This window comes from Olea europaea, unplaced genomic scaffold (genome assembly GCF_002742605.1).
Source record: "Olea europaea var. sylvestris unplaced genomic scaffold, O_europaea_v1 scaffold683, whole genome shotgun sequence".
Taxonomy (NCBI): Eukaryota; Viridiplantae; Streptophyta; class Magnoliopsida; order Lamiales; family Oleaceae; genus Olea; species Olea europaea.
In genome coordinates this window covers 93,273-232,872 of record NW_019265217.1, presented here as the reverse complement: position 1 = coordinate 232,872, position 139,600 = coordinate 93,273, and the positions used below count along the sequence as shown (strand labels likewise).

Below are 139,600 nucleotides of genomic sequence, written 5' to 3'. Positions count from 1 at the left end.
GTTGAGGGGGGCTGAAATTTAAAATATACATGCAAAAATTTTATAAAGTACACGACATAAAATTTCATTACGACATTACCTACTGAAGTTGTACCTGTCGAGCTTTAACTGCATAAAACTCGTCGATAATAGAATCTAGATCTATTTTCTCGACAAATTCTCGTTCAATGTAGAGCGTCATATAATCGACAAGAAACTTATCCTCCATTCTATTACGAATTGTTGTCTTCACATGTTTCATTGCTGAAAAAGCTTGCTCAGTAGTCGCTGTAGATACAGGTAGTGTTAGGACAAGACGAATCAATTTAGTGAGAACAATGTAATTCTCCGACCTTCTACTTGCAACTAGAAGCTTGCATAATTCAGAAAGTGAAGACACTTGAAATCGAGGATCACGAATCACATCATACTCATAATGTTTCAACTCAAACCTCAAAGAATGAAGCTCTTGATGTGAAAAATCACAAGGATAGAACTTCTCTGCAAGCTTGCAAATATCATCCCCATTGAATGATTCAAAAGAATTTCGAGGATCCAAAGCAACAGTGAGAGAAAGGAGTTCTACCGATAGTTCATTAAATCTTGTATTTAACTCCATCAATTGGAAATCTATGGCTTCATTAAAAACATTAAAGTGGTAATGATGCTCAAGCATAACTTCTTCACGAGGACGACCAATCTTATAAAACGAGTTTAGGTTGGGTATATCAACATCATTTCTTAAACAGAAAGTTTTCACCGCATTAAGAAATTCTTCCCAACCATCTTCTCTAAATTTTTGAAGGAGACTTTTTTGTGGTGGAGACAAATCTGATAGCCGTCGGGATGTCTTGAGATCTTTTTTGAAGAGCTTGACAAAGTATGTCACTGAATCCCAAAATTTTATGCATTAAATGCGATGAGAATACAAATTCAAAGCTTTTAATGTTTTCATAAACACCATGAGCCTCAACAAGAGATCTTCCAATTGGAGAATGAACTATAAGATACTTAAGTACCTTGCAAGTTGCAGCGTATATATCTATCTAACTCTTTATTGATTCATAATGTGAACCAATGAGTAGAGCCTGATTTTTGCAAATTACCAATTTGATTGATCCCGCTTCCAAATTGTCGTTCTCCACTAGCCAACATATTCTCAAGCTCTCTTCTTTGAGCAGTTTGTAATACATTAATGCACTTAGGAGAAGAAATAATAATATTAACAATATTGTCCAAATGAGAAAAGAATTTCCAAATACAAATCACATCCTTGGCTGCAGAAACCAATTTCAGTTGTAGTCGGTGGGCAAAACAGTGGATATAGTAAGCATATGGACATTCTTTAAAAAATAACGCTTGAAGTCCGTTCCAAGTACCACGCATATTGCTAGCACCATCATAGCCTTGCCCTCTAATTTTTTTAACCCGAAGGTCATGACAAACAAGAATATCACATATCTCATTTTTTAGATTCGATGATGTAGTGTCACTCACGCTTTTGATCTCAAAGAAACGTTCTATTATAATACCATCATTTTTCACAAATTGAGAGATAATGGCAATTTGTTCTCTTTTAGATTCATCTTGCGCTTCATCAACGAGAATACAAAAACAATTTTCTCCAAGCTCCTCACGAATCATCTGTCGCACTCTATTAGCCATAATGTGCAAAATTTCTTTCTAAACATTTGGACTAGTGTACGTAGCATTTTGAGGAGCTTTATCCAATACAACTTCTCCAATTTCAATATTCATTTTTGCAAAAGCTTTCACCAATTCAATAAAATTTCCACGGTTCAACGATGATGAAGATTCATCGTGACCTCTGAAAGCACAACCTTGAAGTGCTAGCCACTTTACACTTAAAATTGTAGTCTTGAGACGTAGTCGATTTTTCAGAACTTCCTCTCTTGTTATAGCATTCATCACTTTATCAATATGTCCCAATGGTCTCATTAAATCTTCAGCTCTTCTTACACACATATTATGAAATGATGAAGGTCTTGAACCCATGTGAGTAAGAAATGCACATTTGTCTCCTTGGTTAACCCTCTTCCAATTGTTAAATCCATCTGTGACCAATGCTGAACTATTGGATAAATTAGCATTGTTCGAGAACAAAAAAATAGTAAAAACAATATACTTTATCTGTTGAAGGCGAATACTCCAACCATCGAAACTGATTGAACCATTTTTTTTAAATCGGTGATTTTGATTTCCAAATATTGACTTTCTGATAATTCAACAAAACTGGTTGATAAGGCTCTGCTCGTAGATAAGCCCGTCTAATCTCATCTTGTAAATTAATAGGATGTTCACTAATATGCTTCATTTTTTCGAGGTCTCTTTCAATCAAAATATATGGTTGTAAACCAAGTTGTGGAGACAAATTAGGCTCAAATCGAGGAGATGAAATTGGAGGATGATGAACTGAAGTATCCTCTTCAACTATAACAGGTTCAAAATGCGTACTTGTGGTAGATTCACCAACCTTTTTAAAGAAGGAGAACAATGTTTTCCGCTTCTCAGTACCAGATGATTGACAATGTTCCATTTGTAACTGTTGAGCTAGTCACTGGAATAAACGAATGAAGTCATATTGAATTATATTTAAAAAAATAAAACATGAAAATCGTAAAATCATACCAACAAAACTATTATTATAAACCTAATCAAAATTGATAACAGAAATAATCTAACCGGCTAACTCATTAGATATGAATCTCACAATTACAATTACACCCGAGATATTGGATTTCTAATAAAATATAATCTTGGCCCGCATAGTATTAGTATACCTGTATACGATTTTACACTTTTATTTTGCCATGTTCGGTGTTACCAGCCAAAATCTAGTTCTTTGCAACTCGTTCTCCATGGTATAAGGTCACGTTAATAGCACGTCGACCTGCAGCACATGAATACATAATTTAGTCAGACGAGTTTGGCATTAGAAAAGTACACAAAAAACATAGTCTCAATCATGTCAAGGCCTTGTGTATAAAGCTAGAGTTAACATCTCAATTAAATTCCGTCTAAGACACATAACACCAAGTGCTGCACAATTCCTATGATCTATCCGATTGGAATCATTACTTTCAGTTTGAGCAGGATCGGAAGCAGATTTCTTAAATCCTAGGAGAACTTTGAGACATATCATAGCCATTTGCTCCAACCTCTTTTGCCTAAGAAGACAGAACCAAGTTCTTACCCCCGTGGACACAGTCATGTCAATTGTCACACGTCATTCCTTCCAAACTGCTAGCGTTGCCAACAAATATTGTACAATTCATATCAAGGGTCCAGTTTTACTGACTGGTCTTCCCCAATCCAAAAACACAAATTAGAAAATACAGCTTTTGAAAGCAGGAAAAAAGGGAAATACAGCAATCTAGTATTGCCATATCACTGATAATGCGATGTACAAATACTTCATCTTATAGACTCATTGGAGTACAAAATAATGACTTTCTTCCAGGAGCAAAGATAAATGCAACCAGAAAATTCAAAATGTTAACATAAGAATTCTATTTATAGAACACGTGAAGGTGAGTCTAAAATAGAGGATTTGAAGAAATTGATTCCAACTAATCATAGAGATTTTAGTATGCTTGTTTGCCTAGTGACAAAACACAACAAGCAGACTAACATTAATCAATATTTTACAGTACCTCCTTCTTGTAAGCCATTAATTCCAGTTCAACTATATTTACAAGCAGAGTGAGCTATAGGCAATATGTTACCTGCATCAGCACCCTTCATTAGACTCCTTTCATTTCCATTATGCTCCAAATCAACATTTTCAAAATCATCATTTTCTTTCAATGAAGATAAAATGATGAATCGTGATGAATAGGAAACAAAAATACCTCAAACGTGGTTGCCGCTAATGACCAGTACTGTTTTCTTTCTGGAATCTTGCTTGCAAAGGCTTCAGCTTCAATTAGGCTTTGGCGTTTCTAAAACTAACGAGAACATGAGAATGGAGATTTTAGATTTGAGATTCTAAAAGAGGCGGATCAGATGTATGACTATTGGGTTACTACCTACTGGGTTGAGGTTTGGACTTTTTAAGGGAATGGCATTATGGCAAATGGGTTTGACGTTTTAGAGTTAAATTGTGTGTGGGTTAATTTTAAAAATTGGACTAAAAATTCATCCATTTAAGTGGGCTAATTTTTTACTTTGGGCCAAGCTATAATTTTTTTCCCACAAAATTTACACATAAAAATTGTATCTGGGCTACCCCTTTAAATTCGCCCCTAGACCAACTAGCAATATTGGAAAGACCGTAGCCTGCATGTGGGATCAGCTTTTTATTATTCTTTAAGTTGTTCTAAATGTTTAAAGACCGAGCTAAGAACGGATCAGAGAAGGTTACCAAGTTGAGTAGAGGGATATGTTGAAGGGAGCAAGAGTAATGAAACCAAATATGGATATAAATTGATTCGAAGGACTCTTTAAGATGAAGGGGAATTACAAAAATGTCACTAAAAATGAAAGTTCCAAAAAATTTGTCATTTTCACTTTTTGTGAGCAAAAATGTCACATTTTTGGGGTACAAAGTCCAAATTACCCTTAATGACACATTTCTAGTAGCATTAAATGCTTGATTTGAAGGAAATGCATTGACTTGATCTGATCATTTAATTTCTATTTAGAAAACATGGAGAAATGTATTTTTTATTGATTAATATGAATTTTTGTTAATAAAAAATGACCAAAAAAATTTGAAAACGTAACATAAGCAAGAAACCCTACCTTTTCTCCATCTTCTTCATTTTCATTGATCAATAAGACATTTGGTTGATTCTTCAATTGTTTTGAGAGGTTAGCAATTACAAATTCTTTATATTTTACTTTTATAGTTTTTTATCGGTACATGTTAAATACAACATGGGCATATTTCTTTAAAACTTTTGAAAGTATTATGCATCATTTGTTTGGTTTTGGAATCCTTCATAAAATGTCATTACCACCTTTAAGGTTTTGAGTAATTTCTTCCATTACCACCATTAAGGTCTCTTTAATGGCAAGGCCCAAATGTCATTTACATTTTGTCATTTGGTAGCTGAATAATAATGACCACACTTAATGTAATGTGTTGAAGAAGCCTGAGAAACCCACTGCCGTCTGCTTCCGGACATTGTCGACGGTTCATGAATTGTCGAGTTCGACATTTACAAACCTTCAGGTTAGACGTTTGAGATGTCGAACCCAACATTTACAAACTGTCGGGTTATAAAATTTTACTTTCAATTTGAACACTTAAAAATGATGGAAACCCTTGATTTGACATTTTGCTATTGTATTGATTTACGTATTATACAGTGCAATTTTCATGCTATTAAATGCGAACATATTGATTCTAAATTCTTACCATTGCGATCCCAACATTTCAGGTATGAGTAATTAGTTGAGATACATCGTGTCGTATGGGGGAAATTTTGTTCATGTGGATAACGAATGGAAGTGGAGAGGGGAAAAACTACTTCCATTCTGATGCCAACAAGTATTACCGCAGTCGAACTTTTGTTAAGGTTGAAGGAGAAACTTGATATTAGTGATCCTCGTGCTTAAATTGAATTGAAGTTCAAAGTCCCTAACTTAAATAAACCTCCGTCGAAATATGCGACAGTGAAGACTTAAGTTGGTACATATCAGTGCATAAGGAAACTGCTATCGGCGTTATTGTTTTGGAATCCGATCTCCCAAGTGTTGACATGTGAAGGGATGCAAATTTTCAAGATCCTTCATTTGCCGCAGTGGATGTTCTGCAGAACGCGGAACATGATTTTGTGAATCGAATGCATAGTATGTCAAACAATAATGCACCTGAAACACACGAGTATGATAATGAGACTGCACCATTAGATGAGAACTTGGATAACCTATCACCTAGTTTAGAGGATGCTAATTCTATTGACGTCAATGACGAGCAGGCTTCGTCACATTCCAACGGTTCGGATGGATATGAATTGACGAGAATTGTGAATACATCCGATATTGCCCAAAAGGAAATATTTTTTAGCAAGAAACAATTGTACTCGACAATTTGTGCACTTGCTTTGAAAGATAAGTTCCAATTTCGGGTGAGTAGGTCAAGCATGAAGATATTAACCACTGTATACGTCGACAGCAGCTGCAAGTGGATGTTACGTGCTTCTACTGTGAAGCAGTCTGCAATCTTTGTGATCTGTAAATTCAATAATGTTCACACATGTTCCATCGATTTTTGCAGAAATGTGCATCGACATGCGACTAGTTCTGTAATTGCCGAGCACATTTTGGAAAAATTGGATAATCCGAACCGATCGTATAATTCGAGCACTATTACACGTGACATGGAACGTGAGCTCAGTATCCAAATAAGTTACAGCAAGGCATGTAGGGGGGAAGGTGGTTGCTTTACACATGCTGCATGGGACACCAAATGACAATTTTCAGAAACTATCTTCATACTGTCACGTCCTAGGTGAGAATAACCTGGGTGTCAGGGACCGCAGCTTCACTTAGCCCCTTGACACTATCCCAGCCGCAGTTTGCCCAACTTCGATCGCACATTGTAAATATTTCTTCAAGTTTGAGTTGTAATTTTCTTTTCATTGTAATAGTTATTTCAGTTGTAAAATAGCTTTGATATTAGTAAACATTTAGTATGATTCCTCGTCTTTTAAACGTCTACTCTTCTCACTTAGATTTTTGTTCAGAATGCTATTATAGGGGGCATTAGTCATTCAAAAATCTTTCAAGCTTACTGGTGTCCGTCCCTGCACCAACAATTGTAATTTTCTGCTTTTCATCAATTGTAAGGTTCAGTTTTCATCAATTAATGTTCAATTTACTTTCAATGTATTCAAATTCTCTATTGTAAGCTTTCTACATATTTATAATCAAATTTTCTTTCGTCTCGACGCGATCGAGAAAAGGCGGAAGGTAGTCTAGCGGAGCAGACTACTGCCGCACAGTGTCCCTTTCTGTGCCAAGAAGAAAGGCACCCCGTGAAAGTTGGTATCAGAGCTACGACTCACGACCCTCGATAAGAAAGCTATAGATCTAATTACATCCCACACCACTGAAGTGGAAGAGCCTCAAAAGAAGAGTACTACTAAACAGCGCGTGGATGCGCTTGATGAGACAACTACTGGGTTGTGTTATGCCTTGGACGGTCTCGAGGAAAAAGTCGAGATGGCTGAATCCGAGATTCGTGGATTACACATCCAATTGGATGAAAGCCAAAGGGCATGCACAACAATGACTGAAACTGCTGCAATCATTCTTGATCTGCAAGATGAAATGGAATCGTTGAGAGCTCAATTACGGGTACTCCAACGGGCCTGGGCAATGGGCAAGCTTCCGTGCCTGAGTATGCTCCTAGACTCAGAATTTCCAAACCGTGTACCTACGGAGGGGCACGTGATGCAAAAAAAGTCAAAAACTTCTTATTTGACATGGAACAGTACTTTCTCGCAGCTTCGATCGAAGAGGACGCTAGAAAGGTAACCACAACTACCATGTATCTGGGTGGAGATGCAAAACTATGGTGGCGAACCAAATATGCTGATGTTCAGGCCAACAGGGTTCGAATAGATTCTTGGGATCTCCTTAAGGAAGCGATCAGATTGTAGTTTTTCTGGAAAATGTCGAGTATCAGGGTCGACGGGCACTTCAGGACCTGAAACACACAAGTTCTATCAGGGAGTATGTGAAATCCTTTTTGGGCCATATGCTGAATATTCGAGATATGTCGAAAAAGGATAAGCTCTTCAGCTTTATGGAATGGTTGAAACCGTGGACATGCACGGAACTTCAAAGACAGAAAGTTGCTGATTTAAGCATGGCCATGGGAGCCGCCGAATGCTTGAGCGACTACCAAATGGAATCTAGAAAAGATCGACCTTCGGGGAGTAATCAAGCAATTGGAGGTGATAACAGACCTTACAAACCCAGCTCGAACCCAAATGGGGAAGAGCGTTACTCTCAGAATAAAGAAGGAGCCTATCAAAGCACCCGTGGCTTTCAGGGAAACTATCATAATAGCCGTCAAGGAAATTTTAACGGCAGCAATAGTAACAATTGGAAAAAAGGAAAAGCAATGGAGGGTCGAATTGATGCCACTCCCAAATTGAAGTGCTTTTTATGCGAAGGACCTCATCGGGTGTCGGAGTGTCTTCAGAAGCGGATGGTAAATGCATACTGTCAGCTAGCAGATGACGGGTCAAGTTCAAAGCAAGAGGCCCCGTAGGCTAATTGTCATAGTGAGACCGACTCCGAAGAGGATGAGGATATAGTTGGGGCATTTGACATCGGTGCAACACACTGTCGCATCGGGTTGCTGAAAAGGATGATGTCCCATTGAAAGAGGCAAAGATGGAAGAAGCGAAGGCTCAAATTTGTAGGGCCAAAAGCTTAATGTACATTGACCTAAAAATCAATGGGAAGCCAATTAAGGCTATGGTGGATACCGGTGCTACCCACAACTACCTTGCATGTACCGAAGTAGAGCGGCTCGGACTTGTTCTGGAAAAGGATAGTGGAAAAGTCAAAGCAATCAATTCCACTGCTCAACCAATAGCTGGAGTAGCAAAATCGGTGTTGATCAAAGCAGGTCCTTTCGAGGGAAGAACAAATTTATCTGTAGTTCAGATGGATGATTTCAAGCTAATTCTGGGATTGGAATTTCTTTGGGATACTAAGACAGCAGTGTTGCCATATTCCGATTCGTTAATAATAATGGGTAATAAGCCGTGTGTCATCCCTACACAGGTTGGGAGGATGGGCGAGAAGAGTATCTCAGCCATGCAATTTAGTAAGGGCTTTAAGAGAAATGAACATTCTTTTTTGTGCACTCTTCGATTAGAGGAGATCGAAGAGGCGAATGGTCCTATTCCAAAACCCGTTAAAAGGTTTATTCAAGAATTTGAAGACATCATGCCGGACGAATTACCAAAGAAATTACCGCCAAGAAAGACGATTAATCATGAGATTAAACTTATTCCAGGTGCCAAACCTCCCGCCAAGGCACCATACCGTATGTCTTAGCCTGAGCTGGAAGAGCTTAGGAAGCAATTGGGAGAAATGTTGGAGAGTGGAATCATTGTGCCTGTGAAGTCTCCATATGGAGTTCCTGTATTATTTCAGAAAAAAAGGCAGATAGTTCTCTTAGAATGTGTTGTGACTATCGAGTCTTGAACAAGATTACTGTAAAAAAATAGCTATCATATCCCACTGGTTGCGGATTGCTTCGATCAACTGAGTCAGGAGAAGTATTACACAAAAATTGATCTTAGGTCCGGATACTGGCAAGTTCGGATCAAGGAGGGAGACGAAGCAAAGACTATGGTGGTAATCAGATATGGAGCCTTTGAATTTAAAGTGATGCCTTTTGGTTTGACAAACGCTCCAGCAACATTTTGTACTATGATGAATCAGGTACTTCACGGGGTCTTAGATGATTTTGTCGTGGTGTACTTGGACGACATAGTAATCTACAGTGAGACATTGGAGGAACATGTCCAGCATGTGAGGCAAGTTTTTAATCGGCTACGGGAGAATGAACTTTATGCCAAATCGTCTAAATGCTCACACATCTATCAGTTTCTTGGGTCACATCATTGAACAAGGAAAAATCCGCATGGATTCGAAGAAGGTTACAGCCATCAAAGATTGGCAACCACAAAAAACCTACATGATGTACGTTCATTTCTTGGGTTATGCAATTACTATCGAAGATTTGTGAAAGGCTACTCAGAAATTGCACTACCACTTACCGAATTAACAAAGAAGGATAAGGATTGAGATTGGTCATCCCAATGCCAAGCTGCTTTTAAAACGTTGAAGAAGTCCATGTGGACGAACCCAGTTTTAGCCTTGCCAGACATGACTAAACCATTTGAAGTTCATACAGATGCTTCAAATTTTGCCCTTGGTGGAGTTCTCGTGCAAGAAGGACATCTGGTAGCATATGAGAGCCGGAAATTAAACCAAACAGAATGTCGTTACTCGGCACATGAAAAGGAATTGTTGGCAGCAGTCCATTGTCTCAGAGGATGGTGTCACTATTTGCTTGGGTCTCCATTTATTGTGAAGACAGATAACACTGCAGTTAGTCACTTCATGTCCCAACCAAAACTATCGAGTAAGCAGGCTCGTTGGTAGGAATTTCTTTCGAAGTTCAATTTTATGTTAGAGTATCGTCCCGGATCTAGTAATTATGTTGCTGATGCTCTTAGTTGACGGGCCGATTTGGCCGCCATTTGCTCCGTAGCTGCTCTTTCAAGGAGCGCCATCTCCACGAACACTAGAGACCAAATTCGAGCACTTATGGAGAAGGACCCGGCTACTTAATATTTGGTCGACCTCATCAAGCAGGGTAAAACTCGACAGTTCTGGGTCGATGGGGAACTAGTGAAGACAAAAGAAGACCGCCTATATGTTCCTAAGGACGGAGATTTGAGGAAATCACTAATTACAGAATGCCATAACACGATTTGGGCAGGCCATCCTGGAGAGAAACACACTTGTGCACTACTGCAACGTACATACTACTGGCCTCAAATGCGGGACGACATTGCAACCTATGTCAAAACTTGTCTTATTTGTCAGCAAGATAAGGCAGATCATCAGAAAAAGGCGGGCTTGCTGAAGTCCCTTTCCATCCCAACTCGACCATTCGAAAGTGTATCGATGGACTACATTATTGGGTTACCAAAAGTTGAGGATTTTGGCACTATCATCGTCGTGGTGGACCGTCTATCAAAATATGCAACTTTCATTGTAGCGCCTAAGTATGTATCCACGGAAGAGACAGCTCAACTCTTCTTCAAACCTATTGTCAAATACTGGGGACTGCCTAAGGACATTGTCAGTGATCGAGATCCTCGTTTTACTGGCATATTTTGGACTGAGTTGTTCAAACTTCTTAGTTCAACTTTGAGCATGATTTCTAGTTTTCACCCACAATCTGACGGATAGATGGAGCGCTTCAATTTTATGCTAGAAGAATATCTTTGGCACTTTATCTCTACTTCGCAAAAAAAATTGGGTAAAATTTTTGGATGAGACTTAGATTTGCTTCAATGCCCAAAAGAGTTCTTCCACCAATAAGAGTCCTTTTCAGATTGTTACTGGCCAACAACCGCTACTCCCTCATATAGTGGATATCGAACGAAGTACCAAGTCCCCTCAAGCAAAGAACTTTTCTCAAGAGTGGAAACAAAATATTGAAATTGCTCGGAGTTACCTTGAGAAAGCTAAAAAATGGTATAAAAAGGCTGCAGATCTAAAGAGCCGTTTCGTTAAATTCAATGTTGGAGATCTAGTAATGGTTAAGCTTCCTGACATAAATGTTTACAAACCAACAAGAGGGAAGGACTCAAGATTGTCACCAAAATACAATGGACCATTACCCATCGTGAAGAGGATTGGAAAAGTTGCATACAGAGTTGAACTCCCTTCATGGTGTAAAATCCACTAGGTCCTTCATGTTAGTGTTTTGAAGCTATACTTTGCAGATAAGGAGGACACATCTAGAAAAATGAGTTAAAGCGACTTGTGTTTGAACTGAAGAAAGCTGGAAAGAAGGTCGCTGAAGCTATTCTTGACCATCGAATCACTAGAGCTTCTAGAAAAGATCATCAGGAATACTTGGTCAAATAGATTGGATGCAGCAGCGAGGAGAATACTTGGGAAAGAAGAAAAGATCTCGGAGCCTTCAAACCATTAATTGAAGTATATCATGCATTGATGGCACCGAGGACTTCGTCAAAACAAATAGGGGAGAATGTCAGGGACCGCAGCTTTACTTAGCCCCTTGACACTATCGCAGCCGCAGTTTGCCCAACTTCGGCCACACATTGTAAATATTACTTCAAGTTTGAGTTGTAATTTTCTTTTAATTCTAATAGTTATTTCAGTTGTAAAATAGCTCTGATATTAGTAAACGTTTAGTATGATTCCTCATCTTTTAAACGTCTACTCCTGTCACTTAAGTTTTTGTTCAGAATGCTATTATAGGGGGTATTAGTCATTCAAAAATCTTTCAAGCTCACTGGTGTCCGCCCCCTGCACCAGCAATTGTAATATTCTGCTTTTCGTCAATTGTAATATTCAGTTTTCATCAATCAATGTTTAATTTACTTTCAATGTATTCAAATTCTCTATTGTAAGCTTTCTACAAAATTGTAATCAAATTTTCTTTCGTCTCGATGCGACCGAAAAAAGGCGAAAGCTAGTCTAGCGGAGTAGACTACTGTCGCACGGTGTCCCTTTTTGTGATAAGAAGAAAGGCACCCCGTGAAACCGGGGATGGTAACCCACATCGAACTTGATTCGCACAATAGGTTCCATTACTTCTTCCTAGCTTTTGGTGCAAGCATTCGTGGTTACATGCAGTACTTGATACCCTTTTTTTACATTGACGATAGTCACTTGAAAGGTCCATACAAGGGTACACTTTTACTGACAACTGCCCAAGATGTCAATAAACAGATTTATCTCTTAGTGTGGGGGATCGTGGATTCCGAAACAAACACATCTTGAATGTGGCTTATGTCTACCTTGAAAGATCTTACATGCGAGTCAAATGAACTTGTATTTGTTTCGGACAGGAAAAGAGGTATCGAAAGAGCTATTACTCACTTATTTCCTTTGTCTCATCATGGTTGTTGTATGTGGCATATGGAAAAGAACCTAATCTAGCGGCACTTTAACGCAAGTTCAATATTCATGTTCAAACAAGCTACTATAACTTATTGGGTCGAAGAGTTCAAACGACTAATGGCACAGATTCGTAGGGTCAGTGAAAGATGTTACGGGTATTTGGAGCAAGCCGATTTTTCATTCTGGTCATGAGCACTATTCGTGGGTGACCGGTACAACATCATGACAAACAACAATGTAGAATCATTGAACTCAATGTTGAGATATGCCCGTTCATTGCCAATCACATGCTTGATTGAGCACATTCGTAAAACAATGTAGAAGTGGTTTTAGAACCAATAGTTTATTGTCATCGAGGATGGAGAACGAGTTATAGACAACATTTGAAGCTGGTACTAGGATTCGAGCCCATAAGTTGATAGACAACTTGACCCAGGTTGGAATATCCAACAATATGGAGATAGTGGACTTCTCCAACAACATGTGCACCTATCGTGAGTTTCAACTACATCGTATGCCATGTGCTCATGCAACTCGTGTTGCTACCCTGAGTGGTAAGTCATTATACGATCTATGCTCTCTGTATTATACATCGAAATATTGGAGGGGTGCCTATATGAAAGTAATATCTCCTGTTACGCGGGAAGTGGACTGAGTTGTTCCAAATGAAATCCTAGGTACTCCTATTTTTCCACCGGTTATACGTCGTCCTCCAGGTAGACCACCCACGTGACGTAAGCTAGATAGATACGAGTCCATTACCCGACTGAGGAGATGCACTGGATGTGGGAGAGTTGGTCATAACCGGACTACATGTTCGAACCCCATTATATCACAAGCCACTTGAACATGCGTAATGTGTAAAAGTGGTTGTGAAATGTAATCCCCGAAAATGTAATTTCAATAAGCATTGTACATTCCCTACTTATTTTCTGAATCTGTTGTTATTATCATATGCCAATACAAATTTCGTCGTTATGTTTTGCAAGCAAATTACCGAGAATACAAGTTTCATTACCACAAACGGGATGAATACGTTTTTCTTACTATAAACTTAGCCGATCATAGAAGTTCCATTAGCTTCGACTAACTGTCTATCGAAATGAAAAATTGATTTTCATGAAACCACAGTGAACAAGCAAAATACCAACATCACATCCCAACAGTTCACATGTCATTCCCGATAGATGGTCTCTGTAATTCTCGACAATAGGGAACAATAGTGGCTTCTAGACCTACACTACTACAGTTGCCTATATTATGGACATGCTATTTCTGCACGTACGCAGAGGACGTGACCAAAATATCCATACCACAAAATACTATACATAATTTCCTACAAAAGGGTCATCCATTTATTGCACACTTGCATTACTTTCGACAATTTAAGCGTCTCTCCCACTTTCTCCATCAGACTTGTCTTAGCTAATGACATTTACTTCAAGAGGTGGAACCCTAGTCACCCACTCATCTGAGTCGGACGGTGATTCGACCGGACCCCTAACCTCGAAGACTTGAGTGAGAACGCTATTCGGTGACTTAGATTCTGCACTTGACACTTCATCGAACTCGGGGGCATGGTGCTCAACTCTTAGCGGATGAATCCAGTATCGACGGATGTATATTGGAGTTGAATGTTTCATTGTTGCAGGTGGATGAATCCATTGTCTTATTTCAACTACCTGTTTCAAAACGGTAGTCTCACAACATATGGAATAACATGTGAATGGAGGACGGGAAACCACTTCCCTGTTTTGTCCATTTAAAAATGATATTTTCAATATCTACGAAATTTATTATTCTTTGCAACATCGTAATCCGTGTAGTCAATTCAGCTCATGATAAACACCATTTCATAACATCCGCTGAACAACATGCAAAATATATATCTACAGCCCGACGGTTAATTTGTCGTTCCAGACAGATAGAAATCTGTAATTCTCGACAATTCGACCGGACTGGATTACACAAAATGCACTACTTGGATTACAGCTTAGGGACATGTTCATGCAGACATTTTGGTTCTGTGGTAACCAAATTCATCCCTACAAAAGACTGGACTATACACTACTTATTCACTACAGCCCATGGCCGACATTTCACTCGTCATCAACTATTGAACTGTCTCCCCCACTGTCTTCACTTGACTCGTTAGACAAGATGATAATGACCTCGTTTTGTGGGACGTACGCTAGCCCGTCATCGTCGTCGGACTGCCCCTCGTATCCAACATCGACCGCGAACATCGTATCGAGCACATCGTTCTGTGATTGCCCATTGTCACTCCCAACATCCTCCAAGTTGGGAAAAAGAACAGGAAAAATGGCTCTCCTACCCGTACGAGGGTCAATTTCCTCATCGTCTGACGAAATGTAGATTAGAAATAATGGAGATGAACCAGGAATCGGCAACAGCTCGTCCATGTTGAAAGGTTCGGTGCTTCCTGTGGACGAACTCATTATGTTGATGTAGTAAAGTATTGATGAAACGAAATGTGTTTGTGAGAGACAGAGATTCTCACAATGCTATTCCACTAAGTTGTCTAGGAGTGACAATATAGTGACACTGTATTTATAAGCAACTTGAAGGGGGAAGCAATTATGGTCATCATTTATCCAACCATCAAGTCCAATCTCCTTGTACATTTGAAAAGCGATTGGTGTGATGGTTCAATAAATTTATAATACCTTGATTCCCCATTTCCTCATAATTAACAGGACCTTTAATACTAGATTTATTCTCTTTGTACAATTCACTAAATCTAGATTCCTGCAGCTGAAATATTTGTGAAAATTAATCTAGTACTTGTACCATGGTTGTAATTATAGTGTCTCAAAAACGGGGCATCATCTTCACGCACATGTTACACGACAAATGAAACAAAAATGAAATAGACATTAACTTCGTTGTCAACTAGTTGCACCACGGTTGTCGTGCTTTTGGCACTTTTATTGGCTTACGACGTTAACCATGTTTAGAGTTACGAAGGCACATGCCCCTTACAAGTACAAACAACAAATTTGGAAATAAGTCCACACGTATGTCGTAGTTGTGCGATTCAAGTGGCTTCATTGCAAACGAAGGGTTGTTGTACATAAATTTCAAATATACTTAACAGGTTCGAATAAATGCCACATAAAAATTTTTAATTAGTAATGTATTATTACGTATTAGGGAAAATAACTAATTCATCCCTGCGGATCGTTGACAAAATGTAGGCCTGTACAACACGTTCCACGCTATGCCACTTTCCGTCGCTTCTCATGGAAGTCTACCAAATCGTCGTTTCCGGTACCCAACCTTGGTCTATACGAGCTCATATCTCTGCAACCTATGTTAACAGTTATGCCCTACATTACAAATTTGAAACAAAATTATCATTAAATTGCATGTGATCCTATTCTTACAGGAAATTTCTAACATGACAATGGCGACTAGCTAATGTGACACAGTCGGACCCCAATATATCCACCATCGTCCCGGTGGACTGAAGAATGATATATTTGAATTGCATGTGATCCTGAAGTTATGGTAAATTTAGGCTGCCCACACTTGCAATAAATTACAAGTATGATAAACCATATCTTTAAATTGCATGCGATCCTAAACTTATGGTACATTAACGTAGCTGAAATATGCTATAGTTCTCGAATAAGATGTTTTTGTCTTTGAATTGCTTGTGATCATAAGCTTGCCGTAAAGGGCTGGCAAAAATATGTCATAACTGACAAATATGAAAAATGCTATATATGAATTGTATGTGATCCTAGGCATTCGCTGAATTTATTTTGCAACAATATGCCATACCTTTAGATTGCAACAAATTGTCAGGTTTTTTGACAATGTAAACAGTACAACGACATTTATACCGTTTACTAATTATAGTACCAGTACGTTTAGTATACAACATCCAATATGAAAGAGTGTTAAGTATAAAATGGGTTACTTTGACAAGCTGTCATCCTCCAATGTCAATTACATAACTGAAGCAATAAATTTCCTGCAATTGCAGAAGTTTTAGATGTACATGACATTACCTAGGGAAAATCAAATAGAAATGTGCATCATATTGCAAACAAATTATAGATAACATTTATTTTAAACCAAAATTAGCATTGCAATTAGGTCAATCGTACTGCAAAAATGTTGTCAGTTAGCAGTGTACTGCTAGGAATAAATCCGTTGAAGCTGAAGAGCACTTACGGAAAATAATGAAATGCGTGGCGATGAGAACTAAATCAGAAACCATGTCAAAAGTTGGACATCTTTAAAAATTGGAAGAATGCAGAGAACATGTTTCAGAAGCTACCTTCAATGATAACGCAGTATTACATGAATGCAGAGAACGTATTTGAAAAGCGAAGAAACACATTAGATGAAGTACAATAGATGGGAAGAGACGAGATTGAACATTGCAAGGGAAAAATTATCAAGCCAATTAATGCATGATTGTGACAAACAACGCTTATCATGTGAACTTACGTTCGTACTGTACACGTAACATAACACATGATCAAGTTATCCGACCTGTAACAGTGGAACAAAATGTCATCAAAATTAGACACGGATTACGGTGATAATGCACGGACAATGCTAAATGTTAGGCCCACGGCAAAATTCAAACACACATGCCAAGAGTAATTCAAGAAATGTTAGAATAAACGTAAAAACAAGTGAATAATTGTTTCACCCAGCATCGTTCACCATGTCCACGCCTCAAATGACAAGGGAAAACAAAAAATAACACCATCGTCCTGTCATCCCGGCACTTCATTGACAATTACTTCTTTATTCTCTTTCCCTTCCCCCTCGTGTATGGAGTCCTCGCAGCAGGAGCGGGATGTCGCAGCCGGGCGAGCGCCATCTCGTCGTACGAACTCTGCCTCTTGCTTATGGTACAAGGCCGGGAACAAGTACCTCATCGACAACACCTATGAGAAAATGGAATGGGTCGAGTGAGTTAGCCGAAATGTCATCGACAAAGCAGACGTATCATACGCACTAGTAATGCATGCAATGAACTTACCTTCGCCATCCGTCGCGTTGCAACCGTCGAACTCTGTATCGCTGACCCCGACCGCATGTGAGGGGTCCGTGGTAGCTCCATCTACTTAATAGAACACACACGTCAATGCATAGCCTTCCACAAAGTCACGAACGAAGCAAATGCCATGACATAAAATTGTAAAAAGTACTCGTAATGGATGCAATACCTTGCGGATCATCAATTGGAGTGGGCAACGGCTCGTGGTCGTCGTCCGAGCATGGCGCAATGTCAGCTACAAAAAATTGAAAACAACTAAAATATTGTGAGTACATTTGTTATGTCAAGTTTCGCAATATGCAAAGTCCATGAAATATTATGTTCTGATTTGTGCATGAATTAACCACATACCTGACAAATTTTCTGTTCCTACAAGCAGCTCCTCGTCAGTGCATGGAGTACTGTATGCTCTGTCTGTGAAAAACAACAGTGACATAGTGAGAGTGCATTACATCCCCAACTCAAGCATCATACAACCTCCAGGCAATAACAAGTTTCGATTTGCTCGTGAATAACCCACAAACCTAGAGGCTGTGAACGCCACGTATCTACTCCCATGTCAATTGGAGTGGGCAACGGTTCTGTGCCTCGTCCATGTACATCTACATCCCAATTGTAACATGAACAAAATGTGAAAATAATTACGTTGGGTACGGTTCGACCATGGTCAAGTTCGATAAACAAAACATTCATGCACATGTAAGATTTATAGCTTCTGGTGAACTACCTAAAACACCGGCCTCGACATTGGCGGCCCTCGACCCCGGAGCGGTGGTAAGGATAGGTGGGGCCACTAGGGCAGCAATGAACTCTCGGAGTTTTGTACATTCAGACGTCACATGCTATTGAATTTCAAGCTTCACGGTCCGGAGTCGCATTTCGAATAGAATTCTTTGGTCCAGTAGCAGCTCCTCCACTTCCCCTCTAGTTAAGCTAGAAGCAGATGTTCTAATTGGTCGTGTCCGTGCCGTAGGCCCTCGCACTAGAGAAGAAAACGGTGCCGTCGGAGGCGTGGAAGACTCACCAATATCGTCACTGTCGTCGCTATCGCGATCACTGCCTAACTGCCCATCACTGTAATCATCTTCAGATGTCTCACTCTCACCACTTTCTCCACTATGCACTCCGTCATCCAAATCTTGCCTTCCAGACTGTCCACCAACTCCACTACCGGCGTGCGATGAATGAAACTGTGGTGCATGAATAGTCCTTGCCATGTCATCAAGCACGGGCACCAGGGGATCATCGTACGACACAAGAGTGGAGAAATATGGCTGCTCGACCTCTGCATCAGTGGGGCGAAGTGTGGCGTACACATAAAGCTGCAAAATGAGGTTATGAGTTTCACATGAGAACGTAGGAGATTGTCACGAAATGTTAAATGGAAAAAAACACATGTTCTATTTATACTTGTACATTCTTGAAAAATGCATCGTATGTACGGTGCTGTAGCTGTTTTGGTGTAGACCAACGAAGAAGTCGTGGAATTCTTTCACCGATACGCTGATCAAAGCATTTCCCAATCTACGAAATCGCCTCGTACGCCCAAACCTATCGCAACAAGAGACACATTCAAATTACCGAGAATGTAGGTATAATGCTATAGGAGGGGTAAATCATGCATGCTAGGATAATGTTACGAACTGTGCGTACTTGCATGGCAATGGGGAAGCCGTGCACCGTGCATGTAATCTCTTTCTCCTTCCTCCTCTTGGCCTTTTGGAATTTTCTTGCGAAGCTACCCCTGAACCTATACAACAGTCGCCTTTATCCAACTATACCCCAGAGATAGGCAAAAAAGAAGTCCAGGTCGTCGACAATTGATAGTGTCGACAGATGGATACCGACATTATTATCCGGAGCATTAAAAACTCCGTCGACAATTAGAACCAACCCTAGCTTGTAGCAATCAGCTCGGGTCGTCGACGATCGGACAACAGTAGACTATAGTTGTGCCAATGAAATCTTGTCATTGGACTTAAAGTACCTCTCTTTCAGCCTCTTCCTCTCAATCAATCGATCAAAATCATCACCCTCCTGGAAAAGACCGCATCTTAACCTTGTCACAAGAGCGTACTCTTGTAGACCGAATCTCATCAAATGGCCTTGCACATTGAACCAAAGCTTGTTCTACTTTTCAGTGCGAACACTTCTGAACACTAGCTGGAGGATTAGTTGGGCGGAGAATTGAATGTTTGCAACCTCAGCCAGATACCCGAGGGGGGAGTTGCGAAAGTCCTCACATTGTTGCTCATCGAAATGGTCCATCACGGTCTTCACGTACTTGAGGTTACTTCGTTGGGAAATGTGTGCCCGCAACCGTGCGTCTTGTGCAACCAGGTATTCAAACTCCATCTGCCCTGCAGGTGTATTGACAAAGCCCATGGGATTAGATTATAAACATAAATAATGTTGTGTAATGTCTAACGATATAATGAAGCGACATCGTGCATGGAAACAGTGAACTGTCGAGAAGTTCAGAGAGCAAACGTCAGTATTGACAGATTATCTATGGAGATCTGTCGATATCGACGATTGATGTCCAAACACGGATGATTGGGTAACTGTCGAGAAAAACAGAGAGTCAAGTGTTGAGGTCGACAGTTCACTGGGAGTTGGAATGCGCGCGAAGGGGATCATGTTCAACATGTCATGTACTGCCACATAGAAGTATGTTTCAGAAGTAAAAACGGAGGATGTGTGAAGGCACACATGCATGCTAGAAACTGAAAAGATAGACAATCGTATTTATGCATATGTCACCATACAAGTATCGGTTCTAACGCAAGATACATATATAAAAAAAAGTCTAGCCCACTTGAAAATGAAAGACAGTGTTAGAATCCTCATCTGATATATAGAAATAAGAGACTTCGAATAGAATGGCTATCAGTAAGTTTGGACGACGACCACACGACCAAAACTAGAAACAGACGTCAATTAATGTTCCTCTGAATAGAAGATCCACCATGAAAGAGGGTTGGGAAATGTCAGCAACACTATGATAATCAGTACTAACATAGAAGTAAAAGATCCGGAAAAAATCAAAATGACCTACAGATTTTTAGCCATTCGAGTTACCATACTTATGATGAAAAATAGGAAACAATTTAAATTAAATGATCATAAATGGAGACTCAACATGAGACAGTGAAGGACATGTGTGCAAGTGATTGCAACGAAACAATTTTAGAGGTCACAGTAGGTAAGACACAATATCATACATCTCAACTATTTGACGAATATCATGACATAATTAAAAATCGGCATCATGTTGAAACAGGGACATGTTAAAAAACCACGACGTCCACACAGTAGAACACTATAATTCGATATTGGAAAAATACCTCTGCGATGTTCTATTAAATAATAGTTAGTGCCAAGTGTAGTCCGACTGGAACACCTTGACAGAGGAACAAATAGGCAGGTTGAGAGTTTGTACATAAAATGTCCTTTTCCCTTTCAATTCGTCTAATAAAAAAAAGGCCAAAAATGAGGCCTCGTTGCAATTTTCGACTAGAGGCAGAGCCCTCATGTGCATCGGTCAAGAATACAGGAAAGGCATTGCTTCCCAACCTAAACTAGTCAAATGGAGACATAACACATGTTGCTCCATATTCAATATGGTGCTTCACATTCATAGCCTCATTTTGAGAAAATCAAAATTTTCAAATCCACAAGATGTGTTTATGTTAGATAAATTAGGATTCAAAGGATGGTCCCAACTCGTTCCAAACTACTCTTGAAATACTATAAACGTGTCCATATCGATATTTCATATACAGTTTCTTAGTTCATTTAAAATTTTTATTCAAAGTCTGTCCAAACTTTAGCTTCAACATTGTATACTCCCGTAAGATTTGCATAGATTATTCATGAGTCAATCCAGTCCAGCTCAACATTTAGAATATTTCATCCCTTTCATATTTGATTTTATATTTAATCCAACTTTGTATACATTTACCTCTTAGAAAGAAAAAAATATTTAAACCAAAATACTTATAACATGACAACACATTTATATAAATTTCTCCTCTAATACACATGTGAACAATAGACAATTGAGTAAAATCCTTTCCCTAAATAATAATATCTATACACGAAATCATAGTCGTAAAGATCATAATACCAAAAATTGTGAATATGGGGTCTATCCAACATCACATCTTGTGTGCCACGAACAAGTGTAGCATCAAATTTCTAATGAGATTCGATTGCGCCCATTCACAAAACATATAACTCAAACTAAACCAAAATTTTTCAAGTTTCATACCACAATCCTAAATTAACAAAAGAGAGAAGAGAGCAGTAAAATCAAGGACAATATTACCTTTTAATTTAATGAGTCCGAATTTGATTGACAGGGAAGAAAATAGATCTCAAAAATCTCCCTCGGTAGCATCCTCGTTTGTTTTGAAGAGCGAAAGAAAAATCCATTCCAATTCATTCAATTGTTGCAACATATTCAAATCAAAATTTTCAAATGTGAAGGATGATTGTTATTTTCTTTCTAAAATTATCAAAACTTTGTTCACATACATAACCATACTGAAGGCTCTTAGGTGTGTTTTTTGCGATATTCTTCACTCAAAAATGTTATAAATATTATCATATTCCAACACAAAAAACTATTGTATCCATGAAATTTACCTTCTTTAGAGTACTTTTTCCTTTATCAAAACTTCTCTTCATTGAAAATCAAGATATTAAAAATTCATTTTTAACTTCTTTTTCTTCTCATCCTAATATTGAGTCCCCACTTCCAAGTAATCCTAAATCTTCTCATATTTTTGATGTGCAACTAATAGTTTCTATTCTTGGTGTTTTTGTGTCTAATGTTTCCCATACTATACCAAATGATTCTCTAGACATTTTTAAAGATCTTCCACCTTCTTATCCAGTTCTAATAGCTTCCCTCAAGTGTGTACAAGATAAAAATCGAGAACTAAAGGTTTATTAGAGAATGAATAATGCAGATTCTCCTCAACAATACCAATAATTAGAACGGAGTATAAAAATACTAAAAAAATTATAGGTAATCCCTGAACTTTGCATCCTATTTCCAAATTTGTTTCCTATCACAAATTGACTTCTTCCTTTAGCGCATTTACTACAAATATATCTTCATGTGATTATGTTTCAAGAAATATACAGGATACTCTACTAAGTCCAACATAAAAAGTACCTTTTTATGATGTATGAGGACATTAAAAAGAATGATACAAGACAAGTCAATACCTTCCACAAGGGAAGTCAGCCAGTTTTAAATGAGTATTTACTATAAAGCATAAAGCTCATATTACAGTTGACAAATATAAGGAAAGACTCGTAGATAAGGGGTTTGCACAACTTATGAAAGTTGCTAACCCGAAATTTTGAATTCAATAAGAATTCATTTTTTCCCTCGTCAATAATTTGGATTGGCTTCTTAACAGCTTGATGTTATGGTGATCAAGAATTTTAGGAAGTGTATATGGAGTTGCCTCCTGGAATCAAAGATACCATGTGGTAAAAAGAAATTGTACAAACTAAAGAAGTCATTATACTGGCTAAAACAGTCACCCTAAGCTTGGTTTGAAAGATGTACTAAAGTAGTGTCACTGAAAATGATGTTAATGAAATAAAAAGACTAAAGGGGATGTTGGCTAGAGAGTTTGATACTAAAATTTAGGAACTTTAGATTTTTTTTTTTTTGGAATTGAAATGACAAGATTGAGTAAAACATTCTCTCAAAGGAAGTATATTCTAGATCTTTTCAAAGAAACATGTACGTTGGGTTGCAAACAATGACATACGCCAATTGATCCTAAATCAGAGAAAAAGCACAAACAATAGCCACTATTCGATGTAAAAGATATCCTAATTTTTTTTTACCATAAACCCTAAATCTAATAGTAATAACTTTGAATCTTTAAGTTACAGAAAGTGGAAAACAAATAGGTTATTAAAATATACAATATTCAGGGCCAGAAACTCCGACCATCTTATCACCACTTTCTAGCGATGGATGGGTGGATGGCTAAGAAAGAAGTAAGAAGTCAGAAGATGGGTGGATTTACCTTCACCTTTCTCTAGTTCTTCTTGCAGTTGAAACTAGCACCCACCGGGCCTCGACATTGTGCTCAGCTTCGGCCGATTTGAATGACAAGGGGGTGACTTCATCGATGGTGGTGAATGTCGTCTAGGTGGTTGTTGATGGTTGGGAGGGAGGTCGGCAATTCCAATGAGAGAGGGTGGGCGATTTCGGTGAGAGACGAATCTGCGTTTGAGTATGTTTGACTTTTACCTTCTTCTTCTTCTTCTTCTTTTTCTTCTTTATTCCCACAACTCATCAATTACTACCCTGACGCAATTTTTGTACAACCTTTTATCTAATCATATCATCTCATTTAATGGAAGACAGGTAAGGTATTCAAATTATGCAGAGGGGCAAAATTGTCCAAAATTGTCACAAATTGTCAAATTTGCAATGACTTTAAAAAGATGACATTTTTGAAAATATAAACCTAGAATTTGACATCTAGTGTAATTTCCACTAAGATGAAATGCCCTTGCTTAGTTCTTTTTATTCTGTTGAAAGCAAGAAGAGAAAAAAACTTTAAAGTATATAAAAATGAGGAAGTTTAGTTTTTTGTTTTATCTACGGAGGTTTGTCATGAATTTGAGGATAAGTTCCTCCAGCATGTTTCAACTGGTGAGACTTATCTGCAAAAGTCATCTTTGGCTAATTTTTGTAATCATAACGAATTTTTTAAGTAATTAGGATGAACAAAAATTTTATTATAGCATCACCTAATAAGTGAAAGAGTATCTCTAGATGGTGTAGACTATATGGTCTTTTCTAGATCAAATTTTAGATACCTATTTCCTTACTACTAGATTATAAAACAAGGGCTTCTAAATGTTTATACTTTTTCTTATATTTACAGATCAAGCTGTCTTACATTGCAGTTTTTATATGTCCATAAGTTTCATTTCATAAGTTTCTATCGAATATGCTAACATTACCTTCAAAAAAACATAACCCATGCATTGCACGGGTAAAGAACTAGTTGTAGATAGAATTCATAAAAGTTGAGAGTTGAATTAGATCGTCTATTCACTAAACGTTAGTGTGTCGAAAGTCTTTCCATTAAATGTAATCTAAATTGCAGTTCATAAAATACTTTGAAGATGCTCTTAATCATTTTGATCACTTGTATCAAAATTAATGGTAATAAATTTGCTTATATAATGTTGACCTCGGTTATTGCACCTCCAACATGGCCAACAAACCTTGCGTACACGAAAGCCTTTCTCCTACACATTGAATAAATCGTTAGTCACCCATGGCCTTCTCTTGTGATGAGGAGGCAGCCACAAGTACTTCGATGATTAAGTCAGTGTTTTTGAGTGTTGGACGTGCTACAGATACAAGCCACAAAAGTGTTTGATCACTAGAAAATGTGTATGAATATATGTAGAAGATGAGAGAGCAATATTACAGAGTTTTTTGAGAGTTAAAATTGCATTACCTTTGAGTTTGTGAGAGTTTTGGGCTTTTATAGTGACATGACTGAAGTGGTGATCGTTGGATGAAGAAATATTGGCTTCATTCTAATGACTAAAGCATCCCATCATAGGCATTACTTCTTACATCATAGGATCTATAGCATTTAATATAATTTGAAAAGTAATCACTCTATAATTTAGGTCTGCATATCTATGATGTAGATTGACAAGATTTGACATTGTGTTACTCTAAGAGGTCACATCAATCACTTTCATAATTTTTTATTTTTTATTTTATCTTATTTTATTTTTGTGTGTGTAGAAGATCTCTTAGGAGAAGCGGTTACGAAAGATACTCCTCTATGGCTAAGAGGTCTCCACTTTAGGATCTTACATGGCTTCGGTTTAAAGTGATGGATTGCCCCTCTATGAATGACTTGCAACAAGAGGCAATCACTATACTTTAGCTTGAAGTGACGCTTCGATTGAGGCGTCTTTGGCTCATTATCTATGATGACATGGAGTGTGGGCCTTCAGTTGGGATTTTGGATGGCTGTCACATGACCTCTTCTTGAGCCTTGAAGACGAGGTGTAACAATAATAGTTCAGAACAAATTCTAAGTGGTATATTGCATCCAACGTAAGTTTACCAATTAGAGAATTGTCAATGACCCTTGAACATACCCATTCGTAATCCAACTAGAAAGCATTACCACGAGTACAGTCCAATAAAATTGTTGTTTAAGTGTCACAAAACAGAACTAAGACTGAAATGAGAGTGGCTTCAAATCTCGAGAAATGAGAGTGGCTTCAAACCTCGAACATAATAATGTATTCTAAGTCCCCTATTTGATTTAGATTTAAAAAAAAAAAAATTCTTTTAGATTTTTTTTTTACACCAATAGAAAATAAAGTGACTTTTAAGATTAGTCAAACATGGTCTAAAGTGTTTGGGAATTGGCCTATTAGGGAATAAGAAAAATTCATAACTAAGAGGTTAAGTATCATTCATTTCAAAAATAAGAACAAAGGTTTTAAATTTGAAAAATAAGATATTTATTAAAATTTATTTTTGATTTATTTAATTAATTACGTATTTTATTAATTAAATATATTAAAGTCACAAATTTATACAATTTGGTCACAAATTAAAGATTTAATTAATAACATATTATTTTTTCGTCACAAATCAAAATTTTCATGTTAAAAATTATTTTACGGTCAAATTCAAAAATTTTGTAAATAACTATTTATTTATCGATCACAAATCAAAAATTGATAAGTAACAATTTATTTATTGATCACAAATATTATAAGTCAAAAATTATTTCTTGGTTACAATTTATCTTTTTCATTGGTCACATATTTTTTATTGGCCACATAGTAACTAATTTAATAGTAATAGTCAACCAAATAATTTATGACCACTACCAACACTTGCGATCACTATCTTCATCACGTCACACCACCACGACCAACCCAAAAATTTCTAATCCCACAATCACCTTCGCTACCACCACCACTACGACCACCACCAATCCACATTCATAGTCATTTGCCACCACCAACCAAATGGTCACAAACGCTACCACACACAATTACCATACCATTGTCATGACCACCATCACCATCACTAATACCTCACCGTTACATCGTCGCCGCCACCAACACAACCTCACAATTTGAAATTCACAAAAGAAATAGAGACAAAATTAAAATTGGCACCACCACACCGCCACCTCACAATCTAAAATAAAAACACTGATTGATCACCACAATCACTCAGTAACGATGAACCCATCGCCACTCTGTGCGGCGCTTCAAGCTCGCAGTTATATGTTGAATTCTAATACTAATTAAGATGTTCAAATCGTTTACTTATATGCACTATCCGAGCTCGTGACCATCTCAGCCACCATGAATTTCTTTTATATCCCCAAGATTCAAACTCGTGACATATGTCTTGTGAGAGATTTAGTTTATGTTTGACATTTTTTTATTTCAAAATTCTTTTTCCTACATACTCATTGTCAATCACATAATTTTAATAATAAAATATTTTATACGTAAACCTAAAAACTTTTCCCTACTTACTAATTACATATTCTCCAAAAAATCCACTATTCAAAACATTGAAAAACTCAAATAATGGCCTTCAAATTGGAGCTTAAATTAAAAATTACTTCAAGTAAGAGTTTATGTCATCATACAACACACAAAATTTTTTTGCCCGTTTGATTACAAAGATGGAATTTGGATGGAAAGAAAACGAATTTCAGGAAATTGAATTGCCTAGAAATTGTTTTACTGAAAATTGTCAATTATTTTGTTTGATTGATATAATTTTTCATGTGAAAAATGTTGAAATAAATATATTTTTTTTTGTATTCGTTTGATTTTATTTTACATAAAAATTATCAATTAAAGGGATAGAATTTGTTTCCATTGCAAAAAAAAAAAAGTCAAGAAAATCATTTATCTTTTAGTGTTCGTTTGATTTTGTTTTACATGAAAATTGTCAATTAAAGGAAAATATTTTTTTACAATTAGGGATAGATTTTGTTTCCATTGTAAAAAAATAAATAAAAAAAGCATCATAGCCTAGAAAACCAATTCCCAGCACTTGAAAATCAAGAAAATGTCCATAAAACCAAGAAAAAAAATTTCATGGAAAAAAATTATCATAAACATGACAAAAGTGGGAAAGTGGAATTTATTTTCCATTTTTCATGGAAATCATAGCCTATCAAACATGACCTTAGCATAACATACTTGAATTACAAAAATACATAATAAATTTACAAATCATCACCCAAAATATTGAATTGCTAAAAGATCAATTTTCGTCTTCTTGAATGTCTTCGGTGGAGTCTTCAAGATATTCCAATAAGCCCTTATTTATAATTTCAAATTCTAGATAAATTTTCTTAGACTTGTGTAAACGATGTGAGTTATGCTGTGTTTTTTCCCCCAAGCTCTATTCTCCATTTTAGCATATGAAGAATAATGTTTTTTCATTCAAAATAAGGGTAAAATTGTAAACACCATGCGATCACAAATGTGGATAAGATTGCATGGTGGCCTTGTTGTACATGCCGGTAAAACTTTTACTTCGCTAGCAATCGCAAGGTATGACCATCTTTCTTCATTTTTCAATTCGGTCCCTAAATTTATTTTATGGTTCAACGCAGATCCTTCATCCTTCAATTCTTTGCACTTTAGTCCCCATCTTCCATAATTTGTTCAATTTTAGTCATTTTCATTAGAGTTCTGCTATGTTCCTTCATATGTCATCAAACATCGAGCTTTATCCTAATACACCCAAAGCTTTATCCTAATACACCCAAAATTAAGTATCAAATCAATAAAAGTACGTTCAAACATCAACTTGTGATGACCACATATAAGTGTAAAATTACATTTATCACAACCCTTGATTACAACGATGGTGGGACGACAAATGCACGAGCTGGGGGAAAAGGAAACCTAGCGACGACAAAGGCAATCGAAACTAGGTTAAAATTTGTTCATATCTCATGTCACGATTATCTCCCATCTACCATTCTTCTTAACCTTGAATCCTTCCTATGGAATACTGTTTTTGATGTATTTTATGAACAAAATGTCATGGAAAATAATTTATTAGGAGTTTTTAAATATTAAATAAATCAATTTCTTAATTTGACATAGGAAAGTGATTTGATTATTTAATTTGTTAGCAACTACAAAAATTATTGATCTTGGAGTACAACTAAAATTCAATCATTCTTGCAAGTTAATTCTGGAATCTGATTAGCTGTTGGCTTGATTTATTCACCAAGTCGATCACATTTGAATAAAGTAATATAAGTGCTACAATAAAAAATTATAAGTGCACGTGTTTTTTTGTGTATATAAAAATAAATATCCAATATATTTCTTGATTTTATGACATTTTATATATCTATTTAATTTGAAAACAGTCAAATTGTTCCTTATTTATTTATTTAATCGAATATCATATGTAATTTGTTCTCCTTAATAATTATTCATATTTGAATAATGAACAGACCCGAATTTGGATCCATTTTAAATTCATAACTTAATCCATATTATTGGATTTAACAATTAAATCAGGATGGAAACTGATCATATTAATAGTTCTTTAAAGAAGCAGTCGAATAATCACAATATCAATCACATACTTTAGATTTTTCCCATCATATTTTCCCAATTAGACGGAAAATCTACATTTCATTCTTAACTAACATTGGATAATCTCTTATTTTTTGTTGACGAATTATATTTCACAATGCCTTACAAATTGTTGATAATTCAAAATGACGTGGCAAAATTAGATCAACGTAAAAAAATTTAGTAGAATAATTTGCTAAAAGTATATGAAAATGAAAGGAAATTGTATTGATAGAAGTTTTTTGGACTGTATTTTTTTTAGTACATTGAGTGCGACCTTTGGAGGGACTATTGGCTCCTATTTGTAGGCCTCTAAGCCAAAAAACTTGGTCGCCTAAGGTCATATCAACTACAGTACTAGACTGAAAACATGTGCCATTGCCCTGAATTCAATGCTTCTGCTTGGACATTGAGGTCGGTTCAAGTAGATCATGATGATGCTTAGATGGTGGGTAATCTTTACGAACCCATGATTGACTGAAAACGAGATGCTATTGTCATTGTTGTCACTCGTCGTTTTTTGAATGGTCATATAGGTAGTGATAACATTATTTAGGAGACAGGTGTTGCAGGTGTATATAAAGATTGTGTTTTTGGATGAAAACAGTATAAAATAAGTTGACTTAGTATTATCTCAGAACATCGATCCGGAGATATTCTTTTTAAATTATGGTGAGTCTAGCTCACGCATGAGTTCGGACTCCAACACAAATCAAACTTGAATTATTCATTATCAAAACTTGTGTTACTAACAACAATCATGCTACACAATAATTCCTCATAACGTGGCAGTAATGAAAAAAGTCATGTTTGACTTTAATATTCTTCTGGCCGTTGGATTGCTCCAAAAATCCAACGAGAACTAGAAGTTTGCACGCATCTCACGGAAGGCATCCTTTCTTTTCGTGTCCAATCATACCTCATCATGTCTTTTCACACACACTCCATTCAAAAAGCAATCCTTTATTTATACTTTTTTACTTTTACAGCATGAATAATGCTACTTGGCCAAGTTACGGGCTGTCCATTATAGGGTGAAATTGATTTTTTTTTTTTTTTTTTAAAGTTGTTCAATCATAGATTAAAAGGTTGAACCCCAACCTTAAGGATCCTCCATCGTCCCTGTCCTGAAATATCATGAGGAAGTTAAATCGCAGATTATGCCTTCAAGGGTACAGGGTGAAAGGCTGCTTGTACACTTACACTTACCCAAGAGCCAAATCTATATTTCAGGATTTGAACCCTTGACGCGGCAGCCTCAATCAAAGCTGGATTTCTCTACCCTCCCCTTTTACCACTTAGAGATGTGCCATGGAGGCTGTTCAATCATGTATTGATATGTATTTTTTCTATCATTGATTCTATCATTGTAGCAAAATTGTTTACATCATAAGTCGTAAAAATATTGGAGATAAATAACTATTGTATTGCAGAATGGATAAATACGAGAAATTGCCCAATTGGTCCTTAACTTACAGGTCCATTAGTAAGTTGGTTTCTTAACTATTTTCTAATGATCGAAATATTGTGTGACAACTATCGAGATGTACTTTAGTTAGATGTAGCAATAAGCTCAGAAAATTCGTCTAGTCTTGATAATCGGCAGTTTGAGCTCATGAATTAATAGGCTACGATTTGTATAAGGCAAGAATTTCGACACACAAGTCAAACATGTTCGACTCATGCTTTTCACGAATTGGCTCATTAGCATGGCTCTTGAGACCCTTTGCAGCCAGTTGAAAACAAGTATATTGGCTCATGTGATGAGTAATATTATTTTTTTTGTTAATAGTCGAACTAAATTTAAATTTATCGAGAATAATTAAATCATCAATAAATTTGTTCCAAACTCTCTCTAATTGGTGGGTGATATCAATAAAAGAAACAAAGTTTTTCCAAACAAAAATCATTACTCAGTGGGTCCACCTGAGCTCACTACATCTTTACATCCACCTGTAGAAATCACATGCAGCAGCGACCATTTGCACCTTTACAGATACTGCACATTTTTCTCTTTTTGGGTTATCAATGTAAATAAGTGTGCATTTGGTCTGCGTTCCTATTTTTCATTTTTAATTTTAATTTTATTTTCTATTTTTTGTTTTGAGGAATTATTTTAAAATTTCAGAAAACACATTTGATTTGTATTTTGAAAAGCTATTTCTCAATACAAAAAACTAGAAAATGCATTTAGAAATAATTTTATAATATGTTTTTTAATTATTTTATTTTTTAGTAAAACATATTAATTTTTATGCTAATATGTGATAAAAAAACATAAATTTTAAAATTACTAAAATAAAAAGAGGAGAATTATTGTAAGTATATCTCAAAAAATCGTATTGAAATCATTCGTAGATAATAAATTGAGAGAGAGAGAGAGAGAGATTGACAGATGGATATTTGTATTTGAGTAAGTTTTGTATGATTTCATCAATTATTTTAATTTGTAAAATTTTTAAGTTCATTTTTAATATTTTGAGTTTTTTTGACTGTTTTCAATTAAAATACTTAAAATGTCAAAAAGTCATTTTCAGTTTTATATTATAAAATTTTCCTTATTTTAGAAAATGCAATTTTGAAAATAACATACCAAATACGTTTTGAGTGTTTTAAAAAACTAAAAACTAAAAATGGATTCAAAACGACATACCAAGCACAATCTAAATTACTTTAGAGCCATTTTAATACTTAATTAATTCTTGGGATCCATTAAAATTAAATTTTGGAAAATATGTATTTTAAAATTGTTATTTTTTAAAAAAAATGTGTGGTTAAAAAAGAAGAAATGATTTTGAATTTATGTGCAATATTATTCTGTTGAAAAATGCGTTATTGAAAAAAATAGAAAGAAAAATGCATTTTAAATAAAATAAAGTACAAACAAGACAAGAGCTCATTTTTATATAATTCCAACATGCAAAAAAAAAAAAAAAAAAGATTCGAATGATTAGTTGAATACAAAAATAGTTTAATCATGAAAACAATAATAATCAAACCATTTAATTACTTAAAATCAATGATGCTATAAAGTAAATTAAAGGTGCGTTTGATAGGATTGGAATTCCATGGTACCTTTGTTAGTTTGTCCGGAATATGATAGCAAAACCAGCTAGGATTGGGTGATGACGACCACATGTTTGTTGATATTTTTCTTGAAAATAATTTTATTTTATTGTGACAGGTACTTGTCAACTGCTGGTGCTGCAATTTGTGCGTTGACTTCATTTGATTGGAGTTGAATCTTTAATGAATTTTATATTAATAATTCATCCAACTCTAATGTAAGAATGAAAATAAAACATATAGTCGTTATATATTTCATACAAGAGATAGAAAGTCAAATATGGTGGCTTGATATGATGGATAACGATCATATTTTTCATTTTAATGAACAAATAATGTGGAACAAACAGGGATTTAAGTAAGAACAAGTGATAACAGAGAATGCATTAGAAGAAGATATGTGTCCAAAAATTAGCGCGATCTCTTTGGATTACTGGGCTCGTTATCTATAATTATTTAATAAAGCAAGCATTGAACTGAATGAATGGTAAAAAAAAAAAAAAAAAAAAGATTCGAATGATTAGTTGAATACAAAAATAGTTTAATCATGAAAACAATAATAATCAAACCATTTAATTACTTAAAATCAATGATGCTATAAAGTAAATTAAAGGTGCGTTTGATAGGATTGGAATTCCATGAAAAATAGAATTGGAATTCCAACTTTCCAATTTTTGGGTGCTTGATTGGCAAAAATTTCCAAGAAATTCATTTTCCACATTTTGGTGCCACATACACTTTTTTCTTTTGGAGGAAAATGAATTCTCACCAAAATAATGAGAATTCAATTTCCGATTTACTGTAGCAACATTCTTTTTTCGTTTTTTTTTGGGCAATAGAAACAAATTTTAAGAATTATTGTAAAAAAATATTTTTCTTTAATTGACAATTTTCATGTAAAACAAATTTAAAAGAATACTAAAATATAGATGATTTTCTTGAATTTTTTTAATTTTTTTGCAATGGAAACGAATTTCATCCCCAATATCAATAAAATCTACCTTTTTAATTGACAATTTTTATGTAAAATAAAACCAAACGAACAACAAAAATCACTTTTATTTCAACATTTTCCACGTGGAAAATTATACCAATCAAACACAATAATTTACAATTCTCAGGAAAATAATTTCAAGGCAATTCAATTCTCTGAAATTTGTTTTTAATTCAATTCAATTTCATCTTTGCAATCAAACGGATCATAATAGTTATGCACTAAAAGTTGAATTTATCTTAAAAAAATTTAAATTAAGCCCATCACTTGGTTGAGATTAAAATCTAGATCTTAATTTAATATAAAGTCAACAATTAATCTCAACCACATATTTTATAGAATCCACAACTTTTCAATCACACAAAATTTATCATCCTTTATCAAAATCTGCTAAAATTTTGATTTTAAAGCCAATTTGATAGAATTTATTTAGAAATAATGAGTTATTAAATAGTACATTTTGAAAAATGTGTGGTTAAAAAATAATAAACTTTTATTGATTTCTGTATAAAATATTTTATTATGTGAATGTGTGATGAAGAACAATCATGCTACTGGTCAGAGTTAATGATAGCAAAGCATTTTTAGATTACACTTAACAGTTTTTCATTGAAGAATGAGAAAAAAACTCAATCATGAGATGCCACACCAGTGTTTTTTTCCTGTTTGTTCAACATTATTCGATGGAGAATGATCTTGTAGCAAAAAATTTAAATTTTTTAAAGAATGACAAATAGTGGCTTAATCTCTATCAATCAGGGACTTAAAAAATTGCATTCCTAAATAGTATTTTGACATTATTTTAACTACATATTATTTAATAAAATAATATTATACACAAATTCAAACTTTGCATTAATTTTTTAATCACATATTTTTCATCAATATGCTATTCAAAAATGTATTTCCTCCTAAAATGAAGTTCAAACAAGGGCTAGAAATGAGGTACAACCAGTTGTAGCCTAAGCAAAAATCGCAGTTTTAGTGGATATTCCCCTGGACTCTCCTCGTGTCTACGTTTACGACAGTCAGCTACCACCCTCACCAGAAAACAGTTGAGAATGGTGCCAAGTATTAATCCTAAATTAAACCCCATTAATCTCCCTTAATCCTCCGTCTTGATTATCCAATTCTCTTATATACATCTGTAGTTCAGCTTACATTTCCCAATATTTTTGCGAAAATGCCGGGTTTAGTTTCAGTTAAATCTCCGGCGGAGGCTCCGCCGTTGCGAATCGCTGTACCCGACGAGCCACACACCCCGATCCGACCGGAATCCATCAGATCTGAACCCACTATCCCGAAATCCAGCTCCCCGGCTCCTCGCCGTCCGCCCTCCCCCTCCCCGTCCAATTCTCGCGCTAAACCTTCTCCTGATCGGAGTTCCGGCAAGAAGAAATCACCTCCAGAAAAGAACCTTCTTGACGAATCCTCCCTCGACAATCCGGATCTCGGCCCGTTCTTGCTCAAGTTAGCCCGAGATACGATTGCTTCAGGCGAGGGCCCGAATAAAGCCCTTGACTACGCGTTGAGGGCAGCGAAGAGTTTTGAGAGGTGTGCGGTTGAGGGAGAACCGAGCTTGGATTTGGCGATGAGTTTGCATGTTGTGGCGGCGATTTATTGCAGTTTGGGGAGGTTTGAGGAGGCGGTGTCGGTTTTGGAACGGGCAATTAAGGTGCCGGAGGTTTCGAGAGGTGCGGATCACGCGCTTGCGGCGTTCTCTGGTTACATGCAGCTCGGGGACACGCATTCGATGCTCGGGCAGCTGGATCGGTCCATTGATTGTTATAAGGAAGGATTGAAGGTACAGATGGAGGCCTTGGGTGATAATGATCCCAGAGTTGCCGAAACTTGCAGGTAAAATTTACCTTTACTGTACCATTTTTTTTTTTATATTTTTGGAGGTTTTGTTTTAATTAAGCAATTACATTAGGATTTCATTCAGTTTAGTTCTACCCAAATTTGTGTTCAGTGAGCTGTTCTGTGTTTAATCTGTTGTTATTGAACTTGGTGAAATGAGAAGAAAATGAATGTGATATTGTGCTTTATATTGGGAGAAGAATTGATAGCAATGTTAATTAATGTAACAGGAAATGCTAAAGAAATGATTTTTCTTATTTTTTCATTCTGAGAATAAGAATTTTTTAAACTTCACAACATTGTAATTGGCATAGCCATATATTTGGAACTGGAAATTTGCATGTTAGTGTTAGGGATCCATACGGAGAGCTCTCCAAATTTGGTTGATATTATCTTCTTAAACATACTAGCCTTTTGTGGTGCTTGTTTAGATTGACTTGTTGGAGAGAAATGAAATTGACTCGTTTCTTGAGTGAGCAATGAAATGGGCTCAATAATGAGAGAGAGAGAGAGAGAGAGAGAGAAATCGGTTCAGCTATTGAGAGAATGAATGTCGAATGATTTATGATAGTTGTACAGCATTTGATCACATGAGTGGGACCACCCGCGATTAATATAATCGCGGGTCTCACCCTCTACATGTGAAAAGGCTGTATAAATTGATATATAGCTTACTGTACATGTAGTACTTTTGATATCGATTAGCTTATGAAAAGAGAATGAATTAACTCATTTATGCAGAGTGCGACTTTCATGTCCCGTCTTCTTGTTTTGCTCCATGGCCTTATTTCTTCTTTCCAGAAGAAATGGACTAATTATGCAGTGGCACAAATTTTACATTTGAATTTTCTTTTGTCGGTACAAAGTAACTGTGAAGTCATTTTAGAGCAAATTAAACCACTGCATTGCCTCTATTAGGAATACAAATGTGCAAATTAATATGGATTAAATCTGAATTACATGGAACTTGGATTTATTTATAACAGTACCTCTTTCCAGAAGAAATGGACTAATTATGCAGTGGCACAAATTTTACATTTGAATTTTCTTTTGTCGGTACAAAGTAACTGTGAAGTCATTTTAGAGCAAATTAAACCACTGCATTGCCTCTATTAGGAATACAAATGTGCAAATTAATATGGATTAAATCTGAATTACATGGAACTTGGATTTATTTATAACAGTACCGGGCTATGCAGAAGAATGCTATATCAAAAGATTTGTTTTTTGAATCATATTTGATTTCCATAAAACTTGTTGTGTTGACAATGAATAATAGTAAAAGAGAGCTTGAAAGCATATATGCAATGTGCTCGCTTTAGAGCTCCCTTCTCCTGTGTTTTAATAGTCATCTAAATGCAAAATTGTAATTTGATGCTACTGTCTTTTACTTTTCTGAGTTATTACATTTCCCACATTTTCCTAAGCCATGGTTATTTCCAACACAAAAGCCTTTCCATATGTTTCAGCTTGTAACAAAGAATAATATTGTAGCGACAGTTTCTATTTATCCAGACAAGGAAAATCAGTTATGTTGGATCTGACCATCTAATTTCTCTTACTAAAGCAAAAAATAAAATAAAAATAAAATAAAAAAAACTGTCATTTAAAGAATGTTACTCATGACAAATTTTCGGTTGCTCTCGATTTGAAGTGTCAAAATGGAAAATTGCAGGTACTTGGCAGAGGCCCATGTTCAAGCAATGCAATTTGATGAAGCTGAGATTATGTGCAAAAATACACTTGAAATCCACCGTGTGCATAGCCCACCTGCTTCTCTTGAAGAAGCAGCTGATCGTCGGTTGATGGCTCTCATATGTGAGGCTAAAGGAGATTATGAATCAGCCCTGGAACATCTTGTACTTGCTAGCATGTCAATGATTGCCAATGGACAAGAAAATGAGGTTGCAGCTATTGATGTTAGCATTGGCAACATCTACTTAGCCCTTGCTCGCTTTGACGAGGCGGTTTTTGCCTACCAAAAGGCACTCACTGTCTTCAAATCTTCAAAGGGTGACAACCACCCATCAGTTGCCTCGGTCTTTGTACGGCTCGCTGATCTATATTACAAGACAGGAAAACTAAGAGAATCCCGATCTTATTGTGAAAATGCTCTTAGAATATATGCTAAACCTGTTCCTGGAACCACTGCAGAAGAGATTGCAAGTGGGATGGCTGAAATTTCAGCCATTTATGAAATGTTCAACGAACCTGAGGAGGCGCTGAAACTTCTGCAGAAGGCAATGAAACTCTTGGAGGATAAGCCAGGACAGCATAGTACAATTTCCGGTATCAAAGCACGCATGGGCGTGATGTTTTACATGGTTGGGAGATATGAAGAATCACAGAGCTCTTTTGAGAGTGCTGTAGCAATACTTAGGGCCAGTGGTGAGAGGAAATCAGCGTTCTTTGGAGTTGTGTTGAACCAGATGGGATTGGCATGTGTACAATTGTTTAAGATAGATGAGGCTGCGGAGTTATTTGAAGAAGCTAGAGAAATATTAGAGCAAGAGTGTGGCCCATGTCATCAGGATACTCTTGGTGTCTACAGCAATCTTGCAGCAACTTATGATGCCATGGGAAGGTAATGCCATCTATTTGAACATTCTCTTTGCAAATTTTCCTTTGCTATCTTATAAATTTGGTCACTTTTTTGATAGGGGATCTAAGGAAAACATTGTCTAGAATTATTGAAGTCTCCCAAATTATAGAATTGGGGAGAAGAAGGCACGGAGTGGGGGAGGGGAGATCACTTTTCTATCATAAGATTTTGATGTTGGAGTTCAAGTTCCTATAAAACTGGAATGTTCCAGAATTTAATTAAAGTCCTTATTGGGTTTTGTCCAAGGTTTTCACACCAAGTATATGAAATTGATCTTTGTCAACAGTTAGCAGATTTGTAGTCCTAAGAGTTGACACTGAACCTTGGTATGGGGTGTTCATTGTTATGCATACTGGTAGTTTGAATTCAGTTCAGGGGGCAGTTAGCATCTCGAATCTTGAGTATTTATAATTGTGAGTTTCAATGTAAATTCTTTGAAATGGAAAAGATACAAAAACTTCTCTTTGAAATGAAAGCCCAGTTAAATATAATAGTCTAATGAATTTTGCCTCATGTACAGGCCCCATGTTCACAAGGCCGGTACAGGGCACTCACATGCCCTTGCATTGGGTTGGGGGGTGGGTGATTATTTAAAACAAAAAAAAAAAAAATTCTCCCACCCTCCCCATGGTTTGTGAGTATTCTGTACACAGGGTCTGTACAGCAAGCAAAACTCTAGTCTAATATTAGCATCTCAACCTAAGAAATGGGAAGTATAAAGAAATCGAGAAGTGAACATCCTCGTATATAGAGATAGTTAATGCCCTTGGGAAGGGCGAGGGATGCAAGATGATAATTATTCGTTAACGTGATAAAGGCCCTCCAATTGTTCTGAAGCTTGTAATTCATAAGCATTGAAAGAGATTCTAATTTTTGTGATTTGTCACTTGGGCAATGTTTTCATTACCATCTAGTCATGTGGGGGCACTAAGCCTTCTTTGACATTGTTCACTGGAAATTTGCAGAGTTGAAGATGCAATAAAGATTCTGGAGTATGTACTTAAATTGAGGGAAGAGAAGCTTGGAACGGCAAATCCCGATTTTGATGATGAGAAGAAAAGGCTAGCTGAGCTCTTGAAAGCAGCAGGCAGGTCTCGAAACAAGAAGGCAAAATCACTTGAAACCCTTATCGATCCTAATTCTAATACTAGGACAAAGAAAGAGACCTCAAAGAAGTGGTCTGCTTTTGGGTTTAGAAGTTGATTTACTATTATTTTCTCCTGTGTTTGTTCCTCTAATTTGTCACACATGCGTATTCTGTAGCGTGGTAGATTGTGTACAGTGTTAGTTTTTCGACTTATTATTACGGGCCATTTGAGTTGTCATTGTTTTCTGTTTTCACCTCTTGTTTAATTGAATATCCAATTTGTGATGTTGAAGATACTATTTTCTAAAGTTGATCTAGTAAAAGCCAAATTGAATGAATGGAGCATTTCCTTTTGACAATTGGCTCTTTTGCGTATGATCTATGCTTCCATAACCTTGTCAGAAATATATAATTTTTTTTTTTTTGGGTAATATTCAATTTTTATGAGGGTACATTCTTCTATTTTTGTTGCATAACTGTAGAACTAAAGAAAAATTGCATCAGGAATAATGAAAAAAGATGGGAAAGATTGCTAAAAAAATTATTCGAGGCGTTCCAACTAAAAATTATAATAAAACTCAAACAGCGAAATTAATAGAATTGATTAATCTAGCTAAACTGATTAAGACTAGTTTGATCATTCTTATAATTGATGTCTTCGAAAACAAATGTGAAAAATAGAGTGGTGACGGTTTGTATAGATGATCTAGGCATGGCATAGCATGCAAGGGCGGATCCACGAAATTTTTCTAGTCGAACAATATTATTAAAGGTAAAAAAAACGAGTAGGGACACATTATTATATTATTCTTTTCTGAAACAATAGATGAAGAGGAGACGAATATTACAAAAAATTATACGATTATTACCTGCTCTAATTGACATCCATGGCTTCACTGCTTCAATTTCATCGATTTCATTAATTTGCGACCTTATTGTTTTGGTGGAAATTGGGGGTTTCATCCAAATGTTTTAGGTTTCGGTGGGGACGTGAGTGAGGTTTAGTGGGGGAGTTGGAATGGATTATGGAAGGGTTTGTACTGTGTAGATCAACGGCATCCACCTATTTTATAATATTTCGGCCAATTATTTGGCCCATTTTCATTTTTTAAGTGGGCTGTGATAAATGGGGCGGCCCCAAATTCAGTGCGGGCATGAATCCGCCCCTGATGGCATGTTCAAATTCCAGTGACTACCATTTCTTTGTTCAAATGGGCTTTAGTGAATTTTGCACAACTTTTTTTTATAGAAAAATTGGAATTACAATCCATAAAGGGAGCTGAACTCTTTACTCGGCTCATGCTTAATTTTAGAATGACCGTAAAGTTTGTGATTCTTCTTTAAAAAAAAAAAAAAAAAAAAAAAGATTGAATCCTGATGCTACCGAAAAATATCACCTGAAAATCTCGAGCTTGATGACTCAGATGGAACACGAACTGCGCATTCCAGTACCTGAAATAAAGGCAACGAGGTGTGTGCTCGTCGCCCCTCTGATGCTTAAGTCAGACAGGAAATTTTATGCATGAGGCTATAAATTGAGGATAATAATGAAGAACGTACCTTTGCAATGAGCACAGGTTGTGTATTTATAGGTGTCAGCGGTGGAGTCCTAGGAGGACTTATTATGCCACAATCCTTCTCCTCGTAGGAAAAGGAGTTGGTGTTTCACCTCAAGTATTCAAATCACTGTCTGAGTCAAAGAAGGAGTTTAACAAGGTAGGGATTGTGTTCAAGGTAGAATTAGTACTTCCACAGGTCACATATGAAGATTGACGAGTCGACACACAAATACCCGACCTTAAATGCCCGACCTTGTTTTGGTGTTTTTTGAGGATGATAAGGTCGGGGTTGCATGATATGGTCGGGGTCAAGTGGTTGAGTTCAGTTCTAACTAGATCTAGAATCATCACTGGCCCCCGTGCATCGAGGTCGTAGATGCCGTTTCATTCTGGTTTACGAGCGAAGATGTAGAGGCATGAACGTCCAGATGTTTCTCCACGTGTCGAGTGTTTGATGGGATGTCAGAGAACGATCTCAGATGGCTGCCATGTGTAATGTCAGAGCACGACCTTAGATTCTCGCCACGTGTCTTGGTCCAAGGGGTGAGATTGCATGACCGTTGGTATTCCTCAGTCCCCGATAAATATCCCAATTTTCACTCTCATTTTTTCACTTTTAACTCTCAACTCCCAGTAAATCGAGCTCGAGTTCGGGGATTAGTAGGGTTTGTGAGCGACTATCCACAGAGGTAAGAGTTCGAGCCCTTAAGTTGTTTTATTTGATTATAGCATAATGTCGAGTAGTGATAGCACATGGTCAAGTAGTAGTGACAGTAATCAGGCTCCTAGGGACTCGAACCATAGTGATAGGCCTGAAGATGTAAATACATTCATTATACCTATGGCCATCCCCGTTAACTCCCATAGCGACGTCCTGACCTACCCCAAGGAACCGACCAAGTACAAAGAACATGTAATTATTAAAATAGCTAGAGAGTTCAGGGTCATGCCATTTTGCGATATTAGAACCCCAGGGCCAACTGAGACCGTGTTAGGAGCTCAGAGGAGGAGATGACCTTTTTTAGGGATGCTCTTAAGGCCGGGCTTAGGTGGCCTCTTCACCCATTTTTCATTCATTTTCTGACCTCATACTACCTGTGTCCGGGTCAACTAGCCCCGAATGGTTGGAGGTTATTAGTATATTTCTTCATACTATGTAGATGCCTCAAGGTTGAGCCTAGGGTCGACCTACTTCGAATGGTGTTTGATATGAAACTTTCCCCGGGGTATAACTGTTTTGTTTATTTATCAACAAAAGGGGGGGTTTAGAACTCCTGATACCTCGAGCTCACTTCGAGGTTGGAAGGAACGTTTCTTTTTTGTGAAACCTCAAGACCTCGATCATCCCTTTTGCCCAAGGCGGGAAATCCCCAATAAAGATAGGTTTAACGAAGGTCAGGCCTATTTTGAGGTTTTAGAGAGAGATAGGCCGAGGTTAGTGAACCACGACCCCCTTGCAGACAAGATCGATTTCTTGCTTGAAGATGACACCCTCGACCTTGCTACCGTGAAAGGCCTCGAGGGTACGATCTTTCTTTTTATGCATTATTTGATATTTCATGGATAATCATCGATCTATAGTTCGAGCTAATGCCTTTAAATTTTTGCTTGTAGAATTTGAGATGTCTTTCGATCCATCAGCCCTCTTGGACAATGTTCATAAAAAGGCCAAGGGCCCGAAATCAAAAGCCCCGACAACGGCTTCATCCAAGGAGAAGAAGCGGGCACGGGAGGCCGCCCGTCCAACCATGGTGGATTTGGGGCAGAGGTCACAAAACCCGACCCCTCCGAAGTAGCCGATCCCTCAACAAGAAGTCCGAGCTCGCACCCTTTGTGATGGGTCGGACCTCTTAGCTGATGATGACGACCATATGCCCACGAAATCGCTCGAGGAGTACGCCGACTGTGCTCTCATTCAGGGCATAGTTGATAAATATGAGAATGTGGTCGATATAAACGAAGGAGTTCGGACCCTAGAGCTCCTTACACTGAAGGTACGTTTTTAATATGAATGCTCGTGTAGCCCTGATCGGTTTCGTAATTTGTACTAACATCAGGCTTCATACATGTTTTTGCAGACACTCAGCGTCGCTCGGGGTCTTGGACTGAAGGGTTTGAATTCTTCAGATCGCATAGCCGAGCTTGAAGTCAAGAGCGAGGTTGCATTTAAGAGGGCCAAGGAGCTTGAAAAGGCCCTGGAGGCGGCCAAGGCGGACCTCAAGAAGGCGGAGGAAGAGGTCGAGTTTGCAAGGGGCGAAGCAGAGGAGGCGAAGCTCGAGCTTATTCACTCGCGAAGCTCTTTTGAGGCGGAGCTTGCGCAGGTTCGAACTGAAACCCGAGCTCAGGCCATTGATGACTTCAAGAAGTCCGACGAGTTCAAAACTCTCCTGGGTCAGTATGGGTCTGGCTCGTACTACTATGGGTTGCGGCTAGCTCGGTCATTCCTTAGGACGAAGCTCCCCGAGGATTTGAAGCCTATAGTGGAGGAGTTAAAGACCGTGAACGAGCTCGCTAAGGACCTTGAGCTATCCTCCTCCGAGGGTGATGGGGACGATGATGATGACGATGCTGGAACCCCCGACAATGGAGGGGGTAGTGACCATATTGACCTAGACTAGACCCTTCCCGACCCCATGTTTGACATTTTTGTAATAATTTTTCTTTTGCTAATGTTGTCTGCCCGATCTGGGCTTATGTACTTACTTTGGTTTTAAATACATGCAAGTTTATTGCTCGAACTGGGCCTCTATCTTTTAATGGGAATTTTATCAGTTCATGCATTTTATTATTCAGATCGTGTGTTGATCCTGTATTGTAATTTTGAATTCGAGTTTTCATTAGAGTTTAGAGTTCGGTTGTTAGTGAATGTGTCCTAGTCTTTAAACTTATAGCTCGTGCGCGTGGAGTATTTCGGGTGTCTTTTTCTGAGTTCAGTGACGTACCTTTGGGAGAAATTAGATCGCACACTAGTGTTGAACTCTTGTTCATATCGAGGGTTGACCCCAACATCTAAGTTCGATGGTGTACCTTTGGGGGAACTAGATCGCGCACTAGTGTTTAATTCTTGTTCATATCAAGGGTTGATCCCAACATCTAAGTTCAGTGGTGTACCTTTGGGGGAACTAGATTGTGCACTAGTGTTTAATTCTTGTTCATATCAAGGGTTGATCCCAACATCCAAGTTCGGTAGTGTTGGGGGCAACTATAATAATATTGACCCGACCTCGATCTTAAAATTCATGCATAGCCAAGCATTTAGAGATCTTTTAAGGTTGGGGATAACTGTACGCGTGCATATGCATTATGACCCGACCTCGAGCTAAAGATTATTTCGTTTCACGCCATTCTGAGGTCGGGCTTATATGCTCAACCCATAACAGCTTGAGGTCGTGTGTGGGATTGGTAAACGTATCAGCTGCATGCGCAGGGCATGACTTTACGCCAATTTAAGTAAAGGTATTAGCTGCATGCATAATTTAGTAAAGATATTAGCTGCATGCGCGGGGCACGGCCTTACGCTAATGTAAGTAAAGGTATTAACTGCATGCGCGGGGCACGGCATTACGCTAATTTAGTAAAGGTATTGGCTGCATGCGCGAGACACGACCTTACGCTAATTTAGTAAAGGTATTAGCTGCATGCGCGGGGCACGGCCTTATGCTAATTTACTAAAGATATTAGCTGCATGCGCGGGGCACGGCGTTACACTAATTTAGTAAAGGTATTAGCTGCATGCGCGGGGCATGGCCTTATGCTAATTTAATAAAGATATTAGCTGCATGCGCGGGGCACGGCTTTACGCTAATTTAATAGGGGATCAATATCATAAAGAAACTTCTTGTGTTATTTAAAAGGCTTAAGGGCGTTGCATACCCGAGCTTATTTGAGCATGAGCTAACTGGGCATTAGAGCCCGAAAAGTAAAAACGAAATTAAGAAAACATGAAGCGGGCATGCAAGCCCTAAAGGAAAATTATAGCTATAGCTAATCACTTGTAATATATTTTCTGATTGTTGGCGTTCTATGGCCTTGGGAGTGGATTCCCTGATGTATCTCTGAGGCTATAGGCTCCCCCTTTAAGTTTTCTTATGACCTCGTAGGGTCCTTCCCATGTCGGCCCAAGTTTCCCTGGTTGGTGCCCGGCTGCTTCTGCTTTCCTTAGGACAAGATCGCTGGCTCTAAATCTCCTATTCTTGACCTTCTTGTTGAAGTGCTTTGCCGTTCTGTTTTGGTAACTTGCAGTCCTAAGGGAAGCTTGCTCCCTTACCTCTTCAAGTAAGTCGAGATGTTCGGTAGTTTGTGTCTCTTTATTTGTCTCGAGCTTTCTTATTGTGGGGAGGCTAACCTCAATTGGAATGGTAGCCTCAAGTCCAAAAGCAAGCATGAATGGCGTTTCACCAGTTGCTGACTTGTGTGAAGTCCTATATGCCCACAGTATCGAAGGTAGCATGTCAGGCCAGTCACCTTTGGCGTCCCCTATCCTTGTTCGAAGGTCCTGCAATATGATTCGATTAGTTACTTCAGCTAATCCATTACTTTGTGGGTGTGAGATCGAGGTCAGGCGATGATCAATCCCATTGCTGGCGCAGAAGTTCTTGAACTGGGGATTGTCGAATTGTCTTCCATTATCTGTGGTGAGGACTTTTGGTATCCCGAATCTGCATATGATGAACTTCCATATAAATGATCTGAGCTTCGGTTCTGAAATTGTTGCTACAGGTTCTGCTTCTACGCACTTTGTAAAATACTCCACTGCCACAGCTACAAATTTTAATTGTCCTCGGGCCAAGGGAAAAGGCCCAAGAATATCAACTCCCCATTGCTCGAAGGGAGCTGAGTAGTGAATGGATGTCAGTTCCTCAGCAGGAGTATGTATGATGTTGCCAAAACTTTGCACTTTTCGCACTTCCGGACGTAATCTGTGGCATCTTTCTTCAGACTTGGCCAGTAGTATCCATACCTTATCAACTTATGTGCCAGAACTCGGGCTCCTTGGTGATTCCCACAAATGCTTTCGTGAATTTCAGTCATTGCTTGAAGGGACTCGGAGGGTCTGAGACACCTTAGATAAGGGAGTGTAAGACTTCTGCGGAACAGGACTCCTTCGATTATGCAATATCTAGCAGCTCTATACCGAATGCTTCGGGCAAGCCGAGGGTCTGCAGGAATGTTGCCATTACTTATGTAATCAACTATTGGATCCATCCAGGAGGGCTCATGGTCGATGTCCATGATACTTGGTTTCTGGGCTATACTTGGTTCTGCAACCATCTTGATGTGTACGGTTCTATCGAGCCCGTCAACACCCATGAAGACGAGTCTGGATAATGCATCGGCTTTGGCATTTTCGGCTCTGGCTACTTTCAGAATTTCACAACTTATGAACTGCCTCTGGAGGTCATGTACTTTCAAACAATATAAGCTCATTTTTTCATCCTTTCTTTCGAAAGACCCCTCGATTTGCGCGACCACTAGCTATGAGTCACTGAAAACTTTGACGTGCTCGCACTCAAGATTTTTCGCTAGTTCTAGGGCAATAACAACGGCTTCGTACTCTGCTTCGTTATTGGTAGCCTGGAATTCAAATCTGAGAGCGCATTGTATCTCTGTAAACTTGTATGGACTTGTGATAATAATGCCGGCCCCCGAGCCCGAGCTATTGGATGCTCCGTCAACAAAAATTTCCCATATTCCTGAGGTCGAGTTCGGGTTCCCGGCCGGTGTTTCTGAGGATCTCGGAGTGAGCTCTGCTATGAAGTCGGCCAAAGCTTGGGCCTTGATTGCAGGCCGTGGCTTGAATTCTATATCAAATTCGCCATGTTCAATTGCCCATTTCAGCAGTCTTCCTGAGACGTCCGGCTTCTGAAGTATATGTCTGAGAGGTTGGTTGGTGAGCACAACAATTGGATGTGACTAGAAGTATGGCCGTAATTTTCTAGCAGCCACTACTAAAGCAAGGGCGAGCTGTTCCGCAAGTGTGTATCGTGTTTCTGCATCGAGGAGCACTTTATTTACATAGTAGATAGGTTGCTGAACTCTTCCTTTTTCCTTTACTAAGACACCGCTTACTGCATTCTGAGAAACTGCCAAGTATAATAGCAGCGTGTCACCGAGTTCGGGTTTAGTAAGGACTGGAGGCGTTGATAATGTCTGTTTAAGCTCCTGAAAAGCTAAGTTGCATTCCTCGTTCCAGTCGAACCCTTTATTTCCCCTAAATAGTTTGAAAGAGGGGAGCACCTATCAGCTGCCCGGGAAACAAACCTGTTTAGTGCTGCTATGTGACCTGTCAACTTCTGAATGTCCCTTTTGCATTTAGGGGCCTCCATACTTATCAGAGCTTGGATTTTATCGGGATTTGCCTCTATTCCTCTGTGCGTGATCATAAAACCCAGGAATTTTCCAAATGCCACCCCAAATGCACATTTTGCCGGGTTGAGCTTCACGTTGTACCTCCGTAACATAGCAAACACTTCCTCTAGATCAGAAACATGGCTACTCGACTGTTTGCTCTTGACCACCATATCATCCACATACGCTTCGACTGTTTTCCCAATTAGCTTGGCGAAGATCTTGTTCACTAACCTTTGATATGTTGCTTCAGCATTCTTCAGACCAAAGGGCATGACCCTGTAGCAGTAGATGGCTGAATCTGCCATGAATGAGGTCTTCTCTTGATCTTCTTCTGCCATGAGAATTTGGTGATACCCCGAGAAAGCATCCAAGAAGTTGTACAGCATATGACCTGACGTGCTATCTACGAGATTGTCAATTCTGGGCAGGGGATAACTGTCTTTGGGGCATGCTTTATTCAGATCTGTGAAGTCAATGCAAACTCGTCACTTTCCATTAGCTTTCTTGACAAGAACCACATTGGCAAGCCATTCAGGATATTGTACCTCTCGAACGAACTGTGCATTAAGGAGTTTGGTAATCTCCTCTTTTATGACTTCTCGTCTTTCCGGTGCAAACTGCCTCTTCCTTTGCTTCACAGGCCTTGCTTCCGGGTTCACGTTAAGTCTATGTACTGCAACATCTGGATCAATTCCAGGCATGTCCTCAACATTCCAAGTGAATACATCAATGTTTCGGGAGAGACAGCTTAAAAGTTCAGCCATGATCTCTGCATCTAACCCCCGACCAACTGTCACTTTTCTTCCGGGCTCGATCTCGACCTCCTCCAATCCTTCTACTGGAGCCAGCCTTCCGTAATTTTCGTGCTTGAGCTCGAGCTCTGTAACTTGCATGACGTCATTTTTGATTTTTCGAACGCTGATCACATAACACTGTCGGGCCACCGTTTGGTTGCCCCGGACTACCCCGATGCCATTAGGAGTAGGGAATTTCATAGCCAGGTGAAAAGTTGAGACAATAGCTCGAATTCTGTTGAGCATTGGTCTTCCCAATATGGCGTTGTAAGCCATCGGAGTACGGACGACTTCAAAGGTAGTGATCTGCGTTACCTGCTTACCTTCGGCTCCCAATGTTAAGGGTAACCCGACGATACCTTCTGGGGTGATGACCCCTCCTCCAAACCCTTGCAGGGGTGTTTTCACTAGCTTTAGTTGTTCTGACGAGATCCCCATTTGAACAAAAGCTTCGTGAGACAGTACGTTTGTTGCACTTCCATTATCTACCAGAATTCTCTTGACTTCAAAGTTGGTGATGATGGCCGATATGACAAGGGCATCATCATGGGGGAATGCTATGCCTTCCAAGTCATCCATTCCAAAACTGATGTCCTCTGTACGACCAAGATCTGGTCTTGAGATGATTGGTGGCTGTCTGGCATACTGTTTTCGCCCACTGCTAGAGTCTCCTCCCGAGGCTGTTCCTCCGACAATGATATTGATAGTGCCTGCAGTTGGTTGCTTGTTTCCCCGATCCTCTGGGCCTTTTCCCCCATTCTGGTTATTCCTCGGGCGTTTGTCATTGTTAATGTAAGAGCTCAGAAATCCTCTTCTTATAAGAGCTTCGATTTCCCGCTTTAAGGCCAGACAATCTTCTGTGGTATGGTCGTGATCTCTATGGAAATCACAGTATTTGCTCTTGTCACGAGTATCGGGGGGAGACCGCAATCGGGGAGGCCATTTCAGTTCCCTAGAGTCCTTGATTTCCATCAGGATGTTGGACCTCGAAGTGTTCAGGTAGGTAAAAGCCGTTGAAGGTGGATCCTTACTTGGTTTGACCCTAGGTGTCTCTTATCTTAAGCTGGACTCATGTGGCCTTTTCTGATCCAACCTCCCTGATGAGGTAACTTCCCTTTTTGGGGCCATGGTTTCTTCCATATTGATGTATTTCTCAGCCCGTGTGAGTAGCTCGGTTACTGACTTCGGCGGGATTTTAGACAAGGACATTTTGAATGCTTCGCACTTAATGGCGTAAGTCAGAGCTGAGACTGCAGCTGTGATATGTAGATCGGGGATCTAAAGCCTTTCTTTATTGAACTTGGTCATGAAACTGCGCAGTGTTTCGTTGGGTCCTTAACGCATCTGCATGAGCAATGCGGGTGTCTTTCTGATTCTTTTGCTGCTCGCAAAGAAAGCGGAGAACTTATTAGCCAAATCTAAGAAGGAGGTGATGGAGTTCGGTTCCAATGTGGAAAACCAATCTCTAGCCACATTTGTGAGGGTTTGGGGGAATGCCTTGCACATTACCGCCTCTGGTGCAACCTGTAAGTTCATGATATCCGTGTATACATTGAAATGATTGATGGGGTCGGTTGTCCCGTCGTACTCCTTTATCCGAGGATACTTGAACCTATCGGGAAGGGGGTACGAGAGGACTTCTGGAGTGAATGGTGTATTGGAGGTGAACCCTGTTGCTGCCCGAGTATTTTGTTGCATACCCGCTGCTATCCCTTCTTGAATAATTCTTGCAAGTTCGACGGAGTCTATTGTAACGGACCTTGAACCTGATGCAACTTGTGGTATCCCTGAGGTTCCAACCCCACCGTCATCATGGGCTGCATGATGATGAACTCGAGTCCGAGCATCTGCCATAAAGCCACCTTCAGGTGTTGGGGTGTGAGATGGATGCGAATTTCTCTGACTTAGCAGTTGGGTCAATGCAACCACCTGCTGGCGAAGTTCCTCAAAAGCTCTGGCGGAAACAACAGCTTGAGGAGGTGTTGGCATCTTCGACGACTCTTCTTGAGGAGTATGGTGTTCCTCAGGAGGTGGAGGGTTATCCGGGACTGATAAGCTTGCTGGAGGAAGACCTGAACGTGTATTGACCATGGCTTTTGGTAGCGAATTTCCCACAGACGGCGCCAATGATGCTACCAAAAAATATCACCTGAAAATCTTGAGCTTGATGACTAGGATGGAACACGAACTGCGCCTTCCAGTATCTGAAACAAAAGCAACGAGGTGTGTGCTCGTCGCCCCTCCGATGCTTACGTCAGACAGGGAATTTCATGCATGAGGTTATAAACTGAGGATAATAATGAAGAACGTACCTTTGGAATGAGCACAGGTTGTGTATTTATAGGTGTTAGCGGTGGAGTCCTAGGAGGACTTATTCTGCCACAATCCTTCTCCTCGTAGGAAAAGGAGTTGGTGTTTCACCTCAAGTATTCAAATCATTGTCTGAGTCAAAGAAGGAGTCTAACAAGATAGGGATTGTGTTCAAGGTAGAATTAGTGCTTTCACAGGTCACATATGAAGATTGACGAGTCGACACACACATACCTGACCTTAAATGCCCAACCTTGTTTTGGTGTTTTTTGAGGATGATAAGGTCGGGGTCAAGTCGTCGAGTTCGGTTCTAACTAGATTTGGAATCATCAAATCCCAATCTTGAGGGCCTCCACCGTTTCTTCCCTAGAGCTTTGTGAGGGAGGTAAGTCGCGGGATGTGCCCAAAAAATCCAGGAAATAAGAGTTGTTTGTACACTGTGCCTACAAGGAATCTAATTCATGTTTCAGAAATCGAACCCTCACACTGCGACTGTCAGTAAGGCGTGAGATAATTTCACTCTTGTCCTTTGCACCACTAGGCTTGTGATTCATTACATTCATGGGACATGTTCTTAGAACAAATATAGAATAAGGGTCTTCACCAATTCCTTTTTATCACTTTAATCATCAATTCAAAACATCTTAGTGACTAACATATATAATAAATCTTTTTCAGTGTATATATCAGATGCATAGAAACACATAATCAGAGGAACATATATTTTACATTTTGATTTGATATTGACGTCGTCTGCCATTGTTTAGGTAACATGTGATGTATTACGATATTTAAAAGTATTAAAGAATAAAATCTTTTCAAGAACTTTGTGTTCATCTAATCAACACAACTTCGTTTTTGTTATTATAATAAGTATTTACCGTATTAAAAATAAGCAAGTATAACGTTGTTAATCTTATAGTCCTAAATACCAAATGCATGATCGAATTACATGCTATTACCATGAGAAACCTGTTTCCAATCACACGATTATCTCCATTATTTACACGTAGGTAAAGTATTCCTCAAAATAAAGTTTTTTTTTTAATATATTTTATTAACATGAAGTTAGATCTGAGTAAAATTCAATGCAAAACTCTAAAAATAAATGCAACGGTTACCTGCTTATTTTCTTGAATAAATTAATGACATGATGATGTCTGCAATCCAAAAAAATAAATAAATAAATAAAAAATGCAAAATCTGAAACATGTTCATTTTCTTGAATAAATTAAGAAATAATGTTGTTTAGTTCTACTGGTGTTAAGTATCAATTCAATGTGTTGTGAGACTACTGTTTCATTTGACAATGTAGTAATAATTTCACCGTTACATAAACGAGTAATTCAATTAATCATTGAACAATGAATCGTGAAGTCACTATCACCTAGATTGATAATGTTCGCAATCAATAATTAAGAAAATTATTGAGAGCAATGATAAAATATTTAAATGACATTAACTGATACGTTATTTTAAATACGATCAATGATCATCTATAATCTCGATACATAACATTATTATTATTATTATTATTATTATTATTATTATTATTATTATTATTATTATTATTATTTTATGATAGGAGAACCTGCAGCCGCTACCCTTTAAGTGTGCACTGGATAAATTCTCGGGCTGATGAAATAGCCTGCAAATCACGCCAGTTAGGTAAATTGCACTAGACAAGCCCTGTGTGACAAGTTCGATCGAGAAAGTGTTGGTAGGGGGAATCGAATTCGTGACCAAAGGTTTCCGCGTTCATTTACTCCACCAACTCGGCTACCCTACGAGGGGCTACATAATATTATTTTATTATTAAACATAGACGAGTGCTTAGTGAATCTGCGCATACAGATGTCAAAATTCAGAACACCTTCTCCCATAACTGCAATGCATGCAAATCTACTATAGTTCTACGGATAAGGATAACTTAATTTCGGTCCTGAATTCGGTGCAAATACAGTAATCGCCAAATAAAATTAATAGTTTTTCACCAAAAGAATTATATTTCTAAACCAGAAACGCCATGCAAAAATCAGTTTCAAATTTAAGGTTTTTTGCATTACAGCTAAAACTGTAAGAATCTTGAATAAAGTGCCACATTTATGTCTGAATTTTGATGTTTCCATGTGTTTTTCTCTCTTAAGAAGCTGCATGTCAAGCAGGTGACATCATATGTATTTACAAAAGCCAAACTCCACCTCTTCGTCCCTGGCCTATATATACAACATTTGTCTTTCACATACAGATGCATATTTCTTCTTTTTTATAAGGATTTTCACTCTTTCTTTTCTTCTGTTGCTAGCCATGTTCTCTAATGAAGATGCTCGTACTGCTGTTGGGATTATAGGTCAGTTCTTGGTTTCACGTTCAACTGTGCTCTTTCCGGTGTATATATGCTTATTTACATATGGAGTTTGAGTTTTGGTGGTGGTTGGGTTGGGGCAGTGGCGGAGCTATGGTTTTCGCGAGGGAGATGAGAAAATATTGAAGGGACAAAATATACTTTTATCATAAAAATTTCTCTATAAATTTTGTAAAAATGTCAAAATGTTGACGGTATCGTCCGTACGACATTAAACGATAGATTTATTTAATTGAATCTATCAAGTATGGTCATTCTTTTGAACCGACTTATTGAAGAATTTCTTGAATTTTGAGGTTCTTTTCAAGTGAAAAAGTTGAAAATGACTTTTTTATCTTATACCTTTCAAACTAATGTAAATTTGATTTGTTTATTTTCAGGAAACATCATTGCACTCATATTGTTTTTGTCACCTGCGTGAGTTTCATTTCCTATTTCTTTTTAAAATATAATTGGTTGATTTTAGTAATATCAAAATGATTAAATTTAAAATTATTTTGTTTTATATTTCAGGCCAACATTTTATCGAATATGGAAGAAAAAATCAGTGGAACAGTACTCACCAGTGCCATACCTAGCCACCTTTGTGAATTGTGGGCTATGGGTTCTGTACGGACTGCCAATGGTGCACCCACATAGCACACTAGTGGTGACCATAAATGGTTCAGGGTTTGTAATTGAGGTTATATATTTGTTACTCTTTCTTATATACTCAGACAGAAAGAAGAGGCTGAGGTTGCTGTTAATAGTGGCAGCGGAATGCCTGTTCATGGCGGTTTTGGCCCTCCTCGTCCTAACTTTGGTCCATTCGATAAAACTCCGCTCGGCCATTGTTGGGAGCATATGCATGGTGGGTAACATTATGATGTACGCTTCACCGTTAGCAGTAATGGTGAGTTTGCTACACTTTCGAAAGATCCCCGTCCAAAATTTGTTGTCCAATTCACCGTCCACCAATGAATGATTGATACGTCATTTTACGTTAAGCTGTCATCTAATTTTAATCACGAAGTGTATTAATCATTCATTGAGTGGATAGCAAATTTTGGACAGCAGATCTGAAATCGTTTGTGTTTAGATAAATTACATTTATATTTGACAATCTATTTACTTATAAATATAAATCAGTATGATGAATTATTGTGTATGCTGCAGAAACTGGTGATCACCACAAGAAGTGTAGAGTTTATGCCATTTTTTCTTTCCCTTTTCTCCTTTCTCAATGGCATTAGTTGGACTAGTTATGCCCTCATTCGTTTTGATCCCTTCATCGCCGTAATTATTCTCGATCTTTCGCCTTTTATTATCGTCTTTAAATAATTAAAAATTCCATTCTTATCAATCTAATTGGAATTTTGTGATGATCAAGGCACCTAATGGGATGGGTTCACTACTTGGTTTGGCTCAATTAATTCTATATGCCACCTTCTACAAATCAACCCAAAGAATGATGACTGAAAGGAAGGCCAAATCTGAGGTGGGCTTGGTAGAAAAAGCATCTGCAGGAAATACAAAAAGATCCAACACTGAGAATCAAAATGGCAATGTTTTAGAAGTTTGACGGAGTAGGCCATTTCGCAGACTCGAATTGCAGTTTCTGTGTCTAATTTCATCTTCATTTTTCCTTTGCATGTTTTCAAAGCAACTTGAAAAGAATGCTACAGAAAACTTTTCATCGATGGTTTAAGGAAATGGATGTTTTTGTTGCTTGCTCAAATAATCATTGACAGAAATTTCATCGGTGATAGCCGATTGTACGATGATTGGTGACTTAATACGACGTACCGTCGTCAACGATTATTGACGGTAATGTTGTCAGTGATTTTATCGAGAATTATTCATGATGATTCAGTCACCAACGAGCAGTTGTGGATGATTGTCAATTGTGACTATTGATAATTTTAATTAAAATTGATATATGAGGCAAAATTATGACAATGATATTTTAGTGATTATCGACACAAACATTTTTATGCACCCATTTCACATGTTAGGCATAGCTGGTGTATTCGACGGCTCCCAAAAATGGTGTTAAGAAGGGCATCTTCAGAAATATTACTCAAAAGAATCGGCACAATACGCATAATTGATTCCAACTAGGCATTCATGGCTAAATGGTTAAAGTGCCCAACTCATAATTTGCGACTTCGTAAGTTCAAGTCGTACTAGATGCACACCAGGGATTAGTGCCAACAATTCATCACGAAAGAAAGGATTCATTAAACTGGGATCACTTTCTAATACTAATCTATTATAATTAAGGATTCATTAAACTGGGATCACTTTCTAATACTAATCTATTATAATAGAAAAGAATTAGTATAACTGTTGAATTTTGAAAAAATCTAGTTTACAGTGAATACTGTACAATATTTTTCAAAGTTCAATGTCCAAAACTTGACACCTTAAACTTCAACGAGCAATTGAAGACATGAATCTAAGTTTAATGATCAAAATCCGACATTTTAAACTTTAGTGGCCAATCAAAGACGTGGACATAATTTCAGTGACCTTTGGAGCAATTTCTACTGCATATAATTTCCCCCCCCCCGCTAGAATTCAAAGCAGACTCGCCTCCCTCTTTCTTTCGGCTTCTCCGCCGGAGTTTAGATTTACAAATTGGCGATTCAAATGATGTGTAATTTTTGATGGAGGATAGGAAGCGGTGGAGCGTGACGTACACAAAGCACGTCAAGCAAAAGCGGAAAGTGTATCAAGACGGCTTCTTAGAACTGCACTCCTCTGCCCGCAAGGTCCTTTTCTTTCTGTTTTATTCTTTTCCATCCATAAAAGTGTATACATGTATTTTTTTAGGTGAATGGTTTTTTATCCGTTTAGAATAATATAATTTCGTGTAATTATACTTTAATTAGATCAGATGAGTTGCTAATTTCTGTATTTTCATGATTTACACTTTTGATTAAGCTGAATAGTTGTTGAAATTGAGTGAAAAATTGATGGAGGATAGTGTCTTACTATTATTTTTAATTGTAAACTGTAATGCGTACAATTATGAGTTCCTCTCTGTAACTATGAGAATGTACGTGAAATAAGTTGCAATGTTTTGTTCAGTTATCAAAACTTTGCAATTTGGGTGAATACACGTTCTTTTGATAAGATTTTGGAGATGGGTGCAATTTTACCTTTTTGATTATACTTCAGGTCTGATATAAGCTTTTCCAGCTTTTCCAATTATATGTCTATCTAGTTCATTATGCATTTTTTTTTTTTTTTTTTTTTTTTTGTTAAATCATATCCCGAATAAATTGAACCTTCGATTGTATTGTCTGAATAATATTGATATCGGTTGTGTCTCAATTTGTATTTTCATTTATGCTTTTATAGTAATTTATTTAATCATCACCAGGTCATGCTCTATGATGAATGTGAGAAGCTTTTGGAAAGTAGGTTTGTGAACAAAGATGATGTTATTGAATCTGGTGAAACTCTGGCATTTGCGTCCCATCTTGTTGACATTGGTGATCTATATGGAGATCATAAACCTGTTTCTGGTTTAAGTTTTCAAAGAAAAGATGAGAAGGTTTTGGAGAAGTTGGGATCATTACACAACAATAAATTTGGACACAACTCCAATTCTGTTGGTATTTATTTTCCACTTGATTGTTTAATAAGTTGAACCAATACTTGTTATGCACATTATCATTCAATGTCTAATCATTACATGTGTCCTTTTGAAGATATGAAGACTACCTGTGCGAAGAAGAAAGCTAGAGTGACTAATTTAAGCCCATCACAAAAGATTATTAGAGGTTTGTTCAACCACTTCCATTATGCTTTTTTTTTTTAAAGTGAGTAACCATTTTCTTCCACACATTCGGTCACTGGCAAAACCACATATAAATTCTTGATGGCTCGGTGTTGTGGTGGTGCCGTTGGCAACAACCAGCAGCTAAGATCCTCATTTTGAATACTGCTTCTTGTTTGCATAAAAGGATTTACATATATGAGTTATCATCTTCCTTTAATCCTATCACATCTTGCTATATGTTATCCTTAAAGAAGAAAGGCTAAATGCTGACAGTGCAAATTCTGCATGGTCTGACGGATTATTTATGAGATAGGTTTGTTCAACCACTTCCATTATGCTTTTTTTTTTTAAAGTGAGTAACCATTTTCTTCCACACATTCGGTCACTGGCAAAACCACATATAAATTCTTGATGGCTCGGTGTTGTGGTGGTGCCGTTGGCAACAACCAGCAGCTAAGATCCTCATTTTGAATACTGCTTCTTGTTTGCATAAAAGGATTTACATATATGAGTTATCATCTTCCTTTAATCCTATCACATCTTGCTATATGTTATCCTTAAAGAAGAAAGGCTAAATGCTGACAGTGCAAATTCTGCATGGTCTGACGGATTATTTATGAGATATCTGACATTTCAGATTACAAGAAGAGGGAAACAAACAAGTATTGTTTCTCACCTAGTTGTTCAGATTCGATGAAATCCGGCATAACAGGTTAGTTGTGGAATGAATCACGCGTCTAATTATATTACAATGAATCCTTCTTTCCAGATGTTTTTCCTATAATGTTTTGTACACTTCATATCGTTATAATGTCATGAACTTCAGTCTGACATTCCTTTCAGAAGATTTAGGCCCCGTTTGGCTCCCATTCTTTTCAAATTTTAATGTTTGGAATAATGTTTTTTTGAAAAATGTGTAATTAGAAAAGAATGAAAAGTTTTTTATTTGCGTGTAATATTATTTTATGGAAGGTTGTGTGGTTGAAAATAAGAGAGAGAAAAAGAATGAGAAAGAGACTGGGTCCAAACAGGGGCTTAATAGTTTGTTTGAGCCCCAATCTTTTTTTCCCCTTAAAAATGCATTTTGAAATAGTATTTTGATAGAGAATGTGTGGTTAAAAAATTAGAAAAAGTTTTGGGTTTGCATGTAATATTATTTTATTGAAGAATGTGTGGTTGATAATAAGAGAGAGAAAAATATATTTTGATAATAATGGGAACCAAACAAGGGCTAACAATGTCCCGTTCCTAATTTTCGACATAGAGTGGGAGGTCTTGTACACTACACAAATTCATCAAAAGGCAAAGAAATTTCATGATGGATTTTTAAAGCTTGTAGTTCATGGAACACAAGGGAGGCAGGTACATTCCAACAGAATATTTTTCTTGCAACTCATTTATACAGTCTGTTTATGTACTATTTAGTCAATTATGAAATGGCTACTCTCAGATTTTAAAGGAGCAATAAAGAACAATAACCTGGCACTGTATTCTTAAAGCCTATTAGAGCCACATTTTATTGTAAGAATGCATCTTGGAATAGTAGAATGATGAATAATGTGTGGTTAAAAAATAAGGAAAATTTTTGAATTTGCGTGTGATATTATTTTATTGAAGAATGTGTGGTTGAAAAGAAGAGAGAGAAAAATATATTTTGAAAATAATAGGGATCAAATAAGGGCTTAATGTGTAATCAAATGCTGGCTTCATTGAAAACGCAAACTCAATGATGTCTTTACCTTTACTCATGCTTAAAGGTGGTATTTGTTCTTTTAAAAGCTCACTCTTCTTGCATTTCTAAGTATAATTTCCTCCAATGCTAATTTTCCATTTCAAAATTTTAATAGTTGTTAGGATTATCGACCCAACACCAACAAACAATCGTAAAACAGTAAAATAAAGCAAGAACAGAAAATCGAACACAGAAATTTTCACCCAGCTCAGCCTGAAATGGCCTAATCTGGGGGGGCTCAGAGGTAAGCCCGTCACTAGCAAGAAATCTTCAAGAGAGTATACAACCAGTTGAAGAAACCACATCATACCCACTATATGATCATCGATCCACAAGGATCTCTCAATAACTCGAAAACCTAGCCACAAGACTAGACAAAACCTTCCCAAGAACACACTACAGATTTACCAGCCACAATCAAGGCCTAAAACTCTGTACCATAGTTCTATCATCATCAGATAACAACAAGATTATTACAATAATCTTCATTGGTTCTTCAATTCAAAAGAGAAAAGAAGAAGCAGAAACATGAAGGAAAGAGAGAGAGAGAGAGAGAGAGAAACTTGAAGGGACAATTTCTGCCAAATGAAAAGAAAAAGTGCCGGCTGACTTCTTCTCACCAACCCTTAAAATCTCCCTTTGCATTAATTATATGAGACTAAATCTCAACCATAGATGTGGATCAATGGTCCATACATGATAAGAGAAAAACCACAACTCTAGTGACATTATTTTATCCAATAACCGAATGCCATCTGTCCATGGAGTATAAAGAGTAGAAAACGTTTTTTCACTTATGGATGTGCTGTTTGATAATCACGACTTCACAAATCTTCACCTTGGTTCTCAAACCGCGCACTTCCTCTCTTGTTGCTATAATGCTAGTGACAGAACCGTACCCTACATCATCGCCCAAGTACCTGCACAAAAAATCAACCTGTATCAATATTAAGCAATGATAAACAAGATCTGAATTTATTAACAGTCAGTACTTTAATCCCCATATCAGCAGGATTAAAATCAGTATGAATTTTCTCAAGAGCCATTTCACCAGATGAGAGTTTTTCTCTTATGAAATGATACTTCACCTCAATGTGTTTTGACCTTTCATGATAGACAGGATTTTTGCTTAAAAGTAAAGCACTTTGACTATCAGTTAATATCACAAGTGGAGTATTTAGAAAATTCAGTTCAGTTAGGATCCCTTTAAGCCACATGCATTCTTTTACACATTCAGTAATTGCCACATATTCAGCTTCAGTGCTAGACAAAGTTACAATCGATTGAAGTTGAGACTTCCACGTAATACAATTATCACCAAGTGTAAAAAAGAAGGCAGTTGTAGACTTTCTTTGATCTTTATCTCCAGCGAAATCGGAATCCACATATCCTTTAAGAGTTAATGGTTCCGATCCCTTTTTGAACACCAATCCTACATTTAGGGTCCCAACTATGTATCTAAGTAGCCACTTTAACCCAGCCCAATGTGGTTTTCCAGGGTTTGCCATAAACCTACTTAAAAAACTGATTGAATATGCAAGATCTGGTCGTGTTGTAATCATGGAAAACATAACAGATCCAATTGCATTGGCATATGGGATATTTGTCATATCTTTAATTTCAGATTCAGTTTTTGGACACTGGGCTGATGAGAGATTCATATGGGCAGCAAGGGGAACATTGACGGACTTAGCTTCTTTCATACCAAACTTCGTTATAACTTTGTGCAGGTAGGGTTCTTGTGATATGGTTAGCATGTTTTCTTGCCTATTTCGATTTATCACCATCCCTAAAATTTTCTTGGTATTTCCTAAGTCTTTCATATCAAATTCGGATCTTAATGCCTCATTATTTCAGCTTTACTGGGGCTGGCAAGAAGCATATCATCTACGTAGAGTAGTAGATACGTTTTAGACTCGGTTTTAGAATTATTATAGTATAAATAGTGATCATATTTACTCCTTCTAAAACCAATTTTCAAAACATATGTGTCAAACCTTATATACCACTGTCTTGGACTTTGTTTCAGTCCATACAGTGATTTTTGCAATTTACAAACAAAATCAGATTTTCCCCTTTCTTCGAAACCTTGAGGTTGACACATATAAATGTCCTCTTCCAATTCCCCATGTAAAAAGGCAGTTTTCACATCTAATTGTTCTAATTCCCAATCAAATTGAACAACTAGAGCCAAAATGAGTCTTATGGTTTTATATTTGATTACAGGTGAAAAAATTTCATTGTAATCAACTCCCTCCCTTTGAGTGAACCCTTTAGCTACAAGCCTTGCCTTATACCTCAAAGGATCAGATTCAGAAATACCTTCCTTCAACTTAAAGATCCACTTACACTGAACCACTCTTTGGTTCTTTGGCTTCTTTACAAGTTTCCAGGTTTTATTTTCAAGAAGGGATTTCATTTTTTCTTTCATTGCTTCTTTCCATTCTTTTGACTTAGAACTATTCATTGCTTCTTCATAAGAAAAGGGTTCAGAATGTTCTAAGTTTTCACCAGAGATGAAGGCAAATTCGGTCAGATTATTCATTTCATACCTAAGGTTAGGTTTAATCTGTCTCCTGTCCCTATCTCTAACCAATTGATAATCTTTGGTACTAGGTTCATTTTCTGGGTAGTTAGATGCCATTGTTTCAGATTCTGTTTCAGTTCCAGTTTGGGGTGGATCAACTTCACCTTCATCAGTATTTTCTATACTTTCAATGACCTGTACAGGTTCTGATTCAGTTACATCAGATCTGCTGTTATTTAATTTTGCCAACTTCACCTCACTTTGGGAAGTACCCTTTTCAGCCAGATCTGATTTATCCATATTACTCTTCAAACATGGCATCTCAGTTTCATTAAACACCACATTTCTGCTATTAATGATTTTTATTCATTTAATACCAAGTACCCATAACCTGTACCCTTTAACCCCTTCAGGGTATCCAAGCATAACACACTTGGTAGCCCTCGGGTCTAATTTTCCCTCAACTTGATGTGCATATGCAGCACAACCAAAAACTCTTAAGTGTGACAGATTTGGTGGTTTTCCAGTCCATAGTTCCTGTGGAGTTTTAAATTCTACAGAACTACAAGGGGACCTATTTATGAGGTAGGCAGCAGTGCATAAAGCCTCTGCCCAAAATCCTTTTGCAAGCCCAGAACTGATCTGCATACATCTTACCTTATTCATAAGGGTTTTATTCATTCTCTCAGCAACCCCATTTTGTTGGGGAGTATGCTTAACAGTTCTATGTCTAATAATTCCTTTTTGCTTGCAAAAATTATCAAATTCAGCATTGCAAAATTCCAACCCATTATCTGTCCTTAAGGTTTTTAATTTCTTGTCCAATTGGTTCTCAACCATCTTTAACCACAATCTGAATTTTTGAAAAGTTTCATTTTTGGATTTCAAAGGGTAGGTCCAGACCTTTCTAGAATAATCATCAATTATAGAAAAAAAACATTTATTTCCACCAGAGGTTGGGTGATTTTCTGGCCCCCATAAATCCGCATGGACATAGTCCAAAGGTCTATTTGTTGTGTGTGACCCAGTCTCAAAACTCACTCTATGAGACTTCCCTAACACACATGTTTCACAAAAGTTAAGGGGTTCGACTTTATCTTTCCCAAACAATTTCTGGTCATTAAGATACTTTAAGCCCTTATTTCCAATATGACCCATTCTACAATGCCACAATTCAGATTTGCACTCAGTTATAGTTAAAGAATTTGAGTCCTGGGAATTAACAGCTTTTCCCATTAAGTAATATAGCCCATTCCTTTTAGGCCCTTTCATGACTACAAGAGATCCTTTCAAGATTTTCAAAGTGTTATTTTCAGATTTAAATGTATGTCCCTCATCTTCAAGAATCCCCAATGAAATGAGGTTTCTTTTTAGCTTTAGGACATATCTCACATTTTTAATCAGTCTAACACTTCCATCATACATTTTGATTGAAATGTCCCCAATTCCCAATACATTTTGTGAATTGTTATCACCCATATATACTTTTCTGTGTTCTATCTCCTTGTAGTTATGAAACCAAGATTTGTTTGGGCACATATGAAATGTACATACAGAATCCAATTAGTATCTGTTTCTTCATTTGTCACAGTCATTACAAGAAGACTGTCAAGTTCAGAACTCACAGCAGCATTATTTAACTCAATGTTGCTGGATTCTTTTAGCTTCTTCTTTAGCTCATAACAGTCTCTTTTAAAATGTCCAAGTTTCCCACAGTGATAGCATTTTTTATTGCTTTTGTCTCTTGATTTAGATCTGGTTCTGGATTTGGACTTGAATCTTTTGTTCTGGGAATTACTTTCCCTCTTTTCTTGTCTTCCTCTCACAAATAAACTCTCTTCTCTTGAGTTTAGTTTAGATTCTTTCTTGACTTCCAGTTCCCTAGATCTTAGGGCATTTGTCACGATTGATTGTGTTAATGCATCTCTTGAGTATTTTATAGCATTTTTGATATCCTTAAGAGAATCAGGTAAAGAGTTTAGAAGGATTACTGCAAGATCCTCATCTTCAAATTTTTTATCATTATGAGCAAGACTCTTCACCAGTATGCTAAAATCACTCAAATTGGTTTCCAGGTCTTTTCGATCATCCATTTTAAAGCTAAACAGTTTTTCCAGGAGATAAATTTTATTTGGTAAAGTCTTGGTTAAGAACAAGTTATCTAAGGCTGTCCAAAGATCTCTAGCAGTTTTGGATTCTTCTACTTGTCTTACAATATTATCAGATAAGTGCAGGATAATCGAACTATAAGTTATTTCATTCATTTCAAGAATCTCATCTGGTCTGGCTTTAAGTTCATCAGAATATTTGTCAGGGTCGTCCAGGGCTTTAGCAACCCTCTGTTGGACCAATATGGCCCTCATTTTTTGCTTCCAAATCGAGTAATCCCCCTTTCCATCGAATTGTGATAGTTCGACTTTCGAACCCATCATAGGTTCTGAAAAGGGGTGGCTACTACTGGAAGCCATAACAGACACCTCAATATATGATTACAAAAAACAAAACCAAGAAACTTCCTAACTGATTTAAGGAATGCAGATTACAGAATGAAAAACAATTATCCTAACTTGCATAACTGAAAACAATGTACACAAGCAATCAATGTGTTGGAATACAAGGAATTACTCAACAAATATAAAGAACTTTGTATAATTCCTAAAACATGCTCCTATTGTCAGATCAATTATCAATGCACAATGTACAATTTCAGTAATTAATCCACAGAGCAATAAACATGCAATTTTGTGCACCAAAATTATACGGGCTCTTTTATTATTTAGATCTCACCCACAGCACCGTTGAACAACAGTGCAATCACAAGAGTTTCAGAGATCACCCTATCACTTGCCAAAAATGGAGCCGGTCAGGGGCTGACTAATTTTTGTTCTTAACCTTCGCACTTAAATAGAAAAATTAGTTTCCTAAATATCTGTGCAGATCTTTAAGATCTGGACAGAAATTAAAATCTCAAGAAATATCCGAAAAAAAAATCTGCTGATCCGAAAAAAAAATATGTTCGACCGTTTAACCTTTTTCTCAACCCACTAAAATATCCTCAGGGCAAGGTATGTCACGCAGATGCCTCGAAAACCGAGCTCTGATACCAGATTTGTTAGGATTATCGACCCAACACCAACAAACAATCGTAAAACAGTAAAATAAAGCAGGAACAGAAAATCGAACACAGAAATTTTCACCCAGTTCAGCCTGAAATGGCCTAATCTGGGGGGCTCAGAGGTAAGCCCGTCACTAGCAAGAAACCTTCAAGAGAGTGTACAACCAGTTGAAGAAATCACATCATACCCACTATATGATCATCGATCCACAAGGATCTCTCAATAACTCGAAAACCTAGCCACAAGACTAGACAAAACCTTCCCAAGAACACACTACAGATTTCCCAGCCACAATCAAGGCCTAAAACTCTGTACCATAGTTCTATCATCATCAGATAACAACAAGATTATTACAATAATCTTCACTGGTTCTTCAATTCAAAAGAGAAAAGAAGAAGCAGAAACATGAAGGAACGAGAGAGAGAGAGAGAAACTTGAAGGGACAATTTCTGCCAAATGAAAAGAAAAAGTGCCGGCTGACTTCTTCTCACCAACCCTTAAAGTCTCCCTTTGCATTAATTATATGAGACTAAATCTCAACCATAGATGTGGATCAATGGTCCATAAATGATAAGAGAAAAACCACAACTCTAGTGACATTATTTTATCCAATAACCGAATGCCATCTGTCCATGGAGTGTAAAGAGTAGAAAACGTTTTTTCACTTATGGATATGCTGTTTGAGAATCACGACTTCACAATAGTTTGTGGGGCCACTTGGATTTGAAGTGATATGCATGGATACCCTTGGGAATGCTATATAATTTGGGAACAGTTCATTGAATCTAGTCCTCATATGTAACAATATGGTATGAGGAATTCCAAAAGGAAGGTGATCTGTGATCTTGTGAGTTAAGAGTCAACTTTGATTGTAAACAGATTTCAATATCACACATCATTCAACAGGTAAGATAAGCTTTTCGAAGCTTTTTTCTGACACCTTCAGGATGGGGCGAAGATTTGTTTTCCTTTCAAGCGATTGGATTTCAGTTTTAAGAGGGGAAGAGATTGGATTTGGGAGACAGACAGATTTCAATAATATGATGCCTAAAATAGTTGAAGGGGTAGAAAGCCAGGAGAAATACGATGTTATATGAAGATGTGCTTCTTGATCTCAATTAAGTGCTTGTTTGGTAGGGATTTTGATAATTGATTTTCTGACCGTTACAGATAAAGTGGATTCTACCTGTGAGAGAATAATTCAAAAATGACGGTTATAATAGTGGAATAACGGTAAAAAAATTGATTTTAATTGATTTTTGAGCTATACTAAACAAGCTCTAAATATTGACGTTGTAACAGTTAGACGGGAATAGAAAGAATTTAATACTTGAGAAGCTTGCTGCGACATATAGTCTCTACATCAGAATGATTTAACTGTCTTTCGATGAATACTTCCAACCAATGTTGGAAGTTGACATCAAAGTAATTTAGTCTCTGCAACCAATTTCCATTTTAAAGCACAATGCTAATGAAGTTCCTTTCCTTTTCTTGTTCTTCTTTTCCTCTGAAAATTAAGTTGAAGAAAATATCATTTTAGTACAGGTTTGATACCAAAAACTCCTGGTTTTCTTGGGGTTATATAGAAATGTTCACAAGATATACACAAGACACCAGCCTTGCTCTCTCTCTCTCTCTCTCTCTCTCTCTCACAAAACACATCCACCGAACTTATATATATAGGTGTTGTAGTCGGTTGATTATATTAGCATGGAAATGGAGAAACACTACCTTAGAGATCTTTAGTCTTTCCCATCATGTTGGAAAACAAGAAAGATCAAGAAATGGGGAAACAAAGAACTAAAGGGAAGACGAGTGAAATAGGAAGCAAGAACACTTTAGAAACATCAGGGAGCATCTTCTGTGTTACACTACTTTTTGTACACAGGTTTCAATTTGCACATCAGCAAGTACATGTAAGATGAGCTTTTTGAGAATTTTTATGAAACATTACATATGGAGCTGAGATTATGTTATGAATTTTTGCTCCTTTTGAGCTGTATCAAGTCAAAGGAAGGTGACATTTCAGTCTCAAGAGGGGGAGGGATTGGAGTTGGGAGAGAGACAGACAGTGCACAAAATAGTTGACGGGGTAGACATCCAGAATATATACCAAGTTACGTGATGATGGTGCTGTTTGATCTCATTTAAATAGTTAGAAACATGGAAAAGTAAAAAAGAAATTATAACACTTGAGAATCTTACTTCTGCTCTGTTGCTAGTGCTTTATGTAGTCTTTGAATCAGAATGATTTTAACTGTTTTTAGTTGAACTCTTTCAGCCAAATGTGGATTTGAGATTGAAGAAATATAGAACTTCTGCAACCTGATCTCATTTTAAAACTCACTGCCAATTGAGTTTCCCCTCCCTTTTCCTGCTCTTCTTTTTTCACCTAACGATTAAGTTTCCAAGTTTCATTTAGTATAGTTCTGATACCTAAAGATCCTGGCCTTCTGGATTGTCAGCTCTAATGCCAATGAGATGTACAGATCTTAATGTAAATGTTTCAAGTTTTATATCAGACTCTCAGCATATTTATTTTTAAACTTGGTCAAGCTATCAACCTGTCATTTAGTTTAGTGATTATTGTAATTAACACATTGGAGATATTATCATCTTTACATCATTGTCATGCACTCAATGCGCACTGTTGCTCGTCATATTCAGGTCATGCTGTATGACACAACCAGGAGACTTTTGGATAACAGGTTTCTGAAGAGGGATGAAATAGTCAGTTCTGGTGAATTATTAGTATTTGACTGTCATTTAGTAGACATTGGAGAGCTTCAAAAAGACAATAAGCCGACAAAGGACATGGCTCTTCAAGGAATAAATTGCAACGCTGTTGTTAAAACTGAGACAACTTATAACAAAGCAAACCCTACCAATGGGAAATTTCATGCTGGTACATCTACCCTTTTGCTAATTTATCTTCATTTTTATGAAGCATGTTATTTTCCTTCTGCTATTTATATAGTAGGATTTTTTTTTCCCTTCAATATTGTTTCGGGTTCCAGTTTAGTTTAATTTAGAAAATTATTTAATATTTGGTTACACATGTATCCTTGGGTCCTTTATTAAAGGATTGCATCTTATCACCCTTCTGCATCCATAAGATATCTTTTCTTGGACATGTTAGATGTTTACACTTGTTACTTCTATCCTTTTTAGATTTTCAATAATACCAGATTCCATTTCTTTCCAGGACGTACAGAAAACACATCCATATTCGTCTAATCACCAAGAGAATTTACTTTCATATTACCCCATATAATATGTGAAGCTGCTATCATCCTTCTCCACACTCGTTTTCTCCATCCATGATACCTGCATTTGAGTTTTGAATCTTTTGATCCATGCTGATTGCTGATCTATGCATATCAACAGTTAATCAAAGTTTTAGCAGATGGCAATTTGTAATCACTGCCTTAAATTTACATTAAATCTCGAACAAATCAACTTTTGAACTAGATATTTCTCTGAGGAATGATAGCTTCTGATGATAGTTGAAATTCTGGTATTACTATGTCTCATGATTTAGCCCCTGTTTGGAAAAATTCATACATCATTTATAAATGGTCAAATTTTCTTTTCAACCACACATTCCAGTGGACCCACAATTATTTACCACTCATTTCTATCTATTTATAAATTCTTCCCAAAAGGAGGCTTAAAGGTTTTTGTTCGTCTTACATAATGAATTTGAATCTGTTATCTCTAATAGTAAACAATATTTAGCATGTAACTTAAAAGTCCCTGAATTTTTAGTTTTTTATTTTACCAAGCCCATGCTTCTTTCTTTCTGTCCTTGCATGTGAATATCACAGAATATAGGTAATTAATGATACTCGGCACTTTGTCTCAGTCTCAGCAATATATTCTGTTGACAGTTCTCCCAATTGTTGCAAGAAGCAATTCTAATAAAATCGTTACACAGATCCAATTAAAATTTAAAATCTTCTATACTCAAGTGCTGTTACGGACCAATTAGAACCTGAATGTTCAGAATTCTTTCTCAGTATTTTGAATTGTTTTATTCGATATTTTTGTTGATATCCTGTTTATTCTGCATGCCTTGCGTTGAATGCATAGGGAGACCTCATAACAAGATTTTTCCAGGGAAATGCATGGTCTTAAATGATAGAAACTCCAAGATTGATGATGCAAAATTAAGTTGGACAGTCTCTGCAAATAAGCCAAGACGTGCTGGTAGGATGTTATCTGAAACATTATGATACGAATGTATTTTCCATATGGGTCCAATCGTTTTTTCCAGAGAAAATATAAAGGTTCTGAGAGGAAACCTTTTTGTTGTTTTCTCTATGAAATTTATTTTTTGTGTTTATTCTAATTATTATATTAGTCTTGACTCCAAACATTGGTTCCATGCTTATTTGATATTTTCTCCCATTTGAATCAGTATTTTGGTCTCATTTTATAAGCACACCGTAGACCAAGGTTGATGTAGCTGTTTCTATTTCAAGCGTAGAGTATATGTGGATCACTCCATGATATGATATGATATTAATATGCACGTAAGCTGGACCTGATTTTACTACATTAATTAGCTACCTGCCCAAAAAATCATTGAGAACTTTCTAAATTAACTCTAAATAAACACATTTAATTATGAGAATGCAGATCAACTAGAATTCTCAGAAGATTTAGATTCCAAATTTTGGAATGAGGTCAAGGGATTTCATTGTCTATCACGAGGACTGAATTTGTAGTGTGACAATGGAGATGTTAGCACTTCAGAAACTAATATTGACAAGTGGGAAGGCTCCTCCCTTGAATATTTTCGATTTAGGTCTGAGAACAATGCAATGTGTCAGTTCTTGAGAAAGTGAGTTGCAAAAGACGTGCATTGCAGATTGAGTGATGGGTACTTAAACTGTTACTTATCAGCAATTGCGAATTCAAAACTTAGCCTCTAGGTTTTGTATCTTAAGATGACTGAATAATATGTTGTTGCATCGTATATTAGTTGATCTTGCGGTTTTTGGAGTCCTGCCAAGTCTGTGTGTATCCACATTGCTCTAGTATATAAGTTTCCATAAATTACAACAGTGGAGTTATTTGAGTCCCTCGTACAGGCAACTAAGCGAAGTGTCAACTTGAGCAAATAGTTTATCTAATGTACATGCAACTAATTTTTTTGCAACATGTATCACTTGGTTCATTTTGTGTTCAGCTAATCACTCGAGAAAAGAATGAATGCTCTTCACCATTAAGTGTCTAAAGCCATCCCTTATATAATCTTTCATGGCATTAACTGTGTCATCCGCTTTGGCATCTTGCTTGATGTGTAGATGGATTAGAAAAAAAAAAAAGGTCTTCTGCAGGTACCTATTTGTGTTATCAGTGATCATATAAATAAATGATTGCTCATGCACTGTCTATTATTTCCAACTATTGATGCTTAATTTCATTTTAGGCCATTTATAGCAGTTTTTCTTGTATACCTCTTACTCAGTTCTGCGACTGATCAAATATTTTGTTTTATCTTTATAATGGCAGCCCATGAAATCTTGTCCAATCTCCGGAAATCCACGTCTGAGGAGAATATTGTTGCAGTGAAAAGAGCATTGGTGGAGGAGATCGATGAGTCAAAATCTTCAGTTGTCGTTCATTCTAATATCAAGGACCAATTACAAGAACAAGCATGCGGATGCAATGGAAGCGTGCTAAAGGAATTGAACAGAAAAACAATCTTAGTTCATGATTGTAGCGCTGAAAATTTTAAATCTGAAGCTGTTAATGAAGTCCTTCCCATTGGTGCTGAAAAAGTGGAAGATCATGACAAAAGAGGAGAATCTCAAACTAGGACAGCCAGGTCCTATCTCAGGTATGCATTCCTAAATAAGAGACTGCTAGAATAAAATTGTCTTAGGCTTGACACTCCGAAATTATATTTTTAAGTGCAGCAAATATTTTTATTTCAAGATTCTCTTATGTCAGCTGTGCTTTATTAGGCACCACTACATCATTTGATTGTAAACATCCTCTAAAATGGTTGTGGCAGAATTCACGTAGTCTGCAGTCTTAAAAAGTAAACATCCTTGTGCCCCTGATGTGCAAAACAGGTTTCTGCGTTCTCATATAACCGAACCTCCCTTACCTCAAACAAGTCATTTTCATTTTTAATGGAATCAGAATTAGTCCTGGGCTTTCTAGAAACATTGGTCCAGTATTATGAGTGTTCAATTTTGGCGAATTCCACGCCAGTTCCAGACCTTTCAAAATTCCCCAAATTCAGTGGTGGTATTGGTTGCCAAGACTGGTAATTAGATTTTTGTCCCACATGTGCTGATGAGAATAGTACACACTGCTAAGCATGTATCGGCTTCCCCCTTTTTCCCCCTCAATCTATGGCAGGTCAGAAACAACAAACCATTTAACTTCCATCCTTAGTTTAGAAGGCACTGATTTCATTGAGTCGACATCAGTTTCTTCAGCCGTGGAGTCTCAGGAATTGGTTGCTTTGGCGTTGGATATTGAGGGCCAAATACCAACGGGATCAATGCCACCCAGCACATCAAATAAAAATTTGGAAATTGAAAGCCATCCTCAAGTAATTTCGCAAGAAGGCAAGTTTTACCTTTGTTATATACACTGCCAACTTCTGATTTTTTATTACATAGCTTTCAATTATATTATACCCGTCAGAGAATACAACTAAAATTTTTCCTTCAGCAACACCTGGTCTCTGCTCCAGTCAACAACCCACGGTAATTTCTTGAAACTCTCAACAGGTCTGAATATAGTACTACTTGATTTTAGCAGTTTTCTTCTTGGTTTTTGACAAGCAATACGACTTTAATAGTTGATGCTGTAAGAAAGTAAAAGCGAAATGTCTCCTCTTAATACTACTTTCTCATTGGTGTAGCTATGTGAAGATAACCAAGTAACTGCTGCTAGATGCTGCGAAGGAGCTTCCCAAGTTGGTACTGTTGCTTCAAATGGTCGTATTGCAGATGATATCTCTGATATTGTACAGTCCAAGCAGGATTTCAATACGACTGAAATGGATGATTTCCCAAGTTTTGATCTTGGAATTTGAACGAATTTTTCGTATAATAGCATCAGAAGTGACATTGCACAACGCAGAAAAACACGTCAAATCAAGACTCTTATTCCATCAGATTATAGATGCCGCTCTTTAAACTCACTGCTGACATCGTATGGTTGGTTATCTAAACCTTCATTTTTGTTTGTTCAAATTTCACGCTGTATGGGATAATGAAATAAATCACGACGTTAAGGCGCAAAGCTGATTTTACTACATTGATTTGAGTCGTGTCTGAAGATGAAGACCTAACTTGAAGCCATTAACCATTCGCAGACTGTTGTAGTTTTTGATGTCGTTAGTCCAGCTGTAACATGAAAACTTGACAACACACATCCATGATAATACATAAATTCTGTATTTGATGCAGTACAAATTCTCCATTAAGCTTTGATAAAAAAGAAAAAAGAAAAAACAAAACACTCAAATCTTTTTGCCATGATATTCTTTTAAAGAAAACGGGGACCGGTTTCTAATCTGAGGTTTATGGAAACATTACACTGTTCGCCATATTATACTTGAGTATCTATTGAGGTAAAGTTAAATTAGGATTTACTTTTTTACTTCAAGAAAACGTAAATTTTGGAAATAAGAAACTTTAGAAGTAGATTCTACTCTCTGGAACACAACCAAAAACAGTAAACGTATTGGCATCAACAACAAACATGAATAACCAAAGCAAAATGCAAATCTGTCTGATTGGTTAAAAATACTAAACATCTGAAAAGAAACTCCGCCAACATTCTATTTTTCATCCCCAATATTTTTTTCCAAATCAGAATGAAAATATTCCATGCGAAAGAGCAGTTTTTAGCATCAAAAATTCGAAAATACAAAAAACAGAAGCACGGATAAGATGGGGGAAGCTACTCGTCACACAATCCGTTCCAACTCCCTTGCATAACTGAGTGTCTGGTTGATCAGCTGCAGAGAAGGAATCTCCTTGCAAGGTGCAGATTCTTTAGCTCTTTGGAAGAACACAAAACCTTTTCTTATCTCCCACTCCGGATGTTCCTGCAATTGCAATAGTTTATAATTAGCACTATTGCTTCCTTCATAGCCACAAGATGAAGGTGCGACAAGAGCTCCGAACCAAAGATGAAAGTTAATACCCTTATTTATATGTTTTTTAAAGCTTTTTCAAGCTTATAATAAGCAGGTTAAAAATCATTTTTATTCACACAATCCTAGGACCCACAACTTTTATCCACAAATTTCATAAGATCCACTGCTTATAATCTACAAAAAGCTTTACCAAACATAATTCCATTGACAAGCAAAGGATAGTGAGGGAATCAGTAAGGTTATGGAAGGTATGAGGTGCAAGGAAGCTTACCTCCTCAATATATTTAACCAAGTCTTGGTCAGAAGAAAACAGCAGCATTTGTCGAGCATCGTTTATTGAAAGACTGTCATAAGCCTTTTCACTGCATCCAGCAATCTCATCCCTAAGATAACAAACAAACTATCACGTGCCAAAAACCTACTCACATGTTAAAATAAACCAGATATCAACATGAACAATCCACAAGCAAATATCTCTAATGCAAGTAAGGCTGGTATAAGTTGACTTTATGCACAAAACCATTGAGGTTATTAGTGGTCATTTATGACTTAAACAAGAAACAACAATGGACAGAACCAGTGTCCATAATAAGATGTTATCCATGTTCTATGTTTAGTATCAACGACTTAAGAAGCCCCTAACAACTCTTCTCCACCTCTTTCCAAGAAAAAAAATAAGCCTTCATTTGGCAAACTTTTTAAATGATTTATAAATGGTAAAACTTCATTTTTCAACCTTATATTACAATTTAGAATGAACCTACAAGTACTATTTACTTATTGACTACTTATTTCTATCTATTTGTAAATTAACCGTTATAGATTCCTCCCTTATGGAGGCTAAATATAAAAAAGATGAGTTTGATATATGATGGTGTCAAATCAATTCCATCTACCAAGAAAATAATACATGAAGTAGTGTGATATGGTACTGTATATATTTTGACCTGACTGTCTTCGCCAGCAAGTCCATGAAATGAACATATATCTCATGAGGTACAGTCTGTCTAGCACCCAACACACGGTTATAAGCTCCTTCCATGAAGGATTGTTCCAATTCAATTGCATGCTTGATACAAGGGTTCTCTAAAGCACTGGAAGGAAGCAATTCCAACTCAGTGTGAAATTCAGCAATTCTGTTTTGCACGAGGAGTCTCAGAAGGTTGAGACCTAATATCGGATGCTCCTGAGTGGATGGTTGTAGACCACTGCTCAATCAAGTGAAAGGAAGATCATAAGATTTGTCTTTAAACAAAAGTATACTGCACCAAAACTGACATCGTAAGAACTTTCCAAAATTTACATTTAAAAATCCACATAACAAATCACATATCTAAATATGTTATGGAGAATCAATATGACCAATTAAAGAAAGATAATTACTGGGTATCTGTATAATAAGGTTTCAGTTGGAAAAAATCCCTCTCCAAAGCATCCTGATCCTCAATCTTTACACTTAGAAAGACTGCATGCTCATATATGTCCCCTGTAATTTATCAGATTACAGATATTACTACTAAAAAAAGAAAATTCAAAAAATGTAATAAAGATTGCCACAAGAGATATCAGATAGAGTAGGAGGTTATTATTACTAGCAAGTGTCCGTTCCTGAATGGCATTTGGTGTTTCTTCAAATAACGGAGGTAAACTCTTAAATTCTGTCAATGTAACCTGCAACATGAAATATAGCATAACTTGCACTATATACTACCGACAAAGATCATAAAATGCATTCGAATGCAGCACAAAGTAAAAGTAAACATGATAAACAAAGCTCAGTTAGGCTTTATTCTCAATAAAAATGGGGTGGCTATGTAGCAACAACTAAAAACTAAGCTTCATCATTCCTAACAAAATTAAACTTGTCTACTCAAGTTGTTATTCGCAACTCAATTTGATCTGAAAGATCCAATTAAAAATAAATAGAAATAAAAAATATATATGTAAACAATGAAAAGAAAATATAGGCCGTTTGGGTTACACTTGTAGATTAAATAATGTAATCAGCCTTCCCTTAATTTATCCTAATAGCAGCCACCTTCACTTGTTGGCACAATTCTCTGGATTCCTATATTACTATTCTTTGCAGCCAAAAGTTCATCTTAACGACCTCATCTCCAGTATATTTACCTTATGAATACTTTGTCCTTTAATGACCATAAGTCAACCCTGAAATCATAGTTGGTCAAATGGTCATACTATAGACCTTGTCTTTTAACTTGTAGTTAGAAAATATATTCAATCAAATTGAATTTTCTTCACTTTGTCTAATCTGCATTTGTCCGGTACACAGTACATCAGATCCTATTCAATTCATCTTTCTTTAGTAATAAACAAACCTAATCATCCAAAAGAATTGCTATTTGAAACAGAAGACACAATTTTGCTTCTACTTTTTCCTATTCCTATTCTGGTTAAATTATCATTCAATGCTGGAAACCTTAGTCTTTAACCTAAGCCTCCATTACAAAATCCTACTCTTATTTTTGAACTTATAAAGCCTTGCACCAGTCTTGTCAATGGTAAAAATACAAATCAAGGAGACATGTCTTAGAAGCTCTACTAAATCATTTGAATAATGATTCATGTCAAAAAAATTCCTACTACTTCCCCCATAAGATCTTACACTCGTAAATGCTCCATTACACATCATTCTCAATAGATATTCCTTTTCTTAGTCAAGCACCATAGAAGTTATCTAAATACCTGCTATATAAACATTGTTTAGAAAAGGCGAAATTGTGCACTAAGGCATTTTCCTTTGTGAGGTGATGCTTACTCACCAAAAAAAAAAATAATAATAATAATAAAAATACAAAAATAAGCTTGTAATGGACCATAAACAAACTTTAAAATTCCAAAAAAATATAATAAGTTAAAGACTGTGCTGCTATTAGTTGCTATCGTCGCCAATGTGATGTCCCCAGAGCTCTACATTGTCGCCGTCTCGCTGATGTATTGTAATTCTAGAGTGTGTTGTGTTTGGACTAATAATTTATCGTTGATTAATAAACAATAAAAAAATAGGGTAGGTTTAATATACAATGGATTTTCAAAGTTAATTTATAAATAATTAAAGAAATTAGTGGATTTTCAATGCAAATGAACCAATACAATTTGTAATTTAAATAAAAAGTGGGGGCCCATGTCATTAAAGAGATGCGCAAGCCTCTCATTGTTTGAGGCATGTGCAATGAGGCTTATGTCTCAATCAATTGAGGCTTAAACCTTGTGAGACCCGTTAAATGTTCGCACCTCAATGCCACCTTTCTAAACCATGTACATAACTTTCCTAAATTGATGAAAAATTGCATAAAAATTTCCTCTTTCTCTATATCTTTCTTCCAATGAGATTGTTCTTGTATCTCTCTCTGGCATAATGCAAAACCATTAATCCATGCTCAATCGCCCAGTTTTATACTCAACACACCAACAAAAATTCACCTCAACCTATTTATTTCTCCATATTACCCTCTTTATAGCCTCCTTTGCTTCAAAATTAAATGGAACTCATTGAGTTCAAACCATGGTTTAAAAAGGCGACATTGAGGCGCTCAGAATTTGCACTAAAGTGCAAACGTTTAATGGTTCAATGAGGCTTACGCATGTATTGATTGTAACATAAGCTTCAATGCCATGTCTTAAACTATAAGAGGTGCGCGCCTCTATCTAATAACCTAGCCTCACTTTCTAAACCCAAAAAATTTCATTGGTTAACATGTTTTTGAAATTCACTATTTTTTTAATTATTTATTAATCAACTATACATCAACTTTGGAAATTCAGTACACATTATAACCTATCTTATCTCGCCTTTTTAAACTTTGTTTTAAACTAACATAAAAATTCACTCATTTTCTTCTTTGAAGAAATATTTGTAACTTCTTTCTGAAAAATGAGAAAAAAATATACTAATGTGTTTCCCAAAATTTAGATTGCTTGATACTGATTTCTTTTTTTCTTTTCTCATTTACAATAGAACAAAAAGGAAAAAAGTAAACTTGCTGTTTCTGAACCACCACTACTTTGTCCAAACGTTTCTCATGGAAACTTTGGAAGATTCATAAACCCAAAGGAATACATTCTACACCTAAAAACACATTTTTTTAAAGCTTTCATGATTTAGAACTATAATCGACTGGATCTGCTCCTACGCCATTAAGCAAGAAAATCATGAAACCCCATTTTCCCATTAGAACATTCATTTCCATAATAAATGTTGTCTAATTTCCCAAACTTCTTGTAAAGCCATGAAATAGTACTATCTTCATCAACACAAGCCTACATTTGCCCCACAAAATTCTTATCACTTTCCACTGCCACATTTCTATTATTCTAACCTTAAATGTTCAAAGCAAAAATTGAAAAATTAATCAGGCCATACAAAATCCCTCAGATATAACTCCGTGACATACTCCTTACAATTGATTTTAATTGAACAGGTATTATTAACATTAGTAAGACAAAACCCGACTATTTCTGGATCCTGTAAAACACATACATCATCTTGATAAAGTTGGGGAAACAATAAAAGTGTTCAATTTCAACGAACCTTGAAAATCATTAAAAAAATAAGGATTTCGAGTGAACAAAATTGTACCTTGAGCTGAGAGAGAAGTTTCATGCAAGTATCAAAATCTTTTCGTACAAACGCTGCTTTGAATAGCTGGAATACTTGGGACACCTCTGTGAATTTGGGATCCATCTATCTGGTTCTCTCTAACTCGATTCTCTTCTTCCTCCGCAAGAAACAGAGAGTAAAATCTTGATTACACTGGGGAAGTTTTACCCGAATTTGCAAAGGCCTGTTATACTTTATTTCTGGGGGTCCGGGCCGAGAAGCCCAACTGGAATTGATACCAATTTAAATTGAAACGAAAAATGACACACCACGACTTCCATGTTTGAGTTATATTATTTGAAAAAATACATCTTTAAATAGTGATTTGACATTATTTCAATCACACATTTTTTAATAAAATAATTCTACACTCAAATTTAAAATTTTTTCTTATTTTTTAAGCACACATTTTCTATCAATACACCATTAAAAAATGTATTCTTATAAAATAAATGTGGCTCAAACAAGAACTAAAACTAGTTATATTCTAATTTAACACTTCAATTCCACCCCCCCCTCCTCCCCCCATATGGTCATGTTTTAAAAATCCTTGTTTATACTTACTTTTCTACATTGAGAGTTTACCTCCCTCTTATTGTAAGAATACCATAAGTTGTCTGTAAGCTTGTTTAATTGAATGTGGATTAAGTGTTGAAATTTATTATTATTATTATTTTTTTGAAAATTTAGTAGCGTAAAATAGGATGTCTTGGGTGCTTTCTAAAGTGAAAATGATGAGAAATAATAAGTGGAAAGATGGTAGAACAAAATTTCAAGAACAAAGACGGACTTGACTTTGGGAAGGCAAGACCCAAGGCCATAGGTTCTTGATCTGCGACTTGCAAGCTCTTAAGACCTGCACTTCTTGGTTATGCATAGGGCCAGTCGATAATTCAAGATTTTGGTGAAAAACTGTGTTTTTTTAGCATTCATTATGTTCATGATTCACATGTTGTCTCCATCTATATATTGATGACCATTGGATGGAAAACATAATATTACGCCTCGCTACCGAGACTCAATAAAGAGCTCATGTGGCATCAAGGAAGAAGCATAACAAAGGGTCAAACTCCACGTGGACAAAAGTGACGAAGTGGAGGTACTTCAGCTAAAAAGGGGAAGCTCAAATCGAAACAAAGACGCCTCCTACTGTAAGTACTTAGAGAGGTAGTTAACTGCTTTATCTGAGGCACAACATACATGGCCGAAGCCCACATTACTGAATAAGATACCTCATAGCCACTGAAGAGCATCTCCTACGTATACATGTCCCAAGAGATCTTTTGCACATAGATTTGGTGAAAATCATTGACGTGATGTCCTGCAGCAAATAAATATCAGGTCTTGTTAGCCTACTACCTAAGTGCACAGACCTAGGTTGTAGAGCGGTTACTTTTCAGACAATATTGAATGCCACAGACCTTAGGATTTTCTACGTGATGCCTGCGAAGTGACGTTCCAGCCATTGGGATAAAGCCACGTACTTCTCCATTTAACTGCCAGCGCTTTATCCAAAGCACTATAAAAGATCACACATTGTATAAATTTAGGATAATGCAATTTTATTTACCAAGAGCTTTGTAAGATTATTCTTTCCCATATTGTACATACTCGCATACATATCCTCTGTGTCCAAACACCTAAGTAGCTCAAGTCTAAAGCACGTCCCATACTTAAATATATTATTTCCCTGATATACTTGATCGTCGGAGTAATCGCGGTCGTCTTCATCGCCATCGGAGAAGACAATGTGCAATTAATGGTTAGTCCAAGTGTAAGAGCAAGCTTGCGTAGACATAAGTGGAGCCAGATTATTGTCCATATCATCGATACAAAAAACGAGGTGAACAAATTGACATCGTTTGTAAAAAGTCACGTTATAAAACACTAGTAAACCCTTTGAAAAAAGCTTGCTGGAATATTACTTGGCTTTCCTTTTCAAAAATGTTTTGTTCTTGAATAAAGAACAACTTGACGATGCCTGGATTATTGATATTCCGTGAAAAAGGAATAATTGGAGATAGAAATCCACTAATAAGACCCCCAGCTCTTTGAAGAAAAGAGCTGCCTAGGAAAACTAAGCTCAAGTAGTGAAGAAGCCCTATCTAGAAGGGTAGGAAGGCCCATGTAGAAAGGGTCTCCCAGAGATATAACCCAATCGGTCATCATCGACCTCACCACCAGCACATATGATATAGGATGAAAGTTGTTACCCACTCACCTGGGAAGTGGCCACTATTGTTGCCAACATGAGGAACATTAATTGAAAAATGCCATCATGCAACAATTCCTCATGTCAATGCAAGGTCAGGTAGGTCAACAATCAACCCATTTTGTACCTTAAAAAGATCATTCTCCTCAAGAAGAAGATGAAGGTCAGAGCCAAAGGGCGCTCCATCTTGTTGACAAGAAAGAGATGCTAACCTCTTGGAAAGGGAGGTAGGAGTGGACATTTCGTTGAACTACGCATTTGGCTGACCTATCAATGCTCTATTCAATATGGAGGATAACTTTTCTCCTAAATATGAGCCTAACCATAGACCTCAAAGATCAATTAGTCTTTAACAGGATTAACATGGGAACCCTAGAAATAGGTCATTCCAGCCATCTTCAATGCTACAAATGAGCTTCAATAGCTGCCTTCTGTTGCGAGGACACATGAGCATATGCACAACTAAGCTATGCAAGCCCTTTCGTCTAGGATTAGGCATCAAAGAAAAGATAAAAAGAACATGAGAAACCATTCAGTCTTAGCTTTCTCCCATGTACAAGGTTGAAGAAAGATTTTGATGAGCCTTAAAAGTCTTGTGATTTAGATGATGATGATAATGTGCCATTCTTGAGAGGATTGAGGGATACTCCTTTTCCAAGCTACTTTGTACATCCAAAGATCTCTAAGTACGAGGAGAGAGGTGACCCAGCAAAGCACTTCAACAATTACAAAACTTACATGAGTTTGAGAGGAGCTTCACCAGTGGTAAAATGTAGAGCTTTCCACTTGACCTTAAGTGGAGCTGCTGAAGTATGGTATAGCAGGATACGAAAAGGAACCATTAGGAGCAGGCCTAACTTCAAGAAAGCATTCTAAAGGTGCCTTGCAGCTAGCAAATAAGGTAGAGTCTCTATCCAAGGTCTTCAACATGTGAGGCAACAAGTTGGTGAGATGCTAAAAGGTTTCTTGGCTCGTTTCATCGATTAGAAGACTTATTGTGAATAGATCATTGAAAGAGAGCCCCTTTCAACCCTAAGGAGAGATCTTAACATGAATATCTCATTTTTAGAAGGATTTACAAAATCAAAACCCTACCAGTTATGATGTATTGGTAGAAATGATTCAACGTGAGATCATCAATAAATTGATTGATTATCGCAACAGAGCCGCCACAGGGCTCTCACCCTCATAAAGACAAAAAGAAAGAGGTCCTACCTATAATTTTGGTGAACCACCAGCGGAACCAGGTGAGCCACATGCTTGCTCCCACTTTAGGCTAAGCGTTTGCCACGACCACCTTGAACGTTGTGCAACACTAGCTTACGAAGATGTTGATCATAGTAATAATGTACGACCAAGATAATCAAGGTAACTGGCCCACAAAAGAGGAAAAGGTTGAGGTCGAAGTACCGAACCTAAGAATAGGCCTGCTGCTCCCCTCTATTATACTTTTATTATTCCTATAGCCATGATACAATAGATTGTACAGGCATAACTCTATACTTTGAGTGAAATAACTCTCAAGCTAATCGAAGAGACAATCATCCCTCGCAAGAGAATTTCTCCTCACCTAGGTAAAGCAACAATCCATGTGAAATGAAGCAAGGCGACCTCCTAGTGATGTTTACACTTGTTATATAAAAGATGATAGAGAAAGGCCAAGAAATGAGCCTAGACAGAGAATAGACCTCTAACAAACATAGATAGCGTACTATTCAGGAGATACACATATTCTTTAAGGGTCTTAAACTTAATAACAACCCTCAAGGGGAAAGACATGTTCAACTTATCACCTTTGCTCAGGATGATGTTTTAGGTCAGTGCTATCTCTATTGTGATTCCTTGAAGTAAGGGTGGTAGTAACACACAATGGATTGAAGCTCAATCAAGTAGGTAATGAAAGCTCTAGTAGCTATGACGAAATGGTAATAGATTATGAGCTGACCCTTATAAGCTCCCTCTTGTCTAAGTTTACTGAAGATAGCTTCAAGGTAGATTATTACCTCGTAGTAGAAATGGGCATGCTACCTCAAACAATAGATCATTTCATGGATAACAAATCTGCCTAACATGAAGTGTTAGAAAGACCCACTCTGAAAAAGTTATGGGCCATCATCTCCATCCATCAATTGTGGATGAAATTCTCAATAGAACATGGTATCACCACAATTAAGGTGATCAGATGGGGACAACGATGCTATTTGAACCCCCTTAGGAAGGCAAAACCACAAGACATCAACATGGTGTTGTTTGATGCCAAAATGATTTACACACTTAAAGAAAGACAATCCTCTTAACAAAGGAAAGCATTGAAATGATTAATGCACCTGAAGAAGAGATGCTCCTTGAAGAAAAGATGTCCTTGAAGGCAAACCCTCTGAAGAAGATGCCATCATTGATGAGTTGGACCCTCGCATTCAACTAAAAAACATTTGCAATAAACTAACTGGAGAGTTTTCTCGTGGATTCTTAAAACTCAACTAAAGAATTACAAATGGGAAATGATCTACCACCCAAGGCCAAAAAGAAGCTTAAAAGCTTTCTACACAAGAATTTGGATGTCTTTGTTTGGAGATACGAGGCCATTGTGAGTATTGATCTAAAGATTAGTTGCCACCACCTAAAATTTGATCCTAAGGTTGCTTTGTATAGAAAAAATAAGGGCCCTCAACCCAGAAAGGCAGAAAGCTCTAAATGAGGGGATGAAGAAGCTAATATGTAATGGCTTCGTCAAAGAGGCCACTTACCTAAAGTGGATCTCTAGCTCGATTCTAGTAAAGAAGCACAGTGGCAAGTTGAGAGTCTATATAGATTTTTCCAACCTCAACCAAATTTGTCCAAAGGATAGCTTCCTCCTCCCAAAGATAGATCAACTCGTGGACTTCACCATGGGCACGAGTTGTTGAGCTTCATGGATGCCTACTCAAGTTACAACCAAATTTCCATGCACCCTACGGATTAAGGAAACACCTCACTCATCACTGATAGAGGTTTCTATTGCTACAAGGTGATACTATTTGAATTGAAAAATGTCAGGTTTACTTACCAAAGACTTGTCAACAATTGTTTGCCAGTCTTATTGGCAAAATCATAAAGGTCTATGTAGATAACGCGCTAGTAAAACGTTTGAAGATTAAGGACCATGTGTAGCATTGGATGCTACTTTTTGAATATTAAAGAGGTACAGAATGTGTTTAAACTCCCTTACGTACACATTTTGTGCCACTTTCAAAAGGTTCCTAGGTTATATGGTCAACTAAAGAGGTATAGGGACCAATTCCTAGAAGATCAAGACCTTGGTAGAAATGAGGTTTCCTAAAAACCTAAAGAGGTATAGAGCCTCACCAAGCGCGTGGCAGCCTTAAGTCATTTTGTCTTAAAAACCATCGACAAATGCCTCCATTTCTTTAAAGTTTTTAAGAGAGGAAATAAGTTCTAATGGATCAAGAAGTGTGTAGAGGCTTTCCAAGAGTTGAAGAAGCTTATAGAACATGACACCGTTCTTTCAAAACGAAAGGTTGATAAGTCTTTGCAACTCTACTTGGCCATACATGAAGAGGTCATCAACTCAGTTCTCATGAGAGAAAGAAGGCAACCACCAATTGCCCATTTATTACGGCAGCAAAGCCCTCATATAAGCACAAGTCTACTATCCCGATATGGAGAAGATCGCACTTTCCTTTGTTAAAGCTTCTAAAAAGTTGAGGCACTACTTCCAGTCCTATAGCATGCATGTGCTAACAAACTTTTCACTAAGTGCTCCAAAAATTTGATACCTTGGAAGATTCATGAAGTGGGTTGTTGAGCTAAAGGAGTTTGTTTTTGTCTTCAAGGCAAGGACCTCTATCAAGGCCAAGCCCTCACAGACTTTATAGTAGAATTCATTATCCCTGAAATGGAGAAGACAATGGAACTAGTTAAGACCCTACTTAATGCCTCTTCATAGTTGGCTCATTTAGAGAGATAGGCTTTAGGACCAGTGTCGTCTTGGTTAGACTAGAAGATCACAAGCTCAACTATATATAGAAAGGTTCAGATTTAGAGCTAGAAACAATGTAGTAGAATACGAGGCCTTCTTACCTAGCTTAAGATTAGCTAATTAAATCAAGTAATGAGGCTATTCATAAGTAGCGACAAAGGCATGGTTCCATACCTTAAACTAATTATGGACCTCCTCCCATCTTTCAAAAAGTTTGTTGGTACAAATCCCATGTCGACACTCTATCCAAATTTGCTAGTTGTAATGACTTTGAACTACTAAAGATGGTATCCATTGAGTATCTCTCCAGACCCTCTACTACAAATGGGGAAGAAGTAATGTGGATTGAAGGCATTTCTTCATGGATCTAACCCATATTATCCTTCCTCAAGGACTAGGTCCTACTTGATGACAAGGATGAAGCCCAGAAGCTTAGGAAAAGAGCTACATACTTTATTTTACAAGGTGATGTATTGTACAAAAAAGGCTTCTCCTTGCCTCTCATTTGATACTTAAAATGAGAAAAAGCCAATTCCATCCTCCATGAGATCCATGAAGGCATATACGAAATCATGCTGAAGTACTCACACCCAAACAAAAGGTACTAAGGCAAAGATACTACTGGCTCACCTTGAAAAATGATGCGTTTCAATTTGGATGAAAGTGTAATACAAAGGCAACCTTCACAAGAACTTATGGTGGTTTCCAGTCTTTGGCCGTTTGCTAAGTATGAGATTGATCTCATAGGCCTGCCAAAGGAAGGAGGTAGCGCAAGCTATGCTATCGTAGCCATCAATTACTTCATAAAGTGGGTAGAAGCCAAATGTTTATCAAAATTACAGAAGCTAATACTTCAAGATTTTTATGGAAGAACATCGTACACCAGTTTTCCACTTCCCACTCGATCATATTAGCCAATGGACAATAATTTGACAACAAAAAGGTTATGGACCTAAGTGAAGAGCTGGGATCAAGAAACACCTTTCTATACCTCAGCACCCTCAGGCAAATGGCTAAGTAGAAACCAACAACAAAACTATTAAGTACACATTGCAAAGGAAACTTGATGTACTAAGGAGACATGAGTTGATGAGCTCCCTTAGGTGTTGCAAGTTATTCACACCACAAGTCAAATTGTTAATGGAGAGACTTCTTTTTCCTTGCCTAGTAATGAAAAGATAATTTCACATAAACAACCTTGCGCTAAAAAGTAAAGGTGCAACTTCACCCATGGAATGTAAAACACCTAAGAAGGTATTATCAATAAGCAAAGCTCAATTGCTTAGTCGATGATATTTCCCAGCCTATGTAAAATATTTCCTATTTAATGAAATGTATTTTGTTATGAATGTCTTCACGTCATAAATATGCCTCCCATGGACAAAGTTGATCGCCATAAGATAAATATCTATATGGATAAACTATCCATCATGTAAAGAAATATGAGTGCTTTGGAGAAGAGGAGAATCCCAAATGGGAAATCATCTTCCAAATCTCCAAAGTGGACATCATATGCCTCTCATGGACGAAGCTAATTACAATAGGAGAAGCCTCTAAATAGATAAACATTCCATCTTCCAGGGAAGCATGAGCGATTCGGAGAAAAGGCAAATCCCAAAACTTCAATAACTCTACAGCTGGTTGACAGGTCAATCAAACGCATTTGTGAAGTTGTTGAGGATATGCTCATCAAAGATGGAGATTTTATCTTTCCGACTGATTTCATTATCCTTGATGTAGAAGAAAATCAAGGCATTCTAATAATCTTAGGAAGACCTTTCTTGGCAACCTGACTTATATTAATGGATTTTGAAAATGGTGAGATAATCTTGAGGGTGTAATATAGACAACAAAACTTTACATGAATACTCCACTAAGCAACATGTCTACCTAGAAAAGTGTAAAATGACTGACCATGAAAAAAAGAATGATTATAGAAGTCCTTACTATAAAACAAAGAGTTGGCGGATTTATTGGAGTGATTAAAGATCAATATGAAAGTTTTGAAATTTGGGGGGCTCAATAATGAATACAGAAACATTCGTCAGTGCAGTCGTTGCAAAGCTAAAAGTTTCCTTTTTAAACCACCATAAATAACCAAAACAATAGAGTCAAGCTAATAACTATAAACAAGCGCTTATTGGGAGGCAATTTAATTTTATTTCCTTTTATTTATTATGCTTTCTAGATAATAGGATTCATAACTTTTATTGCTTTTACTAGTTTATGTATCTTCATCCCCATATTACCCTAGTGTTTAACTTAATATAAATTGTTCCATATTATCAATGATCAATTTCTCTTCATTTTGTAGAAATATGACAAATTAAAACACACAAACCAATGATGGACAAGGAAAGGATGTAGTGGATCATCCATTGCAATTTTTTTTTTTTTTAAAATTAGCCTTCACGTTTTGACATATTTGGCAAGTCTCATATTCCATTATTTATTCTTTTATTTTGCTTACTTGATAACAGTTTGAGACATTGAAGGCAATGTCAGGTTCAAGTTTAGGAGTGACAAAAAAATTGAGTTTTTATTATTTATTTTGCGTGATTGTATGAATTTTAATTTCTTTATTAAATATTAAAAAAAGAAATAGAAAAAATTATTGAAATTTTTAAAATTTCAAAAAAAAAAATTTCTTTTTAGTTTGATTACTTGTGTGGATTAATTAGCTTTATCAGTAAGTGATACACACAAAAAAAGGGGATAGAGTATAAGAACTTCACCTTTATTCACTTTGAAGTGGTACTTTCTCAATAGAAAGTTGGCTTTTCATTTGTAAAAAAATCATTAAACAAATAAGTGCAAGTTATAATAGCGATAAGCAAGTTGTCGAACCAAAGAACACATGTATTTAAGTATTAGTGTCACCAATGTTGTCAAAATGAATGACTGGTTAAAAGCTTCCATGCTACCTGGAGTTTTGATATCACTTTGTGAAACTTACACTAAAGTAATTACCATAAACATCATTTTATCATCAATCTAAACTTGTTCCAATTTGAATAAGTGGATGATTCTTGTAATTCTTTTGAATATAACAGTAACACAAGGATGTTTTGAATGCTTTCTAAAGTAAGAAAGACGTGAAATAATGAATGAAAACATGGTAGAATAAATTTTAAGGATAAAGGCGGACTTTGGCATTTGGAAGGCAAGACCTGAGGCCATAGGTTTCAGGCTCGTGACAGCTGCAAACAGACCTACACTTCGCGGTCACAGGAATTGGACCTGCAGCCTCGGTCGACAAGCTGTTAGGCTAGTTGATAGTTCAATATTTGGTGGAAATTTGTGTCTTTTAACCGTTCATTTTCTCCATTGATTCAACGGGTGTCTTCATTAGAGAGGCCACTTACCTAAAGTGGATCTCCAGCTCAATTTTAGTAAAGAAGCACAGTGGCAAGTGGAGAGTCTATATAGATTTTTCCAACCTCAATCAAATTTACCTGAAGGATAGCTTCCTCCTCCCAAAGATAGATCAATTCGTGGACTTCACTAAGGGCATGAGTTGTAAGCTTCATGGATGCCTACTAAAGTTACAATCAAATTTCCATGCATCTTATGAATTAAGGAAACACCTCATTCATCACTGATAGAGATTTCTACTACTATAAGGTAATGTCATTCGAATTGAAAAATGTCAGGTTTACTTACCAAAGACTTGTCAACAATTTTTTGCCAGTCTTATTGGTAAAATTATGAAAGTCTACGTAGATAACACGTTAGTAAAACATTTGAAGACTAAGGACCATGTGTAGCATTGGATGCTACTTTTTGAATATTAAGGAGGTACAGAATGTGTTTAAACTCCCTTACGTATGCATTTTGTGCCGCTTTCAAAAGGTTCCCATGTTATATGGTCAACTAAAGAGGTATAGGGACCAATCCCTAGAAGATCAAGGCCTTGGTAGAAATGAGGTTCCCTAAAAACCTAAAGAGGTGTAGAGCCTTACCAAGTGCATGGTAGCCTTAAGTCATTTTGTCTTAAAAGCCATCGACAAATGCCTCCATTTCTAAATAAGTTCTAATGGATAGAGAAATGTGCAAACGCTTTTCAAGAGTTGAAGAAGCTCATAGAACAGGACACCATTCTTTCAAAACCAAAGGTTGATGAGTCTTTACAACTCTACTTGGCCATATCTGAAGAGGTCATCAACTCAGTTCTCATGAGAGAATAAGGCAACCACCAATTGCCCATTTACTATGGCAGCAAAGCCCTCCTACAAGCACAAGTCTTCTACCCCGATATGGAGAAGATCGCACTTTTCCTTGTCAAAGCTTTTAAAAAGTTGAGGCATTACTTTCAAGCCTATAGCATACATGTACTAACAAACTTTTCAGTTAAACAAGTGCTCCAAAAATCCGATACCTTGGAAGATTGATGAAGTGGGTTGTTGAGCTAAAGGAATTTGTTCTTGTCTTCAAGGTAATAACCTCTATCAAGGCCAAGCCCTCGTAGACTTTATAGTGGAATTCATTGTCCCTGAAATGGAGAAGACAATAGAACTAGTTAAGATCCCACTTAGAGCCTTTTAGTAGATGGCTCGTTTATGTGGTCTTGGTCAGACTGGAAGATCACAAGCTCATCTATATATAGAAAGGTTCAGATTTAGAGCTACCAAAAATGTAGAAGAATATGGGGCCCTCTTAGCTGGCTTAAGATTAGCTAATGAAATGCAAGTAATGAGGCTATTCATAAGTAGTGACTCTCAAGTAGCAGTTAGTCAAGTTAATGGTAGTTTCACTACAAGGGAAAAAGGCATGGCTCCATACCTTAAACTAATTATGGACCTCCTCCCATCTTTCAAAAAGTATGTTGGTACAAATCCCACGTAGAAAGAACGCCCATGCCGACACTCTATCCAAATTCGCTAGTTGTAATGGCTTCGAACTACTAAAGATGGTGTCCACTGAGTATCTCTCCAAACCCTCTACTACAAATGGGGAAGATGTAATGTGGATTGAAGACATTTCTTCATGGATCTAAAACATATTAGCCTTCCTCAAGGATTAAGTCCTACTTGATGACGAGGATGAAGCCCAGAAGCTTAGAAAAAGAGCTACACACTTTGTTTTACAAGGTGATGTACTGTACAAAAGAGGCTTTTCCTTGCCTCTCATTTGATACTCAAAATGAGAAAAATCTAATTCTATCCTCCATGAGATCCATCAAGGCGTATACAAAATCATGTTGAAGTACTCACACTCAAACAAAAGGTGTTAAGGCAGAGATACTACTAGCCCACCTTGAAAAATGATGCGTTCCAATTTGGGTGAAAGTGTAATACAGAGGCAACCTTCCCAGGAACTTATGGTGGTTTTTAGTCTTTGGCTATTTGCTAAGTAGGAGATTGATCTCATAGGCTTGCCAAAGGAAAAAGGTAGTGCAAGCTATGCTATCATAGCCATCGGTTACTTCATAAAGTGGGTAGAAGCCAAATATTTGTCAAAATTACAAAAGCTAGTACTTCAAGATTTTTATAGAAGAACATCGTATGCTAGTTTGCCACTTCCCACTCGATCATATCAACCAATGGATGATAATTTGACAACAAAAAGGTTATGGACCTAAGTGAAGAGCTGGGATCAAGAAACACTTTTCTATACCTCAACACCCTCAAGCAAATGGCTAAGTAGAAACCAACAAGAAAACCATTAAGTAAACATTGAAAGGAAACTCGATGTTCTAAGGAGACACGAGTTGATGAGCCCCCTTAGGTGTTGCAAGTTATTCACACCACAAGTCAAATTATTAATGGAGAGACTTCTTTTTCCGTGCTCATGGAGTTGAAGCTATGAGCTTGGTCAAGGTAGATCTCTCATCACTTCACCGTCTATATTTCAATGAAATATCCAATGACGAACTAATGAGGTTTCAACTTGACTTCATTGAAGAAAGGAGGGATGATTCCCAAATACAATTGGCTACTATTAGTGAAGAGTGACCTGGTACTACAACTCAAAGTGATGAAAAGATAATTTCACATAAACAACCTTGCGCTAAAAAGTAAAGGTGCAACTTTACCCATGGAATGTAGAACACCTAAGAAGGTATTATCAATGAGCAAAGCTCAACTACTTAGCTGGATGATATTTCCCAGTTTATGTAAAATATTTCCTATTTAATGAAATGTATATTGTTACAAATGTCTTCAAGTCATAAATACGCCTCCCATTGACGAAGTTGATCGCCATAAGAGAAATATCTATATGGATAGACCATCCATCATGTAAAGAAATATGAGCGCTTCGGAGAAGAAGAGAGACCCAAATGTGGAAATGACCTTCAAATTCTCCAAATTGGACATCATATGCCTCTCATGAACGGAGCTAATCACCATATGAGAAGCCTCTAAATAGATGAATATTCCATCTTCCAGGGAAGCAAGAGAGATTCAAAGAAAAGGCAAATTCCAAATGGGAAATCCCCTCCAAATTCTTCAAAGCCATTTCATATGCCTCCCATGGACGAAGCTAATCAACATGGGATAACTCTCTACATGAATGAATTATCCACCATGCAGGGAAGCAAGAACACTTAATTTTACCTTGCTCTTTAGGGAATTCGCATAATATAAATGCGTTAATTGATTCTAGAAAAAGTATTAATTTGACGACCTTGTATATCTACAGGAAATCAGATTTGAAGGAGCTAAAGGAAACCTCAATAACTGTACAGCTGGTTGACAGGTCAATCAAACGCATTTGTGAAGTGGTTGAGGATATGCTCATCAAAGATGGAGATTTTATCTTTCCAACTGATTCATTATCCTTGATGTAGAAGAAAATCAAGGCATGCTAATGATCGTAAGAAGACCTTTCTTGGCAACTTGACTTGTATTAATGGATTTTGAAAATGGTGATATAATCTTCAGGGTGTAATAGAAACAACAAATTTTACATGAATACTCCACTAAGCAACATGTCTACCTAGAGAAGTGTAAAATGACTGACCATGAAAAAAAAGAATGATTATAGAACTCCTCACTATAAAACAAAGAGTTGGTGGATTTATTGGAGTGATTAAAGATCAACATGAAAGTTTTGAAATTTGGGGCCCCAATAATGAATAAAGAAACATCCGTCAATGCAGTCATTGCAAAGCTAAAAATCTCCTTTTTAAGCCACCATAGATAACCAAAACAATAGAATCAAGCTAATAACTATAAACAAGCGCTTATTGGGAGGTAGCTTAATTTTATTTCCTTTTATTTATTATGCTTTCTAGATAATAGGATTCATAAATTTTACTGCTTTTACTAGCTTATGTATCTTCATCCCCATATTACCCTATAGACTGTGATGTGTTTAAGCTTAATATAAATTGTTCCATATTATCAATGATCAATTTCTCTTCATTTTGTAGAAATATGACAAATTAAAACACACAAACCAATGATGGACAAGGAAAGGATGTATCCAAGTGGACCATCCGTTGCAATTTTTTTTATTTTTTTAAATTAGCCTCCACTTTTAGACATATTTGGCGATTGTATTCCATTATTTATTCTTTTGATTTTCCTTACTTGATAACAGTTTGAGATATTGACGGCAATGTCATGTTCAAGTTTAGAGGTGGCAAAAAAATTGAGTTTTTATTATTTATTTTGCATGATTGTATGAATTTTAATTTCTTTATTAAATATTAAAAAAAAGAAATAGAAAAAATTGAAATTTTTAAAATTTAAAAAAAAAAAAATTCTTTAGTTCGAATACTCGTGTGGATTAATTAGCGTTACCAATAAGTGATACACAGAAAAAAGGGGATAGAGTATAAGAACTTCACCTATGTTCACTTCGAAATTGTACTTTCTCAATAGAAAGTTGGAGTTTCATTTGTAAAAAAATCATTAAACAGATAAGTGCAAGTTATAACAGCGATAAGCAAGTTGTCGAACCAAAGAACACTTGTATTTGAGTATTAGTGTCACCAATGTTGTCAAAATGAATGACTAGTTAAAAGGTTTCATGCTACCTGAAGTTTTGATATCACTTTGCGAAACTGACACTAAAGTAATACCATAAATATCATTTTATCATCAATCTAAACTTGTTCTAATTTGAACAAGTGGAGGCAGGGGTGGACGCAGAGAAATTGAGTTAGGGGGCACAATCTTTACTTTGTACAAATTGAATACTTTATTTTTATTTTTGAATGATTCATATTTGACCCGAAAAAATGTAGATTTACATTTTAAAAATATTTATTCATTAATATTTTGCAAATCATTTTCATCTATTTGATTTTGAATAATAATTTTTTTAATATTTTGCTTATTACAAGAAAATGCATATTTATGTTTTAAAAAATTGTGGATTTGATACAAACAATCAATTCAAGTAATCGAAAGAAAAAAAATAATCAATATTCAATACTAATAATCAGTTAAATAAACACAATTCGCTAGATATAAGTTAAATTTTATATAATCAGTTTAGACACGTGCTATATACACAAATAGGATAGGAGAAAATCAAATTGAAGTTCTAGTTAATTGAAAATTTGATTGAAAAGTGAAATTTTGGAGTAGACTGTAGATGTGATAATTGTAGAGAAATTATAAACAGATTTTAAAAAATTAGAAGAGTTAAGATTTTGGTAAAAGATTTGAGGGAGAGAATACGATAGAGCAATAAAAAGGAGATAAAATTCAAATTTATTGTGATTTTATCTCTGTTTGATGGGAATTAAAGTCTGATTTTTAGTAAATTTTGATAAAATTTTAGAAGTTAAGGAATTTAGGAAATATATTATTAAAATTAATTATTAACTTTGATTTAGATTAAAATTAAAATTTTAATCAATACCAAACATAACTTTATCAAAAATAAAAATAAAAAATCTCAAAAGTTGGGGGTCAAGTGACCCCTCCTGACCCCCTTGGGTCCGCCCATGAGTGGAGGATTCTTGTAATTCTTTCGAATATAACAGAAACACAAGGCTGTTTCGAATGCTTTCTAAAGTGAGAAAGACGTGAAATAATGAATAAAAACATGGTAGAATAAATTTCAAGGATAAAGGCGGACTTGTCTTTTGGAAGGCAAGACCTGAGGCCACAGGTTTTGGGCTCGTGACAGCTGCAACCAGACCTACACTTCGTGGTCACGGGTATGGGACCCGCAATCTCGGTCAACTAGCTGTTAGGCTAGTTGATAGTTCAATATTTGGCGGAAAATTGTGTCTTTTAACCGTTCATTTTTTCCATTGATTCAACGGGTGTCTCCTCCTTTATATATTGGTGATTGTTGGATGAAAAACATAACATTAACTCTTTGGTCTTAAGGTTCTTCATTATTGCTTGGTGATTAACTTTCAAGGCTCGATTAATACTCGGAGCTATTTGTTGGTGTATCCAACAAGCAATCTCAAGGATGAAAGGGGGCAAATATCGTTTTGTACAGCACTTTCTACGTGTTCAAGTCTCTAATTCTGAGTTTATTCTTTCCTTTTTTGTGATCTTATTTGATCTCCATCTTCTCCATTTATTGCATTTGATTCTTCTCTTATTTTGATATATATTTTCTAACTCTGCCTCTCATGAATTTTGAATATTAATAATCATATAGAGGTATTGTCGTGATATTCTATTTGAAGTCCTATGCATTTGCTTCTGACGAGCTTGCTGCCATGGGCACCGTGGATGCCGGAATGCAAATGGTATCAGTAGTTACGGATCCAAGACTGAGCTACAAAATTTCAAATCGGGCTACTACTGGGAAAAAGAAAAATTTGCACATAAAAAACTGATTTTTTACCAAGAAAAATAAAAAATACCTTAAAAAAATGTTCTTGGGCCTGAGTTGGTGGGGGCGGGGGGGGGCACCCAAATCCGTCTCTGGGTAGAGCAGAATGCACGACTGATATTAAATGACCTCGACCTATTCTCATAACAAATGATGATTAATGTGATACGATTGAAATATCAGCAAACACAAAATAAGAATTTAAACAAAGATGGAAAGCTATGAGATTTATTCATTTGTTCAACTACGAAAATCCAATTCTATATCTTTTGCAGCTTTAGTATAAAAGAAACTGCTGCATACACAACCCATGCAAAGGAAACTGAAATGAAAGTAATCTTGATAGGCATTCTTCCATTATCACTTCTTAAAACCATGGCTTCATAAATTGGCCAGCAATTCACTACGCCAAAACTTGCAATAAGCATCTGAAAAATCAAGCAGTCCAAATTTTCTCCCCTTAGGATTTTCAGAAATCCCATAATCAACGCCGCTAAATTCAAAACTGCACCAGTCGAAAATGGCACGAAAATGGGTGAGGGAACCCCAAATTCAAATTTCCCTTCATAATACCTTTTGTTTTGTTCGTTGTCAACTACTTTGCTAGTTACTTCAAAGCCTCTTGTGGCAATTCCCAAATGATGGGTAATGTACTCTAACGATCCAAATAAATCAGATGAAAGTGACCTTATGAGCCACATTCTTTGATCACTCCACCACCGTAGGATTGTCCCTCGGGCTAAAACAAACTCCAGGCAATCTTGTACATAGGCCCCAAGAAATAGGAATATGTACAAGAAAAACCAGGGATCCCATACCTGTAAGATGTGTTCAGAAGATAGAAATCAGAATGGACGGACGGTTTTGGGGGTGGGGGAGATGGCCATTGGTTTTAACTTCCATACGGTACTTTTGACTTCCCAGTTTTGCTACCAACGAAAGAATCAAGAGTGGGTTTGTGGCATCATCTTTTATAGGAGAGAGGTCAATAATGGTAAAAGAAAAGGATTCCATAAGTTAATATGAACTCAATGAACTCAGAAATGACCACATCAAGTACACTGAATTCAATGAAGTACGTTCAGTGAACCGAGCACGTCGATCACAATAAATTGTCCTGGTATTCTGACCAATGACGATAAATTAGTTTTAAACGGCAAAGGTAAAACGTGGCCATTATTCACTTTGCCTGTCATGTGACTTCTACTTTAAAAAGTTCCTTTTATTGTTTTACTTGTTACGTACCTTTGGGAAGACAAAGAAGTCGTTGAGCAGAGCTATTTGAGGCACGCAGGCATACACTGCGACAGGGAATGACAAAAGGGGGCCAAAGGCATAGTATGCATAACAATGAGCCTTTAAAGGTCCAAGAAACCGAACACCAAAGACTAAAGGACTATGCTTGGACAAAGACACCTCCAGGAGGCCTAAGGCCCATCTCTTGGTCTGGTTCAGCGAATCATTAAGGGATATTGGCATTTCGCACAAAAAAGATGCTCTTTCCGGATTACAATATACTGACTTCCATCCCTCGCAATGAAGCCGATAACCGGTATAATAGTCCTCGACTAACGAGCCATATCTAAACCCAATCTGTAAAATACAGAAGAACTTATTGTTTCAATAATTGATAATGCTGTACATACATGAAGACCAGAAAATGTCATATTTAGTGTAATAAAGGCTTACCTTGGAACCCCAATTGGTCTGGTTCTCATAATTGCAACCTGCTACATGGTGAGCTAGCTCTAAAATTGACTGATTTTTTATACTCCTCTCAACAAAGTTATCTGGGTTCAATTCCACAATTTCTGGTTCGATAAATGATGATGGAGCACCATAGAAAATGCGTCGACGAAAAAATGTACCAGTCCCAAAGTAATCCGGGCCCGATAAACCATTCATGCCCACTGGGTTTATATAAAACATACGCCTAAACTCGGACGCATAGATATCGGCCTTGTTAAGCCCATTGAAACGTTGAGGGAACTGAACGAAACCAAATTTCGGAGAACTGTCCAAGAAGTGACACAGCATTTGATGAGGCGTTGATGGATCATTGGATATCATGTCACAATCTAGGGTCAGAATTATTGGTGCATTTGTCATGACTGCCGAAACTCGAAGCTTTAGAACAGACACAAACACGGACAATTGTATAAGACAAACAAAAATGATGTTTGAGATTGTCAACTGATTAGGTTATAAGCAACTTGTCAATATATTACCAGTGCATTCAGGGCTCCTCCCTTATAATGGTGCTCGGACGTCCTGCATTTCTCTCTAGACACATAGACGAGATTTGGTATAGAATGGCCTCTAATATCCGTGTCATTCCCAGCTTGTGACACTACCTGTCCAAATAGTATCTTTTAGGAAACACATATCTGTTTATCTACTCAATATAATTGTAGCTGAAGAAAGATAATTGTAATCGACATAAATCTGAGCCACAAAAAAACTCAAGATACTGGACGAATTATTTGATAAAATGTAAAGTTGAAAACTGTCATGATTCAACATATCACATTTGAGCACAAGGAATTGATGTTGAGAATTATAAATCTTAATTCTATTCCACCGAGAGCAATCAAGAGGAAGAAAGAAAAATGAACACGCATAAATTATAGAGGTTCAATTCAATATGAGACAACTTCCTCTCCCATAACTGTAGTAATTCATTATGACGAAAAATTATTTACGAGAATAAATCGCACTCCTATCTTCTCTAGTCTCTCTTTTTTGATGATAATCATATTGCTTAAGGAAGGCTCCCTATTTATAAGATAAATTGGGGAAAAATTGAATTATACAACGACTCTAATTCCTTGATGGAATTTTACAAGAATATAAATTTCTAAACAATCTTTAGATTGGATTTTGGTGTGACCCTCGGGAGGGGGGCAGGCCAACCCCCACGACGACTTCACTGCGGAGGTCAATCCACGACCAGCTCCGCGCAGTGGCAATAATTAGGATTGACTTAACAATTGATACAATGGTTAATGCTTTTGTATCAATATTCACATGTGATAAATAATTGGTAAAAAACGATAAAAGAATGTATTTTTACCTGGATTACAGTGGGATGATCCTGACGAGTAAATCCCTGGTTCCATTTGCCAAAAGCTTCAGCTTCTTCCTCACTGGTTTTGTACTCGTCAATAATTTTCCCTTTCTCGACTACACTTTCTACTCTCCTTTTCATACTCTCATACATCGTCTGCAGTGTAATCTAGATTTAAGTTTTAACTAAGTATTTGGCCAACAAAAATTACCAAGACAAAGCTGTAAACATTACCTTAATTTCAGAGTTTGAACAAGAATTCGATCTGAAATAAGCTTCGGGGCACCGGTTCATAACCTTATTCTCCCGACAGAAAGGTAGCCAATAGTTTCCAAATTTAGCAGCCTCCATCAAAGCGAAGAGAGTGAACTCGGATCCTCCATCATCCGATACATAAGCCGACAACTTTTCTGCCGGATAATCATATGCCATCACCGATAGAGCCGTGTTTGCCACCGTCATGGGCGGCTCTTTATAAGGATCCGCCGTGCATATAAATATGTCCAAGGCTGGAAAATTTTTCCGATCACAAACTTTTTCGATGTTTTCAGGGAAGATATTTTCAATAATTGGATTCATACGAAAGGCCTGGGAATTCAGCCACATAAAGCCCAGTATAATATCAGATAATAGCAACGACGTGGATATGAAGAAAGCACCATAGGTGGGGGAGTAGAGGAGACTTTCTGCGTGGTGGTAGAGGAGAGCCACGATGGCAAAAAAGTAAACAACGGCAAATGCCCGGTTAAGAAAACGGCGGCGCAGCCGCTTGGAGGAGTGTAGGGGGAACTTGCGTGTTGAAGTTCCCATTTTCCGGCAGCCCTGCTCCATCTCTACTATTAGTAAGTACTGACATTTGCATTTAAATAATTAACGAATCAGTTTAAGACAAATCAAACTTTGTTAAGTATGTTCTCAACTTCATTGTCAAAAGTCAAGATCATGTTTTGGACTATTGAGGAAAAATAAGTTTGCTTTTGAAGTGCGTGAAGATAATGATAAACATTGACGCGGCATTGTGTGTTTTATAATTTACTAGCGGCGGATCATGCAATGCACCATGATTATTATAATTTTGACTGAACCCATTAATATAAGAATGAAAATAAAAAATATAATCTTTATAAGGTTCATACAAAAGATAGAAAATCATATATGATGACTTGATGTGATGGATGATGATGATATTTTTCATTTTAATAGACAAATAGTAGGAAACAAACTGAAACGTTATAAAAAATATCATTATAGTGTTATCTATTTTACGACACGTAAATATTTAGTTATATATAGTGTCAATAATGTGAACAAATTGGTCTATGATATGTTTAGAGTTGTAGTAACATTATGCCTATATTTTGGTGGTAATTAAAATCAGATTTTTAGTAAATTTTGTTGAAAGTTGGTGAAGTGTATGGTTGAAAGGTTGTGGATCCCATAAAATATGTGGTTAAACTTAGTGGTTGACTTTGACTTGAATTGAAATTTAGATTTTATTTTCTATCATTAGGGGCTATATCTAACTTCTATTAAAAAGGGGAACGAGATGTTACTGTGGATGAAACAGTAAATTAATCCGAAAATATTGTACAAGAGAAAAAAATGACGTCATTTTTTGTACCTTTTTTTATTGTTTTCGGCTAATACCATACCGTTTCCGTTTTTTCACTCCTACGACCATTCCTCTGCTCTTCTTCTGACTTGATGGAGGTGAAAGAAAATCATCGAGAAAATCAAACAACGACTACATCGCCTTTTCTTCATCCTTCTGCGATCTAGGTCGCCACTCCTTCTGCGATTTACTGCTTCCAGAAGCATCCGTTGAATTATTGTTTACTGGGACTGTTCACTACTTCTGTTGCTTTTATGATGGCTTGACTTGTGCATTCACTAGTGGTAAATGATTCTGTTTTCCATTCATTTATTTCATGTCTTCTTTTATAAAAAAATTTCTAATTAAGATAGAGATTTTGGATATCATCTTATTATTGTAGTTATTTATTGTTGATTGGAGTATGAGTTGCAAAAAAATTCAGGAAGCCTTCTTTTACTAGAAATGAACTTTAAGTTGTGGCTTTATGACAAAATCTCACGTTGTCATCTCTTGGTGCCTTAAATGGGGTTATAGAAAAAAGGAAAATCTCTCCGCATTGCGCGAAGAGATTAACTCTCTCCGTATTGTGCGAAGAGATTTTTTTGCTCTTCGTATTATGCGGCGAGTTTTGCCATGGTGTGGAGAGTTTGCCAACTCTCCGCAAATTGTTTGCCAACTCTCCGCACATAATTTGTCATCTCTCTGCACTATATTTTTTTGTGATTGTAATTGTTTTAGCTTTTGATCTCACTTTTGGTAAACAATATATTGTAACAATATGTTATAGTTAAGATTTCGTCGTCATTAAAAAAAAAAAACTCTCCAAACTGTTCGGAGGCTCTACATTGTGTGGAGAGACCTGTGCGGAGAGATCAATTGATCTCTCCGAACTGTGCGGAGAGATTTTTTTTATTTTTTTAATCGATATCATTACTTGATAAGCGCATTTCTATTTTTTTTTATATACAATTATGTTTAATTTATTTATATAAAATGCTCTAAAAATAATAATTATTAATAATTATTAAGCTAATAAAAAATACGCTAAAAAAAGTATACGAATCAAATTTCTCAAAAAATTAGTAACAAAAAAGTAAAAAAAATGCATTTAACTATTTTTAATTTCGTCTAATTTACTAATTTAATAATTTCAATGAAAAAAATTACACGTGCTGTGTGGAGTCTCCGCAAAATTGTGCAAAGACTCCGCACAAATCGCGAAAGTGAGGACTTCCATTTTTTTTTTTTTTTGCTGAATCATGCAACTGATATTTGTTTACTTTGTTATTTCATTAGTTAAAAATATACATTAAATATAATATAAAATATAAGTACAAGAATAAGTTTAAAAATAAAAAATACAACTCTCCCCATATGTGTAGAGACTCCGCACAAAAAATGTGCAGAGTCTCCCCATGTCGGGAGTAATGTGCGGATGGAGTGCGCATAGTTTGCATAGATTGTGTGGAGTCTCCGCACAGTTTATATAGATTGTGCGTAGTGCCCGCACAATGTGCGGACGGAGTGCGAACACTCTGCCACATTGTGAGGGCACTCCACACAGATTGTACGGAATCTTTGCACAATCCGCATAGATTGTGCGGAGTGTCCGCATAATGTGCGGAGAAAGTGTGCACACTGCGAGATCTTCACACAGATTTTGCAGAGTCACACCCTAAGGTTTCTCCGCAATTTTTTTAAAATTTAATCATGCAATTAGTTTGTTATATTATTAGTTAAAAAATATGCATTAAATCTAATAAAAAATATAATTACAACAATATAATACAAAAAAGAAACTCTCAAAATAATCATTACTAACAACAAAAGAATCTAAACAAAGCAAGAAGACAAAAATGAAAAAAGTAAAACAAAGAATGATGCCAAAAAATTTGGCAGTATTGTTCGAATGAAAAATGCATTATTGACACACAAAAACTTTTGCAGTCACCAGGTTAAAATATAGATTTATTGTGTGGTATCAAATTTTTTTTACATAATCATAATAAGTCTTCTTATTACGCTAATAAAATTACAATAATTTTTTTTAAAAAAATAGCATTAAAAAAAGCAATTTTAGCTTCAACAAAAAAAATACATTTAAAAATTAGCAATTTCATAATCACCTTTTTTTTAAATCCCCAGAAATACAATTATAAAAAACGAAACAATATTGAATTACAAAAATCAATATTTGTCGCATTAAAGACAATATGTGCAGTAAATATGGTATGTTGTAAATACGGTATGATGCAAATACGATATGTTTCATATACGGTATACTGCATATACGATATATTGCGATTACGGTATGATGCAAAATATTGTATGCTGTAAATACGATATGCTACAAATACGGTAAGCTGTAAATATGGATTGCTGTAAATACGGTATGCATCAATATGGTTGATATCGTATTTGCAGCCTACTTACCGTATTTGCAGCTTACCGTATATGATGCCGCCTACCATATTTGCAGCTTACCGTATTTGCAACCTACCATATTTGCAGGCAACTTACATTATTTACAGTTTACCGTATATGCTGCCTAACATATTTGCAGCTTACAGTATATATGCTACCTGTCATATTTGTAACTTACCGTATATATCGATTTTTGCACTTACAAATATTGAGAATGCAGAGCACCGTACATTCACTTACCAAACCGAATGTCAGCAAAAAAAATTTCACATGTTTATCTTTTCACCATAAGCATAAAATAAATATTAAAATAGATGAAGCACAAAATATAAATACATATGAATATGCAAGTCGATTTATAACTTTGTGCTCAATCTTCAATTTTCCAATATTGAATTAGAAATATAATCTTCACATTCAACTCAATCATATCATCACTATTAAAGAATACAGACAAAACAATTTGTATATTTCTTATTCAAGTATGAAATATACAAGCATATTTTTTCTAGAAAACATAATACTGTTGCAATTGTAAAAATAATTTGCAATTATTTTCTTATATTCTGAAAATATTTCTAGATATTGACAAAATACAAAATTCGTGCAACGCATGTGATAATGACTAGTGATGTAAATAATAAGTGCATTTTATTGTGATATGAACATCTTGGGCAAAGAATTTTTTGGTACATGAATGCAAGTTAAATTATGAAAACTAAATTAACCAACTTGCGACCGTGAAAATTGGAAAGAGAGATAGGAAAAAAGCCATAGCCAAAAGTATATAATGATCAGTGTAGAACAGGAAAAACTCAAAAACTTTAAAATGCATTATTGTGAGATAGCATCTATAACTGGTATTAAACACAGCAACATATCCTATGGTGTTGAATCATTCAAAAATTGCTTTATCCTTTGTGATTACTCATGTAGCAGAATGAAATGTACTTATTCTACGTGATTACTCAGTTTTTAAACAGACACATAGTTACCACGTGTTGCAAAAATGTTAGATTATTTTAAATAGCATTCCCTCCATCTGTTCATAACATTTGCTTTACCAGATGTCAATAATAAATTGTATAAAGAAGCAAATATGACTTAGTTGTTCATCCAAAGATTAAGGGGTGTTTGGGAGTGATTTTTCACCCCCAAAAAAATTGATTTTTTGTTCGTTATTTCCCTATTTCAACCATAATTTTTTACTTCTTCTCTTACAAGTGACCCCACTCTTCTTCTAACAGTCAAAAAATCAATTTTCAAAATCTCTATTGAACAGGGCTGAAATTTGGAAAATAATATATGTCAAAGGCTTCTTCTAGAACATAGTGCTAATTAAAAACAAAACGTTCAGTTGTAGATTGAGTAAACTTAAAAACATATTTCCACGACTGCTGAAGCTCTCAAAGAATCCAAAATAAGCTGAATATTGTGGGTTAATTTTTGCACCTGCAAAAGCATACAATAAAGCATGTTTATAGGTAAGTAACACTTGCACAAGTACAAAATAACCAAATATAAATTAAACTCATAATACTATGAAAAGCGAATCTAAAAACAGTCGCCTCCAATATATTTCTAGCTCTCTTTTGCAACTAAGAGTGGGCAAAATATATCTTCCTTTCAACCTCAAGATGAACGGAAAAAGTAGAATATCATTATTTTCCAACTTTATTAAGGAAGACAAAATACACCTAGAGATACATGATGTTACCATCTAATAGTCTTGATTGTTACAATCTTTTTTAAGCACTCATATGGAGCTTGCTTGAGCCCATAGATGGATTTCTTTAATTTGCAAATCATGTTCTTCGAGCTCTTGATACAAAGTTTTCTGGTTGCACCATATAGATTGTCTCATCAATGTCGCCATTGAGAAACGCCGTCTTGACATCCATCTGATGTAACTCAAGGTCAAAGTGCGTAACAAGTGCCATAATTGTCCTTAAAGAGTCTTTCGTTGAAACTGGAGAGAAAGTCTCTTTGAAGTCAATACCTTCCTTTTGGGTAAAGCCTTTAGCCACAAGACGAGCCTTATATCTTTCCACATTACCATTTGAATCCCTCTTGGTTTTAAAAATCCATTTACAACCAATGGGCTTCACACCTTCAGGTAATGGGACAAGATCCCAAACTTTATTGTCTTGTATAGACTTATACTCCTCATTCATGGCATCAATCCACTTTTGAGAGTTAGAACCCTGCATGGCCTGATGGAAATTGATTGGATCATCTCTCACCATTCCATTATTTTCCTCATGTTCTTGGAGAAATACTATGAAATCATCCGAAATAGTACTTTTCCTCTCTCTCGTGGATCTCCTCAATAGTATTGGCTCTTGAGGTTGTTGAGTTTGTATTTCTGGAATAATTACCTCATTTTGTATGGGAGGTACTTCAACATTGTCTTGTTGAGGTTCTGGATATGCTTCTTGATCAACAACAGGTATAGAAACATGTACATTGTCAAAAGCAATAGTAGGAATCGAAACCGATCCTTCCTCAACTTCTTCCTCAAAGACAATGTCTCTAACCTTATTTCTCCCCCCAAACTCAACATCCTCAAAAAATGTTGCGGTTCCCATTTCAAAAATTGACTTAAGTGTGGGATCATAAAATTTATAGCCCCTGGATTGCTCAGAATAACCAATAAAATAGCTGCTAACTGTTTTGGAGTCCAATTTCTTTTCATGTGGCCTATAAGGCCTAGCCTCAGTTGGACATCCCCAAATGTGAAAATGCTTTAGACTAGGCTTTCTGCCTATCCAAAGTTCATAAGGTGTTTTAGCAGCAGCTTTAGTTGATACTCTGTTCAAAATATAAGCTGCAGTCTTTAATGTTTCTCCCCAGAGTGATTTTGGTAAGGTGGAATGACTAATCATACTCCTTACCATGTCCTTAAGAGTTCTGTTTCGTCTTTCAGCTACACCATTCATGCTAGGCGATCCTAGCATGGTGTATTGTGGGACGATTCCACATTCCTCTAGTTATTTAGCAAATGGTCCCGGACATTGTTCACCTGAACCGTCATATCTGCCGTAGTACTCACCACCACGATTAGACCTAACGCTTTTTATCCTTCTGTTGAGTTGATTCTCAACCTCAACTTTAAAAGCTTTGAACACATCCAGTGACTCAGACTTTTCATGTATGAGATATAGGTACCCATAACGTGAGTAATCGTCTATGAATGATATAAACTATTGTTGGCCATTCCAAGAAGCTGTAGGGAATGGTCCACAAATATCTGTGTGTATCAATTCTAAGACATCTGAAGTTCTTTTAGCACCTAATCTCCTTGTTTTGGTCTGTTTTCCCTTGATACACTCGATACAGACATCAAAATCGGTGAAGTCAAGGGAATCCAAAATACCATCTGACACAAGTCGTTTAACTCTAGCTTTTGAGATGTGACCTAAGCGCTTGTGCCATAATGTTGCAGAATTTTCTTTATTTAATTTGCGTTTAGTACCACGTGAATCCACATGCAAGGTCTCATTATATGATGAAATAATATCAAGCAAATACAGGTTATCATATGCAGATAATGAACCAGTACCAATAATATTGGAATTTAAAAAAAGACTAAACTGATTGTTTCCAAATGAACAACAATAACCTAATTTGTCCAACGAAGAAACAGAAATTAAATTCCGTCTAAAAGACGGTACAACGAAAGTGTCTTTCAAATCCAAATAATAACCAGTTCTTAATAACAACCTAAAAGTCCCTATTACATCAACTTCCACCGATTTACCATTACCCACATAGATGTATCTTTCATCATCACTTGGCTTTCGGTAGTTCAGGCAGCCCTGCATAGAAACACTTATATGAGTAGTAGCACCAGAATCTATCCACCAAGTGTTTCTAGGTACTGAAGCTAAATTATCCTCAGAACAGACCAAAGTAAGAAGTGTACCTTTCTTTGTACGCCATGCGTGATATTTGGCACAGTCCTTCTTCATATGTCCAGACTGATGGTAAAAGAAACAAGTATCTTTGTCTTCCTTTCGTTTCTTTTGTGCTGGACCCTTAGGAGCAGCTTCATATTCCTTCTTCTTTTTCTTGCCCTTATCCTTAGAAGTGCTTGCCAAGTGAGCACTTTCAGTTCTTTCTTGCTTCAACCTTTCTTCCTCTTGCACACAATATGAAATGAGCTCATTTAGAGACCATTTCTCCTTCTGGCAGTTATAACTGACCTTAAATTGATTGAACTGTGCAGGAAGCGAGATCAATACCAAATGAACGAGCAAGTCATCAGATAGCTCGAGCTTTAGACCTTTAAGTTTTGAAGCAATATGAGACATCTCCATGATGTACTCCCTTATGTTTCCCTTGCCCTTGTACTTTATTGAAATCAAGCTTTGCAAAAGCGTGCTTATTTCAGCCTTATCGTTTTTTACAAAACGCTTCTCAATTTCGACAAGGAACTCCTTGGCATTAGTTATCCCTTCGGATACTGCACCTTTAAAGGCTTTCGGAATGCCGCGCTCAATGATCATTAGACTCATGCGATTTGAGCGATCCCACCTCTCAAAGTTCCTCTTTTTATCAGGAGAACTTTCTTCCGTAAGAGGAGTGGGTTCCTCAACCCGAAGTGCAAGGTCAAGATCCATGCAGCCAAGAACAATCAATATGTTCTCTTTTCAATCCTTGAAGTTTGTTCCATTAAGTATGGAAATTGAATTGACATTAGCAGATATTGTAGTAGCAGATGAACTAGCTGTAGAGAGAACAGAAAGAAACAACTAATTATGCTCATATCCATATTTAATGAACAATAAATTCAAATAATGGTAAGCCCCATCTCAAGATACCTAGTGCAACATTAATATCAAGTCTTTGGATAGTAATACTAATTGCAAGTGGTACTCTCGGTGTAGTAATCGAACATTGGCAATAACTCCTGTCAAATAATAAATCTATCTTTGGATTGATTTATTATTTAAATGAAAACCTTATAATTGTCACACATTCACCACCACAAGTATGTATGTAATTTGGCCAAGTATTAACCTTCCTTTGGGCCGGCTAATACCCGCATGAAGAAACACACACACATCTAAACATCCAAATAAACCAATCTACACAAAAGATGTCACTTTGGCGACATATTGTTTCAATTAGTTTATTTAAAATGCTAGATAACCTTAATTTATTATGAATAAATTACCAAAATATTTGAATTTTATTGTTCCACATAATTAAATCTTAATTATTCCTCTTAAGAGAGTCTTTAGTACCAAAATTTTAGAGAGAGAATCACTAATTTTGCATTATTAGATGCCTTTAGAAAGTTTAGGGACCTAAGGGTTAATAATTCAAAACTTTAGGGATCAAAATTTGAAATTTTTTAAAACTTTAAGGGCCAATTTTAATTAATCATGAACTTTGGGGCTTTAATTGCAAAATTCAAAAGTTTAATGGCCCAAATTAAATAATTTTCCAAAATCTAGGGGCTGAATTATTAAACCCATAACCTAAAGGTCCAACTTGGATGGATAACAAAGTTTAGGGACTGAAATTTAAAATTTTAATTTTAAAACCCTAATTAGAAATTGCAAGCAAGGACCTGAGATTACAAAAATTGCACCTCAGGCCCCCGTCCCCAAAAAACCACCCGGTTGTAGGCATCTCTCTCTCTCTCACCATTACGCCAGCCGGCGCCGGCACCGTTGCAGTAGCGCCGGGCACTGCTGCTGCCTGCACGCTGCTGCAAAACATAGCAGCGTACCGCTGCTGCGAAACGCAACAGCAGCCCGCACCGGCGGCGACACAGCCGCCGGCCAGATCCAGTTGCAAATTTTTTTTTTTTTTTAAACAAAACCGAAAAATGAAATTTCAAAACTTTAGATTCCAAAACCTTTTACTGGATCTAGATTTATAACCATAAATAATATGCCAAACAATTCTCAAATTCAACAATAATGAATCCAAATAGTTAAATTTGAAAATCTCAAAAAAAAAAAAAATTGCAGTATTATAAATTTCACATAAAATCATGGAAGATCCATAACAATAACCCAAAAAAAGAAAAAATACTAAATTATTGCAATTTCTCAAAGATTTCAACAATGGATAGCTCTGATACCACTTGTTGTAATAATTGAAAGGAACCATATTCTTAAAATCCTTTCATAAAATCATAAATTCCATGTTGAAATCAAAGAGACAATGATAAGTGCGGAAACATACCTTGATCCATGAATCTGACTGCTTTAATTGGGTTTTGATCTTCCAATTGACACGTGCTTTTCCTTCCTTTGTTTTCTTGAAAAGTCTCTATTGATGGGGATGCAGAGATACCATAAAAAGAATCACGTTCAAATTGGGGACCATAACCATTTATTAAAATAACTGCAATTGGCAGTTATTAACTTTAAGTTATTTCAAATCGACCCCTCATCAATTCAAAATAACACCTTCTGATCTCTACACTTTAATCCCATAAAATTTAATACCCATTAGTCTAAAATTAAATTTAATGGATCACTTTATCGACTAAATTTACTTTAAAATAGCACCACACATTCTAATAAATGTACATGTGTGGCCCCTAAAGGATGGAATTTTTTTCCAACTAGATCTTCTTGAACATAATTGGTGATGGATAACATCATCTAAATTTTCTTAATGCAAGCCCATGAGAAGAACTTAAATGAGTAGTGAGGCAGTATATTTCTCCCTCATTAGAGAAAAACAATAAATAGGAAACACATGTTGTTTCAATATCTTCTAAAATTTCTCATCCCATTCTTATATTCCAAATCTATCAAATTCTGTAATATCAAAGAACATAATTATGCACCAATTGGCATTTGACTTGGTATTTGGTAAACATAATTTGTGTTATCATGCTTCTCATAGAGATGCCATTGACTTGAAACAAGTCTTACATAATTATACAAGCTTAGTAAATTAAAATTTATGAGGTTTTAAGTATACTCATATTTTGACATTCATTACAGTACAAAATGAACTAAATATCAGATAAAATATAATGGAATGTGTATATTTATGATACGAATTGGGTTCGACGTCAAAAAATTTCTATTAACAGAATAACCCCTTTAATTACATGGAGTAAAATGATATTTTATTTGTAAATTTGACATCACAAAATGCCTTCCTAAAACTCATGAGATGCAAGTGAACCAAAATTATTCCATTTATTTGCTATTGATATATATTCAATGAAATTTCATACCCTTTTACAAGCAGAGATTTGCTAATGGAGAAAGTAGCTTTGGGATCAAATTTAATAAAAGAACTCATATTCCCTCTAAGAGTAATCAAATTCTAATTAATATCACACTGCAATCATATATAATAAAATTAATTACATAAAGATGAAATAAAAAATAATAATAGAAACAAAAATCATACCTTTAGTGGGTCCATCCAACATGATCACAGAAACCACTCTTTTTTCTGAACCTCCCATTTTTCCACCAAAACAAAGAGTGGCCCTAGGGATGTAAACGAGCCGGGTCGAGCCGGCTCGCGAGCCTAAAATTTTGGCTCGGGCTCGGCCCGGTTAAAATGACCGAGCTTTTTTGCAGGCTCGAGCCGCTCGGTCAAAAAAATAGGCTCGGCCCGAGCTTTTGCTCGGGCTTTTTACGGGCCGAGCCGGGCAGGCTCGTTTTCTCCCCATTTTTTTTTCCTTCCTGCTGCCTTAAAAGGCAGCGAGCTGCTGCCTTAATATAAGGTAGCAGGCAGCGAACTGCTGCCTGTTTTGCCTTAAAATTTTTTTTTTTTTTTTTTAAATAAAAAGCTCGCGAGCTCACGGACCAGCTCGGGCAAAGCCCGTGTCCCCAAAATGGGGCTCAGCCCGAGCTTAGGCTTGAGTCTACCGAGCCCCGAGCCGAGCGGGCTCGGGAAAAGCCACGGGCGGCCCGAGCCGACGAGCCCGATTGCCATCCCTAAGTGGCCCAAATCTTAAAGTTCTCTATGCAACTTTCTAATAGTTGAATGCAACTCCAAATTCTCACAAATAGTTGGGTTCAATTATTACTTTTGATTCAGTTAATTGGACCAAGCTACTTAGCCACAATGGGTGACATCGGGGTTGACACAACACACACACACATGGGGGTCGGGATTATTTTGTTCAGGCGGGATCCACCTCGGCATGTGAGAGCGCGGTCATCCATTATGTCAACCATGACGTTCATTTGGCATTTTCCCATTTAATTTTCCCGCGAAACATAAATTTACAGAAGGGTAAGAGATTGATGATGGTTGGGAGACAGTTGGCCAAAAGCCTGCGAAACAGCATTACAAGGTTTCTATATAACTCCCCAGTGTACTGATAAATATTTGTTGTTTTTCTTCATCGATCTTGATTAATTTTTGTCTTCGATTGAGTTTGACATGTGGTTGGTACTATTGAGTACAATTACATAAAAGATTAACTAGGAAGATGTAATACATTTCGCAACAAATCTTACACTAAGCTTCTATGATTTTATTGCTTCGTAACAAGCATCGAAACAATTCCCCATATTAAGCCGCTAGATATTAGCTTCTAATTAGACTTTGTTTTCTTGTGACACAAACCATTTTTTAAAAATTTATTTTGGGAAATCTCAAAAATCCAACGGTGATTCATTTTTCTTCTTTCTTCAAATTGTATCCAAAATTTAAAATATGATCAGAACTGACATATAATGTCGGAATAATAAAACCGAGAGAGAAATAGATCAATTAACTTTTTGAGGGCCTCATTGTTGGCCTCAATTCACCGAATCTCCATTCATCACTTCAATCTTCCTCCAATTTTATTTATTTATTTATTTATTTTTAAATATTAATACACTTCACTTTTATTTCACTCTAATTCAAATATTTTTAACAAATATGTAAAAATGGAAAAAAAAAAAAAGAAAAGAAAAGAAAAGAAATAGAAATGGAAATTACCCATCTATTCCACTCATGTTTATTGTGACAATCACTGGTTGAACTGGAATCATCTTGCTCTCACACCACCTCTTAGTATAGACCATTAAATTCTAATGAGAAAACAACTATCAATCAGGTGAAGAAGATTTTATTTCGATTTTTAGAGGGAAGTAGAGGAAAAAAGTACCGTCAATTCAATTCTAAGACTTGGTCATCAAAAAAAATAAAAATAAATAAAATCATTCACCACGAAGAATACATAACAACCAAATCAATTATAGAGAAAAACAAATGGTGAAATTACTCTTGGATTTTTCCATGCAAATCCATGTTGCTCCAATGAACCAAAATTGGAAAACTACAATATAAAAGTGATTAATATAAGTTACATAAGATGAAGAAGTTTAATTCTACTTAAGCTGATTATTAACCTCAGGAAAGCAAATGGAGACATCACTCTTGATGGACTTAGGTGGTTTCGATAGAGCCTGCAGGATAAAGCAAGCTATATATTTATCATTAACTATAGAATTTCTTGATAAATATAATAAAAAGAGAAAAAACTTTAGAAGTAAATCTTTACTCAGCATAAAATAAAAAAAAATAAATAATAAATAAAAAAAGGGCCTACGTTTAGGCCACCTTAATTTCTTCATACATAGAATTCCATCTTGTACTCTGGGTTTAGAAGCAATACTTCAAGCATTGGTTGACGAAACTTCAAGGTAAAAAAGAAATCATGCTTCATCTGCCTGCCAAGTGAGTTTAAAGAGAAATGAAAGGGGACATACTTTTCAAATGCACCTGCCACGGATCGAATAAAGTGACATCATGAAAAGGTAAAAGAACATGCTCTCTAATAACCAATTGATGAATTATATATTTTCTTTACTAGTCTAATAGATGAGCAAATATTAGAAAATTCGATGGCGTATAGTAAGCTCTATCCCTTCTTCAGACACAAAAACTTTCTTTGCCAGCTTAAAACATCTACCAAATTAAAGCATGCACATATGTGCAACACATTCGCTCACAAAAATTGGAAGTCATTCATCCAAAAATAAAATACTACAGAATTGCCTTTAAACATATTAATCAGAAACCAAACATGCTAAATAAAATTTCCCCTTACCGATCCTGAAAAGAAGCTGATGTAGCAAAGGTTGAGAAGTTCAAAATCTATAAAAGTTGAAGAAAACTGCAGAAGAAGCATAACACATGCAGTAAAGAAACAGCTAGAGAAGAAGGAGAGAAGGAGGAGAAAAAAGAATAGGACAAGGGGCGGTGGAAAAGGGAGATTTCTGCAACACTCAACGTTCAATTCATTCCCATCAAATCTGTCCCCCATGCATAGAAAGCTGCATACTTTTATACAATACAAAGCATAAAAGGGCTTGGGCCAGCCCAATACATGATACAAGCCCAAAAAAAAAAAAAAAGGCTTGGGCAAGCCCAAAACATAATACAAGCCCAAATAAAATACTAACTAAATAATCCAAACTAGATGTCCTCATCAACTCTTTCGAGGTGGAAGAAAACTCGACTCTGTCGAGTGAATAACTCATAAAAGGCTACAGTCAGTCGTCCAACCATAAGCTGAGTGTAGGGATATCAAACGGGCTAAGCGGCTTGTCGGCTCGACCGCTCGGCTCGTCAAAACCCGGCTCGTGAGCGGCGAGCCGAGCAGGGGGCTCAATCCCATGAGTGGCTCGTGGGCAGTGAGCCCCATGAGTGGCTCGTGGGCACACGGCCCACGAGCCATTTTGACGAGCTAGCAACTCGTTAAAAAAATATGAATTTTTTTTTAAAAAAGGTCCAAAAATGTGCAAGTTTACAAAAAAAAAATAATAATAATAATAATCAAAAAAATCACGAGCTCGCCCCCGAGCAACGAGTCGAGCACCAGCTCGGCTCGCCATGAGCCAGAGCCGAGCTAATACAAAATCCATACTGACGTCTTGCTAAGGACAACTAGGGACGGGAAGAGATGTGTAAAGACCAGTGTTTTGTCTCTTTTGTTTGGCCAACTAACAGGTACTACAGGCACTAACTATCTTAGCTACAGCTATCTTCAAACGAGGTCAATAAAATTGATGTTCAATCTCTTCGATTGTCTTATCACGTCCAAATTGCCCAGCCAAGCCTCCGACATGACTTTTCCAAACTATGAAATCTCGTACTGAAGTTCGAGGGACACACAACTTATTAGACTTAAAAAGATAACCATCCTCTAGACGAAAAACATCAGTAGCATCCAACCGTCCACTTTACAATGCAAGAAAAATGTCCTTGAATTTGGGACATGACTCATAATCTTCTTTGAGCCGTTCAAAACCTATAACCTTGACAGTCATGATGGTTAAGAAGGGAAATGCGACGGCTTAAAGCATCCGTCGCTTGATTTTCACTACCTTTCTTATGCTTCAAAACAAAAGAATAGGCTTGCAAGTACTCGATCCAACGACTATGCCTAGCATTCAACATCTTTTGGGAATTAAGGTAGCGAAGTGCCTCATGGTCAGAATAAAGGACAAATTCTTGGGGTAACAAGTAATGATGCCAATAACGCAAAGCTTATACAACTACATAAAATTCCTTGTCTTAAGTTGAGTACCGTAACTTGGCATCATTTAGTTTCTCACTAAAATAAATAATAGGGTGGCGTTCTTGGCTCAAAACTCCACCTATCCCTACCCCAGAGGCATCACATTCTACCTCAAAAACTTTGGAAAAGTCTGGAAGTCGCATGACTGAAGCTTCTGTCATTCGTCTCTTAACCAACTTAAATGCTTTGGCCGCTTCGTGCGACCAATAAAATTTTCCTCTTTTCATGCACTCTGTAATAGGAGCCATGATCGTGCTAAACTCTTTAATGAAACGACGATAAAAGGTAGCTAAACCACGAAAACTCCTAACATCATGTATGGTCTTGGGCTCAGGCCAACCCACAATGGCTTGGATCTTTGTAGGCTCAGCAGACACTCCTGTCGCGGAGACAATGAAACCTAGGAAGACAACTTTATCCGTGAAGAAAGAACATTTCTTCACATTAGCATACATGCTTGTAGCGTGAAGGGTAGAACAAACCTGCGTAAGATGATCTCGATGTTGATCCCTAGTTTTACTATACACGAGAATGTCATCAAAGTAGACAACGAGGAATTTACCCATTAATGGTTGCAAGGCTTGTGTCATTACTCTCATAAAAGTACTTGGGGGCATTGGTTAGCTCAAAAGGCATGACTAACAACTCATAAAGACCATCCTTCGTTTTAAAGGCAGTCTTCCATTCGTCACCCAGGCGAATCCTAATTTGGTGGTACCCGCTCTTTAAATCAATCTTAGAAAATATCATGGCACCAACCATCATATCCAACATATCATCAAGCCTAGGGATTGGAAAACGGTACTTCACTGTGATCTTATTGATAGCATGACTATCAACACATATCCTCCAAGAACTATCTTTCTTAGGAGTCAAAAGGGTGAGAACCGCACAAAGACCTAGACTTTTACGAATAAATCCTTTGTGAAGGAGCTCCTCTACTTACCTCTGGAGCTCAGCATGCTCAGTAGGATTCATTCTATAATGAGGTAAATTTGGAAGAGATGATCCAGGGACAAGATCTATAGCATGTTGAATGTCTTGTAAAGGGGGTAATAGATCAGTGAGGTCTTCAGGAAAGACATCTCGAAACTCTTGAAGAACTGACTAGACCTCATCAGGGGTCAATATTTGAGATTCCGATGGAACTTCCATGACGATCACGGTGAACACAACAGAATCCTCTTTGAGTGTACGCTCAAATTTCGTAGGGCTAATCATATGTAACCTTTTCTGTTCCACAATTTTCTTGATCTGTTGTGAATCAACAAGTTTTGGCGGTAAAGAATTAAGGTGAATCTTCTTCCCATTGAACACAAAGAACATGAATTTAATCGACCATGGATAGTGACATCTAAATCGAACAACCAGGGTCGACCAAGAATGATGTGTCCGACGTCCATGGGAATGACATCACACCATATATGATCTTTGTACTCAAGCAACAGGATAGGAACCAAACGATGCTTGTTTATGGCAATAGAAGAAGTGTCAACCCAAGAGACGCTATAATTAAGGTGAATCTTCTTCCCATTGAACACAAAGAACATGAATTTAATCGACCATGGATAGTGACATCTAAATCGAACAACCAGAGTCGACCAAGAATGATGTGTCCGACGTCCATGGGAATGACATCACACCATATATGATCTTTGTACTCAAGCAACAGGATAGGAACCAAACGATGCTTGTTTATGGCAATAGAAGAAGTGTCAACCCAAGAGACGCTATGAGGTTGAGGGTGTGGGACTGGTCGTAATCCAAGACGAGATACTGTAGCCACAGAAACTGCATTTATGCAGCTACCACTATCGACAATAATTTTACAACCCTTGTTATTGATCTTGTTATAAGTGTGAAAAATGACGTGACAACGTCAGTCATCAGCATCTTTAGGGTGAGTGAGGGTACAACACTTAGCCGCGAGGTATTGGGGACAGAGGTCACAAAACCTAGATCTATAGGAAAGGTTTGGATGCAACCTAACAAGGTATCCTCAATATCATCCAAATCGTCAAACTCTTCAAACTTAAGTTCATAGACTTGATCTTCTAATGGCTCACCTTCTAGGTCTTTTCGTTCCTCAATGACTAAAGCTCGACTAGGACGTCTATATGCGATATGGCCAAAGCCTTTACAATTGAAGCACTGCATGGGGGGGAGAAGTTTTTGGAATTTTGGGAGCTTTACCCTTATTTTCCAACACAGGAGAGACATTAGATGGGGGAGGCCCTAGGAGGGACTTAACAGGCGGAGGTGGCACGAATGAGATGGAAGGACAATTGTCAACATGCCTTCCATATGGAGTCTTAGTGACCAACTCATAATCTTGGAATAAAGAATAAAGATGATCAAGGATAGTGACACCTCGAAGGATAAAATCACGTCTAAGATCATCTTTTAGACCATGTCTAAACCTACTCAAAGTCACTGCCTCATCCTCAACGATGTGACATCGCATTCAAAATTCATAAAATTGAGTAACATAGTCAGTCACTGGTCGATTTCCCTATGTAAGGGTATTCCATTGGTCCAACAAGTTACCCCTGTAACATTGGGGTAAATACTTCTCTTGAAGGCGACGCTTCATTTCCTCCCAACTTTCAATTGAAGGTGCACGATGCCTCTCAAAAAGATCCTCAACACTTTCCTAGAAGAGTTGGGCGGTGCCAGTTAATTTCAGACTGGAAAATTCGACAAAATTGAGTAACATAGTCAGTCACTGGTCACTTTCCCTGTGTAAGGGTATTCCATTGGTCCAACAAGTTGCCCCTGTAAGATTGGGGCAAATACTTTTCTTGAAGGGAACGCTTCATTTCCTCCTAACTTCCAACTGGAAGTGCACGACGCCTCTCAAGGTGATCCTCAACACTTTCCCAGAAGAGTTGGGCGGTGCCAGTTAATTTCAGATTAGCAAATTGGACACGTCGATCCTCTGGGACTCCATACCATGCCAAGAAACAATCCATGTCTCTAATCCATTGAGTAAAAACTCTAGGATCTAAGCAACCATCGAAAGTAGGAACGTCTAACTTAATGGTTCTAAAGTAACGCTCGTCATGGCGTGGAGGAGAATGATTATTGCGACGGTCATGACCTCGTTCTCTATCACGACCCTGATCTCCATTCCTTTGATCACGTCGATGATGTTGTCGACCACCTTGTCGATGATAATAGGGTACGTTATGGGATGCTTCAGAGTTATCAGCGTCAGTCAAATGAGGGGTTTGTTCAAAGTGGTCCAACCTCGCAGCTAGGTCTCTACTCGCTTCACGAGTAGTAGCCATCTCAGTTTGGACAACTGGTATTTGAGTCTGTAAATGTTGTTGGCTAGTGACAAGCTGAGCTAATTGTCTAGTGAGTGCATCAAACTGTGAGGGTTCCATGGTAAATTTACTAAAACTAGATGTGACTAGACAACCACTATGCAACTGCATACAATGTAATACTAGCTAAATGACTTGCAATGGAGAGATCAATGAACAAGTGCAAGTAATGAAAAATAGCAACGTGAGCATTCAAATTAAAGGTTTGGGATTAAGTAAGTCCAAATATGGTAAGCTAATACTGCTGATATATGTAAAATAACAAAGCGAGGATCAAATTACCAATCAAAATCTAATCACGTAAAATAAGTGGGGTTTAACAAAGGTTCAATCATGTAATTTCAGGCAAAGTAATATAATAGCAGAACAAAAAGTTAATTGATGTGATTTTAAATTAACAGTAATATAGACTAAATATAGATAAAAACAGTAACTCCCCCTTTTTGTTCGCTAAAGTAAATGAGCCGATCAACAGGACAATGATAGGTACTTGCAAAACAATGTTAGAAAATACAATTTTTTTTTCTTTTCTTTCCTTTCCTTTTTTTTTTTCTCTCTCTTTCCTTTTTTTTTTTTTTTAAAATCAAAATCAAATTACACTTTTATATGAACAAGACGGGTAAAAAAAAATTGAGACCCAAAATGTACACTACCTATACATAACACATGACCCAACATTAACACAGCCCAAATATAACTAAGGCCCAAAATCAAATGTAAAATGGCCTTCCAACAGTTGGGGCTTCCAAATGGAAAGAACGAGGTCGGCAACTCTGTGGACCACAACGTAATGCGGCAATAGATATAGAGAATTAATTTATTGTTGGAGCAGTCGGCGATGAGTGCAATTATGACGGTATGGTAGCGAAGTTGGGTTTCGAATAGATGTGTGAAAGGCAGGAGAGGTGGTTTAGACAATGATGTGTGGTGGGGGTATGTGGTTTATCTGCTTTAAAAGCGGCAGCGATAGGGTTGGCGTAGGTGGAGACGATGGTAAGGAAGCTTTTTGTGTAGGGTTTGTTGTTGGATATTGAGGCATGACTAGGGGGAGTTGCAGCAAATCGAGTTCGCGAGCAGCGGTTTAAACAGGTGTAGAGAAGGCGGAGGCAAGCTGGGACATGGTTGAAGTTATGGGCTGCGTCTGGCACTTTGTGAATATTACAAACGTTGGTATAATAGTAAGGCTTACTCTATTGGGGATTGAAGAAATCTGGGTTGGGGTTGTGATTTGGCAGTAGATGGAGTTTGAGATATAATAACAAGTTGCAAATTGGCTATTCTCGATGGTAGACTGGCGAAGATTGTTGGGCAGTCGTAGCTACTCTGATGCAGTGATTAATTCCCAAGTTTAGCTCTGATACCAAATTGATGTAGCAAAGGTTGAGAAGTTCAAAATCTATAAAAGTTGAAGAAAACGGCAGAAGAAGCAGAGCACATGCAGTAAAGAAACAGTTAGAGAAGGAGAGAATGAGGAGAGAAAAGAAGAAGAGAAGGGGCGGTGGAAAAGGGAGATTTCTGCAACACTCAACGTTCAATTCATTCCCATCAAATTTGTCCCCCATGCATAGAAGGCTGCATACTTTTATACAATACAAAGCATAAAAGGGTTTGCGCCAGCCCAATACATGATACAAGCCCAAAAGCAAAATAAAAAGGTTTGGGTAAGCCCAAAACATAATACAAGCCCAAATGAAATACTAACTAAATAGTCCAAACTAGATGTCCTCATCAGAAGCTCTTCTCATTGTTCATTCTTCTAAGAAACAACTTGTGCACCATACAGAAGCACCCAGAGCAACAAATGAACATGTTCAGATTCTTTTCAAATATTAGTCCATAACTTCGTATTGCAATCAAAATAATAGCAGTTTGTGGTCTGTGCATGCAAGCATGGAAGCAGTTATTTAGAAAGACACATAAAAGAAAGAATAAGATTTTTTTTTTCAAATGGTGATAATTTTCTTCGAATTGGAAATCAAATTGAACTTTAGCTTGAACTAATATATTTTATGTTATATTTCACTTTCACTTTAAATAGTAACTTACAATTCCAATTCAAATGTCCTAAAAAAACATATATCGAGAAAAAGAACTATGAGAGCAATTATTTTTTAATGAATCAGAACTAAATAAACGAACTAAACACTATATAAAATATAAAATCAATCAAATTATTCTAGTCACCATAATGATACTAACCAAATCATAAAGCTGAAATCATGCAAAGAGAAAAACCTAAAATTGACGAACCTCTACTGTTGAACCAAAAAAAAAAAAAAAAAAAAAAATGTTAAAGCAATCAGAATATCAACTCAACCATTTCATTCACATTAAACAAAACCAACATCAATCACACATTTTCTCTACATAAAGTAAAAAAGAAGATATTAAAACCCAACAATGTTAATCATTTTAAGTTCGACTTAGCCACAAAGCATAACTACATACTAACATCAAATCCCCTTACACCATCGCCACTGACATTGTTCTTGACGGCAGATACTATGATAAAAGTTAAAAACAAACTATAATTTTGTTAATTCATTGAGCTTGATCAAAAATCACCAAATGTCCGTACAATAAATATAAATGAAAAGCTAAATGTACAATTAAAATCAAGCCATCAATGGACAGGTTCAAGATCAAGATCAAAATTTTATACTTCAGCTATCCTCCTCATCCTACAAGTACAGTTAAAAAAAAAAAAACTTGAAAATGACAAGAACGCGAACATCAAAGCAATATTTTTCACTTCGACAAGGTTTCCAGAATCTCACTTCTTCCAAGTATACTTATAATAATCAAGATAAAAATATTAGAAACAAAAGATGATTATAACTCTCTTAGAGAACTTACCAAGAGAATTCTAATTAAAAAAGGTTTTCACTCCAAGAAAATGAATTAAAAAATTACACAATGTCACTTTATGCAATGTGACTTTTTAAAGTTAAGTGTCACTTTTGTATTGAAAAAAAGTGATGTTTACTAAAAAAGTGACGGAAAAAAGTGACAAAGACCAAAAAATGATAGAAGTTCAAAAAAGTTACAATAATTCAAAAAATAACAACAAACATTAAAAGATTGGAATCAATTCAATCAAAAGACAGAAGAAATAAATAAGTGACACAACCACTGTCTCTCCACTTTCTCCATTCATCTTCAAGGATTCACTTCACTAACAAAACACCAATCAAAATGTCAAGTATATTTAAGTCAATTCATTGTCACTGTCACTGTCATCTATTATGAAATATTATGAGAATGGATGTACTTGGCCCTTCTGTTCCTGCCTCTATAGTATTGATAATGGACTGCCCTACGCTGTTGCATTTACAAGAGTTACTGTCTGTACAAAGTCTTAATCGTTATTATGCAGATACAGTTGGAAATGTACCACAAATTTCGAAAAATGTGAATTGCATAATCCATCTAAGTCCCAGGCACATCACAAACACATCTGATTATCAAATATTGATGTCAAAATTTGGTGCAGCTCATCATATCATGGCAGGGAATGAAATGTCCGCTTCTTTATCAGATTCTTGTCATCATTTTCATAAAACCCATAGACCTCCATTTAATGAGGATCCCAACAAGAGAACAAGCTGAGTCTTTTTTTAATCTTCATTGATGGAAGTCTCATTGCTTTTACTTTTTCTGGAAGTTAATAAATTGTTGTTGCCTTGTTCACAATTTATTGAATTATTTTTGGATTGTTGTTGGCTTAATAAATTTCAACCATATATCCTAAATTCTCGGATCCATCCACTATAATTATTACCTTTTGATGTCTCCAACTATAAGGTGAGGATCACTTGAAGCCATGAACCTCCTCATTATACATTTGACATTATTTTACAAATAGTTACCAAATCTCAAAACTTTCAAAAATTAAAGAATTTGTTTCAATTGAAGTTGTTATTCTAATCTGATTTACAACCTTGTCCAAGCAACAAGATAAGAAAATGGATTGTAACGGCAATCCCTACACTAACCAAGGCAAAACAAGTACAAAACTAATCCCTTTTCTCAACAATTACCACAAAATTCAAGGATTAGCAACTTCAGACATGGTTGGTTATTTGCAGGGCAAAATTGTATGTCTTTTTGGGCATCCAACATTTGTGTCTAGGTCACTAGAGAATTTGTTCATTGTAAATTTAAAAAAAAAAAAAAAAAAAAAGGAAAAAAAATGGGGAAATTAAAAAAAAAAAAAAAAAAAAAGGAATAGACAATGAACATAGTGTTGGGTTGTGTGCCCATACAGTATAATTTTGTTGATGTAAAAATAAAAATGATAATTTATATATTGAATAAAATTATGTTTACTTTATTTATTGCATTTATTTATTATTAAGCATGCGAAATTAAAGTGCTTGTGATCACTTGTGATAATATGAGTTAGATACTTGCGTCGAGAAGTAAAGTGAGACATAACTTATATTTTGATTATAAATAATTTGTTTACAACTAATGTATAAAGGTTGACACCTTATATTGGAAGGTCGTAGTGTTGACTAATTTACTATTCAGGTTTGTGATTTGTCCTTATCATAGAAATAGTTAAATGTGAAACTAGTACACTTGGAGTGTATTGAACGAATCACGTGTCGAATTTAATTCTATAGCATGACCGTGTGGAGAATTAAATTTCACTTGACTCCTGTGTATTTCATCTGAATCCTTTGATAAGATTATGTATATCTTTTCATGATTTTAATTGTTCTTTGATTCATCAATGGATGAGATCAATTTGATTGGTTAAATATCTCGATGAGTTGGGAACTTGAGAATGAGTGGAGTAGAGAACATAAATTTGTATCGGGATCCGTCACCCTGGAAAATGGGTAGAGTGACTAAAGTATTTTCTGTTAAACGGTTAAAATCTGAGCTCAGTATTTAGCGATGGCTAAACTTCGACATCTGTGATTTGTTCACAGGACCGTTGAAGAAAATAAAACTTAAGTTAGTGAGAATAATTAGAGGAGCAAAATAGTCATTTATGCTCACACCTAATTATCGGATCTCGGACAGGGATAAAATACATATACGACAAGTCAGAGGAAAGTATTACAGATTTATTGGCTTTTGTGATCTTATATATTCCAAGGGTTCAATCTTTTGCCTCAAGTGGAAAAAGCAAAGACTAATAATTAGATTGGGTGGTCCAGGGTCGACTAGACAGGATCTAATTATTGGAGCTTGAAAAATATATGTCCGATCAGGTCCCTGTGGTAGCTCCATAAAGTATTGAAACTTAATTACGGTAATTATAATAGTTTTGGACTTAATTGTAATTATAATAAAGTTTTGTACTTGGTTGTAATTACTATGAAAGTTATAAATTTAATTGTAATTGTAATTGAAGTTCTAGGACTACATGTGCAATTAAATGTAAACTAATTAGAATTGGACTTAAATTAGAACTCCTACTTGAGTTTTAATTAGAACTCTTGTTTGAATGTGGAATTATAATTGTACTAGAATTGTATAATATTTTTTCTCTATAAATAGAGACTAGATGGACAGAAAAATTTCACAAATTCATAATTCCATGAGATTCAAATTTGTAGAGAGAAAAAGATAGAGAAAATATATTATTTTATTTTTGTCCAAAATTCAAGAATTAGTTTCTGGATTAATTGAAAGAAGGTGCACACACACCAGTATAGTCTTTGCGTTGGAGAATACCATAGAAGGTTTGAAAGTTTGAAACCACAAGATTCTTGCAATTAAAGGAGACGAAAGTTCGCGGATCAGAGTTATTTCAAAGTTGATCATTGAACTTAGGTACAAGATTCGAATCCTTTAATTTTGTTATAACATAGACGTGAACATTTAGACGATCTTGCTTATTGAATTAAAGAAAATTTTAATTTCTGATTAATTTTGCTTCCACATTTCAACACATAGCTATCATAGCACTTGTGTTTTTGGGTCATCGGGCAAAATTGCAGAGGCAACATCAGACATTTGTGTAAAATTGCATATGTCAATAAAGAATGGCTCATTGTCAATGTCTGGCAACCAAGATTGTACCCACAAATCATACAAAAATTTACCTGCTCATAATAATATACCCCAGATCTTCATTCTTCTTCTATTTCTGCTCCCAAGGACACAACAGTCAGCTTTGCTAAGTCTCATCATTCCTACTCCGGTAGTCACTGGTGACGAAGTCCTCTACATTGATATCAAGCAGCCTTCTCCATGGATCCCTCCTCTTCTAGCCTTCCTAAGAAATTACAAACATATTAGTACGATCCCCAACACAACCCAACTTCAACATTAGGTCAATTTTTGCAGAAAATGTGTTTATGTCATCAAGTCTAAATCCAAAAGTCAACAGCACAATCTCGTAGAGTAGCAGCACCAAGTCCTTCACTGACTTGTCATTTTTGTCACTTCAACCCTCTTATGCAACTCCATGATACAATTGTCTGGATTAATCATCACAATCTTTTTGGATGAAGGCAGAGTTGGTGGAGAAACATGTTGGGATAGTTTAGTTTGGGGTTTTATCAAAGTATTAAATACGGTCTTGGAAGGTTTTAATCTTTTTTATGGTATAAATCTAAGTGGAAATTATATAAAATCATATTTTAATTACTCAAAATTCCTAAATCAAGTTGGAAGTTTGATATTTCATAAATCAAATTTTTTTAATATTATTTATTTAAAAAACATATAGTACATGTTTCTTTATTTCAAGTGTTTTAAAATTTGGTAACTCTATATTTTGGAGAACTTCCCTACACGTTCTTTCCATAAACTATCCCACGTTCAGTCACAACTCCATAGCTTACGACTACCCCCGCTGTTCAATCAATCCCTATACTGCCATTCATTGCTGCCTGATCCATGGCGAACTCGTGACGGCCATTGTCCACGATCGAATCGACTTCCATTAAATAGAGTTCAAGCAACATATCGTAGCCACAGTCGAACCGTACACTGCAAAATTTTTAAAGAATGGCTTGTTCAAGGAATGATAAGCGAGGGGAGAAAATTGGAAGCCATGATTCAAACACGAGGTAAACAGAAGGTTGATGAAGTGCAAAAAGATTCCTCCTCTAAAGGATACAAATCCACACGGCTCGCCACAACTTTGCCCGCGAAAAAGGTCTGTTTTCTTTATTTAATTTTTCACTTATTTTTGAGCACACATATGAACATTTTAATGGATGGGTAACGTGTATGGATGAATTATTTTGAATTTGAGAGATATGTTGCATTGAATTTGTAGTGTGTAATTATAATCGAAATGCTGGACTCTAAAAAGGGTTTTTCCTATTATTTTGAAATTTGGTTGTTCAATTGTGATTTATGTAAGGGGATTGTATCGTTTTCTAAGTGTGCTGATCAGTTCTTTTATGTGGGAGGGGACTTGTGACCCACATGTTGTTATTTTTTTACCTGAATCCCATCTGTGACCAAATGTTGCGTTTTTTGTGACCAATTTGCAGGCTTAGAGATTTACCATACCGGAGAAGAGTTGGTTTTCGAGAAAAATTACAATTACCCTAATGAAGAAAGTGCTGACAAATTTAAAAAACAATCTAAATGTAGCCCAACGTCAAATACTGCAGAATACGAGTTTTCCCCACTTCCTGGAATGCGACGAAATCGTTGTCCAATCCTAGCTAATATACTACTTTATGTTGAGGTAGGTGCAACAACCTAATGAGAGTGAGTTGTGGTTTAACATAGCCGGAAGACGTGTAAGGTTCTCAATTTCGAAGTTTTGTTCAGTGATACAAGTAGGATGGAGAACACCCATTCACGTTTGAAAAATGCATATTTTCAAAAGTTGAAAAATGTGACTCATGAAGACGTCAAAGAAGCATTCCTTGGTGCATCTAACATTCCGGATGCAGATGTTTCTATGGTAGGTGCATTGTATTTCATAACATTATATCTATATCCGAGAGATTACAAGAAGGCTGTGGATCACTTCTTGTTCGTGCTAGTTGAAGATTTTAATGCTATGAATTTGTTCCCATGGCATAAGTCGATGTTCAACACACTAGTAACTTCATTGAGGGAGAGATTGAGTAAGAGAACAACTCACTATAGATTCAGAGGCTTGTTTGTAGCATTTCAGGTATGGATTTACGAGACTGTTATCAGCCTCGATGGATACGTAGTTAGAAGGATATCCAAATTATACCCCTAAATTAGGAATTGGACGATTGACGACCACGCATCGACTGCTAAGCTCGAGGGGCCTGAATGCTTCTCCAATCCAGATGTAAGTGACAACTGTTACATCATTATTATATATGAATTAGTACTTGCACATATTTACATGTTGCAGATCATATTAAGTCAATCAAATTAATTTCGTCAAGTTACAAATCAAATTCATGAAGTTATATATGCTATTTAGTCTGTCACAGAAATTCGATATAGGTCATAGGTATTTTTACGACACGCTTGACGTTGTTATATGACAATACATGTCAATATAACTGCCGATTTCAACATATATTCATATATTTTCAAATTGCAACATTATATCTGATCGTTCCTATATTTTTGTTTTGCTGATAATAAACTTTTATTGTGTTCTAAATGGCAATTGGAAATATGTGACTTGAAACTCCCAGAAGTTGAAATGGCAATGTCGTACAAGACGGAGGTGCGGTATGAAAAACCTGTCCTACCTGATCAGTCACGTGGGGAGAAGAGAAAGGATGGTAGCATAAATCAATCAGTTCATCGTGTTCGGACCAGTACTAAACTAAGTGCTTCGGGGATGAAACAATCTACTCTTATGCTTCTGATAACTAATGGAAGACTGGGGCACTCTGATGTACACATTGATGATGACGATTTTGTTGACCCACTACCGAAGATTCACCAGGTGGAGAGCGTAAGTCAGCCGACAAAACTGATCTACATACACTTGATTCAGAGGGTCAGTCATCAAATAATGTAAGTTGTTACAGTTTTATCCATCACGTCACAAGTCCAATTATTGTCATCAAATGTTGTTGACACAGTCATTCATTACTGGTCACAGAAATATATTCAGGTCACATGTCTCAATTATTAGGTCACACATCAAATGACATTTCAATATGGGTCACAGATGACTGTTCTATTTCACATTTCACCATCATCAGTTACCTGATCATATGTATTTATGTGATGTATGTGGTTGAGGAATTGAGGAATTATTTCAACGGACAAATATGTGATCTCCGGTCCAAAAAATTGATTGCTCAGCAAGCAGCTTCAGGCAATGCAATCAAAGATGTCATCTTTGAAGTCTAATCAGCAAAAGAAACTAAACCTTCTTGTTTGCATGCAAGGTGAAATTTGTACAGACATGCTAGACATCAAATCACACATGCAGTGTATGTCCGATTCTGTGATTGTGTTGATTTCTAGTTCAATAAAAGAAATTATGAACAAATTCAGAGAAAAATCAGGGCCACACTGTCGGAGAATCTGGACCAACAGATGAAGTCAGTAACCCATCTGTTACCATATGACTTCTGTAACTGCTTCTTATTTGTTTGCTAAACTGCATTTTTTTGTGCTTCTTTTCAGGCTAGAAATGTTTTTTAAAAAAAAAGTGTTGATTCAAAAGGCAAAGGTAAGGTTGACTCGATGGGTGCGGTTGAATACTATCAAAATTACACATAAAGGATGTTTTGATAACTAGATAGAACAAGATTAAAAAGAGTAAAAGAAAAGAGACATGAAATAAATTTTAGACACAAGGTAATTGTGGATCACGTGGAAGCGTTATGCCCAGCAAAACATAGCGAGGTGAAGGCAAATCGCAAATGCACCAATGGTCAAACTAAAGTTCACCACACCAAGATTCTCAAGCGAAATTCCCTCTAAGGCGCCATGTGGCAAACCTTAGACTCAAAGGAGAGAGAAAGTCCCAACCTTAGACACTGTGACATAGGCGACGCAATGACCCCTTGTATCGGGAGAAGCATCTTTCTACTCTGACACCCTTTGCAGCAACAATAGCGGCCATTAGATCTTCCCAAATAAGCTAATTCTTATGACACTATTGTTCTTCGCTGTAGACCTTTTCCTAATTAAAAAGATCCAAGAAACAATATGATACTCTTGAGATGACTAAGCAATATGACCACTTTCAGAAACAAAATAATAGGGGTATGAAGTACAAATCAAAGATACCACATTAATAAGGTGGCTCACTAGTCAACAAGTTTCAAAGGATCGGAACTACACATACTCAAAACTTCTTTAAATACCCTAGACACACAACAAAAGATATAAATCTAGCCAAAATTTCGTCCATTTATAATTTTCACACTCAAAACATTTTAGTAAATGATTTGACAGTCAAAGTATAGATAGTCGACGAAACATTTTGGTACGACAGCCTTGCATTCTATTGAAATTTTAGTGTATAGGTAACATAGAGGTGGATCAAGAGCGAGAGGCAATGAGAAATCTTTTGACCGTAGAATCGTTACGATTCAAAGGTCAATGGTTTTCTATGAACATGTTATGAAGGATCTAGTCATGGATATTCCTTTCAAATTCAAAGGTTGGAATGGGAATATACATTTGGTCAACTGAAAATACCCTGCAATCACTTCTCCAACACACAGAATATTCTAGCTTTACAGGTTCATTTGATTTGTCAAGGTCTTTCGATGATAACAACGTTCCATCTTAAATGTCATAATCTTCACTCGTTCTAAGAAATAGCCTATCTATTTCTTGTCACAAGTATCTTCCACTTGGCCCAGAATTTTGTATTTTGATGTCATTTTCAAGTCAAATCAATTATTAGATACAAATAAATTATAAGATCCTGAAATCCCACAGTAAAATGCATAAATTCACATGATTCAATGTTGAAATTTCTAAATCCACTCGTATATACAAACATAGGGTAAGAAAAGTTGGCATTTATGTTAGCCAGGAACACACCTAACATACACAGATTCTAACAATACACAATTAGCATACTCTTGTTATACATGAAATCTAGTCAAAGGATCCTCGAACCGAGCTATGAACAAACAAGTCTCCTCGATCATCTATAAGATCCTATTTACTCTGAAAGAAAAACAAAGACGGAAAATGGAAAAGAAAGGGTGAGATTGATTTTAATTTTCTTCCAAGTTAAAGAAGGTTCCTTCATTGTCAGAAGACAAAGGAAGAGTATTGTTCCCTGTTCTCATACTCTTCACGTCTTGGGTCGAACAAATTAAAATTCTCCGCACCATATTACAGAATTCTCTGCAAGAAAATTACCATATCAAACCAAACATATGAAGAAACAACATTTAGATGACAAAGAAAAAGCAGACTTACGGCCATGGATCATCGCCCATGAGCATCATATCCCCTTCGTTATCTGTAAAAACAATTTCCCATTTGTTTCGAGGCCGGAGTTCCCCTTTTATTTCAAAGATCTCTTCAAGTTCACTTATAAGCTCATCGTATCCCTTCAATGCAGTCAAGTCAACAGCACGACCCACAGCAACTCCTTGCATTTGAACCTTCTCAAGGGTTCACCCAACCAAACACAAATTTTTAAATCAAGAACCATTTCCAGAGTGATGAATGCTGAATCAGTAATGTATTTAGAAGTGATTATACCTTGGTTCGACTTCTGGTGGAGGGACCGTGTCTACTTTGAGCCTCCTTTGTGTGTCCTTGAAACTGCTCTTTCTTCAGGTCTTTGGAATCCTTCGATTTTTGTTTCGAATTGACCGAGGAAAGTGCACTTGGACCATATCCATCACCATTATCGCTTGATATGTCAATTGGTTTTGGAGGAAAATCCTCATGACGGCCACAGGGACTTGACAAATTGATACCAAACAATCGGCATGTTGCAACAGTGGCCTCTCTCTTCTCATTATTTGTATGTGACATTGGGGTATTGCTCAGTTTTCCTGAATCCTGAGCTGAATTGTTTGAAAAGATAGGCCATGCCGAGGCACTTTTACTCTCTTCGGTTTCTTCAGAAAACATATTTGGAGAGAACTTTGAAAGACTAAGCCAGCCAGGAACTGGAATTTCAGCTTGTGATCGAAGCCTTTTATGCTTCACTCCCATTGGATGAACCAACGCGGGGGTGGTGGGAACTGACACCACAAAGGGTTCTATTTCCCATGGAGAGACCCTTTCAGGTCTTGGAATGGACGCAGGTTCATCCCACCGAACCTGTGAATATGAGGAGAAAAGAGAGTAAAATTTTATACTTCAGTCTTTCAATAATGCTGATTTGGAAGTAAGAAGATCAGCATATTTTTAACCTTCAATGATCGCCAGTCCGAATCCTCCCAGTGGGGAGAAATATCTTCCACCCCAACTATTGTACCAGAGAACCTGATGCATTAGAGTGGCAAAATCGAAAAACTATTAGCAAATCAACCTACAAACGTCTAATATAACACAGTTGCGTATATTTAATTTAAAACAACCTTCTCTCGGGAGAATCTTCTCCCTCAAATCTCATCTTGAATCTCACGCCAACTTTGAAACCGTGATTTACAGCTTCTTGATATTTGTCGAGGCCTACGATGAACTGACTCGTTCTAAAACATTTTGCCACAGACGACAGGTGTAAGAAGATGAATACACAAACAGCGGTTTAAGTGAAAAAAACGAGAATATTTATCAGACCTTGGCTTGTAATAAACAACAAATATGGTCTGTGTTGAAACTGCATGAGATGCCGTTGCAAGCACACCGAGATGCATGCTCTGACTTGAAATAACTGAAGATGGCATGGTGCACTGTTGACGAGCATGACGCCTAACTCCAACACGTAATTCCCGATTCTCTCCCCTGGAAACAAAGTTTTACAAATTCGATGACTCAAAAAACGAAAGGAAAGTGAGATTTTTTATCCAGAAACAAAATCATTGTAAGAGTATATAATAAAGAAATACCTCAAAAAAACAAAAGAATCCCCAGCAACTAATCTCTTAGAAGTAACGAATGTACTCCATCCCGTTGTAAGCAAATGCCGTCGGGGTTGACCTGTTCAGTTTTTGACAGATATATATGGATTCCAAGCAGAAATCAATATCATACACATACAATCAGGATTGGCATTTATACATTAATCAATTATTTTATTAAAATAGCTTATCCACACCAGCCAGTAAATAAAAAACAGGAGAATTAGCAAGGCCTAAACGAAATATTACCTCTAAATATATGCTTAAAGTGCCATTCAGTGCCATGTAAATCTTTGGCTACCAATTCTTGGGTTGGTATCTGCAGGTTCATATCCTGGTCCAAGAACAACAGGGTACCGTAGCTAAGACAAAGTTCTTATCAACCCAAACAACAAGAATGCAGAGAGACATCTGGCAAAAGAAAAACAGAAAAACCCGTTTGGAGAAGGCGATAATTTACTACCAAGGGAGGAAGGCATTCGTTAGCATGTCTACGGAGAACAGAGAATCCACCATGTGTGCTGGTATCAGAGGCTGTCAAAACCTTGCAAAATGATTGCACTGCAGGTCTCGATTGCTCGGGAGGAACCTTATCAGGACTTACATTCTCGGTTCGCTACAAAAGTTTTATCCAATAATAACTTAAATTTTTTATCTGAAAAAAAAAATAAATAAATAAAAGGGAATACACTTCCCAATCACTGATACACCGGAGAATAATTTAAGATCTTACTGCTTCTGGCATCAAAGTTATTTGTACATAAACTTCATCGGTGTCTTGCTCAGCCTAAAACAGATAAAAATTCAAGAATGAGAAACTATATTCTCCACTTATATTCCTAGCATACGATTTTTTATTTTTTTAACGGAAAATAGAATTATTATTCACTTCTTTCAGAAACAAACCAAGAATTAAAATAAAATAAAATAAAAAATTGTATAGTCCATACCAGTAGGTGAACATTAAAAACACGACATAGGATCTTTGAAGGCAACCTGAACATTGTTATCCTCTGATTCAGTTCCTGATTTGTAGACGCGTCCAACTAACCAAACCCAAAAACCAGAATTTTATTAAGGGTAATATCCCACATCAATCAAAGATGTAACATTAATTACCCAACATATGATCTCAACAAGGAGTCTTTACAAATTTTCACTCCATAAGAGCCAAAAAAGAAAAAAAAAATAGAAAAAATGAAAAGATTACTTACTTGTTCCATGTGACCTTGAGGAAAATAATAAACTTTCTCTCCACTTTTTGGAACATCTACCAATGGACCTGCACAAGCCTTCCATAGCTCCTTATACAAAACATCCTCAGCACCGCGCCCTGAAATTTTGAAGAAAAACAAGACATTATTGTCCGAAAATCGATTTCTTTATAAATAATAAAAAACTACAAAAATAAACTAAGAATCGTTGTAAAGATTTGACCTTCAGCTGAAACGTTGATTTGTTGCTGAGAAAGCGAGCCTCTATTTGCCATGACTAGATCAATCTCTTTGATAAAACTCTATTCTTGAAAAGCTCGGCGAAAGTTTAACTATGAAATAAAGGTAAAATAGTAAATTCGTATACAAAATAAACCGTTGTAACAGTTAGATAGAACGTGCGACCGTTACTGTGCGCTGCCGCGCCGTGAAACGGAATTTTCTTGAGCAGACGCGAAACGGCGGTACCGAAGTCTTGATTTACTGTACAATCTCTCTCTCTCTCTCGCACACACGGTTTTCAGTTTTATCTCTCTCTTCAATAATATTGTATGTAGTTATCTGGAACACGGTTAGGTTGTCTCCTTATTGTGTGCAGTGATGCCAACCTGAGTTAGCTTTTTAACTAGAGATGGCAGTTACAGTGACGACATTCTTGGAGGAAAAGTGGGGTCCAATTTTAGCATCGGTCGCATGATACTGATGCAACAAGCACGGTTGGGGGACTTATTGTTGACTTATTCTTTTTTTCTTTTTCTGTTGGTTTAGTTGATTAAAAAATTTTATAAATTTATTTATTTATTATTATTATTATATTTTTTTTTTATGTGAAATATTAGGTGATGGGGCCTTATCCTGTTAACCAACCTTTGTCCCAATTCAAAACGATGATTACCATTCTGAAAATGATATAATTGATTAAAATCAAATTAAAGTGAAGATATATTTTAAAGTGAATTGAGATTCATGTGTTCCTATTATGTTTCAATATATGTTTATTATTCAAGTCACATTTTTATTGGATTATATTTATGACTCTTCTACTGATTACAAAGTGTAAAGAATAATTTCATAGGTACAGAAAATTATTAAAATAAATGATAAAGGTGCTGCGCTGGCAACATCTGTATCATGCATTTCCTATGTGTGTTGTGAATGAATGAAAAACTGCGAAGTGTCTTTTTGTAAAAATTCTGTCAAATTTTTTATGTACTTGCAGCGAAATTGAAGTGTAAACTAAATAACGAAAATTGTTAAATAAGCTCTGGAAGACATCTATTAGGCAATTTTAATGCCATTCTAAAAACATATTATTTTGCACATCATTGAAGTTGCAAAATTCTTAGTCCTTGTTTAAGTTTCATTATATTTATTTTTTCCTCAAATTCATTTTCAACTACATATTTTTAAGCAAAATAATTTTGCACATAAACCTAAATTTTTTTTTCAACTTTTTAATCATACATTCTCCAGCAAATTACTATTACAAAACTTTTTTTGCCCAAAAATAATGCTTGAATAAAGCCTTACACCCCATTTAACTCACATTTTTTTTTCAAAAAAACACATTTTTAAATGGTGATTTAATATTATTTCAACCACACATTTTTAAATAAAATAATATTTTACGTAAATTCAAAACTTTTAAATATTTTTTAATAACTCATTTTTTTTCAATACACTATTTAAAATGCATTCTAATAAAAATAATATGGGTCAAACGGGGTTTAAGATTTCAGTATATTTGTCACGTCAACAATAAATAATGCAAAAAAATAAATAAAAAATAAATTTGCTACTCCTTGTTGGACAAAAGGAGGAAAATTTTGACTGAGCTCCCAAAGAGAAATGATATGTTTAGGGTGTCCCATTGGTTGTCTGCTCCGCTCCGCAGCAGGGAACAGGGTTGGCCCCACTAAACCCAACACAAAATTTTCTCTTTTTTCAAATGGTAATTAATTATTTTACAGCACAATTTTTCATTATATTTTAATTAAATTTAAGGGTATTAATCTTTATACATTGTAACATTTATGTCCCTAACAATTTTTCATGTCATTCTTATCGTCAAATCTTTTATTAATTAACAAATTTTGTATTTGATAATCATTCATGTCCCTAACAATAATTGTTATAGTGAGCAAAAATTGAGAAGCTCAATTAAAATTAAAATATGATAAAAATATCAAAATAAAAATTGTGTTCATAGCCTTCATTTGAGTCCCATTTTGGGAAAAAAATGAATTTTAGAATAGTGTATTGATATGAAATGTATAATTAAAAAAGAACCGTGCTACATAACCATAGAAGATGATATTTCGGTTGACATAGCACATACACATGGGAGAGGTCGAAATTATTTTATTCATGGGACCCACACCTCGATTGTGAGTATTATGTCACTCATTTTGTCAAAGCTTATGTTCGTTTGGCTTAATTCATTAAAAAATGAGAAAAAATTTTAAATTTATGTGTAATATTATTTTATTGAATAATGTGTAGTTAAAATAATATTAAAATACTGTTTAAAAATATTTTTAATTTTTTTGGGAAGATTGGGGCTTAAACAGGGTTAACTATAATTTTCAACTTAAGATTTTTGATATTTTCTCACGTTTGACCTGCAGTTCTGCCTAAATTACCAAATCAGCCACCATTCCGGCCCCACATGAACGTGTCTGAACTGTCTTTTAGCTTCTGGTCCTAACATAGTACAAGTCATCATTTATCCACGTGGACCACCTGATATATCTTTATGATGAGTGAATAAGTTAAAATTAACTGTTTGGGATAATTCAAAAGGTTGGTAAAAAATTAACATCAAAGTTAATAATTAATTTTAACTATATTTTCATGAGAAACACAATTTTTATCAATTTTTAATCATATATTTAATTAATTTTTATCAAAAACTTTGTCTAAGTGTATAATAAAGTGAATTGAAAATTTGGCCCTTAATATTTTTCAAAAAGACACATGGTCAAGACTTAAAAAATCTGAAATAAATTATTAAGGTGTATAAATTTGGACTGCTACTATAATCTATTAATATGATTAATATTTTGAAATGAAACATCAAGTCTTATCCTAATATTATCGAAAGGTTTGTGTAAAATTCAAATCTAACTTTTGATTCATTGATGAGCTCAAACATGCCATCATTTTGTCGATGGGAGTATGTCAAATGTCTTTGTATTTATCCCATATCGATTGTCCTCTTAATATGATGTTCTAGGTCTTAATATAATATAAAAATATTCTCTCTCTCTATACCACAATAATAGATTTATTTCTCATTTTTACTCAGATTAAAAAAATGAAATTAATATAGTTAAAAGTATAATTTTTTCTTATATTTTGTTGATATACCGTTATGAGCAGTTCATACTTATTGATAACAAACACATTAAGGCCCCCGTGTGAGCTGCATTCTTTAAAAAAGAAATATATTTTTAAACAGTAATTTGATATTATTTTAATCACATATTTTTTAATAAAATAACATTACATGTAAATTTAAAATTTTTCACATTTTTAATCACACATTCTCCATCAATCTACTATTTCAAAATACATTCTTTCAAAATAATGTGGCTTAAACACACACTAAATATGGACGTATTAAAAAATTAAAAAAATGAATTACATTGTCAACAAAAAGGTGGCTTATAATTTGAGACAGACAAAATAAAATAATAAATACATCTTTATAGAACGAAGGGAGTATTAAATTCAAATGAACAATTAATTTGTCCAAAACTCAAAATGAGCATTATAATTCCCAGATTAATGTGCTCATAATCACTAAATCCATAATGATTGTTGGGAAATATTTTTTTTATCGTCTCTTTATAAATCTTCCGACAAGTTACAATTATCTCATTATATACAATTACTTTTGATTGATTTAAGAAAAAAAAATGTCAAAGACAATTGACACTAACTTCGAAACTCACTAAATTATAATACATTTCATAATTAATTGTGATCATTATCAATATAGATAGATGATCACAAAAACGAAATAATTTATTTATTGGATCTTACTATATGTACATCAAGTCTTACATAATGTGTTAAATAATGTTACATGTTACTCTATCATTTATCAGTTTAAAATATTGTCAACTTTTTCATTCAATCTTTTTGTTCCACGTCATTTTATGTAATCTCTTATGTACCATTTTTATGTACAAGTGACATAATCCTTATTTATTTTGAGTAGGGACGTCAACGGAGTTTCTTAAATTTTTTTTATTAGTTTAATAAATAGCTTTTGATGTTGAGGATTAGTGTCCTAGATTATGAGTTAAACCCTTTTAGCTTTGTTTTAGTTTAATAGAAAGGACACAAAGAGAAAGTACAAACCAATTAGATGGAGTTTATGTGAATGCCCGCTGTCCCAATGCATAATTAGGCAAACATCTGGATTTATTATTCTAATCTTTATCATTAAACACCGCTTTGTTCATTAAAATATTTGATTATGGAATGACCTTTGCTTTCTTGAGGGGTCCACATACTTAACCTAATTAATTAGTAGAACTTAATCATATTGTATACTAATCTTCTCGATCAATTTTGTCCTTCCTGTGTATAAAGTATTTCGGGTAAAATTTCGCATCAATTAAGAATAATGCTACGTAATACCAATAATATTTAAACACAAATATTGTAATTGACATTACAGGTCAAGCCTAATTTAAGAGGTTCACATGTATATTCTTTCATTTAATTTACCTTTAATTGACTAATCATATAACATCAATTAGATTAATGTTTTAGCACTATTGACTCTAAATAATATTATTCAAGTATTATTATATTAGCCAACATAGATGGTATTGGACTACTCTTCTTAATGATGTTAGACTTCATTATATTTTAAATAAATAATTCGAACCGTCTAAAACTCAAACGATCATTTGATGGCATGATCAGTTGTCATTGACATGTAGACGTATTAGGGTTAGAATCTCACATCGATTAAGTATATAAATATTAATCACTATATGAGATTTGCATTATGTTACTTAATAATGTTAACCATATCGGACAAAAAATCGAATATTAATATAAATAACAATACTAGAACGTTCTTAAGTGTGTAATAAGAAAAGACTTGTATACTTTTCCTCTTTTGTAATTCTACGGCGAATATGTGCGTTTGCTTTGTTTATTTCTCAATTCTTATTATATATATTAATGTACTTGTAAGAACGGATTATGGCTTAATACATCACAAAAAAAGTATAGTATGAGATGGATTTCTCTTTACATTTTTAAGGAAAAGGTGGAGGAGTTGTTACTATGTTGCTTTAAGCATTAAAATTGGATTTTAAAAGGTATAACTTAGTATTGGTGTAATAAACTATATGATTGCACCATGTGAAGACCATTTTGGTTGATGTTGCTTGGCTTCCTTAAGTCACCAAATTAAATTCGTTGGTTAAAATTTCTGTCCATTCAATTATATTAGTTCCTTTCTACCCTCCAACTTGTTTTTGTTTTAATGCCTCCACTAAGTTAGTCCAATGAAAAAATATAATTTAGGTTTGAACTAATTGAGATTAGTACAATAATGCCATTATACCACAAGGATTTATTTCCCCCCCCTTAATAGACACCACCCACGCCAATATGAATATTAAAAATAAAAAAAAAGCATTTTAATTTCTAATCAACTTGACGATGATTGTAAAATGAAAAGTGGGCGTTCAAAAACTTCACTTGTTATCTATTGTATCACTATCAAAGTTTAAATCATAAAAAAAAAAAAAATGTATAGAATTTTTACATTTATATTGATAACTCGATTCTTGTGTCTAAGTCTAATTCATTTTCTCATTATAGACGAGATACCTCTAAATTAATTTTTAACAAGGAGTTCGTTTAATTAAAATATTCACATAAGATCCATTGGTCCATAACCTAAATTTGGGTTTTCCCAAGCTTAACTTGTTGGAGATCGAGTGATTCGTTAGTCTATTTTATCACTTTAATTAAAAAGTTTAAATCATAAAAAAATGAAATATGCTACTTGTACATAATGTGGTGTCCATACCCGTGTCTCCCTCACATGAAAGGGATCCATTTTGGATAACTTATATTTTATTCAAAGTTGGTCCTCATTTATATGAGAGGATGGACACTAGTATAGACACCCTAATAAATGTGTATCATCACCTAAAAAAGTTGTCGATATATTCACACTTATATTATTTGTGTCTTAAGTCTAATTCATTCTCATTAAAGATGAGATACCTCTAAATTAATCTTGAACAAAAAGTTTGTTTAATAAAATAATGACATGAGAGAGATGCTGTCCTAGGGCAATTCGTTATCCTCACAACTTAATGAATAAAATCACTTAACCATACTTAAAAAAGTGAAGAAGGAGACAAACTGATTTGACAGCAAATGATTAAGTGTTTTTTGTTTTAAATTTTCAAATTGTTCAATCACGCGTCGACGCATGTTCCATCTGTTTTTGAACCTCCTTTTGAACTTGTATGTAATTGCAACATAATTTAGGTCAATGATGCACTTCTCCTGTAATAGGGTATTTAACTTGAGAAAAAAAATAATTATATTTATTAGCCACGTGGCAACGCCCAACCATTCATGTTTGTAGAGTTAATTATTATACTACATTTGTGAACCAAATTTGGGAGCTTATTATTTATCGTTAGCTTAGCTACCATTGTTGAATTTAAACACCAAAAGAATTTCTCTTTATTACACAAGAAACTAGTACAATTAATTTTTGTGACAAACATACCTTAACATACACTAAACAATTTCACTCTAAGCAAGCACCTCAGGAATAATTATAACACTCCTCTAACTCTTCTTTTAGTGAATTTTGTTCACTCTTTCTCTCTCTCTCTCTCTCACCACTCTCTTTTCTCTAGCTTCTAACTCTCTGCTCTCCATACACATAAACTTAATACATATACAGCAGACATGGACATATATATAGGTAGAGAAGTCGGTGAGTTGCTGCCTGTAATTTCTAGAGAATTCTTCATATTGGCAGTGGCTGGAAAGTTTAGATAATTCCTACAGCTTCTAGTATGGCGGTGGTGATTGATTTCTTCTAGCTTCTTCCAAGCTTGATGCACTATATATATTTCTCTAGAAATTTCTCAAAATGTCGGTGATGATTTCATCAATTCTCCCCTTCAACATCAACTTTTTATTTTGACTTTTTTCTTTTTTGTTACGTCCAGCTTTGCCTCAAACTTGACAAATTTTGAGGCTATCGGTCCTTCGCTTAACGTATTCGTTGCTTCAAATATATCTTGCTCTTCTAGAATTTCATCTTTATCGATTTTTAGATTAGGATAATTTTTACGTGATTTCTCAAGACTACTCGATTTCCTTCTTCGTGATTGTAGATTATTAAGTACCTCAAAGTTGTTGACTTTGCTGAATCTTATCTGGTGTTGTCTGATGCACATCTGTTCACCAAGAATTTTACATTACGCTAATAGACTTCTTGTCACTTGATCCTTGTGCATCTTTTGTTTCCTCTTGGCTTTGTTGTACTTCTGTGATTTTCTTCTTTTAATTTGTCTTTTGTTTTCTGTAAATCTAGTAGTTCAACACTTTGCAGTATCTGCCAAACATATGCTTTTTCAAACACATCTTCTAAGTCTGATAGTTCCTCCCTCCGTGATGTCTACCAAGAAGAGTCTTCATTAACCACAATATCATCTCCCGAGTTGTCGATCCAATCATCTTAGCAATCCAATTGTTCAGGCAAGACTATCACTAACGATGATTCATCCTTTAAACTTGAATTGAATTTCTTTTCTCGAGCCTGCTCAATTATTGCCGTGATTGCCTCAACATTTCATTCTTCTTCACTATTATACTTCTATTCTTTGTTAGAGGTTGCTACATTACCTTCTACTAATTTGTTTTTAAACTAACAGTTTCTAGCATAATGACCTCGTTTGCTACATACAAAGCACACACCATTATTTCGTTGATATCTTTGACCTCTTTTGTCGCAATTTTGTTCAGTTACCCTTGTCTGGTAACTTCCTTCGATTCGTTATCATATTCTAGTTTCTTCCAAGCTTGCTGCACTATCCATATTTCTCTAGAAATTTCTTAAAATGTCGTTGATGATTTCTTCAACCATGATGTAATAAAAATATGAACCGAGCTGGGGGCACAGAACCCCCAGTTCATAGACCTCTTACTGAGGTCTCACACATGGTTGGGTCAAAATTTCTTTTATCATTGTTTATTACATTGGGCCCCGCAGTAGGGCTGACCTTTTGTGAGTGTTCTGGTTCTCTTCTATAAAAATAATTCTGTAAAATCAAAATTGTTGTAAAAATATAAGAATAACTTTGTTATTTTGAAATATATTAAATGGTCAAAATATGGTTAATATAGTGTAATATCTAGGTTTATTAGTAAAGATGAAGTAATCAAAATGAATTTCTAATATTTAATAATTTGACTTTTAATAAAAGATGATTTTATCTTTCTTTCTTTAAATTTTTTTTTTTTTTTTTTTAACTCCGAAATGATTTATCATCGTAGCGGTGCAGACAAGAAATCTAAAAAATTCACATTCTGAAAGTAAAAATATAAAATCCGGCAAACTTTTAATTTAATAAGTTCACAAGAAATCTATATGACTTTTTAATCTAATGTCATTGAATCTGTGGACATAATAAGATCATATTTTGAATGTAAAACTCAGATTTTCAGCGGCCATAATCAAAGGTTATATACGTATTCAAAGGAGTAAAATAGTTATTTGAAAACTGTTTCAAAATATAAAGTAATTTTTAATAATTAATATTTTTAGAGGAGCTAAGTGAAGAATTAATTCAACTACATTGTACCATTTGACAAATTTATAAATGATTTTCAAAGAGGAAGAGTAAGATGAATAACAGTGGATCCCAATAACGATAAGGAGTAGTTATAAACATGTAGTTGAAATTAATGACACGTAATCTCCTCCCACTTTCATACCCTAGTCTAAGTTCAAGTCTATTAATGACTTATATATATATATATATATGAAAGAAATGTAAATATTACAATTCCTATACAAGTGACAAGCTGTTCTAGTGGTAAATAAGCCCAAAAATCTAATGGAAAAAAATAGAAATTAAATTAAGAAACTAGAGAAGATGAAAAAAATTCCTTGGCCAAATTAGCAATGGCTGAGATCGGAGAAATGGAATACCTATAAAAACTGGGCTGTCTCACCGTGACTATGTAGGCCTCCTTTCTCTTGGGATCAGCAGGTTATAGCTCAAATGAGTGGGATTGGGTTATGCCTTAATGTTCAGCCATCAGAAAAGGACACAAAGCCTAAGCCCGCAACAAATCTTCAATTCGAGTCTGTCGTGAGGCCCTATTGCTTTAGCATAAATCATTGGTCAATTAGCTTAAGTGGAAAATACACCGACACATGATTTTTAACATTCAACTTCAAAAATTAGGTTTAAAACTTATTTATTCAAAAATCAGGTCATAATTTAGCTTTTTAATAATATTATTATTATATTAAATTAATTTACTAATTATGGATAAACCCATAACCCACCTAATATCTTTGTCAAAATCTCTGTCTACAATTTGACAAGGAGCTCTATCTAAATTTTGCCAAATTCGTTGTCTTTTTCTCCATCATTCTCTCCAATATCGCTTCCTTCGCCACCACAATTGTCGCCACTTCTATCCTCTTCTTCAAATAAAAGCCCAAGCCCAAGTCTAGAGCCACACTCTCGAATTTACTCTCCCTTCTAGGTTAACACCAACATGCCCGTTTCTTTAACTCCCAATTGGCTCGAGACTACAATCCCATGAGCGACTACTATTCGATGGAGTGTGCGCAAATTTGACTTGTGTGTGGATTCGTATGTGATGTGTGTATATAGTAGTGTGTGCGGATTTGTGTGTGGTGCATTTTGTTATGTGTGCGATGGTAGTGTCGTGGTGTTATGGTGGATGTGGGGTAGGGTGCAAGCAATGGTGGTGATGGTTGGTGGTAATGTTGTTATGTTTGGAAGCAGTGGTGATGGATTGTTAATTTGAGGTGACAACATGTTTTGGATGGTGCCGACAATGGTGAAAAGGGGTAGGGTGCGGGAGATAAATGGTAATCTTTTAACCATTTAATTGGGTAATTATAACCAGTTAATTTGATAATTGGTGTCAAGAAATAAGTTGTGATCAATTAATTTAATAATTTGTTATAGATAAATAAGTTGTAACCAATTAATTTGATAATTTGTGATCAAGAAATAAGTTGTAACATATAAAATTTGTGATTCGTGATCGAGTAAGTTGTGACCAATTAATTTGATAATTTGTGATTGATAAATAAGTTTTGACTTATAAAATTTGTGATTTGTAATTGTAACTAGTACGTAATTGTGTCCACAAACAGTATGTTATTATTACCTTAATCTATTTAATTACCTATTTAAAAATATATCCCTCCCTAAAGAAATTACTTCTTCTATTTTTGAGGAAAATATTATCATGTCACCAACTTTAGAAAATATTTCTATAGGAAAAAAAATTGTCAATTAAACACCCGAAAGTAGGAACATTTAAGGTGGAAAATGGATACTTTTCATGAAAAATAAAGTTAATCAAACACACTCCAGAAGATCAAAATTCAGTAATATAATAGAATTGCAAAAATCAAGCATACATTTAAAAATCCTGAATCAAACCCATCATTTTCTCTCTTCATCATTTTTAAATCAGAAAGTAAATCATTTCTCTCTATCCAATGACACCTCTACCATATCAGTTCTCCCATTGCCCAGTACATAAATAGGCGTCGAAGAAAAGGAAATAACAATCACATCATCTGTGATTTCTAGTTGACCACCATCATCGTCACCATTGCTTTGATTTTAGTTGACAACGACCTTCTCCATTGTGAATATCAAAAAAGATGAATCAATCATCGTTGTGTCTTCGATGGTGCGCACGATTTCAATACAATGAAGTGACGTGTGTCCCTAGCGAGGCGTGCTAGGGTTTTTCCAAGGTTTGGAATGTAGATAGGATTTTGTGTGTGAACCAGGTTATTTTATGTGGTGAGTAGGGGTGAAAGAGTTGGTAGTGGTCTCAATTTTAGGTTTGTGTTTTTTGGGGGGCTAGATATGGTGGAAGTAGGGTGGCAGTAACGATGGTTGCAGGTTCTTAATTTCAAAATTGCAAATATGATAATTTGAAAAAGAATAATGTTAGTTGTATATAAAGAGTTACATAATGATTTCATACAGATAAGTTTCAAAAAAAAAGAGTGACAATTTTTTCTTATTTGGTTGAAAAAATTATAACCTAATCATATCTCATCAAG

At 36.1% G+C, this 139,600-nt stretch overlaps 9 protein-coding genes and 2 long non-coding RNA genes across 14 annotated transcripts; 3 read left to right on the top strand and 8 right to left on the bottom strand.

The window, feature by feature from the left end:
• Window positions 1-79: 79 nt before the first annotated feature.
• LOC111390491 (zinc finger MYM-type protein 1-like) lies at window positions 80-1,644 on the bottom strand. The gene is made up of 2 exons (XM_023015538.1): window positions 1,086-1,644; window positions 80-867 (listed from the first exon to the last, which is right to left on the bottom strand). Exons 1-2 carry the CDS (start codon window positions 1,642-1,644, stop codon window positions 80-82), a joined length of 1,347 nt encoding a protein of 448 aa, XP_022871306.1.
• A 32,793-nt stretch (window positions 1,645-34,437) lies between these two features.
• Window positions 34,438-39,318, top strand: LOC111390494 (protein KINESIN LIGHT CHAIN-RELATED 1-like). Its single transcript, XM_023015542.1, has 3 exons — window positions 34,438-35,267; window positions 36,946-37,854; window positions 38,838-39,318. The coding sequence occupies exons 1-3, from the start codon at window positions 34,594-34,596 to the stop codon at window positions 39,073-39,075; spliced, it is 1,821 nt and encodes a 606-aa protein (XP_022871310.1). The 5' UTR covers window positions 34,438-34,593; the 3' UTR covers window positions 39,076-39,318.
• A 5,221-nt stretch (window positions 39,319-44,539) lies between these two features.
• Window positions 44,540-45,945, bottom strand: LOC111390490. The gene is made up of 2 exons (XM_023015537.1): window positions 45,479-45,945; window positions 44,540-45,437 (listed from the first exon to the last, which is right to left on the bottom strand). Exons 1-2 carry the CDS (start codon window positions 45,943-45,945, stop codon window positions 44,540-44,542), a joined length of 1,365 nt encoding a protein of 454 aa, XP_022871305.1.
• A 6,287-nt stretch (window positions 45,946-52,232) lies between these two features.
• On the top strand, window positions 52,233-54,140 carry LOC111390486 (bidirectional sugar transporter SWEET7). The gene is made up of 5 exons (XM_023015534.1): window positions 52,233-52,323; window positions 52,719-52,755; window positions 52,852-53,230; window positions 53,494-53,613; window positions 53,708-54,140. The coding sequence occupies exons 1-5, from the start codon at window positions 52,281-52,283 to the stop codon at window positions 53,897-53,899; spliced, it is 771 nt and encodes a 256-aa protein (XP_022871302.1). The 5' UTR covers window positions 52,233-52,280; the 3' UTR covers window positions 53,900-54,140.
• A 749-nt stretch (window positions 54,141-54,889) lies between these two features.
• LOC111390471 lies at window positions 54,890-70,769 on the top strand. Of its 2 annotated transcripts, none has more exons than XM_023015519.1 (11): window positions 54,890-55,091; window positions 55,706-55,940; window positions 56,037-56,108; window positions 56,745-56,819; window positions 57,372-57,469; window positions 66,150-66,387; window positions 67,575-67,691; window positions 69,003-69,330; window positions 69,861-70,072; window positions 70,179-70,213; window positions 70,372-70,769. In XM_023015519.1, exons 1-11 carry the CDS (start codon window positions 54,987-54,989, stop codon window positions 70,543-70,545), a joined length of 1,689 nt encoding a protein of 562 aa, XP_022871287.1. In that variant the 5' UTR covers window positions 54,890-54,986; the 3' UTR covers window positions 70,546-70,769. The 2 variants fall into 2 exon arrangements, with proteins under 2 accessions (XP_022871287.1, XP_022871288.1); XM_023015520.1 differs by having other exon boundaries at window positions 54,891-55,091; window positions 67,602-67,691.
• LOC111390472 lies at window positions 58,036-64,154 on the bottom strand. Its single transcript, XR_002701924.1, has 2 exons — window positions 63,154-64,154; window positions 58,036-58,759 (listed from the first exon to the last, which is right to left on the bottom strand). It is a non-coding gene; the product is annotated as an uncharacterized LOC111390472 (long non-coding RNA).
• A 448-nt stretch (window positions 70,770-71,217) lies between the features above and the next one.
• Window positions 71,218-76,418, bottom strand: LOC111390478 (26S proteasome non-ATPase regulatory subunit 8 homolog A-like). The gene is made up of 6 exons (XM_023015525.1): window positions 76,217-76,418; window positions 73,209-73,287; window positions 73,000-73,102; window positions 72,564-72,824; window positions 71,888-71,999; window positions 71,218-71,565 (listed from the first exon to the last, which is right to left on the bottom strand). Exons 1-6 carry the CDS (start codon window positions 76,319-76,321, stop codon window positions 71,425-71,427), a joined length of 801 nt encoding a protein of 266 aa, XP_022871293.1. The 5' UTR covers window positions 76,322-76,418; the 3' UTR covers window positions 71,218-71,424.
• A 15,963-nt stretch (window positions 76,419-92,381) lies between these two features.
• On the bottom strand, window positions 92,382-96,187 carry LOC111390470 (cellulose synthase-like protein G3). Of its 2 annotated transcripts, none has more exons than XM_023015517.1 (6): window positions 95,483-96,187; window positions 95,255-95,416; window positions 94,410-94,535; window positions 93,871-94,308; window positions 93,427-93,774; window positions 92,382-92,999 (listed from the first exon to the last, which is right to left on the bottom strand). In XM_023015517.1, exons 1-6 carry the CDS (start codon window positions 96,077-96,079, stop codon window positions 92,442-92,444), a joined length of 2,229 nt encoding a protein of 742 aa, XP_022871285.1. In that variant the 5' UTR covers window positions 96,080-96,187; the 3' UTR covers window positions 92,382-92,441. The 2 variants fall into 2 exon arrangements, with proteins under 2 accessions (XP_022871285.1, XP_022871286.1); XM_023015518.1 differs by having other exon boundaries at window positions 95,255-95,404; window positions 95,483-96,180.
• Window positions 96,188-102,862: 6,675 nt separating this feature from the next.
• On the bottom strand, window positions 102,863-103,633 carry LOC111390484. Its single transcript, XM_023015532.1, has 2 exons — window positions 103,192-103,633; window positions 102,863-103,084 (listed from the first exon to the last, which is right to left on the bottom strand). The coding sequence occupies exons 1-2, from the start codon at window positions 103,583-103,585 to the stop codon at window positions 103,056-103,058; spliced, it is 423 nt and encodes a 140-aa protein (XP_022871300.1). The 5' UTR covers window positions 103,586-103,633; the 3' UTR covers window positions 102,863-103,055.
• Window positions 103,634-108,474: 4,841 nt separating this feature from the next.
• On the bottom strand, window positions 108,475-109,660 carry LOC111390488. 2 transcript variants are annotated; one of them, XR_002701925.1, is made up of 3 exons: window positions 109,306-109,660; window positions 108,805-108,977; window positions 108,475-108,661 (listed from the first exon to the last, which is right to left on the bottom strand). It is a non-coding gene; the product is annotated as an uncharacterized LOC111390488 (long non-coding RNA). The 2 variants fall into 2 exon arrangements; XR_002701926.1 differs by having other exon boundaries at window positions 108,816-108,977.
• A 15,256-nt stretch (window positions 109,661-124,916) lies between these two features.
• On the bottom strand, window positions 124,917-128,797 carry LOC111390474 (auxin response factor 9-like). Its single transcript, XM_023015522.1, has 13 exons — window positions 128,465-128,797; window positions 128,242-128,360; window positions 127,978-128,073; window positions 127,761-127,814; window positions 127,491-127,643; window positions 127,277-127,361; window positions 127,016-127,106; window positions 126,747-126,911; window positions 126,545-126,658; window positions 126,377-126,449; window positions 125,715-126,284; window positions 125,427-125,614; window positions 124,917-125,351 (listed from the first exon to the last, which is right to left on the bottom strand). Exons 1-13 carry the CDS (start codon window positions 128,514-128,516, stop codon window positions 125,219-125,221), a joined length of 1,893 nt encoding a protein of 630 aa, XP_022871290.1. The 5' UTR covers window positions 128,517-128,797; the 3' UTR covers window positions 124,917-125,218.
• Between the last annotated feature and the right edge of the window lie 10,803 nt (window positions 128,798-139,600).

Excerpts from the sequence above, each read along its gene's own strand:
- LOC111390471 (XM_023015519.1), top strand. The coding sequence starts at position 54,987 with ATGGAGGATAGGAAGCGGTGGAGCGTGACGTACACAAAGCACGTCAAG. Across the intron at positions 55,092-55,705 it reads TGCACTCCTCTGCCCGCAAG|GTCATGCTCTATGATGAATG; the intron begins GTCCTTTTCTTT and ends AATCATCACCAG. Across the intron at positions 67,692-69,002 it reads AAATAAGCCAAGACGTGCTG|CCCATGAAATCTTGTCCAAT; the intron begins GTAGGATGTTAT and ends TTATAATGGCAG.
- LOC111390490 (XM_023015537.1), bottom strand. The coding sequence starts at position 45,945 with ATGAGCTTATATTGTTTGAAAGTACATGACCTCCAGAGGCAGTTCATA. Across the intron at positions 45,438-45,478 it reads CTGGCACATAAGTTGATAAG|ATTACGTCCGGAAGTGCGAA; the intron begins GTATGGATACTA and ends AAGATGCCACAG.
- LOC111390494 (XM_023015542.1), top strand. The coding sequence starts at position 34,594 with ATGCCGGGTTTAGTTTCAGTTAAATCTCCGGCGGAGGCTCCGCCGTTG. Across the intron at positions 35,268-36,945 it reads AGAGTTGCCGAAACTTGCAG|GTACTTGGCAGAGGCCCATG; the intron begins GTAAAATTTACC and ends GGAAAATTGCAG. Across the intron at positions 37,855-38,837 it reads ACTTATGATGCCATGGGAAG|AGTTGAAGATGCAATAAAGA; the intron begins GTAATGCCATCT and ends GGAAATTTGCAG.
- LOC111390486 (XM_023015534.1), top strand. The coding sequence starts at position 52,281 with ATGTTCTCTAATGAAGATGCTCGTACTGCTGTTGGGATTATAG. Across the intron at positions 52,324-52,718 it reads TACTGCTGTTGGGATTATAG|GAAACATCATTGCACTCATA; the intron begins GTCAGTTCTTGG and ends GTTTATTTTCAG. Across the intron at positions 53,614-53,707 it reads GTTTTGATCCCTTCATCGCC|GCACCTAATGGGATGGGTTC; the intron begins GTAATTATTCTC and ends GTGATGATCAAG.
- LOC111390474 (XM_023015522.1), bottom strand. The coding sequence starts at position 128,516 with ATGGCAAATAGAGGCTCGCTTTCTCAGCAACAAATCAACGTTTCAGCT. Across the intron at positions 128,361-128,464 it reads AATCAACGTTTCAGCTGAAG|GGCGCGGTGCTGAGGATGTT; the intron begins GTCAAATCTTTA and ends TCAAAATTTCAG. Across the intron at positions 125,615-125,714 it reads CCACCAGAAGTCGAACCAAG|GTTCAAATGCAAGGAGTTGC; the intron begins GTATAATCACTT and ends ACCCTTGAGAAG.
- LOC111390470 (XM_023015517.1), bottom strand. The coding sequence starts at position 96,079 with ATGGAGCAGGGCTGCCGGAAAATGGGAACTTCAACACGCAAGTTCCCC. Across the intron at positions 94,309-94,409 it reads GAGGAGCCCTGAATGCACTG|CTTCGAGTTTCGGCAGTCAT; the intron begins GTAATATATTGA and ends TCTGTTCTAAAG. Across the intron at positions 93,775-93,870 it reads AGACCAATTGGGGTTCCAAG|ATTGGGTTTAGATATGGCTC; the intron begins GTAAGCCTTTAT and ends TGTATTTTACAG.
- LOC111390478 (XM_023015525.1), bottom strand. The coding sequence starts at position 76,321 with ATGGATCCCAAATTCACAGAGGTGTCCCAAGTATTCCAGCTATTCAAA. Across the intron at positions 73,103-73,208 it reads TCAGGAACGGACACTTGCTA|GGGACATATATGAGCATGCA; the intron begins GTAATAATAACC and ends GATAAATTACAG. Across the intron at positions 72,000-72,563 it reads TTGCTGGCGAAGACAGTCAG|GGATGAGATTGCTGGATGCA; the intron begins GTCAAAATATAT and ends TTGTTATCTTAG.
- LOC111390491 (XM_023015538.1), bottom strand. The coding sequence starts at position 1,644 with ATGGCTAATAGAGTGCGACAGATGATTCGTGAGGAGCTTGGAGAAAAT. Across the intron at positions 868-1,085 it reads AAGCGGGATCAATCAAATTG|TGACATACTTTGTCAAGCTC; the intron begins GTAATTTGCAAA and ends TTTGGGATTCAG.
- LOC111390484 (XM_023015532.1), bottom strand. The coding sequence starts at position 103,585 with ATGGAGATGTCTCATATTGCTTCAAAACTTAAAGGTCTAAAGCTCGAG. Across the intron at positions 103,085-103,191 it reads CGCATGGCGTACAAAGAAAG|GGCTGCCTGAACTACCGAAA; the intron begins GTACACTTCTTA and ends GTTTCTATGCAG.